We start from the raw sequence: 106883 nt of genomic DNA on the forward strand, positions 1-106883 counted from the left end.
TGATTTGTGTCTGTGCTTGTAATTGATTGTGTCAATTTGAATATTTGTAATCTTCTGCATAAAACTGAAGGTGAGTTAAAAGTGAGAAAACTCTTTATTCACATTAATTACTAAATAAAAACACACAAACATGTGAGTTTCACATTAAATTTTTCCTGTGGATCCAGAGCACGGAGCGTCCAAATAATTACATAAATACATGAATAAATATGTTTTAGAATTCAAATGAAAAAAGCACAAATTTTCAACGAAGACTTTTAATTTTGATGTTCAAATAAAAAAAAAAACACACAAAGGCACAGAACAAACATTTAAATAAATTTCAACCTGAACACTGATGAGAAATGAAATAATGTCTGTGCACTTTGTGTGTTTCAGGTTTACGAGGTGACCGCAGTAATCCATCTGGACCGTCCGCCCACTCAGCCCTGATGAGGAGGAGGGGGTTGCCCTTTCTGCTCTGGCAACCCCTTTAACACACACACAGACACACACACACACACACACACACACACACACACACACACACACACACACACACACACACACTTTTTGTTGTGTCAGTAACAATGTGGCCTCGGCCTCTTTTACAGTTTCTAAATGCTTCCATGTTATTTCCGTGTCTGACATCCCAACATGTAATTTAACATGCAAACATGTAACGGGGTGTTTAGGGTTAGAAACATTTGTTCTGTCCTCTTCTACAACGTGGTCACGATATCTCGACACAGTGGCGGCGTTAATATGGCGTCTTTGTTTGGTTCAGTGTAAATAAGCAAAGTCAGCAGAACGAGCGGCCCTTTGTTTAAAAGAGACTTTCAACTGTCACAGAAACTCACAGAGGCTCAAAGTCCGAACAGGCAGGTCTCATCTTGGCATTAAATCTGCGTCATGTCTGATAAAAAACAAAACTTTGCCCCCAAAATAAGATTCAAAACTTTTATTTTCCAACCGCAGATGCTCAAGGTTTCATTTGTGTCGATGCAACAACTTTTTTGGTCTCCACCACCTTTCAGCTGCCAAACTGTCCACTGTGTTCTCGCTCCTGAAGCAGGAACTTTCCCCAGAGGAACCTTTGCAGGAACTCTTATAATCAGGATCTAATAAACTTCTGACTTGGATATTCATTTTGATTTAGATCCAGTGATTTTCCTTTTTCTTTAACATTGTGCGATTTTTTACATTTTCACTGATTTCTCAGAGAATAATTAATGAATCTTGAATCTTTAGGGGACTGATATTTTTAATGTGTGTAATTTGGTGCAGATCCAAATAAAATCTGGATCTAGTGAATTGAAATGAGGAGTTTTCATGAGGAGACTGTTGGTGGAGGTACGAGCTCTACTGAGTGAGGATCTAGTCTTGAAACATTTTAAAATCCCATCTAACACTGGTCCCGTCTTTCAGAGGATGTAAAGTAAAGATCAAACTAGTGATGCATTCAGAGAAATCGGGACGTTACAGTCACGAAGATGACGTGATGAGAAGAAATCTGGTGGGAAACGTTATAAAAACGGATTGTTTTTAAATTAACAAAAGCAGAAACACTGAGATAAATGACAAAAAACCTTGCTGAGGATCGAGGAGAAACATTGATTTAGATTTTTAATGACGAAACGGCTTTTAAAAATAAAGTTTAAGGTGTTTTTAAAGAGTGGATGTAGCAGCGAGCTGCAGTTAGCAGGAGACACATGGGGGAAAGAAAGTGAAATACAGAAAACTGAGGTGTGAGACATCAAATATCTTTGAGCTGCTCGTTGTTCATTTCTGCTGCTGTAGTTTAATGTTACTGAGGTGATACGAGAGGTCAAAGGTCACAGGAGACGACCTGATGTTTGAGACGCTCATGATGAAAACATCAACTCTTCTCACCTCAAGAGTCAAACATCCCAGGTTCCTGCTGCAGAGGGAATTGTTTCAGAACTTTGGATTCTGGTGCCGGACATAATTATTTCTGATCTGTTTTCATCTTTATCATCATCATCATCATCCCTGCTGTCGTCTTGGTGTGCTGAGCAGCAGCTGCCTTGCTCCAGGACGAGGCAGGGCTCTGCTGCTGACCCGAACACCTCCGGCCTCCCACGTCCCGTCACAGAAACATCTCTCTGCTGTCCGGAGAAAAATCCACTTCATTACCATAACAATTTTAACTGTGAGGGTGGAAGCAAAGTGAGGTGGGAACAATCGTATTGTTTCTCCCCCACTCTCTCTCTCTCTCTCTCTCTCTCTCTCTCTCTCTCTCTCTTTTTGTCATCGACGGCCCACTCAGACCCCGGGTGACGATGACCCTTTCCGGGGCCGAGCCACAAACCCAGAGGAGCGGGTAACTCTGCGGTCGCACAGGGTTTAGTTCTCGTTCACCTCAGGCTGCAGATCCTTCTCCTTCATAATTCTCTCTTTCTTTCTCTTTCTTTCTCTCTCTCTTTTTCGGTCTCTTTCTCCGTCCATCTCTCTGGAGAACGAGGAGGAGGAGGAGGCCCCAGCGGACGTGGTCTTGGTGGGACCCCTGACGGAGGCGCAGGAGGAAATCAGGGTGAGTTGTAAATCCACTTTTCTTATCTGGGATGTCCAGGAGGGAGAATCTATAGTTTCATATTTAGTTTTTACAAAGAAGATAAAGAATTTACAGATCAAATTACATTGTGTGAAAGATACAAGTGAAAAATGTGTATTTCTTTGTTTTAAAAGTGGATTTCTTTCCCTGTGTCGTCTGATAATCATCTTTTACATGAAATAATCCTTGTTTTATTCAGAATTTTTACTTTGATCTGTAGTGTTGTGTATATGAGCAAGAAAAAATTCCAGTTAACTGCTGAAATATCTGTAAACTGAGTGAAATCAGGTCTTTTCATCATAAAATTCTACGACACAAACGTCAAGGAGTTTCTTCAGGACGGAAACGATTTGTGTTTCTGAGAGAAACATTCAAAGTTTGTTCACGTGTGAATGAACTGAATCAGCTCTTTTCATTCTTTAACAGCAAATGTTTCTGGTTTTTTATGGCAAATTGTAGATATTTGATTAAACATTAAGAGTCAATGATTTTTCAATTAATTTATCAGTTGATTCAGTCTTTGCTGCTTTTATTCATCTTGAACAGAAAAATATCTCTTGGTTCTTTGGGCAAAACATTTCAAGCTCTAGAAAACATTCTGCCTCAATATGAACAAAAAGATTCATCGATTAATTGAGAGAATAATCAGCAGATTGATCTACATTGAAAATAAAGGTTCTCTGCAGCCTTCATTGGATCTTTAGCTAATTTATTTTCTTCATGAAATTTCATGTATGTGTATAAATTGTTTTAATTGAATGTTTCTGCAGGAAGTAGAACATCTGAGATTTCCTGCTGTGACTGAGCTCAAACATGAATCCTACATGGAAACAAAAGACAGAAAATCCACAGTATTTTTGTGGTTGCGGTGTCATTGTTGTTTCTGTTGTTATATAACATAAAATAAGATAAGATAAGATAAAACATTATTAGTCTGAGAAAGACTAATTTGCATGATTACAGCAGCAAGAGTCAAAAATAGGCATCAGTAAGTAATAAGTAACATGAAATGTGAAAGGAATATGAATAATAATAATATATTATTCATGTTGTTTCTGATGTTCTATTCTATAGCCTTTATTTTGATTCCCATTTTAGTGAATCATCCTGACATGACACGTATAGTTTTCAGTCATTCACGCGTCAGAACGACAGAAAGTGCAGCTTCACTCTTCTTTTTCTCCACTTCTGTTTTACTTTGTGTTTTCAAATGGTTGAAGGTTTGAAGGCGCAGTGTAAATTTACTGTGTGATCTCCGAACATGTCAGAACTGTGCGGTTCTTTATGAAATTTGTGATTTTGAAGCTAATTATCCGGAGATCAGTGGACGAGCTCAGCCTGGAACCGACGACACTTTCTGCTCCCACAGATAATGATGGAGGGATTCACTGCGGCTCATTGATGTGTCTGTCTATTATCCCACACTCAGCAGTCAATACGTTTCCCATGAATATGCAATCGCTTCCACTGATTGTCGGTGAGGTCATCGTCCCCCCAAACCTCCAAAACCTCTAAACCAGAACTCACCCACAGGCCCGTCGAGAGTTTTATTCCAGAAATGAGAAACAAGAAAAACATCAGAGTGATTTACGATGTTTCATTCATCAACTGTGTGTCTGACCAGGTTAACTTGACATAATTGAATTACACCTCAAGTTAAATCTTAAGGTTTCCTCAGGAATCTTTTATCAAACGTTTATTTCCCCTCTTTCATGATCGAACTCTGAGTTTAAAATCCAGATTTTCATCGCTTTCGCTGCAGGAAAATCCAGGATTGAGTCATCAGCCGTTTTAAAAAGAGACGCCTACAGTGGTGACAGAAAATTCACGTGATTTATGGCGTTTATTTAAAGTCTCAGCGTCCTTTGTTGAACATTCAGAATGAGGCTGGTCGCGTCTTTCAGAGGACGAGGATTCGTTTGTCAGAAAGTGACTCTGTGCTTTTCTCCTGAGAAAATTTAACTCTTTGCTTTAGTCACAGAAAAGTGAAGTAAAGATGAAACTAGTGATGCATTCCGAGAAATCAGGACGTTACAGCAGCGAAGACGACGTGACGAAAGGAAATCTGTTGTGAAACGTTACAAAAAAACTGATGTTTCTAAATGAACAAAAGCAGAAACACTGAGATAAATGTTAGAAGTGGATGTAGCAGCTAGCCGCAGTTAGCAGGAGTCACATGGGGGAAGTGAAATACAGAAAACCGAGGTGTGAGAGGTCAAATATCTTAAAGCTGCTCATTGTTCGTTTCTGCTGCTGTAGTTTAATGTGACTGAGGTGATACGAGAGGTCAAAGGTCACACGATTTGCCGATGACGACTTTAAAAAAAGAGAACTTCAATCTGGAGAAAGAAAGAAACATTTTATTGTTTTTGTTGGATTTCGTCTTCGCTCAGATTCAGAATTGGAAAGGAGGCAGTGAGCAGGCCCGACTCGACCCGAGCGTCGTTTCAGGGCGAAGACAAAGATCCATATTAACAAAAACGGCATGTGACAGATGATTAATCGGCGTGGTGGGGTCTGCCGAGCCGCCGGACCCCCGGCTGACACCCTGAGCCACCAAACACAAAACCATGAACCCCCCAGAGCCTCAGCGGCCCGGAGGAGCGTGGGCGAAGGGTGGAAGCAGGGCACCGTCCCCACGGAGCAGTGTGTGTGTGTGTGTGTGTGTGTGTGTGTGTGTGTGTGAGAGAGTGTGTGTGTGAGTGCGGAAAAAGAAAGATTTATTTGTGGGTTTTTGTTCGACAGATTCTGACAGACAAAGTGTGTGTGTGTGTTAGTGTGTATCTATATGTTAAAAAGATAGAAAGAGAGAGTGTGTGTGTGTATGTGAGAGTGTGTTTGTGTGGGAGTGTTCATGAGTTGAAGCGCCAGAAAGAGTGTGTGTTTCCTCAGTGTGTGCATGTGTTTTCGTGTTTGTGTGTGCTTGTGTGTGTGTGTGTGTGTGTGTGCGACACACCAAACCCCCATCTGCCACAGGGTGGGCGGTTAGCCACACAACGACAATACACACCAACATTTTTGTATCAGTGGGCGTTCAAAAGGCTCGGAGAGCTGCCGTCCTCCTGCTCGTCTCCACAGCTCCGAGATCAGCAGAAGCTTCATCGACGCTCAGATTAAACAGAATTTAAATCCTGAGTTCAGTCTCAAACGTCTGGATTCAGTCTGTAACAGCCAATGAAATCCTGTCAACGCTTTGTACAGATGTCAGATTCATTTTTATCTCAGAAAACTAGAAGAAAAATAAAGTCATAAAAGCTTTAAATCAACGAGGATCCGCAGCAGCATCCACACAGAACCAGTGAGAACCAGTTAACATCAAACACTACAGGAACCTAATTTAATCATTGATTCATTCTATTGGGCCACAAGCAGAACACGGCTCCACAGAATGGTGCGGTGGTTAAAGCACTTCAGGCGGGAAGGTTGTTGGTTTGAATCCCAGTTTGTTTTGGGGTTCTCCAAACACATGCAGATTGAGGTCAGGGTTAATTGCAGACTCTAAATTGACTGTAAGTGTGAATGGTTGCTCGTCTCTATGTCGGTCCTGGGATGTGCTGCTGACCTGTCCAGGGTGTATCCTGACTCAGCTGGGATTTGACCCAGCAACCCTCAAAGGAAAAGCATCATAGACAAAGGATGGATGGATTTATGATACAGAACATTAAACAGGCCCGAGGTCTCATCAGAGCAGGATTACACAAAAGCCACTGGACAGATTATCATGAAAGTTGATGGAAAGATGTTTTATGAGTCAGGAGAGAACTAATTTTACTTTGGAGCTGATCTGAATCCAGGGTTTTTATTACTTTCTTTAAACATTTCCAAATATTTTACAGATTTCTAGGAGAAGACTTAATGAATCATGAAGTTAAAAATCGTATATTTAGAGGACGGATATCTATGAGTGTGTTTTAGTGCAGATTAAATTCAAAGGACTGTTTGGGCTCAGTGGAGACGAGTGATGCTCTATTTTAATTTGAAGGAAAGTTTGTAAGGAAAACAGACAAAATGTGTTTTAAAATATGGTTTTGTCTTTTCAAACACTCATCTTAAATGCATGTGTGTTTAATAGGATGAATTCTGAACGTGAATATTAAATATGGGAAGTGGATTTCATGTGAACCTCATTAACACCTCACAGTCTGTACACGTGATCCTCTCTCCTCCATCAAAGACTAAATAATACACAGGTTGATTTTCTCATTCAGTGATGAAATTCTCTCAGTAATCGATGCATCAGAAGCGAATCTGCTCCTGACAGAGAACAGAGGAGTCAGTGTGTGGGATCATCACCAGTGTATCCGGATATTCTCCTTATAGAGCTGCTCGCACCGGAGGAACCTTTTATGGAGACAGACACACCGGAACTGATGATTTAATTTCCCTTCACAGGAGGAGAGAGCAGCACGTGCTCAAGTAAAATCATAAAATCAGATCCATGCGCTGGGTGAGATTTGATTTATGATTTAAACTCAAACATGTGATTTTCACTGGTCCCACGTTTCGTCACGATCTGCTGCTCCAGACCTATTTCTGGAGTCCCCTCTTCTTTTTTTTTTAACCCAAGTCCATATTTGGTAAATGACGCAACGGGACACAAAGAGATCCCCTTTAAAACCATGGAGCAGCATCAGGAGCGGTTTACCACAGAGGATGATTGTTCATCATGTTGGAGTCAGTGAGGCAGCAGGTTTATAAAAAACTGAACCAGACTGATCCGAGTCTCCAGGACACAATGAGCGCAAAGTTAGCGGACGAGGTTCCTGCGTCTCTCAGGGTCGTGGGCAGTTTAGTGAATAAAGATGTTTACGTGGCGGAGGGAGAGTTGACCTCACACAGCTCCGTGGTTTTTAAAGAGGAGGTCGAGGAGCATGATGGGGAACCTGGTGATGATGAAGGCGGTAAGAATCTGCTCTGAAGATTATTTGGCGAAAAAAAAGATGATTCAGGGAAGATTTGTGCGTAAAACGCGAACCATGTCATCAAAAGCAAAATGTAACACGATCCTTTAACTCCACTCTGTTTCTAACTGTGTTTTCCCACCTGTCTCAGGTGATCTTCTGCTGGACGACAGTAGCGCACCTGAGCTGCATCTCCACGGGGACTTGGCGCAGTACGTGGCAACTTTACGCACGCACCCAGTGGCGTTTTCTGGGAAGTTCTCGGTGGAGTCCAGAGGCGCAGGAGGACCGTGGACACCGGAGGACGTCATCAACGTGGTCTGCGCTGACATCGTCTCCCCTGACCCGACCACCGTGCCCGGGTCGACTCCAGCATCTCCCGATATTTACGCAGGAGGAGGGGGAGAGGCCGCAGACATGGCGCACGGTCAGCCGGACATCAGCCACATGTACGCGCCCCCTCACCCTCACTCTCACCCACATTCACACCCACACCCCCACCCTCACCCTCACCCCCATCCGGCTCCTTCCTACTCGTGCAGCGCAGACATGTACCCAGACCAGCCCTCAGGTGGATACTACCACGCGCCTCCGTCCTACAACTCGGCGCCCAAACCGACAGTTGACGGCGCTGCGCTGCTCTCCATCATGCCGGAGTACGGAGGTTTCTACCAGCAGAGCTGCCAGAGAGACATCCAGGCGGCTTTCCCCGAGAGGAAATCCCTCCCGTATCCGCTGGACTCTCTCAGGATGCCTCCGCCTCTCACGCCTCTCAACACCATCAGGAACTTTACGCTCGGTGCGCCCTCACCGGCCTCCGATGGTCCAATGGCCGCCGCCTTCCCCAGCCACCAGAACCTCCCTCTGAGGCCGATCATGAGACCCAGAAAATACCCGAACCGGCCCAGCAAGACGCCGGTGCACCAGAGGCCGTACCCGTGTCCGGCGGAGAGCTGCGACCGCAGGTTCTCTCGGTCGGACGAGCTGAGCCGGCACCTGCGCATCCACACGGGCCACAAACCCTTCCAGTGCCGCATCTGCATGCGCAACTTCAGCCGCAGCGACCACCTCACCACGCACATCCGCACGCACACCGGAGAGAAACCCTTCTCCTGTGACCAGTGCGGGAGGAAGTTCGCCCGGAGCGACGAGAGGAGACGACACATGAAGATTCACCTGCGGCAGAAAGAGAAGAAAACCTCTGCGTCCTAATCTCTGGTCCTCGGGTCCTCTGGTCCTCTTGTCCTCTGGTCCTCGGGTCCTCTTGTCCTCTGGTCCTGCTTCAGGAAAACTTTCTGTCTGAGCCACATCTGGTCTGAACACAAACTTTAACAGGTGGTTTATTGTTCTCAGGAGAAAGTTGTTTGAAATCATAACCTCGGAAATCAGGGAGAATCAGACAGAAGTCATTATTTATCAGAGTGATGCAGAACCTGGATTTTCCTCCACAGTCCAAACTGAACATTTGTGGCTTAAATTCAGTGAAATCTAGATTTTGAAAGACAGGTGGTGCCAGGACTCTGTGGCAAGGCATCATGCTGACTATGCTTCATGCTCTCAGGGATTCAACCACACTTCGGACCAAGATCCTGCAGATGAGTGTGATTCAGGAGGATTTTCACTTCGACTCCATAAATAAAAAACACCAGGGTTTCACTTAAAAACTGTCAATTCTAATTTAATTGAAACCAACCATCCTCTCTGTTAAGATTGAATGAATATGAACTTTTTAGATAAAGATAAGCAGTATTTTCTACTGTTGTGAGAATAAAGACCTAAAGTCATTAATGTTTTAAACTGTTGTTCTTTGCCCAAATGCCCCTGTTGTGCCATAATGCATCAAACGTGATACCATGAAATGGTGTGCCTTTCAGCATTCAATAAATTTGGTTATCAAAATAAAATATTAAATATTAATATTTTATTATTAATATTAAATAATAACTTTAATTGATTAAAGTTACCTCGGGGCACCACCCTTCAAAGGAAGGGAAAAGATAGCCAATTTATTGAATAAGTCTCATAAAGGTTCTAACTACAAATTTGGAACTCAGATTAACAATTAAATTAATAACTATAACCAAAATTACCATATAGATAGTTAGCTAAATTGAAGGATATGGAGTTCTTGACAGTGTAGAGGTTGGCAAAATTCACTTATGCAACATTAATGAAAAAACATTTGTGAAAGAAAAACATTTATTATGAATATAATAAAGTATAAAAACACAAATTACTAACGGTCTAATTGCTAAACAAAGATAGGTATGTGTGTGTCTGTGTGAGTCAGCGTGCTTTCAAGATGGCGGCTGGCCAAAGAGATAACACCCTTCCCCCCCCCTATTGGAATGTTTACGACCTGTAGAGATAATGAGATAATGCGTGTCTCTGTGTGTGTGCCAAATTAGAGAAAGTTACTAGATTGGATGCAACGAAAGACTGTGAAGAGCATAACAGACTAACATTACTTTCTCAATAACTTGTACCCAAAATATCACAACACCACAAATCAAACTTATAAACCTCACACAGAATCGAATAAACAGTCTTGCTTAGCCTAGTATAATTATTAAGCCCAGTTGTGTTACCCATCTGTGGAAAGGGGAAAAAGGAAGTTGCTGTGCAGTTCGAAGTTTTGTGTCGTCTTGCTGGTTTCTGTTGAGCTGTGTAGCTCAGTTGCTGGCTGAAGTTTGCAAGCAGGACATTGCGTCGCTGCTAGGACGTTGGTAGAGCTTGGAGGGCGAGGAGGTTTCCTTGGTGAGATGAGCTGGAAGCTGCACCTTTGTGCTCCTCTCGAAGAGTTGGATGGGAAGAGAAGATGTGAGCTGGAGAAGAGGCTCCACAGCCTTCCCTCCTGTGGAAGGATTGTGGGAAGAGGCAGGAAGAGGCTCGACAGCCTTCTCTCCCTGGAGGGAGTGTAGAAAAAAGGACAGAAGAGGGGGAGAACCTGACTTTATATTGGACCGGTGACCTCACAGGTCATGGGGTCCAGAGTGACCAATGGGAGTTGAAACCTGTGTCCCTGGGGGGGGTTTTCACACCTCTGATGCTCCCTGGGAGACTGAGTTCCTTGCTCTGTTTTTTATGGCCCCTGGGAGACTGAGTCTTGGAGGAACATGCGGCTTCAGGCTTCGACTGAACATGTAGGCCGAAGTGTGGTTTCACAAAGAACCATGGCCCAACACCCTCCGTTTGATGCTAAAGTGACGTCACAGTGGACCCAGGAGTCACTGTGATGTCACAAATGGAGGATTTATCTGATTAGCAGCAAGTTTTATTATCGATAAAAAGACTAAAACAATGACATCATAAGCTGTCAAAACGGTTCACAACACAGACTGTAAATAAAGATGGACGACATGACGGCTCCCAAAAATGAAGCCAAAACGTCTCGATCTCCCCCTGGTGTCTGGCTGCAGTATAGGTCATAAACCCTCCTCCTCCATGTTATCAGATAGGACATGGACCTAACTAAAAGTAAACGTTAAATAAATGTTTGTCAAAGATGGTTTCTGTTCATTTCAGGTAGTTTTTATCACACTGTTTGTTCAAGTGTTTATGTTTCTGATTTTTTAAAAATTAGTTATTTGATGATATAAAAACAAGCTGAGACGTCATGATTGACAGCTGAGACTGGCTCAGGATTGGTTCAAGATATGTGTGGGCGGGACCTCGATACTCGATCAGTACTGCACAGACTCTGACTGCAAATAACGTCATCACCACAAGATGGCAGCGTTTGTATGTGAGATATTTTGGCTTCATTTTTGCACAACTGAGGAAGTGGAGTTGCCGATTTTAATTTACAATCTATGGTTCCAGATGAGGATCCACTTCCTGGATCAAGAGCTAATTTATTTATTTTTGACTGAAATGCTCATAAGTTGGAGTGCGAACAAGAACAGAACCTGCTCCATGTTGGTGGGAAAGGAGCGTCTGTGAAAATGTCATTGGCTGGATGCAGAAAAATGATTTTATTAAAGAAAATCTTGTTTTGTATGATAATATAATTTCATTTACACCTGATGAAGAGTTGACTCTGGTGTTTATATCATCACTAAACACAGAACGTTACCTGGTTTGGGTTTCATGAGAGTGCTGCCTGATAATCTGTTACGTTCTGGATAGATGCTTTTATTTTGGTATGTTTTTTCAAACCGGTTGATATTTGTAAGAGAGAGAGAGAGAGAGAGAAAGTTCTGGTTTTGTGTTCTGTAACTTTTATGAAAACAAGTCGATCTCTTCTGCTCGACCGATGCTTCATGTCGATGAAATAAATGTTCTGCTCAGTTGCTGCTTTCACTTCGGTTTGACACACACCATCAGACTCTTTATAAATACAGACGTAGACTCTGGGTCTGAAAGTGAAGCCACTGCAGAAGTGTCTCAAACCTGTATTGTGTGTAATGACCAGCAGGGGGCGTCTCCACTGGTTGTTTCTATAGAAGTCTATGAGAAAATGACTACCTCTCACTTTATAACGTCGGTAAACATTTTCATTCATTCATCAAAGATGGTTCCTGTCATTTTAGGTCGTTGTTATCACACTGAAGTGTTCATGTTTCTGATCTGTTTTTTTAACGAGTTAAAAACGGACGTCATGATTGACATCTGAGACTGACTCCTGATTGGCTGAGACACTTTCCTGCTCATGTAGCTTTGAGATGAATTAAGGAGACGACGAGTTTAAGCAAAATAAACAGCACGTTTTATATGAACAGAGAAAATCTTCACGGCAGAAACATCGATACAGAATCAGATTCTCGGGTCTGATTTAATGAGCTGATTAAAGGACCTGTCGTCTGCGATTCAACATTCAGAACCTACGTCTTCAGTGTTCAGAAATTCAATCATGCAGCCACTCTGAATAAGTTTTCACCAATTTTCAAAAATAGAGTAAAATATAAGATGAATCATTTCTCATTTCAAAGTCTCGTTGTCCCACATTTCATGAGCTGAACTCTTCACGTGGCTCAAAGTGCTTTTTCTGTCGCGTTTCACTGCACCTTCATAATATTGAATTTTTAAGTGCTGATTTTTTAGTAGCAGATTATTTATTCAGCAGTTTGTTTCCATTATTATAAATCAAACCCTCAAGCTGTTTTCAGACCTGAAGTTTGGACACGTTCCTGAAATGTTCTGGAGGTCCTGTGTGTGAGAACAAATGTCTGAGTCAGTGTCTCTGGCCATTTTCTGGAACTTTTCCTGCAGCCTCAAATGTCTTTAAAATCCACAGTGAGCGAGTGGACGTGTTGATCAGGTTTCTAACACGTGACGGACGTGAAACTGGAAGAAAACAAATATCTCAGGATGAAGAAGAGGAGCCGTACCCGCAGAAGATGAAGACGTCAACTTGGAAAGACGAGGAGATTCCAGAGCTTTTGGTGATGAGGGCCGACAGACAATATTCTCCAGATATTTCACGATATTCAGATATTCTCCAATGTCTGATTAAATCCAAAACCTCAAACTGTGACATGAACATCTTCATGATTCTTATTCAGACTTTTTCTGACGCTGGAGCTCAAGCGAACAGTGAAAGCGTCTCTTTTCAAACGTGGGAACTTAGTGCACATCTTTACAAACAATCAGTCAGCGAATCACAAACAGTCCTGAGGAGCAAACTCTCGAGTCCTAATCACAAGAAAACCTGCAGCTTTAGATGATTTTCAGTCAAAAGTAAAGAATAAACCTGAAGATTCACACGTTTTTTTCATTTGACAAACAAACAGGACAAAACCTTAAGCAGGAAGACGATTAAAACACATGGACGCCTTCACCTCAGTGGTCCAGGGCAACTTCCACCAGCAGCAGGGACATTTCAGCTCAGGGCAGGTTAATGCTGCGTTCAGGTGCAGTCACACGTCTGGAAATCCCAGAAAAATTTATAATTACCCATATAATTCAGTGTTCTTTCATGCAGGACGTCCCTAGATTTTACAGCAAATCTAAGGTCGTGCAGTGTATCTGAAGGTCAAAGTGCTGCAGTGTGATGTTTTGAATTAGACATCAGGGTTCAGCAGAATCTTTCCCCTGAATTTTGTTGGAATACAAACTTGAAGCAGCGACCTCCGACCTCCGACTCTTCTTGAACGCAGCATCAGGCCCCTGCACATCATCAATCTGTCAGTTCTTGGCATCAATAAACCTCTCAGGGGTCTTTTTAAAAATATTTTGTTTGTACATATTCGTCTGCTCAAAGTCCAATTGTGGGGATTTTTCAGTTTTTGAACCCTTTAACCTGAAGATGAAACACATCTACAGTTTCTCATGGAATCAATCAGCATCCAGGACAGCGGCGTGTGGGGGGGCAGACGTTCAGGTGACCTCAGTAACAACAATGACTGAAAATAAACAATCTGGCTAAAAACTGAGATTTAGCTGCTCCTCAACTCAGGAGGCTGAACTGTTTCCTAACTGAATTAATGATGAACGAGCAAAAACCTAATGAAAATGGTTTGATTCCCTTTCTGATGGAGGAGGTTAGAGGAGCATCGGAAGCTGATGGAGGAAACCTTCTCAAATATTATTATAATTTTAATTCAATTCAATCTTTGCAGCACAGACCCTCAGGTCACCTGCTGTTTCCTCCACCTGCACCGATACATTCATGAGGTGTTGACCCTCAGTCTGGCCTGGCACGGCCCGGCACGGCTCCACATGCTCCACACACATGGGTTACAGATTTAGCCCCAGTTTGTCCGAGGTCACTGAACCAGACCAGGCCGAGAGAAGACGTTATTCGGACGGATCAGAGGGAGACCTCCGGGCCCGGGTACGGTTCTCCTCCGCACCAGAAATCCGGCGGCTGTGAGATCTCCATGAGCCAGAGCCCCTTCTCCTTCTGCTCCGCGGGATCCGCCTCCAGGACCCGGTAATAGTGACAGTCTCTGCCGTCGTCCGGGTCGTACGGCGGGGCCAGGATGTCCATGAACGCCGTGGGGCCGTCCACAGCGTCGATCTGGTGGAGGTTGTCCCGGTCAGGGGACAGGACGCAGGGCCCGCACTCCTCCGTGAACTCCCCGGTGGAGCGGAGCACGGAGCGCCGCAGAGAGCCCACCTGGGCCGGCGGGGGGAGCGGAGGCGCCGCCGTGGAGCCGCCGCTCGGCCGCTCCAGCCGGTCGAAGCAGCGGATCCTGACCTTCCCGTACAGGACCTTGAGGACACCGTGCATCTCCGGGTGGTCGTGCAGCGGGATGGAGGCGCCGCTCTTCAGCAGGAACACCCCCATGCTGAAGCCATCCGTCTCGCAGATGTGCATGTAGGTGACCGGGGGCGCTCCGTGGGGGTAGGGGAGCGCAGGGGCCACACCGGGCGGGCTGTCCTCGGCTCGCCGCGGGTCGAGCTTCAGGTCCGCCGCTCGCACTTCCGTCATCAGGCTCTTGAGCTTCCCGAGGTCCTCCAGAAAACACTTCCCGGCGTCGGCCCCTCCGACCCGGGGCGGGTTGCGGAACGTGACGAGAGCCTGGCGGGCGATTCTCTGAACGATGGAGCTCATGTCGCTGTCACCTGGCATCATACCGGAGGCGGAACGACTCTGCCCGGTCACCACCGACTCCACCGACCGCTGGTTAGCTTAGCACCGCTGCTAGCTGCACAGATCGTCTAGTAGAGCGATGACTCACTCCGCGGGCCAATCGTTCTTGTAGGTGGCGACCCTTTATATACAGTCTATGGTGGAGACACACACATACACATAGGTAAAGAAACATTACTGCCAAATGATCAGTGCTCTTAACGTGTATATAAGCAGCTGCTATGATGTGTTTATATTGAATAATGATTTATGTATCATTTACTACAATATAAATGAAATACATCCTGGTCTATATTAATCCTGCAGACAGAACAGGCCAAACAGGCTCAGGCCCGGGGTCCTGGAGGGTGTTAATACTTATTATTGTTGGAAAGTCAAAATAAAGCGACGTAAAACACACGTAAAACCAAAAAAAAGACCCAGATTGACCACACAGACGCACAAAACTATTTCAAAGAGACTCAACATTGACAAAAACAGACAAGTCACAAGGAAAAATAGACTTAAAATAACAGAAAGAGGTGCAAGAAGAAATAAATGAGTAAAAAATAGATATGAGTGACGCTTCATAGTTTTTTCATGTGCACAATAGATGTAAACTTAACACAGGCTGAAAGTAACAAGTTAACATTGTTACTACACAGTTGTGTGTCAGCAGCTCTGACACACAACTGTCAGAGCTGCTATTCATTTGTATAAGGTCATCATGTGGACGTCTCACAGAAAGTATTTTATAAGTATTTTGATACAAACTATGAATCAATTCTCATCAAACCTATCAATTACAAAATACTATAAAATATATATTTAAATGAATATGAATAGTCAATGATAAAAATGTGTCCAACATTTATGAAACAGTTCAGGGTTAATTTATGTTTTAGTTGATATAGACACATAGCAGATGTAGACGACATTCAGAAATGAGAGCGGAGTGATACCTTAGTGGTTTTTCCTCCTCTTCGATCAGCTTATCGCCACGCTCATTGGTCTACTCGGTTGTTTTGATGAGTTCTTCTAGTTGTGAATAGAGGATGTTTAATATTTTAATAAATCCCCACAGAAATGAACCATTTGGGAGAATCTGCTGATTTGCACTCTTCCATTAGTGGCCTGCTGCCAAACACGTCCGCACCACGCTGCTCTTCACGCGTTACACCTGGTGCATTGTGGGAAATGTAGGCAGCTCGTTAATCCCTGCTGCACTGACTAACACAGCCTCATGTGGAATTTAAAAAAGGATCAGTGACTGTTTATGAAGACGATCAGTGACTGTATATAAAGACGACCAGTGACTGTATATACAGACGATCAGTGACTGTATATAAAGACGACCAGTGACTGTATATAAAGACGACCAGTTACTGTATATAAAGACGATCAGTGACTGTATATAAAGACGACCAGTGACTGTATATAAAGATGATCAGTGACTGTATATAAAGACGATCAGTGACTGTATATACAGACGATCAGTGACTGTATATAAAGACGACCAGTGACTGTATATACAGACGATCAGTGACTGTATATAAAGATGATCAGTGACTGTATATAAAGACGACCAGTTACTGTATATAAAGATGATCAGTGACTGTATATAAAGACGACCAGTAACTGTATATAAGATGATCAGTGACTGTATATAAAGATGATCAGTGACTGTATATAAAGACGACCAGTGACTGTATATACAGACGATCAGTGACTGTATATAAAGATGATCAGTGACTGTATATAAAGACGACCAGTTACTGTATATAAAGATGATCAGTGACTGTATATAAAGACGACCAGTAACTGTATATAAGATGATCAGTGACTGTATATAAAGATGATCAGTGACTGTATATAAAGACGATCAGTGACTGTATATAAAGACGATCAGTGACTGTATATAAGGACGATCAGTGACTGTATATAAAGACGACCAGTGACTGTATATACAGACGATCAGTGACTGTATATAAAGATGATCAGTGACTGTATATAAAGACGATCAGATTGTTTCAGGGGTCAGGAGGTCATGCAACACAAACTGTAAATTCCTCAGAGGAATCATTGAGATTAAAAACTGTCTGATGTTGTTTCATGGTGAGTGAAGAACTCACTTCAGCCTCCATGTTGTCAACAATGACTCATGGATGTGAGTGTGACTCACTTGTTGTGGCGTTTGTGTTTGTCACTTGCTTATAAAGACGTAGGAAGTTAATTTGGACGTTTCTCCTGGGAAACACAAGCCCACACATGCTCATCAGAAGAGAGCAACAACAGATCAGTTCATGTAAATCTCAACCTGATGAAACCAAACCTTGTTTGGTGGAATTTGTCGACCAACACATTTATTTGTGTTTATTGCTGAAATCAAAGCAGAGAAAAACAGGAAGTAGAGGGTTGGAGACAAATGTTCAGACCCATGTGACCACTTGTGGACAGATTGTGAATCCCATCAAAGAACGAGGGCTAAAATATGTTGTATACAAACGCCACCATCTTGCGCTTTTCCGGTCATTTACAGTCAAAGTCTGTGCATTAGTGATCAGCTGTGGTATCAAGGTCCCACCCATACACCCACCCAGCCAATCAGGAGTCAGTCTCAGCTGTCAATCAGGCCCATTTTCATACCATGAAATAGCTAATTAAAACCAAACTGATCAGAAACACTTGAATAAACATCAGTGAGATAAGAACTACCTGAAATGACAGGAACCATCTTTGACAAACATTGATTTAATTTATTAAATCTTTTTCAGAACAGCTCTTTTCTGCTAACATGGAGGAGGAGAGGTTTATGACCTATACTGCAACCATCCACCGGGGGGGCGATCATGGTTTTTTTGGCTTCACTTTACAGAGCTGTCATGTCGGCCATCTTTATTTACAGTTTATGTAATCTGAGCATTCAAATCATTAAAGGACCAGTCTGTAGTATTTAGTGTCATCTAGTGGTGAGGTTGCAGAATGCAACCAGATCCCCTTAAATCCTACATACCAGACCCTTAAATGTCGGGGCTTTAATTACTTATTTGTATCTTTTTACCTCGACCATGTGCAAGTGTTGTCATCATCAAACAGAACCAGAGTGTGAAACTTCCTCCTGTCATCACGACACCCTGACGCCCTGGGGGCGACTTTCCTACACTCACCATAAAAATAGAATTAGCTGAGTCCTTGTGATCACGAGGACACGGACATCTTTCCGTCCTCACCTGCTCCCACGCAGCTCAAACTTCTCACTTCTCCTCGACTCCGCAATCTTCAGCCGGTGCCTTGAACACCCACCTCCTCACGACGTGACACCAGGGCCTCAATCGTACGTCCAGAAAACTCCACAGTGTGTTTGCAGTCATGATGTCGTAGTTCTCCTGAATTTATGTGTTGTTTTTTACAAGGACCGGGAAGCAGGCTGAAAATAGACGGCATGAATCAGAGCTCGGACGGTTTTAGCCCTGATGTCGAGCCAAACTGTGGAAGCCCTGCGTCCAGGAGGTCGTCCTCCAATTAAAATAAACAGGATGAGTTACACACACACACACACACACACACACACACACACACACACACACACACACACACACACACACACACACACACACACACACAAAGGGCCTTGTATATTTATAACACTACAGTAAACAGAAGCAGTTGTTGTGTGTAAACTACAGACTCAGAGGTTTGCTATCTCGGAGGCTAAAATTAATAAAGTTGTAGAGACACTGATGTGAAATTCTGCCTCTCGCATCAACAACTGTGTTATAAAACATCTGGTTCCTTGGTGTAAAAGTCAAAGTTCCACGAACATAAAAAGGCAAACAAAGAAAATGACTGCAGTTTCCTGGGTGCTTTGCAGTGAGAAACGTCCAACCACAGAAAACAACGTCAATATAACGTCAATTATTACAACAAGTGTATTTTAATGTTTGTCCAGGATTTCGTTATTGACCTTTTTTGTCCGACTAAGACGAGACGATATCGATGAAAGTAAAATATTATGATCAACTGACGTGCAACTTTGTTGATAAAAGATGAAACATTTCTCTCCGTATAAACAGATACATAATAAAACGCTGGAGAAAACAACCAATCATGTATCTTCAGCGCAGCTCTCCCCACCTCAGAGGTTCCAGTTTTGTAAATTATTCTTCCAATCAGCAACATTTTGGGGGTTAATCAGATTTACCCAGAACTTAATTCAGACCCTGGTCGATGAGGTGGAAACTCAGGTTTATGCAAAGCTTCCTGGTTTCACGAGTTGTGCAACCCTACTGGAACATTATCAATAATAACATATCAGATAATAAATCCATTATCTTTTGTTCTTGTTCTCCACTTTGTTCTTTCTCCTGAAAACCGTGATGCTGTGCAGAGATCCCGAGTCGGAGGTTTGCGTGCCGTCGTTCTTCAGACGCTTCGACTTGAGTGGATCCAAATGTGTTTTGTGACAGAGGCCTGGGTCCACAGGGCTTAGACAGGAAGCTGGATGTGGAGGCCCGAGAATCCCACAGGGAAACTTCACATGCAGCCGCTGACATCACACACAACTCAGCTGTTCTGTGGAAGCAAAGTTAACCCCACAAAAACAAAGTGTTGAGATGTCAACTGCATCAACATCAAGAACTTTTAGTTCAGCAAGATCATTGGTTTTATCAAAACATGAGTCTAAAAACTGCAAAATAAAAGCTGCTGCTGCTACAGTTTCTCTGGTGGTTTTGGGTTAACGTGTCGTCCTGCAGCCTTTGCTCCTTATCTGTGAAACAACAGCTCGGTGTGACGTTCATCCGTGTGTCTGCGCACAGAAATCTGTTATCTGTCGCCCACATGGCCTCAGACTGTGCCCGGCCTGCAGGGTGACGGCCTGTAGATGCTCACCCTGATACAGGCGTGTGACGGGTTTTTAGAAAGAGACTGTCCAACGTCAAAGCGATGATTTCACGGCCGAGCGTGAGGAGGTGAGCGTTGTGTGAGCCTTCGCCGTGACGTCAAAGCGCTATCTGGTTTACTCGCTCCATCAAAGATCAACACCAGCTCAGTATTTATTGACACGCTGTGGGGCAGCGAGGAACCGTAACATAACAAGCAGTTTAACATTCTGCGGTGGCCTTGGGTTCGTTTTTTCTCCCAATGCACAGATGGTTTAGAAGAATCAGAAAAAGAGAGAAGGGCATAAATAAAAACATATTTTCTAGAGATTTTTAAAAATGAGGAAATCTGACCATCAGGTGAAGGTGAAGCTGCTCATGTGAAAGTTACGATACCAATGATCCTAGTTTACTGTTCATCACACAGTCGTCTCAGCTGATTGTTGAGGAATCTAAAATGTACTAATCATTTCTTAAAGGACACATGAGATGATTCTTCAGTTTTTCTTTCCTCTCGTCTGTCATGAGGGTTTTTGTTGAATGTAAAAGTTCTGTAAAAGTTACACAGAAAACCCTGAAGGTCCTGAAACTCCTCGTCAGTCGTCCAGCACAGAGCTTCCTCATCATCATCGTGATGTCATCGTATCATCATGACATCACGATTGCCCACGTTTGCATATATCTTAACTTCTGTTGACTTAAAACGTCTGAAATGTAACGAGGTGCCGGAGACAGTGACGGTTAAAAAAGTCGAATCTTGATGACAGGAGCACAGAGACTGAGCCTTTTTATTGTGTTATTCACATTTGAACATTTAACAGGATGTTACACCACTTTTTTCTGATGTTGACATTTATCTTAATGAATCTGACATTTTCTTTTATTGACAGTCTTTCTCTGGTTTCTGATTTCTCCGATTCCTCGTCTACCAACAGCAGAATTTTGTTTCCATATCAGACAATTTCCTGTTATGTCATCACTACACAAATACTGGACTCACTTCCATGTCAGAGATTCAGAGACGTGAGGAGGAGGAACACAGGCTGTAGATGGACATTCTCAGATAATTTTGTTTGTTTAGTCACAACTGAGTAAAAAAGTGAGGTTCTGGAGTTTTTATCACTTCAACATATTTGTGTCTTTTCCCTCAGGCTTAAATATAACCACTCTGTTGTCATGGTAATCACTTCCTTATGTTCTCCACTCCGAGGCTCTCGGGCAGAAACGAGCTGTGACCCTCGTCTCCTGCACCGTCCTCAGAACCCAGTGGCTTCACACACTCGTCACACGGAGCGAACACACGGCAGCTTCGTGTTTCAGTGTGAAAACTGAAATAACACCACAGGATATATCATATATATGTATTTTAACACGAAGGAAGAGTTTTTATGATATCACTGATGTTTTCTTCCATTTCAGTCGATGAGGCTGCATCATTTCTTTTCACAGTATTGTTTATTTGTTTGTGCTCAAAATGTCTGATAGTAAATATGAGCAGTGTCGAGATGTGGTCTCATCATCGCGTGGTTTGTGATCTGTGGACGAACACGCTCTGGTTTCATCATGATCCTCCTCAGGTTTACACCAAAACTCTTGACTCAGAAACTTCTTTTTTCTCACAACCAAACAAACTTTGAAGTTTTCCCGAGGGATTTTAACTTAGAATCCTGTTTCCACATCAGCTGCTGTTTGAAATATACAGATTCTTGTGATTTATGACAGTGTTTTTACATTTGAGCTTTAATTGATAACAAATGGAAGGAAATATTTTTGATTTATTTTAGGACAAATTAACAGATTCTTTCTTTCTTTCTCAACTTATCGCCCACCAGATCGTCATGGTTCTAAATTTTCCTTAATAAGATTTAAATGATACTAAATCATGGAATGTTTTGTCCCATTTTGCAAAGAATTGTTCCTCTAAAAATGTTTTATAAAAGATAATTTAACTGCAGTTTTATAATCCGCATATATTGTTGTCTACAGATCAGTGAAAGTGTATAAATCACAAACCCGCTGTTAACCTGTTTCCTGATGGTGGTGACTCCTTGTGGTGAAAACATAAAACCAAGGATTCATAGATTCCTGAAGAGTAAGAGCTAGAGTCTGTGTTAATGTGACTGTGGTGACACCAAGTTGTCGTCTGTGAGTACTGCAACATTAACACAGCCTCGTTCTTATCTTTGTTTTCCTGCGGTCGGTGACAGAAACATCTCTGATGATAGAACAAATGTAAAGAGAACCACACAAACTCTTGTTGGTGTCATGTTTGTTCTTTAATCTTCCATGGTTTCCACACAGAACAGAAAACGTTATCCAGCTCTTCACAGTATTGCATTTTGCACAGTGTTATACAGACGACAGAGGTTTGGAGTGAAGGCACAAAACTAGAGATCACTTCTGCAAACGAAATCCCTACGGACAATCATGACGAACTCAAGGAGGTTTAAACTCGGCCGGGAAACAGTTTCACACAACATAAAAATCCCTTCATCTCCACCGGCGCGAGGGAGGAAAGATACGAAAAGTAACTTGTTTTCGATTAAGTTTTCACCCTCGTCTGTTTCTTTTTCCTTTCAAAGATCCTGCACATTTCCCACAGAAGTAATAAAGTTTATTTTCCAGACTTTTCCACACTTGTGCGTGAACCGTGCTGATTGTCCAGAACACGACTCCACCGTCACGTCAAACCCAACAGCGCCACGCTAAGTGCCCTCGGTTGGTTTAGTGCAACTCTCCTTCAAAACACCATTAAAATAGACCTCGCTCTGCTACAAAAGTACACATAGTACAAGATAACAGTATTTTATAAGTACTCTTTGCTACATATGGAGCATGCTTTCACAGTAACACAATAGCTACATATGTAGTAGTTGTTGAGCTGCGTCATGCATCTTCTACCAACTTCCAATGACTGAGCACCAGAAACTCAACAACAGAAATCAGTTTACCAGACACACACCCGACACACGTCAAGAGTTAAGCTGCTGTTTGCATAAAAACCCTTCAACTCAGTGATCACCTCGGCCAAGGAGGGCTGGTTGGTTTGTTTTTCAGACTAAAAAAGAATAAAAGTTATTATTACGTCCGACAGATGTTGAGTTAACATGAAGTCATCAGTTCATTCAAATCTAAAAACAAAGACTGAGTCTCTGTGCTCTTGGTTCTTTCAGGTTCTTCCAAGAGCAGCAGGGTTTTTAATCCACAGCAGCAGCAACACTTCAGATCATCGCTGCTAAAGTCTAGTTAATCGCACACAGATCTCAAAATCCCTCACATCCTTGTTGATAATTTGTCCAAATCTATCAGATCAGGTTCTCATGTGTTGAGAAGCAGATTGAGGGAAACCTTAACGAATCCCAGTTCACCTCCACGAAGCCGTTTGACTGAAAACTAACGCTTTATATTCTATATATACGGTTTTCCATTTAACAAGTAGCATCAGGTGACAACAAATTATCATAATTCAGTCCGACTTGGTTTGTTAAAGTGACGAAAAACAAAAGTACAGAACATTATCTGGTTTAAGAATATTAGCAACATCCAATAAATACATTAAAATGTTTTAATATATATAATATATATATATATATTAGATTTTAATATATATTAAAATAAGAAAAATATGATTGGCACAACCACTGGTCAGGATGCGTTCACACTAACTTTTTAAACGAGAACTAATCCAGAAATAATCTCCGTCCACACTAACACACCTGAAAACAAATGTCACATGACCATTCACCTACACTGGCCATATGTTGTAAACAGGAAGTAGATTGTTTACTCTGCAGGTGGTTGCTTAGTTTCAGAAAATAACACGAACGAGGGACAGCGACTGTCAGTAACAGTTCCACCTCGTCGTCGTCCAAGAAAAGATATCGCTGCTCTTACTTTTCACCATCGCTGTTCGTCTTACTTCCTATTTTCTGTAACTAAGCAACCAACTGCAGAGGAGACGATCTACTTCCTGTTTGATTATTTCCGACACGAAGCTCAAACGTTCAAGTGGACGGAGATAACTTTCATTTTAAAAATCAAAACGTGTCAGTGTGGACGTCGCCTCGGCCTCTGGAAGGTGTCTGCAAGATCCATTCAACACTTTTTATCACCTTATTGATGCCAATTAAAACTTTTAATTAGATCAACTCACTTGAAGTTAACCATCCTCTGATGATATATGTTTAAGTTAAAAAGGACTTTAAAGAATTTGAAGATGGTCACAGGACCTTGCAGACACCCTGCTGAAAAATAAAACTGCTTTGTGACTCAGGTTAATGTTCTGCCAAGTTAAAGGACGACTACTTCCACTTGACGACACATAATAGCTTTAAATATAAAATATCTATTAACACTGTCAACGGAAACTAAAAGGTACATTTTACACCAAATACCATCTTTTTACATTTACATTCTTATGATTGGATGAGTGCAAAAACATGGCGTGTAAACAGAGGAACGATGGTATTAAAGAAGCCGCCACGACTTGTTTAGTTTACTGCAGATGTACTGAATGTATTCACGGCACTGATAAGTCACTTTGGATGAAAGTGTTTGATACGTCATTCGGTTTGTGATCGGAGAATCTCCACCCGTGTCTGTGCCGACGAGGGCGTGAGTTTAAGCCTGAACGAGCGACGGGACGAGAGTCAGGTCTTAGAACGGAGCGTCTCTTTCGGCATGAGCTAGAACATTAACTCGGTACATTCGTTATACTGCGTGTGTGGTGTCCTGCAGAACTTGGCCGAGCTGCATGAACGTGGCTTCCGTTATCAGAAAATCATGTAATGGAGGATAAAACCAAACACGTTATCTTCCAGTTCTCCAAAGCTTTAGCACAAAGACTGGTTTAAGCTTTGATTATAGAATAAGTCTGATTTATTCTATATTGATCGTCTAGTGGTAATGAAGGAACATGTGGCTCGGAGGAATTTAATCTTTCTGGCTCGACATTCATTTTGTTTGTTTGTCTGTGTTTTTTCTGAGATTTGTTGAGAAGAATAACAATACTGAACATCAGCAGCCTTATTCTTTAATGTGGTGAAATGTGTGAATTAGTTTGTGGCTCTATGAGGAAGCTTTTCAGTTACTTTGTAGTCATCGATGAAGGCTAGCAGATTCCCTCTCCATCCAGTCTTTGTGCTAAGCTAGGCTAACAGGGCCTGAATCTCTCTGTGCACTGGACGAAGAGAGATGAAAGAGATTTCTATCTTCTCATCTGACCCTGATTTAGGGCGGGACGCAAGCTTTCCTTCCCAAAAATGTTGCACTGCTCCTTATAAGAAAGGCGGCTTATACTTGTGCATATCTGATTTTAGCCTCCACCGTATCTCTGGTTTAACATCCTGCTCTGGGAACAGACTGTCGGGTGGGTTAGCTGCGTACAGAAGGACCAACTGTACGGAAGCATAAAAAAAATCACAATAAATAATTTTAAGTCAACATGTATCTAACGTTATGTACAGTTATCAGAAAGTCTCCGTGTTGGTCCTCGTGTAGTGAAGCTCACACACTCGAGCGAAAGCCAGGAATCACGTGAAAATTGAGCTCGACCCAGATCTGATGTCATCAAAGTCATGTCTGTGCCTAACAAAGCAAATCAGAGCAGCGAGGTGACGTCGCTCGATGGTGTGTGAGTTTGTCCAGCGCCATCTTGGTTTTTTAAAACCAGAGGTAACCATAATTGGAGGAGCAGGGGGTGGAGCCTGACTTAGAGCTGGAGGACACTGCAGGCCCACCTACACCTGCACTCATTGGACAGCAGTCATCACACAGAATAAAGGATGCAGGGACTTCATTGGTTCCACTTTCTAGACTTGGAGTCTCTGTCCATTTTTAGAAATGGTCCATGTTCCCATCACTGACTTAATAATGTCCTGCCTCATTTGTCAGATGATGATAAGAGAAGTACCAGAGGAAATCCACGGTCTCCTCTATGATCACAGGGCAACGCTCCAAGTTTAAATGAACCTAATCTTCATTCAAAGTTTCAAGAAATGTCTGTTGGTGGAGGAAGTTCCAGATAGTTCAATCAGCTTATCAGGATAACTGCAGCAGTTTGACCTTAATAAGCACAGACAGGAAGAAGATAACTGGACTGATGGGGAGTTTTAGGGAGAACCAGGCCGAGATGTGAGGGTTCGACCAGAGGAGAGGACGAGTCGCCAGCATCACTGGGAAAACGACTCGCTTCCATGATCAGACCTCATCTGTTACTAAATCTTAAAGTTAGGAAGTTTGTCCAAAGAACAGAGGAAATAACTCAAAACATCAGTTTCAGTAAAGATTGAGATTAAACTGAGCTAAATGGAACATCAACAGTTTATCTACAATCACATTCACCTTAGTGAAAATCTGTACACTGGTTTATTTTCGTTCAATAATCTATGTAAAAATAAAAAATGCAAAATAACGACATAATAATAATTATATATTAAATATAATAATAATAATAATCTGCACATGTTCCTTCAGTAAGGATTGATTGACACTTAACTATTCCAAAGAATCCTGATGTGACTTTGACGTTACTGAACTTTTCCACAGATTATCGCACTGAAATAAAGTCATTGTGCAAAAAGGTTTTACCCGCTGTCCCCCTCTCCCTGGCGTCTCCCTACACATCTAGGCCTCGTACCCGGCGGACCGGCGGCGCTGGTGGTTCCAGATGTCGTCTCTGTGTTCGGGTCGGCAGAAGAGCCTGGACGACTGGGCCAGCCGCTCCATGTGCTCCCGCTCCCGGTCTCGTTCACCACCCGGTGTGGAGAACGGAGGGTGTCCGCTGAACTGGGAGGACAAGGGGGTCCCTCTGTCGTGGAAACAAGACGAGGACAGTTGACCTCCTGCTGACCTGGAAAGGACAAGAAAACATGTCTGTGTAAACCACAGGAACTTAAAAGGGAGCTTCATGTGTGTCTTATAATTCAATAATACCAGAGATCCAAAATTATTCAGTGAGGTGGTTGAAACATACAAAGGATATTAATTTGAGCTAATTTGCAAAAAAAACCCAAAAACTCAATTGACCTGCAACTGATTTAATCACCTGTCGTTGGTCATGACTGAGACACAGAGCGACGGGTTGCTCACCTGCTTTTAGTGATTCTGTGAGGTCCGTTATCAGTTGGCTGCTGGTGGTGCTGAGAAGACAAGAGACATGACTCAAGGACCAGCAGTAAACAGTTCTTCAACTTTTCACAAACTCTGTGATTTGACGTTCTCTCTGTGCGTGCGTGCGTGCGTGCGTGCGTTCACGTCGTTGTACCATGTAGTGGTTGCACTGTGGCGGACTGCCGTTAACCTGGTAGTACTCCACCAGCCTCTCGGCCAGAGCAATGCGTCTCAGCAGGTCCTCGATGAAGCGCTGGATTCGAACTTTACCACTTGTCTCCTGTCGAGCCGCCGCTTCCAAAAACTTCTGGATGGTTATCACCTCCCTGGAAAAACAAAAAACAATGCTGCGTCAGGTGTGCTTCATCTATGTTCATTTATCAGAAACACACAATGAGTCCACTTCAGTCAACCCCGCTGCCTGTTCACCTCTCTCGTCGTTCCAGTTCATTCTCGGAGGCGTTGAGCTGCTCCCTCAGTGCGGCGATCACCATGACGGCGACGTCCACCTGCCGGCTCAACGACCGCTCCCGCTCGGCCACCTCCTGCCTCTCCTGGGCCAGGTGCTGCGAGTGAGCGCGTTCACACAGCAGCTCTGTGTCTGTCTGGGCCAGCTCCGTGCTCACCTTGGCCAGCTGCCGCTGCATGGTGCTGTCGGCCGCCCGCAGGATGCTGGCCAGTCGCCGCCGCACTGCCGCCGAGGCTGCCGCTGTCTCCAGACCAGAGTAGTAGTTCTGCTCTGGTGGTTACAGGACAGGAAATGAGTCACTGCAGGTGTCACCATGATTATTGTTCACTGAAAAGTCTTCTGATCAACATTAAACGACCTGAAAACCCACATCAATAAAAAAAAAAAGTGAAGTAAGAAAATCTGAACGCACCGACCAGGTCCAGGTCTGGATCCAGATCCGTGTCCAGGTTTGCCGGTTGTACGAGATGAGCAAGAGGACGAAACAGGAAGTTATGGTATCCTGGATTGGACTTTTCCATTTTAATATCCTCTTCATTTCTGCCTCCATCTCTCTCTTCATCTTCCTCCTCGTCCTCTTCATCCTCATCCTCTGAGTCTTCGTCCTCTTCATCTTCCTCTGCCTCCTCATCCTCTACCTGCGTCCCCACCCCGACGCTCTGGGTCCGTCTCCTCACAGAGCTGTAGGAGTGGAGGTACCCGCTGTCCCTGCTGTCACTGAGGGAGCGTACGTGAGGTGGCCGCCCCGTGCTCTGCTGCCCCCTGCGTGTCGGGAGGCTCATGTCGTGCCAGGGAATTGCTGCCGTCAGTGGGTCAGGGAGTTTGCCAGTGATGCTGAAGCTGCTGGTGTCCACGTCCGGTGAGCGGTACGAGTGGCGGTACTCCAGGTGGGCGCGGAGCGAGGCCAGGCTGTGGAAGCGCTCCAGCTCGCCACAGCGGGGGCAGCGGAAGGGGAGGTCGCAGCAGGTGATGGGGTCGGTGACAGCGCCGCAGGCCTGGCCATTCCTCTCTAAGAGGAAAGAACTACAACCTCTGGAACACAACTTCTGCTGCATCACGCTACACCTGCAAAAAAATTAAGAGAAAATTGAAGAGTAGTGCTGAAGAAATTAATCAATTAATCCAAGGACAATCGTCAAGGAAAATGTTTATTTAGCTTATTTATCTGTATTAATTTAATCAAAAGTATTTGCTGTCCTGTTTTAAATAATTATAAATTGGATTACTTCAAGACGTTTCCTTGATCCCAGGGAACTGAAATCTTTCTAAAACCTTTAGACTTAATGATTAATTCTGAATACTTACACATTTGTTGATAGAGTTGAAACATAGTTGATGAATTGGTTGATTAACAGAAAAGTACCATCGGTTAGCTGCTCTATTATCTAACGTTAGCCCAGTTAGCTGCTCCGTTGACTGCTCTGTTAGCTAGTGTAAGTTCAGGTAGCTGCTCTGTTGGCTAATGTTAGCGCTGATAGCTTCTCTGTTAACCTAAATTAGCTCAGTTGGCTGCTCTGTTAGCTCACTTAGCTTCTCTGTTAGCTAAGTTAGCTGCTCTGTTAGCTTAAGTTAGCTCAGTTGGCTGCTCTATTGGCTAATGTTAGCTCTGATAGCTTCTCTGTTAGCCTAAGTTAGCTGCTCTGTTAGCTCACTTAGCTGCTCTGTTAGCTTAAGTTAGCTCAAGTGGCTGCTCTATTGGCTGCTCTATTGGCTGCTCTGTTAGCTGCTCTGTTAGCTCAGTTAGCTTCTCTGGTTAGCTGCTCTGTTAGCTCAGTTAGCTCAAACATGCAACTGCCGCTGAATCATCACCGGGACTCGGCTCCGGCTCTTACCGGCGGAGGATGAACGGCAGCGGGGTGAAGGTTTAACTGTGACCGTGCGGAGGAGTCATCATGTCGGACACACACCGAGGAGGCAGCAGCATGACGTCACTCCTCCAGAGGAGAGGGCCACAGATTCATTCAGAGAGGGACACACATCCCGTCAGCCCCTTCAAATTAAAGCAAAGAGTTTCTGTTTCCGGTCCGGACTCAATAAAATTACATAAAACTGGAACTGGAAACAAAAGTTTTGTCTTATACATTAAAATATATAAATAGTCTATATATAAAGTTAAAGGTAATAATGTATATACAAAATGTGAGTTAAGAAAAACGCAAATGCTTTTTAAAACATTTTGTTATTGTGTAAGACCTATATTATATTATAATATATTATTATATATTATATTATATTATATTATACACCAGGAAACATGTTAACCTCGCTGATGAGAAATCACAGAATCAAAATCACAGAATCAAAATCAATCGATCTGGAAAAGACTTTAATTTCTCACCATCATCCTGCTCAGTGAAGTACAGTACCATGTGTAATACAAAGTTCATGCAGTACAATGTAGGGATTGTGTATATTTGTGACAGCCCATAATCCGATCACAGTTTTGTTTCAATGCCACAGTTTAAAGTCATGACCATGCTTCATTCATGAGTTCATATAGATGCTGAAGAAAGACAACTCAAGTGTTTTAATCAGGTGTCAAACATCAGTGAATAAGAAGAACCAGGATGTAAACATTCATCTGCAGGTGAAAAAAACCACGCCTGAGACTGATGCTGCTCAATAATGAACCTTATCAATGAAACATCATCCAACCCAGTTTAATGTTAAAGTAGCTGCCTGGAGTGTCATTGAAGTGTTTGGTTTTTATATTACTTCATTAATCTAATGGCATTGCTGTGTACCACATGGGGGCACTACAGTTACAACTGACCCTTTCGACCCTGATCTTTGAAACTTTGAGCAAGTTTTTCACAAGCGTTAAATGTTCAGGAGAAATATCTGAGAAAAAGAAAACAACATTTTCAGTTTGGTCCATGTCCCATCTGCTAAAAAGGAGGAGATAGGAGCCAGCCACCAGGGGGCAGTTGAGACACTTTGGCTTCACCTTTGGTACCTGTCCTGTCGTCCATGTTTATTCATTTATGACATTTGTCGTATTCACTGATGTTTGACTCACATTGAGACGTCAGGTGAAGTGCAGCTGCACAAGAGAAGAAACAGTTTGAAGAAATGTGAAAATCTTCTGTTTGATGAGGTGAAAAAATCCATCTGAGAGCAACTTCAACGCTTATTTATCAACATGTTTTATCTTGTTTGGTTTCATCTGCACAGAGACAAAACGATAACTTGCTGCCTTCCTGTGCTCGACCGTGTTTAACCTGAGATGCTCTTTCTTCAATGCTGCAGAAAAAAGCTTCATAGACTGGACTTTAAAACAAAGAATAAACCATAATCCACTTTTTCTTCTTTTTCTTCCTCCATCTTGCCTTGAACCTTTCACAGTTTGACATTTGGCCCTGAACTGAAACTGTCAGGCAGTGATAACATCCACTACTGACTGAGGTGAGAACTGTTAAATGTTGATGTGGTGGTTGGTGTTTCAGTCGAAACAAGGTGGCAAGGTACCCGTCTGAGGGGAGGACTGTCAGACCCTCCCTCTTCCCTCTCCCGCTTCCTTGCTTCCTACTGACAGTGTAGTTGGTAGTCAAGTTTCTCTCCCAGCCTGGTTCCTGCCAGGTGTTTGTCGAAGGCCTCGTCCATCTCTCGGCTCTGATCGGGTGTAAAATGGTTCCTCCAGTCCCCAACTTCACCTGCTCAACGACAAAAACACATGGCACAGTTAAACTCCTGTTTTCTGTAAGTTTAAAATAATTAAAACAAAAGGAAACATTTTAATATATCGTGTGTTTATTCTGTCAAACTGAGACAAGAGTGAAACATATTTTAACCTAATGTTTTCATCAGTGTTTGTTTGTCTGACTCTGCAGGATTTAATAAAAACCATAGAACCAGTTTCCAGAAATGTTTCTGGACGGTCATGACCCAAAGAAGAGCCCAATACAAGTTGGAGCTCAGTGTCTCAGTTAGTGATGAAGTCGTGCTGGATCATGGGAGTTTAAATGGATTTGCGATGTTTCGTTTTGGTTAAAAAATAAGATTCATGCACCTTTTCTGAAGATGACCTTTCCCATGGGGCCGTGGGAGTTGGCCGAGCTCTCCTTCATGGCTGTGAAGGAGCTGTCCTCTGTGACCTGCTGGACCTGAGCCTCCGTCAGGGGGAAACCGTAGAAGCTGGAGATCTGACGGACGCCCTCACTCAGGTCCTGCAGGACAGGAAACAGAAACAGAGTCAGGGAGAGAAAGTTGAACCTGATCTTATCGAGTAGGTTTTGCATCAGAAAAACGTTGTTATTTTTAACAAAATATATCTAACTCTGACTTAATAAGATATTTCAGCTCATATTGCGATTTTTTTTACCAGTAACAAGCAACAACAATGATTATAAATGATTCTGGCAGTGGAACAAAATTGTTTAATCACAACTTCTACATTTCAGATTCTTATGTAAAGTTTTTAAATCTAATTTATTATTAATATTATAAACAAAAAGTGTGTGTGTGTGTGTGTGTGTGTGTGTGTGTGTGTGTGTGTGTGTGTGTGTGTGTGTGTGTTACCTGCTTTAATTCCTCGTAGGTGACAATCATGACGTTGGGGTCATTCATTCTCTTCTCCCAGGCTAAAGCGTGATCAAAGTACGATCCCCAAGGCACTACACACAAACACACACACACGCACACACTTGATTTTAAGCTGTAAAGTGAACCTCTTTAATCTGTGGCGATTGACGATGCCACCGGGGTCTCCCAAACACAACCAGAGACAATCCAGCATACTTTTTATTTAATTAATCAGCTGCAAAACATAAAGTCCAAACTAAACATAAATTGTCCGAATTATAGCCTTTTCAGGTTTCTCGGCTCAGCCTCTTCCAGTCTCTCCTCTTGTGTCTCTCTTCATCTGACTTTAAACATGAGGATCAACCAGACTTTGATAGTTTTGTGGCATGTCTCATTAAACTTGAAATGCTCTTCACTAAGTGTCAGCAAATACAACTTCTAAAATCTCCCATTGATCTGTATCAGAGAGCTGAGGCCTGCTTACATTACCCGTATGTGTGTTTTCCTCTCAACCAGAAATGTTCAAGTCTCTGGAAAGAGATGACTCAGAGAACATCGAGCTGGACATGCAACAGGTGAGAAAAAAGAGTGTCTGGTTGTTAGGCACTCCCACTATAGACACTGTTGTTGTTGCATAACTTCTTGTTTTTGTTCTTTGCAGTGGCTGTGCCTGTCTATCAACTAGCTGTGGTAACAACACAAACAGGGATTCCTCTGTGATATTAGCCAGTTAACCCAATGAGAAAAGCATTTAACTTACACTTTATCACACATTTAAATGCTATATTACACATTTCAATTGTATTTTCTGTAGCCTACATATAAATGGAGAAATCCTATATGAGACATGTTTTATCACGCATGTTTCTTTTTTTCTACTTTTATTAAAAATTGTGTTTTGCTCTTGGAAAACCTATGTCAAATGATAGAAAATAAAAAAGTAAGAAACCTCTTGACTGTTCCTATTTATTTTAATCTTGCACAGATCACACAGATTAAATGATTCCAATATTGTCTGCACCTCAGTTTTTCATTGTTTTTCCTGCAATAACGAGAGCTGTGGTGTTTTCTATGATACACTCACATTTTTATAAAATGACATTTTATGAATAAGTGTCACTTCATTTAACCAAATTACTTTCAAGTCGTTTCAATTTAACATGATAGCAAACTCGTACTAAATGTGACCCTTTACATTGAACGTATATGAAAAATTACATGAACATTTTATATGTAATTTTAATAGATAAAGTTATCATTTTAGGCAAAACATTTCTGTGAGTGTACAGAAATGATACAGAAATATATTAGAGATTCAATCCCTCTGCTACAGAGACTGTGGTCCACATCTGGGCCAATCACGAGCCAACAATCCAATCCAGACACAGAGGGAAACTGGGTGAACCAGAAAAGGAGGCTGATCAGGGTGTGGAGACAAGTTGAACTGCAAATGCAACAACGAGACTCTGACTAAACACAGACAGACACACACACCAGGAGACTCACAGGCAGACAGGACGTGTCACAAGCCGCTGAATATGTCGGGCATCGCGAGCAAACTTGCGCACAACCGAGAGCGATCCCACGGGATCGGGACCAACTCCCACGCGGTGAAGTACCTGAACCAGGACTACGAGGCTCTGAGGGACAGCTGCCTGGAGAGAGGGCGCCTGTTCGAGGATGACTGCTTCGAGGCTCTGCCCTCATCCCTGGGCTTCAAGGAGCTGGGGCCAGACTCCTACAAAGTGCGGGGCGTCACCTGGAAGAGACCCACGGTGGGTAGAGGAGCCGCAGCACACACGATGTGCTTTAAAAAGCAAAGTGCAGTTATTTAAAACTCTGCAAACACACTCTCTGGGCACTAGTTTTTTATGGAAGCCATGCAACTACATATAGATTATTTTTATCACCCATATGTTGACTCTAAATATTGGTTGAGGGACTATATGCACTATTTTCCTCATCTTTTCCCACACCCTTGTTTTTACAGTCAGCCGGTGCTGCTATTGTTCAGTGATGAAAGCCAGTTCCTGTTTATCAACACCCAAGCGCTTTGGTCTAAAAGCTTCAACCTGCAGTTTGTTTATAATATTAATATGGGTGTGATCATACACTGTGCAGAATAGAGAGGTGTAATTAAATGTATTTGCACCATTTTCCTGAAGTGCGTCATCATCCAAAACATGTTGTATTTTAGGAATAAAGAAATGCATGATTATAATGAATCATGATGTAAAATGTTAAAATAAGATAGATAGATAGATAGATAGATGAGGGAATAATAATAATAAGTGCTTCACTCATTTCCACCTCTTTTCTTTCAGGAGTTGAGCTCCAATCCAAAATTCATAGTTGAAAATGCCAGCAGGACGGACATTTGCCAAGGAGCGCTTGGTGAGAAATGCTTTTTGATATTTGCGGTATTTATTTTACATATATTTCCATCCTCAACGACTCCAAAGTATTTCCATGACTTTGCATGCACATCAGTTGTCAGATATGATGAGGTCATGTTGATGTCTCCTTCTGTCCGTCACTGTCATCATGCTTATCCTGGATCCTTTTGCTTGTATGTTTTCTAACTTTACATTGAAATCCCATGTAGACGCCAGGACTCTCAGTAAATTCCTGTGCATTGACATCAACATAGTCACTGTGCACAAACTGCCTCTTGCAACAACTCGCTCAGTCTTCAGCGTTTGCTGCTGCTGAGCGATGTGGAGAATGTGAGCGAGCAGTAATTGTGCACAGCTGAGGTGTGTGTGTGTGTGTGTGTGTGTGTGTGTGTGTGTGTGTGTGTGTGTGTGTGTGTGTGTGTGTGTGTGTGTGTGTGTGTGTGTGTGTGTGTGTGTGTGTGTGTGTGTGTGTGTGTGTGTGTGTGTGTGAGACAGATGTGTCATACTGACGTAGGGATTATAAAAGTTTGCAACATAACATTTTTTGGTGGTTTTTTTTCCACACAAGAGTTCCCTTTGTTTTTACGACTTTGTCAACTTGTGTTCAGGTGACTGCTGGCTCCTCGCAGCCATCGCTTCCTTGACCCTCAACAAACAGGTTTTGACTCGGGTTGTACCCCACGACCAGAGCTTTGACGAGAACTACGCAGGCATCTTTCACTTCGAGGTTCAGTACATGGACATGTGCCACAGCTGCATTCTTTTGAAGCGCTGCAGACAGGTTTGATTTTACGTGTGGTGTTCTCTTCTCTTCTCTTGTGGTTCAGTTCTGGCAGTTCGGGGAGTGGGTGGATGTGGTGGTCGATGACCGTTTGCCCACCAAAGATGGGGAGCTGCTGTTTGTTCACTCAGAGGAGGGATCAGAGTTTTGGAGCGCACTGCTGGAGAAGGCCTATGCCAAGTATGGATTAATAGAACATCTAGATCAATCTGTTTCAGTGGCCTGCTCCTCTGGTGTAGTCCCTCATGAAACCTTTTTTCCCCTTCAGGATGAATGGATGCTACGAGGCTCTCTCTGGAGGCAGCACCATTGAGGGTTTTGAGGACTTCACTGGAGGCATTGCTGAGAGTCATGACCTGAAGAAGGCAGATCCCCATCTCTTCAAAATCATTAAGAAGGCCCTGGACAGAGGATCCCTTCTGGGATGCTCCATTGATGTTTGTTTGAGTTTCTTGTTTTACTTTCATGGAGTATTGTTGGTGTTCTCTCGGGATCTGGTAGTTTTGACCTCACCACTTTTTCCTCTCTGTCCCAGATCACTAGCTCGAGTGATTCAGAAGCTGTCACCAGTCGCAAGCTGGTGAAGGGTCATGCCTATTCATTGACGGGAGCAGAGCAGGTGAGTGAATGTGTAAAAACAGATCAAACGACAAAGACCATCCAGGTACAAGTGAAGCTGCGGTGGCTACGTATATGGGACAAAGAATGAGGAGTTAGAAGATAACAACGTCAATGATAAGAAAATCCATAGGGTATCAGGGGTCACTAAATGGTTTAATGAGACACAAGCTGTGTCTCAATTCAGGGGCTGCATCCTTCAGAGGCTGCATTTGAGACAGATTGGATCACAGAAATCCTCTGTAGACCACCGTCTCAATTCGGTTCAGCCCTTGTGTTCTATGAAGCCCAAGGAGGAGGCGGTTTTCGTGGGCCATGAGGATCATGTCCTCCGATGGATGTAGCCCCTGAATTGAGACACAACTACATTCACCAGATCTCAATCGGGAGATTTGACCAACAATATTAAAGTTTAATATTTGTATTTATATTTGATTATACTGTTTCTTTTCTGATTGAGGGTAACTGAAACCTTATTCTGTGTTTTTGTGTCAGGTGGACTACAACGGTGACATGGTGCAGTTGATCAGGATTAGAAACCCATGGGGTCAGGTGGAGTGGAATGGAGACTGGAGTGACAGGTGAGTGTTGTGTACTTGTAGGGGTTTTATGGGCAGGAAATCCCACAACAGGCACACGCATGGTTCCTCAGTAATGACTATTGGGATCCCCTGACTTCTTCTAGTGCCAGATTCTGCACAACTTTAGCTTTTCACTCTGTGTCCTCATCAGGTTAAACGTTTAATTGAGTCCAATACTTTGATTTAGGACCAGATGCCTGCAAAACTATTTACAATCCAACTATGGTTAACCACAGATTGTGAACGCTTCTCCATCTCCTCACATTATCCCCAAATAAAGCCAAAATATCCTTGATACAAAGGCTGCCATCTTGCACCGATGACATTGTTTGGAGACAGCCTGGACAGTAGAGATCTTGAGATGGAGCCACTGTAACGAAACGCCACTGATACACGCGCTTGACCAATCGCGAGTCAGTCTCAGCTCTTAATCACGACATTTCATCCAGTTTTTAATTTATAATATCAAATAACTAATTGAATCCCAGTGGATGTAGACACATGAGCACTATCCACTGTAGAATATGAAGATATATTTATCTGAAAAACCATTTATCAAGTCAAGAATGTGTTTCAGCTCCATTTTAGACTGAGCTGTGGAACTGTGATAAGATTATTAATACAAATTTAATTCATTTTTTAGTGGCCTATTGCAGTTAATTGGCACTGTGCCACAGGCCTTGTTGAATCACACCTGTAAGAGGACCCAGCCTTATTGACTCATCCTTTGTTTTTACGAGTGTGTTAAGTGTGTACTCTTCTGTCATGCGTGTAACCCAGAGAAATGTTTACACACCCAGTGGCTGGAAAATCCTGTTGTTTCACAGACTTGTTTGTGTGTTCGAGGTGTGGGTGGAGGAGTTGCTTATTTGTGCAAAACACTATTCAACTTACTCGCACTCAAATTCTAGTTCTCGCAACTGGAGATACGTGAGTGATGGCGATCGGAAGAGGCTGACCAACCGTTCTGAGGACGGGGAGTTCTGGTAAATCTCACTGAAAACAGCAAATATATATATTGTCCGGACAACAAATAAAAATCTCTAATGACACAAAAGGAGGAAAAAGTAGAGGATGTGATTGTTTTTTTCCATTTTCCTTGTACTGCGTTTTCTACAGGATGTCATTTCGTGACTTCCTGCGCCAATATTCTCGCCTTGAGATCTGCAACCTCACCCCTGATGCCCTCACAGACGAATTCTCGAAATGGGCAGAGTCCGAGTTTGAAGACACATGGAGGAGGGGCGTGTCAGCTGGCGGCTGCAGAAACTTTATAGGTACAACCAGTTTCATAATGTTTGCATAATTGCCACTCACGCCATTTGAACCCATCCCTAATCTATGTGTCTTCCTAGATTCCTTCTGGATGAATCCTCAGTTTGTCATAAAGCTGAATGAGGTGGATGATGACCCTAATGATGGCGAGGAGGGCTGCACCTTCATCGTGGGCTTGATGCAGAAGAACAAGCGTCGCAGGAGAAAAATGGGGGAGGACATGGAGACAGTTGGTTTTGCCATCTACGAGGTGAGGAGCTGCCTCAAAGCCGACAATTTCAGTAACGATATTTGTCGGTAGCCACTTTTCTCATGTTCTTACGTTTGATTTGTGTTTTATCTTTCTAGCTGCCTGAGGAGGTACGTAAGCAAAGATGAAGACACTTAATGAACTTGTTGCTTGGAGCCGTCATTTTTCACGAAGAATGAGCATTCAAAGCAACTGTCTCATAAGTGTTCAATTCAAAATATAAAAACAAGGAGGTCCAATGGATGGTGTGTATGCAGTGCCCTCATGTGACCAAACTGCACGTGTCTTTTTCCAGTACTCTGGCAAAAGGCAGGTTCACCTGAAGAGGAACTTCTTCAAGTACAGCTGCTCAGCCGCACGCTCCGAGACCTTCATCAACCTGCGAGAAGTGTGCGGCCGCTTCTGTCTTCCCCCTGGAGAATACCTCATCATCCCCTCCACCTACGAGCCCAACAAAAATGGAGACTTCTATGTGCGGGTGTTCTCTGAGAAAGAGGCTGATTTCCAGTACGCTCATTTCATTAAGAAAAAAAATCTATTTGGTGATAACGAAGAGTATGTAATTTATAATCACAGCGTTAAAAATGATCATATGATGTGACTTTTGGCTTTCAGGGAGATCGATGATCCTGTGGACTGCCATGCCGAGGAGGTAAATCATATCCCCTGATGTATGCTGTGGAAGAATAATATTGATATTCATATTTTACAGAGGAGAAATCATTTTTATTTTGTCATCAATAGATTAATATTGATGAAGATGACATCAGTGACCGTTTCAGGAATCTGTTCGGACAGCTTGCCGGACACGTAAGACGGCTTAATATTTCAATGTGTCATCGTAAAGGTTTTCACTCAGTGTTCCTGTGATTTACAGTCTTTGTCATGTGATTCCTAGGATGTGGAGATATCTGTGTTCGAGCTGCAGAAAATCCTCAACAGAGTGGTGAGCAAGAGTAAGAGACTTTATTTCTTTCTTATCCTTCAGCTATTTCCGTCAGGAGATAATTCAGTGTGATGTTATATAAATTAGTCTATTTGGCGCTTTGGCAATGTCATCAAGGTTGAAAGGGGTTGTGGCTGAACAGTACAGGATCCTCACAGGGGTCTAGCTGGGCTCGACTGGGGATCTGGATATGAAGACGATGGAGACTCGAGGGGGAGGTTCGCAGCAAATCACTGAAATGATTGTGTTTTATTCATTCTAACCCTCAGGAGACGACATCAAAACCAGTGGATTCAGTCTGACAACTTGCCGCAACATGGTCAACCTGCTGGATGTATCCTGCCTTCGTGTTCTGAGTTACTGTGTGTCGGAAGAAATGCACTGAATCTTTAACCTCTTAGCATCAAGTTTATCCCATTTTTTTAGTGTCTGCCTTTTGGGAAATGCATAAATGTTCTTCCCTTCTGACATTCAGAAGAGAAGGTAGATGTCACTAATGCATAACTGAAAATTAGGGGAAGTGCAGTGTGGGTTGATATGGTGCTAGATTCAAAATATTATTTTGCATAAAATCCTTACTTTATGTATTTTGATTATATTTTAAACTTCCATGTAACTTTATGTTAAGTATTAGGAGTTAAATTTATAATAAGAGATAAGCTGTTGGTCATCCAGGTTTAAAACAGGCTTGAAGTTTAGCTGATTACTTTCCTCTGGTTTCATAGATAATATAACTGGGTGTTTTCCTGCAAATATTTTTCAAAAAATAAACAACAAATTCTGTGTTAGAGGATCAGAGCCTGCCACACATGACTCTGTGGGGGTTGGGTTTCGGGTTGTCACAATTATCCTTAACATTGTGCTCAAAGAAAGATGGAAGCAACAAGCTGGGATTGGTAGAATTTAAGATCCTGTGGTCAAAGATTGAGAAGTTCCTGGTGTGTTCCTTATCTGTTTGCTTGGACATTAACATACAATGTGTAACACACATACATGAGTCGAATGGTGCTGTATAATATTAATGCTGGGTTCTCTATTAGGATCTTTACAAAGGGAAAGACCTAGACCGAAGCGGCTGTATGAGTTCCTCTGAGATGCGGGTGGCCGTCGAGGAGGCTGGTGAGAAATCTGTGACACAGATTACATTTTTTGCATGACATATTCTGGTGGGTGAATTTCTTTACTTTTGTGTTTTTCTCCCACTTGGGCAGGTTTCTCTCTGAACAACACTCTGCACCAGATCATTGTGGCCCGTTACAGTGAACAAGACCTCTCCATCGACTTTGACAATTTCGTGTGCTGCCTGATTCGCTTGGAGTCGCTCTTCAGTGAGTTTTTGTCCTCGTCACCGTTTTGTCAATCCCTCTGTCCCCCCCCCACCCAAACGTCATGTCAATTAAGTTCTGACGTTGAATTTTCTTTGACACCAGAGACCTTCAAGACCCTGGAAAAGGATGGGACAGGTCACATAGAGCTGGGTTTTTCTCAGGTAAGAGCCGTTTGTGATCATGAAACAAGAACCTAAAACAATGGTTGATGAACTGCAGAGTGAAGTGTGTCTGTGTGTGTCGTCCACAGTGGCTGACTCTGACGATGGCGTAGAGGATTCCTGACCGTTTACAGGGGGAAGGATCCAGTTTTGTGTTGAAGCATCATCATACCTGGGTATTGGCTGCAGGTTTTCTGGTGAATGTCTTTTGCGATGAATGGATATTAAATTTGAGTGAAAACTATTCCCCGATTGTCTGATTATCCATTAACAACATAATGCCACTGTCAAATAATAATGTGTTTAATTCGTATTCAATAAAAAAATATATATTTACACAGTTTGCATGTGCTGTTCTCTCAAGAAGTAACCTCAATCCCTTTGTCGGACATTTTGCGAAACACAATAATTGGTTTTCTTGCAGATTGATACTAATCTCAAACCAGTATGGTAAATATGAAGCAACAGCCGGCAGCCGGTTAACTTTGCTTAGCTTAGATTGAACGCATAGGAAACAGCTGCTAATATCCTCCTCCTAGCACCTCTCAAGCTCACCAAGGAACACTCTATATCTCATTTGTCAAATGTCAGTTTTACAGCTGTCTTTTGCATAGATCATATTACTGAGATAACAAAGGGATTCAGCCTCAGAGGTAATGGTGGGAAGATTATCTTCTACATTTACATAAGAGCCCAGTCAGCTGTTTTCCCCTGATCCCTGTCTCTATGTTAATGTCAGGTAGAAGAAGAGCAACTTTGAAAACATATCTGACCACACCCAACAATAGTCATACGACACCACGTGAAACTTGAACCGAGGTGAAAACAACAATGGTTTTTCTCCAAGCAAAAGTTTGAGGAGAGTTACTTTGTGCAGACCCACCCACATCTGTGAGAAGCACGTCTGGATGAAGTCAGGGCTTTCAACTAAACACGGTCTGAAGAACAATCTTATTTTAACTTATGACTCACAACACTTGTCCAAAGCCTTACATAAAAAACTAATGACTCAGCATGTAGCAGGTATTCTTCATACACCCCCTGACACTATTAAAATGACTCATCATTCATTGTACGCACATTGTTCTTCTATATGTTGCACTATATGCAAGAGGACTGCTTGTAGATATTTCACAAAAAAATATGTTGACAATATGAATGTTTGGTGTACAAGCCCATCCTTTAACCTGTGGAGAATTATTCTTAAAAACCTCAGAAATAATTTAAGGACCTAGGAGCCATTTCAAGAAAGAACATTTTTCATCTGTAAAGGTTCTTTATTGAAATTCCGTTTGTGTTGGTTTTGGTTTGATTGATGCAGAAATTAATAATTCTGACTCACACATATCTTCTTCTGCTGCTTATTATTATTATGATGCTGATGATGATGATGATGATGATGATGATTATTATTGTTGTTGCTGTTATTATTATTACTACCGCGGTGTAAAAGGGAATATTTCCCTCTCTAGCATCGCCACCTGCTGGTCGTTTTGGTTTATCATCATTAAACTTGTTTTTTTGTGTTGGTATACTGTGATATTCTGTACTATCTCAGGTTGAAACCGCACCATCTTTTCATTAAATACATTTGAGAAGTTGAACATTTTCCTAGATTTGGCTCGCAGCTTGTCATTAGGGGGTGATGGTGGGTCCCGAAAGCAGACCAGTTGAGAACCACTGGCCTAGGTGGAGGTATGTGCTCTACTGAGAACAATTCTAGTTATTATTATACTTCAGTATAATATATTTAGTAGTTCAGACATGAACCAGGATATGTCAGAGTGCCTATAGAGTAGAGGTGTGCTGCTTTGTCATCACTGGCTGGGTTGTGGCAGGACTTGCTGTGTGCTTGCAGCATTATGCAGTTTTTCCCTCACACAGCGCGATGCAGCAGCCATCTCCTGCCCTGTGTGCCTCAGGATTGTGTTTCTTTTATAACTCTGAAAACTTTGTGCTGGCTGCCATTAGCTCTGGTAGGGCAGGCCTTACCACAGTTATGATAATAAACAACCCTCGAGCTACAAAATGAGAGTTTTCAGTGGATAACTCAATTGTACTTTTGCTGAAGGGACTGTCAACAGTTTGATAAATATGATAATGTCTCTGTTTTTTCTTCACAAATAACTATTTTTGACGCTCGCAGTGCATACACTGTCAGCCAGTGTAAGTTATGACATGCTGACATTTAGACACCCTGCTTTTGGAACAGGATGTGGGACGGCCCTCTGACTCTGGAAACCACTAATCCTCATAGGAAGCCAAGCTACTGTGATGTGGAAGCACAGTAACAGCCCTGAGCTGATTGATCCTCTGGCACAGGTGGAGCTGCTCTCTGAGCCACCTCCATGCCAACAAAATCATACTTTTTTCAGGTCATCAGGTTGAACTTTCTAAAGAATTCCACTGAGTGTGGTTTTCTCACCGTCTCCGCTCATGAAGTGGGAGTAGAACGATTCCCAGGACTGTCCGGATGGGAGGACCGGGTTGTTGTTGGAGAAGTGATAGAAAGAAACCAGAGTGTCTTTAGGATTCCTGAAGATCACCAGCATCTGATCAAAGCACAAGAGAACACATTGTGTATTTAAAAGTACAATTTTCAATTTACTCAACTAAAGCAAGGAAGGGGCCAGTGAGGGTGGAGAGAAAATCATAAAAACAGAGAAGGAAAAAGAGAGAGTTTGCTCTCTGCAGACAATTGGGTTTTTACCTTTGTTTTCTTGGTGTAGAAGGTGGTGGGGATGTTGTCGGGGTGCAGGTGAGTTCCCAAAAACCTCGGAGAAGGTGACTGATCCATGAGCTGAGAGGAAAGTTTTCAACATAACTGCAGAGATTAATTTGATGCACATGAAATAAACAGGTCAGAAACCAAGAGGAGTTTCAGCTGCTGCGTATCCGACTGGTTTATGTGGCCTTAAACACAGGATCCTCAGAAACAGCTGATCGGCACCTTTTCTCCCGTCAACCTTCAACAACTATTTTCAAAGAATTCCTCATCGACCTGTTGTTTAAACCACGTCCCAACCGAGCAGCTACATTTACACCTGTAAATAAACGTAATCCAGATGTTTCAGCCTCTGTTCCCTTCACTTTCTCTAAATGATCCAAGAGAAATCAGATACAAGTCCTAAAACCCCCCTACACACACACACACACACACACACACACACACACACACACACACACACACACACACACACACACACACACACACACACACACACAAACACACACAGTGAATACCTTCATGACGTCCGGTCCGAGAAACTCGATCAGTGGCGGCACCTTGGATTCAGTTTTCATCCCTGTGGCCTCTGCGATGATCTTCCTCAGCACCCCCACCATCCAGTTAAACCCTGCACATATGAACATGTTACTGTTGTTAAACTGAACCAGGAGACGTGAGAAATATGATGCAAAACACGAGCTTCTTTTTTTTCTGTGCAGGACAGGTGCTCCCTTTACCCCAGACTTTTTAACTTTTACATTCACACTAGTTTCCAGTTTAATTCATTATTCATTATATCACAGATCCCTGATCTATATTCTGCCTCTGTTTAATCTCACAGTTTTTACTTTCTTCTTTTTGAAGCACTTTGGCTCAGCTCCTGTCGTTTTTAATGTGTTGTATAAATTAATCTGACTTGACTTTGAAGTTGCCTTGTGGAAACTGAGCGAAATCCCAGAATTCAATGTCCATTGTCCAACACTCCGTGTGATCTCACAGTGTTCCAGCTTTATGAAAGTGTTTTATGTTTCTGCTCAGACTCTCACAAAACTCTGTTAAAGTTCGTGAAACTTTCCTGGTCTGAGATCTGGAAAATGTGAAAACAGTCATTAAACTTCAGAGAAACCTCTCAAATCCTGGACGATCGAGAATCACAGTCATCGGAATCATGTGGTGCAGCAAAGACTTTAATTAAAGTAAAAACACATGACAGGGTCGTAAACGGCAGAAGAAGAAGATGAACGTGATGAGGTGAAGGTCGGGTTGATCCTCTTCTCTTTCGTATATCACAGAGATTTCAGGAAACCATTATCTGAGACAGTCTTCTGTGTAAGTCATTCAACTGGCTGCAACATCAAAAGGCCGCTCAACGGAGACCTCCCATTGGCCAGAACAGAGGCATCGTCTCACACCCGTATATAAATAGGCCGTGTTATCATAATGTGGGCCCCGTCCAAACGGGCCCCTACATATGCGCGGACACGTGGGATGGGTGTGTGAGACCTGACATTCCTCCAGATGTAATTAACTCGTCTGTCTTCGTGTCGTCTCTCCGCCAGTGAGCTTGCGTGCAAAAGCCTTTTCAAAAAGTAACTTATCTGGAAGAGAAAACATGTCACATTCCTGGAACGCACTGCGGCAACGGCAGGAATGTGTTACGCTACTTCCTCCAGTGAAATCACACAAAGAGAGATGAGGGATTGAAGGTGCCGTCAAGCGTCAATAAATCGTTCAGCGCATTCATTCAGGTATCCATGTAGTGAGAGTTCCCACAATTCCTGCTAATTCATGTCAGGAAAGTGGTTATTTCAGCTTCATGTTTCGAAAGGTTAAAGTGCTCACGTTTTTCTCTTCTAATGCACGATTAGAGAAACAGACATTTTGGAAAATACAATCATTTAATGTAATTTCAGTAAATATGAAGCTGCAGCCTGGAGACGGTTTGTTCACATTAATATTAAACATATAATATGTCATTTTATGCCACCTGATCAAAACAGAAACTAAACAGCTGATTCGATCCAGTAAAAACACAGAATAAAGCAGCTTCTTGTTAAAGCTCAGTGTTTCTCTGACACGTCTCTGAGTCGAGTCGGAGTCGAGCTGCTGGAAACGTTTGCTCAGCTTGTTTCTCTGAAAACTTCACATCCAGACGTTTGAATTAAATGCACCGTTACCTTGATTAAAACGACTCCGCTACAGATATAACACAGGTCTGGATTATATATCTTGTTTCTTGTGTGGCAGAAATATGTTGTTAATCATTGTGGGGCCCCTGCCCTCAGTTTGGGAACCACTGCACAGTCCTGGTAATGGATTTTATGACACTGTTGTAAAAATCCACTTAAAAGACTTAAAACCTGCAACGTTTCAGTCAACTCTTTTATTTGCCACATGTTATCTTCATGTTATAAAAGTACGACGAGGTTCACCGAACATTTTTACAGCGTCAGCGTCTGAACATGTCGTTACTCACGAGTCTTTCACACTGAGAAAATAGTAAAATCTCAATTATCTCTTCTTTTCATGTTTTCTTCCAGAAAATAAAAGCCAAACTGTGACAATAATTTTAAAGCAACTAAACTGTAACTGTAAGTCTCTGCAGAGATTCTCTGTAGGTTGGTTGTAATAGACTTTGCCTGAGAGGGTGTTAATCTAAACACTGATGGTTGGTACATTTCACTGTCTCCAGTATTTTCCCCCTGTTTGTGGGAAACTCTGATTGTGCTACAGCTCCTCAAACCAAGTGGAAATTAGGAGCAAACAAATAAAAGTAATTGGAAAATAACACACATTTGTACGGAGCCTCTGAAGTTCCAAAAGATGATGTTTTTTAAATCTTGTACGCACAAAATATTATCCTGTGGGAACAAACTATATATTTTAAGAAGATGTTTGTTTAAATATCTCAAATGCACACAGCAAACAGATTTGTACCATCGATGGAGAAAACTCAGCTTATCAGGTTTTATCTTCACCTGGGAATGTCACACATTGAGATTCTTGTAGCTCTTGCACAGAGACACAGGTTAGTCAGGAATCATTTGCTGAGCAGACTGAAGGAAAACAGGCTCAGCCAAAGAAAGGACTATGTATTAATCATCATACTTTAATTACATAAATTAACAAACTCTTAAAAGCTGTAAACCCATTTAGTGTTGTCTTTGAAGCATAGACCGGTCTTTACTATGCAGTTATGAACTCTGTGTGCACATGATAATAATCAACTTGTCCCCACAAGATAATAATGAACTTGTCCCCACAAGATAATAACTTACATAACGTACATTTCTACAGTTTAAAAAAGAAGATGAAACATTTGCCACAGTTTAAATTAAAATACTCCGTGTGAGGACGAACACGTGTATCTCTCACTTCTGTCACCTCATTTAACCGTGCAGCTCAAACGTGAAGGAAAAATCTACAAGAACAAATGTTGGACAGATTTAAGTCGGCAGACGCTCAAAATTAAAACGAGGATCAGGAGCAAACCTCACTCAGGAAATTACAACTTTAACGGAGCTCTTTTTGATTTTCTAACAACAAATCTTAACCTCCAACAGACGCCCTGGCCCAGGGCCCCTCATCCCTGGGGCCCTAGATTCCTTGGGCCCCTTTGCCTGCATCTGGTGAGAATCTTAAATGAAACCATCCATAGGTCAGAGGTCACAGCATCAGATTCTTATCCGGGTTTAAAAATCTGATGTTTCTTCTCTTCATAAATGAATGTGGTCATTTCTTCACTGTCACTCACCACATTTGGGATAGGCCACCAGCATGACGTCGTCCTCTCGGGCCTCGAGGTTCTCCAGAGCCTTCAGGTGGTCCTCGGGGCACATGATGCTCGGGTACAGGACGCCCTTGTATCTGTAGAGCTTCTCCTCGTCACTAACCTGCTTTGCCATCTGCATCCTGGACTGCAGCTTGGTGAGGAGGGTGTTAGTGTTCATCCTGATTCTGAACAGTCAGGGACAGAAACTCTGCTTCTTCTCACTGAGGGTCAAGAGTAGATTCAACTCTAATTAAACACACACACACACACACACACACACACACACACACACACACACGGCTTAAAAATCAGGAAAATGAGAAGCTGCTTTCTGAGTATCCATCTGCTGTGAGCGAGCGAGGAGCACTGACAAAGAGAGAGAGGGTGTGTGTATGTGAGTTTGTGTGTGTAGTAAAAGGAGGAGGAGGCAACAAGCACCTCCCACTGCAACAAGCACCTCCTACTGCCCACACGCACACACGCACACACGCACACACAGAGGTGTGACTGATGGGAGATGCCAGTTCAGGGCGAGCACATGGGAGGTACATGCTGATAATCATTGCACAATCCAGTCTCTAGTGTTTACTTACGTATTGCACAAAAGGTGGTGCGTATTGTTATCATTAGGTAACAAGAAAAACTCATTAATACATATATATATAATAGGCCAATATAGTTCCTAAGAGAAAGGGATGCCTCTCATCATCAGATTTAGACGTAAGTAAAACTGAACAATGTAAAATAATTCATAAACCGGTTTAAATGCTGATATTTCCCCAAAAAGAGCAACATGACATCAGTTCGTCCAGTTCGATCCAGAGGTTAACATCTGTGTGATGCTGGTTTACTGAACAGAGGCTCTGACATCCTGAAAAAAACACAAACTGTTCCTACAGAGTTAAAGGAACACCAGCGTTCTCTTGGGGCCCACGTCATGAGAACCAGACCCAGGCCGGAGGCGTCCGCCAACATTTGGCCATGCAGCATATTTGTAAAAATAAGCTGCTGCTCATAATCGTGTCCCAAGGAGATGAAACACTGATTTTCTGCTCAACAACACATCGAACGCTAAGGATGAACCAGGAAATGTCAGAACAATGAGTGTTTATCTTCTCTGTTAATGTATAATATCCAGAAAACAAAAGGAATGCGGCATTAAACACACACACACACACACACACACACACACACACACACACACACACACACACACACACACACACACACACACACACACACAATATTGTTTGTATTCACGTTTGGCCTGTTTTTACTGTTGTGTATCTGCACATAAGCATTATTCATCATCTCTGAGTTCACATCTCACATCTGCACAGTGACAGCTCTGGATGGAGCCAGATGTTGTGCATATATTTTAAAACATCTCACATTTCCTCTACGGACACGTTGGATCATTAACTGTATTATTTTAAATGCTGGTCCTGCTGAAGGGTCGTTTATCAGAGGGTCTCAGTCGTGACAGGAAACAGATCCAGGGGCCGTTAGAGGCTGTGAGCCAGATGGAGAAGATTAATTTACTGTCGGACCACAGTCTGAAAAACTTCTGACCTCACTCTCTCTCATTCTTTTTGTTAATGCCTGTTTACTTTCATTCAGTTCACTTGGAAATATGATAAAAGAAAAATAATCAGGAGTGTGTGGGTCTTTTTTCTCTGTTTCTAACTCACTCCATTCTCAGCTATAATAATAACTCTTTTCTCCATTCAACCCCTCTCTCCTTCATATCCTCTCTCTCTCTCTCTCTCTCTCTCTCTCTCTCTCTCTCTCTCTCTCTATTTCTCTATACATTTCAGTATCAGTTGCCCGGGGCCCCACTCAGCTTGGGGGCCTCACAGTGTCACTTGAGAAACTGTTGCAAACAAGAATCTCCATTCACTACCGGACAAATGTGCAACCAAAAATTCCACACTCACACTCACACTCACACACTCACACTCACACTCACACTCACACTCACACTCACACACACACACACACACACACACACACTCACACTCAACTCACACACACACTCACACACACACACACACACACACACACACACACACACACACACACACACACACACACACACACACACACACTTCCTCTTTGTCTTAAACCTTCAACGTTGCTGACTGAACTGTTCAAAGACTTCATCCTCATCACAAAGTTTCAGACTCTTCACATATTAACATCTTTTCCATGAAGTATCTCATCATGATGGCGTCTAATGATCGGTCCCAGATTCATCCTGCACCGTGACGACGAGCCCAAACACATTATATTCATATTTCAAATATAATAATATAGCAGTTAAACAGTAAAAAATTAAAATTAAATCTAAACTATGAAAAACTAATTAGGCTGTGAGTTCCAATTCGTAAGTAATGAATTAAGAAATCAATATTAGGTTATTGTTATTGTTATTAGTATTAGTATTAGTAATCATTATTCTGATTATTTTTATTATCATTATTATAGAGCTAGTAGCAGTAACAATAATAGATAGATAGATACTGTAATACATAGTATATTTAGTATAATTTAATAGTACAATAAGAACAACAACAAAAACTATAATAATAATAATAATAATAATAATACAATGAAAATGATAACAATACTACTACTACTACGACCAATACTAATACTACTACTACTAATAATAATAATAATAATTTCTATTATTGGTAGTATTTTTTTTATAATTACTAATAATTATATATTGTAACAATAATTATTATTATTTACAATTATATCTTTTTTCTTGGTTTTCTCTGGACGTCTGTAAATAGATCTATATACCATGTGAACCGTGTGTAAAAGGATTTGTAGATCTGTGCCGGCGCATGCGCCGTGCGGACAAAGCGCAGAGGCTCACGGGAACAGGAAGTCCAAGATGGCGATGGACGGAGCCATGTCCACGTCCTCGGGTCTGTCTTACCACAACGCTGGAGACTTTTACCCCCGAAAGTTCGGCCCGAAGCCGGACGTGGTGCCGTCCGGGGTGACGGAGCGGAAGGTGGGTCCGCTGGACAAACCGGACATGGTGTCGGTGGATGTCATCAACATCAAGGATCCAGGTCTGTTGTGCTAACCGGCTAACGGCTAACAACACGTATTCTTACAGGGGGCTAAGCTAAGCTAACTCCTCTCCTCTGTGTCTTCGTTCATATGAGTTGTTTGACGTGTGTGTGTGTGTGTGTGTGTGTGTGTGTGTGTGTGTGTGTGTGTGTGTGTGTGTGTGTGTGTGTGTGTGTGTGTGTGTGTGTGTGTGTGTGTGTGTGTGTGTGTGTGTGTGTGTGTTGGGGTCATATGGGCTGTTTAACTCGTTTGCTATGTTTGTGTTTGCAAATGATTTTATCTGAACACATAGACAATTGTATTTTATTCTTATTGGGAAACTGTTCATCCTCTGGTTCAGGAGTGTGTCAAAGAAAAGTTATGAAACAAATGTGTCTGTCAGTCAAAACACTCCAGCCAATAGAATACCAGGTGTAGAGCTGATGAATGAAATTGCCCCGCCCTCATTGTGATTCCTTTAGTTGTTGGTTCTGTTCCAGTAGAATACAAGAGGACAACGACCCACGGCGGCGTCTGGTTTGTTTTCATATATATATATAAAATGATTGACATCCTCTCAATGTTGACCAGAGATCTGCTGGGCTCCTGCTCCATGGAGGTATTGGCGATTTTCCTTCAAACGCTTGACAGGAAGCAGGTTTAATAATAAAGCCGTGGAGGCCGGGAGAGCATGAACCCGGTTAAAGTAACCGCCCGTACGGGACTCTCAAAGACATAAAGCTAGCGCACCCACTTGTCGACGCTACACCTGCCGTTCTGTTGCTTGGGAACTTTTGAGAGACTTGTTGCAAAGAGCAGAAGAAAAAATCCCAGAGCAGAAGTTTCACCTCCTCAGAAGCAGCGTGAGCGCGAGGAGAAAAGCTAAAGCGCAGGAAATCTGAGTGCAAGTGCACAAGCAGAGCAACTCTTAAGCTCAGGCAGGAGCTATTTGAGTACTGCTCTCAATCTCAACCACGTTCTTGAAAGATAATTAAAAACCTGGGCTCCATTTCTCGACCTTGTGTTTCATGTGTTTGTGTGGAAGTTGCAGTAAAGGCTGAACTTCAACTCACTCTATCGTTGACCGATTTTCATTTCAGATTAGTTTCTCTCTGATTTAGGTTTGATGTAAAGTGTCTGTTTTCCTCCACAGATGATCCCGTGCACAGGAAGAAACACGAGCATGACACGTCCGTCCTGGTGAGTCTCACCTCTGCAGCCTTCTCTTTTTTATCAGGTGGTCAGACTGTTGTTGATATATGAACCATTATCTCAAGATACATGATCTCATCACTGCTGTAGCTGTGCGCACACGTTTTATTTCAGAAAACACACTGAGCCCAGACAGTCAGAGACCTACGGCTCATCAGGGAGTTTTCTTAGACTTTTTTTTTTCTTTTGCAAAGTTCATGAGACTGTGATGTTGTTTCCAGCAGATTTGTTGTTGATGCAGAAACCTGAAATTCAGGAATAATGTTATTTATCGTTTTGTTGCTGGATTAACTTCTTAGTTTATGCTTACAGCAGACATTTCCATCCACAGTACAGCTCAACATAAACTTTATGGTGCACCCACTGTCTAGCATGTGAGCCCATTGTCTTTCCATGATCCTGAGGTCACCTGGATTCTATATTGACCTTTGCTTTACTCTGTGGTTGGACTGTGTTTGTCCTTTGTTTGAAGAACTCAGCTGGCTGACACAACACCCTCACCACACATGAGACTATTTCCTCTCCAACACATTTAGGATGCAGCCTATAAGTCACACCTTTACAGATGATATGTTCCAGGCACAGAACAATACATCCCCCCCCCGTTTGTTTTTGGGTCAGGAGGTAACCCACACAGAGACACTTAAATATGAGCACAGACACTTCACTTTTCATCACACTTGCAACCTCCATTGCCTCCTTGCCTGTGTGATCCTTTCTGCAGAAAGCTTTAACAAAGACAAGAACCTCGTTTGTTGCAACACAGTTGACTTCCTAGCATCTCTCCTCCAGCTCGCTCGTCATTACCTTTCAGTTGTGTGTCTCACTTACGACACAGGGAGCGGTTTTCTTTCAGCATGGAGGGAAATCAGCTGCACCAGGGGTTCCTGTGTGCTACTCACACATAATTAAAGAGGCAACAGTTTATGATTTTGTTATTTTAGGAATCAATTAGTTGTTTAACTCAGTTTTCAAATCAAACATTTGATTGTTTCATGTTCTCAAATGTGACAATTTGCTTTTCCCCCCTCTTACATCACAGTAAAGTATAAAGATATTATTATTAAAAGCTCTACTGATGGACCACACCCCTGCCTGACAGCAAATCACTGTCAGATCAGACTTGTTACTTATTTACAGGTGTATTAAGTTGTTGTTCACACACTGAACCAGGAATTCATCTTTCAAATGGAGTTTAGAAACTTATTTCCCTCTTTAGTTGAAGTCGGTGTTATTCACTAACTCACCACTTGGTGGTGGTGAAGCTCAAGTGTTTCCTCTTCTGCTTTACTGTGACTGATGAGATGAATCTGATTCCTCTTTGATTAATATAAATGTTATATAAATATATTAATTTTTCCTGTTGACTGTCATTTCATTCATGGTTGAATGGTCCCGATAGTTATTTTCTATATGTCTTAATTCCCAGGGCACCATCCATCCATTCAGGAAGACACACAGATCAGTTTTTGGGAAACTCCTGCAAGAATTCCGACTGGTTGCCTCAGATAGACGGGTAAGTGTGTGTGTATGAAATGCATCTGTAAAACCTAAATTTCACACTTGGTTTTGCTCTGAAATCAGATCTACTATTCATATTTTTGGTATTTTCTGGCTTTGAGTAGTAAATGGACCAAACCCGTCCGGTCGTATCATCTGAACCTCTTACTGGTTTTCACTCAACCGTTGGTGTTTGTAAAATCCTCACTTTATAATCCCATTATGCTCTAATCTGGTTAGTTTCTGTGTCTCATACACGGAGTCCAACTCAAACACCTCCAGTAATCCTGTTTCCAGAGTAGGTCACTGTGTTCCAGTGAAAGCAGCAGGGATGAAGTCCACCAGCTCACAGATTGAGCTGTCATCATGAGCAGCTTCCCAGATTTCATCTCTGTGTCCTGTCTTAATTTCTATCTGCTGATCGTAGATCGTAGATCCTTCATTTGTCAGTTTGATCCATTTTCACCTGTCGAATTTTGTTCCCATTTTTAGCTGCTTTTTATTGTTGAAAAGCAATCTTCTATAATAGGAGGATCAGAAGAGGAATCTTTATCTTTTGCTTATCCGCTGCTCACAATTAAAGGAGGTAACTGTTTGATTGTTTGGTCACAGACAACAGAAGCTGTGTGTCAGTTACAAAGTTTTCACTGGTGAAGAAGTAAAAGAAAAGTACAGTTTTATCTGGGTAAAACTAATATACTTTAAAGACGTGGTATGAAATCGGTACATTGATCTGGGACCCGCCGATGCCTGGCCCGTTTTTTTCAGCAGCGTCTGAGGCATTTCTGATGCTGGTTTCTGTATCGAATCATCTCTACAGCCCGTTTTCTATCAAATATTTAATTTAAACCAAACTTATCAGAACCATGAACACTTGAAGAAACATCAGTGTGATAAGACCTACCTAAAATGACAGAAACCTTCTTTGACAAGCATTTATTTAACGTAACTCTGGTCAATGTCCCATCTGCTAACATGGAGGAGGAGGCTCCAAACGTCCCAAATCAAAATGACCCAAAACCCTTTCTAGTTCAGTGGTTCTGCTCCGTTTGTAGGTGGTTGGTCTTTATACATATTTAAATGCTAATAAAGGTGCGACGGTCATTGCAGCTGCCTAAACAAACAGTAAATAACCTCAGCTACCAAACTAATCTCTCTGCTTTGAAAACAGGGAACAACAACTGACTTTTCTACTCAGAAAAACATGTTTAGTTCAAATGTCGGGAATTATTCTCTAAATCACTCTTATTCTAAAATTAGATGACATGAAAAAAAAGTATAATGCATCACAACAAAACAGGGACAGATGTAGAGTCATACTGGGATGTAAAAATTACAGAGAAACCACTGGAGACATGATAATGAACGTGAAAGAAGCTCAGACATGATTGTTGTGTGTGTGTGTGCATGTGTGTCTGTGCGTGTGTGTCAGCGTTATTGTGCTATAATCCACTTTGACCACACACTAGCAGGGGGTCTTGATTCCCCGTAGAGCCTTGGATTGGATTACACGGTGTCGTACACAGCTTACGGACCAAACATAGTTCAAACCAGTGAAAGCGGAGATGTGCTTCCTCAGCGCCGCATATTGCCCCCCCTCACGTCTCCTGTTCCCCTTTGTGTTTCGAAATAAAACTGAGACTTGTCTACATCTGATTTCAGGCACAGTTAGACCGATGCAGGAGTAACTACAGGTCGGTACAGGTATTATTTTTACACAGACGGCTGATATTTTGTTCTGAAACCTTTAAAGGTAGTTAGAGGTAGTCCGTGTTTTTTTTTTTTTCTCAGACTGAAAAGTCTCTCATACAACTTTTAAACCATTACAGTTGTTTTCAGACGTGAACTCTGGAATATGCCTCGTCATCTCCTCCGTCTCTACATACATTGTCTACGTTTACAAATTCTCTTGTAGTACCCAGTCTGAGTTTACATATGTTACATAGGTCATTTGCCAATTAATTTGACATGGCCCAAACCTAATATAGATAATATTTTGCGGACATGTGTCCCCCAAGTGAAGGATCCTAGTCAGCGTCAACTCTCTAATTAATTGAGAATGATATAAGGGCAAGATATCACCAAAAGCTCTGGAATCTCCTCGTCTTTCCAAGTTGACGTCTTCGTCTTCTTCATCCTGAGATATTTGTATTCTTCCAGTTTCACTCCCGTCACTTCCTCACCAACAGTTGCAGAAACACTAATATGAAGCTGATCAACTCACAGAAAAACATGTGTAAATGTCAGTGTCACAATGAAAACTGATATTGGACTGATATTGGTATTGGATATCAATAGTGTATTTCTATAGTTCTGGATTTGATACTCTGATACTTGAGCTCATCAGTAACAAAATGTCCTGATAAACCACAGACATCAGCAGAGGAAAGACACGGCCAGAGGACAGGTCAGTGAGACGACCAGGCGTCATCTCGTTCCTGCCACTAAAACTAAAGAGCAATAAAACTCTGTGTTAACACACCAGCACTGTTGCCGCCGCCGTTTCATTATGTAAGTAGGTTTATTTTGAGAGAAGAACACAGCCACCCTGGAGACACATAGCCCTGATGGCTCCAATCTGAGTAGACAAAGAGCGGGAGAGGACGTTTTGTGTGTTTTCATTGCCACTGGGACCGATCCTCCCAGCGGGATGCAGTGGCGGCGTGCTGCAGTTTTAGTCAGGTTTAAAAAATCTCTCAAATTTCCAGCACACTCGCAGCTCAGTGTGCTCAGACTGTCGTCTCTCTCTAGCTATCCTTCTTCTTTGGATGGAAATATGAGTCACCCCTCTGCCCAGCATGATGACACGTTTGCCGGCGCTGCCTGATGATGCCACGGCGCTCGGCAATGATGTAACCAGGTCAGGCATCAGCGGGGCTCCTAATTTAATACCTGGCGATTGAGGCACAGCACAGTCGCTGCAGCTCTGTCACTCCAGTGTCACATGTACCCTCACTGTGCTGGCACGCCGTCATGCCGCCAGACTGCTCGGTGACGCTGCTGACGGACAGACGGGGGCAGCAAAGCGTCAAGATTCAACAAGCGTACGCTCTCCCCCAGGCGCTGGGGGTTGGGAATGTTTTGGGCCGAGTGCTGTCTCTCTGTTTGCACACACGGCCACATGTACACACACACATACATGCACACACCCACACACACACACTGTGGGTCTCCCATGCCTGTCGCTGGCTAGTGCTGTCACCAGACGCCCCAGTGCTGTCATAACACAGCACACCATAGTAATTGTAGATTTCACAGCACTCGGCGTTCCCCACCACGGCATATGACTCCAACACAAAGTGACAGGCCAGGACACACACACACATACACACTCGCATACATTCGTTCCCTTGCTCCATTTCTCTTTTCTTCTTTACTGACACACACACACACACACACACACACACCCCCACACACTATATTTCTCCCCTTAGAGGTTGACGTACGACTCAAGGTTTTATTTTTTCTTTAATTATAATCCTGTTTAATTCATGTCCTGGCTGGTGGCGTTAGATCCGAGCTGAATGAGCTCAGAAACAGATTCTATGAAGTAAAATGAACTTGTCTTTGTTACACATACCAATCGTGTTTACGTTTTCCTGAGAGAATATCTGTTGTTGTTGTGTCATAACGGCGGTCCCTCTCTAGTGCTGCTTTCAGACCTGACATTTTCTGGAAATTTTCCTGCAGCCCCCTGGTAAAATGTCCATGTGAGAATACAACAGGAAAATTCCCAGTGAGCAAGTGATGAAATGTCTCAAAAGAATTTAATAGTTTGTATAAATGTCTTCATATATGATTTGGATGTCACAACAGTCTTTCGGTTTAATGTGTAGGAACAAGCTGTGAAGTCCCTGAATCGTTTCAGTTTCTCAGATTTGTTGTCGTCTTCCTCTACGGTTCATTTCTCTCTCTGTTTTCCGAGTGTGAAGATGTAAAATAAATAATTGGACTTCCTCTGACCTGCTGATGTCACTGGGCCACAGAGCTGCTCTTTTACAGCAATGAGCCACTGCTCTGCTCTCACGTGCTCTGAATGTGACCTTCCCCTGAGCTGGTGTTTCTGTGATGAACTGATTCAGACTGTAGTGAACATGTTAGGCCACACGGCCGAGGCCTCGTCCAGTCAGAGAATTCACCCAAATCTCTGGCAGAGCAGGTCGACCGCAGGGCAGGAAACTCACTAATGCATCATCCGGCTGCCCGCCGTCCGTTTGTAGGTTTGGATTTGGATTAATCAGCGGCTGTCACAGGACGCTGACTGTCAGGGAAACCCTGTTCAGGAGGACGTGTTTAGAAACTGCTGGATAATGTCCCCGTTTCCTTTTTATTCCCACAGCAGAATAATGCAGGGACATACGATGATCAACGTCCATCAGTCTGTGTGTGCGCCTGAAATCATTATCACTCGGTTTCCTGTAGAAATCGGAAACCATTTCGAATTTTTTCCTGAATCTTCACAGTAATGTTCATCAGGTTGTGAAGTGCCTGGACAGCAGTGACAAAGTTTAACGCCAGGGTCGTGTCTGAGATCTTTCTCTTTCTATAAAGACGTCTATTTAATGAGCTCATAGGCAAAATGAACCAAACTAACTTTCAGACACACGACTACGTTATTGTTATTGAACAGTTAAAAAGTATTTTCCCACATGAATCATTAGAAAGTATTTCGTGTTTTCTACAACTTTCTCTTTTCAATCGAGACATTTCTGTTCATCGCTGCTTCAATTGAGTCTCATCTGAGGGTTTATATTCATTTCGGTTTTATTCGGACACATCAAACTATTCTCTCTCTCTCCTCAGCCTATCATCATTAAGTCATTAAAAAAATATTTGCTTGTCCATATGATGGATCCTGTGTTGGACCTCAATCCAAAGGTCGAAACTCTCGGCTCCTTGTGTTTTTGTTGTTTAACAGTGATTTTGTTTGCTGTCGTTTTCAGTCATGGAGGATCCTGCTGTTCGGATCACTCAACCTGCTCTGTACCGGCTGTCTGCTGATGTGGTGCAGCTCCACCAACAGCATGGGTGAGCACACACACACAACCACACAAAACAAACTCACAGACAGAGGGAGATACAGATCGACACATGCAAACTGACACACACACACACAGATATACACAGACTGATGGCAGCAGACACACACAAAGAAAAAAACCCCTCTTTGAGACTCGGACACAGACATTAACCGGCGGAGATACCTGTCTACACACAGTAAACACACACTGACAGGTACACACTCTTCTACACTCGCGTGTGTGTGTGTGTGTGTGTGTGTGTGTGTGTGTGTGTGTGTGTGTGTGTGTGTGTGTGTGTGTGTGTGTGTGTGTGTGTGTGTGTGTGTGTGTGTGTGTGTGTGTGTGTGTGTGCTGTGTGGCGCGCAGCTTTAGACAAGTCTTTAGGAAGTGTGTTAGCAGTGTCGTCTCACCACAGGAGCCCAGACTGATCGTACAACAACTACTGCTGCTGTGTGTTTTTAAATGGGTGGGGGTGGGTATTTCACCTCAGTCAAAATATGGCACTGTAAAGGGCATGTTGAAGAAACAGAGTCCTTCACAGCATGTCTTTAGCCGCTGGCGCTACAACACAGAGAACACATCTGTCATATTGACAAGCACATTCTTTTTATCTCCCTCTGAACACAAACACAGCAGAGCAGAGACGACTGGACACAAAACATTTAGAACATTTTCAACATGGTTTCTGCAGGGGTCTTAAAAAAAGTCTAAAATCAGTCTCAAACTTTAATAATGTGAATCTTCAGGTTTGAGCAGGTGTTAGTAATTCTGACTCCGATATTCCTTCATGTCTGTCGTTCTTCACATAGATCCCATATTTAATTCACTGCGGTCTTAACGAGTCTGTTATATAACTACATCTCATTTCCGTACAGTTTTGTTTCTTGTCCGTAGTTCCGTTTCATACCGTTTCCGCCCCCTAGTGTTCAACGTACGTAATTGCATGTTTTTATGAGTGGATAGAGATGCCACTGCAGCCATGGGTGTGTTAATTTATCCTGATTGTAATTTAAGTCATTTGTAAGTCTGCTTATTTTGTGGTTAAGGTCATTTCCACCTTTAGCACATGAGAAGTTGTGTGTTTTTATCTTGGTGTGCTGTTGTTGTTGGTATTCTGAGTTGTGTTGATAGTGTTGGTGCAGAAAATGATTTTCTCTACTGGAAACACATCACTGACACTTCTAAAGATTTTCAATGTATGTATGAAATATTGGTTGTCACCAGCTTCCATAAATATCAGTGTTGGTCTCTTGTGTGTGTGTGTGTGTTTGTGGATGTGGAGCAGCAGCACTTAAAACCATTTCTCTGCCTCAGCTGAGCTGTCCATCGGCTTCGCTCCGGACGATGTGACAAGCTCATGCAATATTTAGAACACAAAAACACACACACACACACACACACACACACCACCACACACACACACACACACACACACACACACACACACACACACAAGCAGGTATGCAAGGCCACGGCAGATTTTGAGGTTAAAGAGAAAGTTAAGTTCTGTTGGAAAAGTGCAAATTGATGAAGTCAGTTTTTCCGCCGTCAGTTTTTTTTTTTTGAGGCCTTATCAAAAAAAAATGTTGAAGTCAGGAGTTAAATGTTGTGTCACTTTTAATTCAGGTTGTGCTGAGGGACATTAAGTCTTTGACTAAACAGGTAAGTTTGTGTGTGAATATTTGTCGGCATCAATTTGACTGCGAACTTGAATATGTTTCAGCGTCTTTATGCCCGAAAACCAGGTTAGATTCTCATACAGATGTGCAGTGAAACAGCTGCGCAGTGTGTGTTGATGTGAATAAAGATGGACGACATGTCTCCACTTCCTCCCGTTACGCAAAAATAAGTCGGATACGAACGCTGCTTTCTGAACTTTGCGAGTCAGACTGGTCGTGATCATTGAGTGGATCACTGGTATCAAGGTTCAACACATACACACGCTCAATCAGCCTCAGCTCATTTTTATATCATCAAATAACTAATAAAAATTTATATTTGTAATTTATTTTCTTAAGTCTGCTTTTAGTTTGGTTCATGTCTCATTTGCTAACATGAAGGAGGTGGGGTTTAAACTGCAGCCAGACACCCGGGGGGCTGTTCAGATGTTTTGGCTTCACTTTTTGTGGAGCTGTCATGTCGTCCATCTATATACACAGTTGTGTCACCAACTTTAAATCCTCTCAGGGATTCCATCATTTAGGAAAAATGCTGTCAAGAGAAGAACAACATGCAACTTTACTCCTCACTCACTCTGCCTGCAAATACTGCAGCGCACACACACACACACACACACACACACACACACACACAGCGGTGGCGTCGGGTGTCGTGCAGACAGGAAACAGAGGACAGAGGTATCGAGCAAACGTGGGAAGGCGACACCGCCGTCGATACTTGGCCCCCGATGGGAACAACGGGAGCAGACAGACAGCGACCCAGTCTCAGTTCTGTCCGTCAGTTTCTTCCCCGAGTTTTAAGTCTCCTCCGCTTTCTTTAGTGTCTGCTGCTTCACTGCACTTCCCTGAAGCTACTGTGACTTCACAGGTTCAGATCTCATGATGCTGAGATAATAACAAAATATGAATCACTTGACTTTTAACCAGTGGATGTTTTTAACTGTTTCATCCCAAAATCATGAGCAGAGCAAGTTGAGGATGAAGCACAGAGGACAGGGTTAAAGCTGCTCAGACACTTTCAACTTTAGAAATGTTGTTAAATTCCACCTTACACTACACACGTAAATCATCTGAACGACAAACGATGAAGCTGAAATACGAAAATCTGGTCAGAAACGGGCTGAATCGAACAGCGTATGCCCGGCTTGAGGTTCTGTTGAGTTGGTGCCCATTGCCTCGCCTGTGTTGTAACTGTGTTTATCATGTGATTGGCTGAAGGACCTGAGAGTGTTACTCACTCTGCTGACACATGAACAAACCGAACCAAGGTTCACTCTCATTATTCTCATTCAGTCAATCACACACAGACAGTCTGACCACAGTGTGTGTGGGTGTATGTATCTTAGCATGGCAAGGCACTGTGTGGGTGTTTGTGTGCGTGCGTGTGTGCGCAGAGAGATGTCTTTGTGTCCTTAGCTGTTGGCTAAAGATCGTGGTGATGTGGAGCGTTCAGTGTTTGTCTTCCACCTCATTAGACTGAGGACACACACACAGATATTTTGTTCACAGGTTGACACCATAGACTGTAAATAAAGATGGACAAAGCATCTCTACTTCCTCTCACTGATGAGGCCAAAATCTTTAGAATCCGGATGCTGTGAACTGGGTTTTCATCGATCTTGTGTGTTTGTACATTTTATTTACATCCCACATTCTTTAAATATAGTTTAACAGTGGTCCCTTTGTATTTTCATGGTTTTTAGTGTGTTTGTTTCTCTGTTGAAAAATCCTCCCTGGATTTTAGTGCACACTAGGTTGAAGTATATATGTTCTGTGCTCGCTGCGTCGTGCCTTTAAACTGTTTTATTCATTGTGATTGTTCAGCAGCTTCCTCAGAATGAAGGTCAGAAGACGACATGCAAACACTGAAACATTAAACCTGCGCAGCCTAGTGGTTACAGTTTATTATAATTGTGTTAAATTGTTACTCAGTTTATCTTTAGATAAGTCAGCGATTCAGGTCTTTTTGCTTGAAGTTGTATTTGCTGCAGCGTCTGTTGTTTATTCCAGAACGTGTCGGTCATTTGGAACGGTTGGATAATGTGTACATCCAACGCCTCCAGTGAATTTCTGCCTCCGGTTTAAATGAAGCATAACCCATATAGAAGTCTGTCTACACACACACACACACACACACACACACACACACACACACACACACACACACACACACACACACACACATATACATACACCATATACATACACCCCGTTGACCCCCCTTTGCAAGTCTAATACCATGTTCTAGAGCAACTGCCACACTGATGCAGACAAAGCCTCATATGTAAAGTACATACTGTACATGCCATTACTGCATGCATGGACGGACACGGACACACACACACACACACACACACACACACACACACGTGCACGAAGCTCTGGCCCCATTAGCTCATGTCTAACGGCTTAACAGACGTGTAAATGCACACACTATGGCATATATACATACATACATGCACACACAAACACACACACACACACAATCCCATGTTCTTCTCTGGCCTGTCACTATGTTTGCAAACACACACGCACAAACACACACACATATGTTTGTACATCTGTCTTAGTGGGGACACTCATTGGCATAATGCATTCCATAGCACTTAACCTTAACATTAACCATCCAAACTAAATGCTAACCCTAACCCTTATCCTAACCTAATTCTAACCCTTAAAAAAAAAAGGGCTAAGGACCGGCCAAAAGGTCCTCGCTCTGTGGGTTGTAGGCTCAAAATGGTCCTCACAAAGATATCTGTACAAGAGCACACACACAGAGCGGTATAGCATCTATGCATCCCTTGATGAATGCGGTGAGGCGGTTAACCCTCTGTCGACCCGTGAAGCTGACGAAAGAGATTATAATAAACAGACTGCAGATGAACATACGTTTGTGTGACCAGATGGCTGTATGTACATGATATTAATTCTTATATATTATGGTGTAGACTCACAAATTAGATTTGTGAAGTGAGACAAGATGTGTCTGTTGTGATTAAAATCTACAGATCTTTTATTGTGAGTCATCGTTGACCTTCTGGGACGTAACTACGGAACCACTGTGCTCTGAAACTGACTCTAAATGGATCATGATTTCCTAATTGAACATCATGCTGTATTGAAGAAGCCTTCTATAGAAACAACCAGTGGAGTCGCCCCCTGCTGGTCTCCTTCTGAACCCACAGTCTACGTCCACTTAAATATGTACAGTCAATGGTAAAAGCCCATTTACACATCAATGGGAGAGAATCCTTAGCATTGATTAAATAAAACGAGTGATGTCACTTCACCTGAAGAAGTTTAGTCCAGTGTTCTCTCTCTTCTCGCTCTGGTTTCGTCTCCACCATCACCTGAGAAATGGATCCACCTCTTTAGCTGCTAAAGATAATGAATGTCGCCTCCTGCTGGACACGGGGCAGTAAACGTGCTTCTGCAGCTACTAAAACTGTGATAACACGATGGGTTTACTACTGGAAATTACACCTTTCGTAATTAAATCGTTAGTATAGATCGATTTATCAGTAATATATTCAGTAGTTATTAGTTGTGATTTGGTTCTACTGCTTTTGATTCTATGTTTAAATCTACTGCGTTTTATTGGAGTCAGCGATGAGTGTCTGCTGTTACACTTTACTGAACACAACAGGCTCGTGTGTGTGTGTGTGTGTGTGTGTGTGTGTGTGTGTGTGTGTGTGTGTGTGTGTGTGTGTGTGTGTGTGTGTGTGTGTGTGTGTGTGTGTGTGTGTGTGTGTGTGTGTGTGTGTGTGTGTTGAAGTGCTGTTGAAGCAGAGTCGTTGTTGCACTGTTGCTGAAACATAAGCTGATGATGATTCTACAGAACCTGCTGTGTGTGTGTGTCTGTCTGTGTGTGTGTGTTTGCGCTTCCATATCAAATTGTGCAGTGGACAACTGGCTCAGCTTTCAGGCAGCTTTTCAGACATCAGCTTTTTGTCTCAATGGACCCCAAACACACACACACACACACACACACACACACACACACATTACACACACAAGCGCGCACACAAGCGCACACAGCAGCATTTTAGGGATCTTTGTGTCTGTCCATCCGTCTGTCTGTTTTCTTGTTTTCCACTCCAACACACACACAATCCTCCTCTTTGTGACACTTAAACCCTTCTCTGTCCCTCTCTTTTGCGACTCAGACACACACACACACACACACACACACACACACACACACACACACACACACACACACACACACACCTCTGCTCTTTCTCTCCTGTCACTCACCTCAGTCTGACTCGTTCACCTGAACTCCTGTGTCCTCGTCTTCTTCCAGCTGATGGAGGACAAACCGTCTTCCATCTCGACTGCTTTTAACATTCAACCCCTCATTTTTAAGCCCTTAAGTAATAAGAAAACTTTCTAATTATTTAAAAACCCTGCTCCCCAACACATGAACCCTTTCAGACGTTCATGATCATCCTTTACAAAAGTCTCCGTTTCTGTTGGTTTCAGACTGAAACACAACCCTGGAGTTTTCAAACTAAAATTAAACCAGCAGCGTTTACAGAAGTCTCTGATTTAGAGGCTGGAAAACTCTGGAGTAACGTGGACACCAGGTGTAGCCGTAGAAACAGTGATGACTTTTAAAACTAAAACATAGCCTTAGAGACTATAAGGTAAAGATATCCAATATGTCTGACACAAAGTGTGTGTTTGTGTGTGTTTTCACTGTATGTGTGTCTCCAGCTGAGAAACCAGGTCAAGTGTCTGTTCCTCAGATGAATGAACAAACCTCCTTCTCTATCCTTCTTCTCTTGTCTCTGTTCTCCTCATCCACCAGTGTTAGGAAGTGAGTCTGTGTGTGTCTGTGTGTGTGTTTCATATTTTAATTTTTCCTTCTCTGCTCAGTTTTATTTTAGAATAGAAGATATGCACAGAATATTAAATTCCACTAACTACTTTATTGTATCTGTTCATGTGTCATTTCTCTATGACCGTGACATGAGATTCAAGATAAAATTATTCATTTTACGATTGTAATTTTTATCCGATCCGAATATAAAAGGACTGTTGGGTTTACGTAATAAGAACAAGGCGGATAATATGAAGATGGGTTTTCTTCATCTGATTTAATCTTCTCTTGTCTGGGCTGTTGTGTTGTGCTTTGTAGCAGCATTTGTGTGCATATCCATGAGTTTGTTAGCTTCTCATCCAGAGATTATTCTGTGTTTTTGTGTGTTTGTATGGACAGATTCTGGTTTGATGGTTCAGGCTCAGTTTTCAGGTTATATTTAAGTTTAGATTACTGTGAGGGTAAACGGTCAGGGTTAGGCATTTAATTGTGATGCTTAAGGTTGCAATACAGGGCAAGAGAACACATTATGTCAGCGAGGGTCCTCACGAATATATGAAGACTGCCATGTGGTATATGAGGGGTGTGTGTGTGTAAGTGTGTGTGTGTGTTGTCCCCAGGGCCTCGGTGTTCCTGTGTGTCAGAACACAGCTGGTGAAGCAGTTCGTCCCATAGCGCCCTCGGTACAGTCTCTCACACACACACACACACACACACACACACACACACACACACACACACACACACACACACACACACAAACGGTTACTGTGTGTGATCAGCTCACATCTGCTCGATCACACCAATAATGTCTCCGAATTGTGCGACTGTCAAACGCTCAGACCGACAATAAAGATCATCACATTTTTTATCTTAAATTTGTATTTAATCGTCACGTCCAATCTTACATTTGTTGACCGTCTCTTCCTCTGAAACGTATTAAATGCAGGAGCTCCTTCAACATACCCGCGCTTAGTTTGAAGACGGTGGTTTAGGGTTAACAGATGATGTTGTATTGATTATCCTCCGCGTGGTTTGAGGGGGGGGGTCTCTGCAGGGTCCAGGGTCAGGGCACAGGGGGCATTAAGACGGAGCGGACAGGGGTGTGTTTGGTTTAACATGTCACTGCCAGATGCTTCGAAAATCCCACGTGGAGACACGAGAATCTGTTCTAGCTCATAAATGGAGCTTTGGTCTGGTTTCATATCGACAGGAGCCGCTCATCATATCTGTGTGTGTGTGGGTGGGTGGGCCAGGGTCATCAGGGAGCGTGTGTGTGTGTTAATCACTTCTGGACAGGCTGGTTTTTGTGTATGTGTACTCTTAAAGTGTACCTAACACGTTTCGAATAATCTTTTAGAATTAGGGTTTTAAACATGTGTTCCTTCCCAATGAGATTAGTAACTGCTCCAGTTCAAATCACCATTTTCTAATTGTTCTTCATGTCTAATTAAAAGTCGTCTTTTATGTCCGAACCTAAATAAAATATGGATTGAAAATCAAAACATTGGGGCAGAAATATAAGAATATAAAATGTTAGAGAGGATCATTTTATAAATAATACAACCAACTAAACTTAAGAACTGGACACACTTAGTAAACGTCTGTGAGCTTCTTTATTCAATAATCTGTAGCCAACAATAACTTCATTTGTGTGTGTGTGTGTGTGTGTGTGTGTGTGTGTGTGTGTGTGTGTGTGTCTGCATGTTAATATTAATAAACAGTGTTGTGATTACTTGTTCCGTGTTCATGTCCACAGTGAGTACGAGTGTGTGTCTGTCAGGTGTGTAATTTTGTGTGTGTGTGTTTGTAGTCCTCAGTTTCACTCTCATGTTTCGCCATCGATGGTCAGCAGTGTCAGCGCTGGGCAGCGCTCCCTGTCTCCTCTTCATCTGTCTCCTCCTCCTCCTCCTCCTCCTCCTCTTCTTACATCACTCCATCCCCTGCTCCCCCTCCTCACCTCCGTCTCTGTCCCTGTCCTCTCTCTCCTCCTCCTCTTCCTCCTCCTCCGGGGATCGTCCTCACCGCAGCAGTTGAGGCGTTCGATAGAAGCTTTTAGTTTACATCTGCAGCACACAGGAGCTGACCTGACACCACGACCCGCTGCCTCTCAGTTTACTGTTTACCGGAACCAATGACACTAAGCTGCTATTTGCTGTGGTTGGCACATATTGTGTGTGTGTGTGTGTGTGTGTGTGTGTGTTTGTTTGTGTGTAGTGAGTTTGTTTAAGACCTGGCAGACTTTTTGACCCAAAAACTGCCCAAAATCAACCAAGAGATGATTTAAATTAATCGTCGACAGTCTTGGATCAAAACTAAAATAGTTAAATATCAACATGCACTGGTCATGTTTGACTTTTGTCAAAATATTCATACTATGTGTTTTTTAAGTGTGTCACACCCTCTCAGCATCAACTGTGATTTTTCCGTCTTCGGGTTTGTCTTGTTCGACCACATTTTTGTTCAGGTCTCATTTATGCACGTGAGCTTTGGTCAATGAAGGTTTACGAGGGTTTGTTTCAGATTTGGTAGATTTTGGACACATGAAGATTCTAACTGTGTTTTGATGCAGTTGAGTGAACGTTTAAGTTTTAATTAAACGTTATGTAGCTTTATAGTAAATTAAGTTTCTTTAATTTTAACTCTACTGATAAATGTGTGTGTGTGCGTGTGTGTTTGGGCTGCCCCTCTGCAGACAGCATTAAATATTCATCCTCCTGCTCGTATTTCTCCTCTCTCATCTCTCTATCCACCCTTCCTTCCTTCCTTCCTTCCTCCCTCCCTCCCTATTTAAACTCTCACCCTTTCCTTCTCTCCTTCGTGCATCTCTTACTCCTCTTTCTCCATGTTTGTCCCATTGTTGCTGATTTAAAGGACATTTTTAACAGAAGAAATGAAAGGAGAAAAACAGTGAAAGAAAAAAGGAATGATAGTGACAAAATTGTGCAAGACACAAAACTTTTTCTCTTTTCTTCCTCTGCTCACCCTCTCTCTCTCTCTCTCTCTCTCTCTCTCTCTCTCTCTCTCTCTCTCTCTCTCTCTCTCTTCTCCTCCTCTCCATCGATTGTTTCTGAAAAACAAACGCAGGGTTTTTAATCCATCATACTGTTCTGGGTGTTGAGTTCAGGTCCTGTGGGGCAGCTGTGTGTTTGTGTATGTTTTGTGTTTCTTGTACTTCTGTTTAGTGTACATATCATATATACTGCTGTGTGTGTGTGTGTGTGTGTGTGTGTGTGTGTGTGTGTGTGTGTGTGTGTGTGTGTGTGTGTGTGTGTGTGTGTGTGTGTGTGTGTGTGTGTGTGTGTGTGTGTGTGTGTGTGTTACAGATGAATAACGTCTCGTGTGTTTTGTTTGTTGCTCTCGGATCATATCCTCTGGGTGTCAGTGTTTGTAAGCAGGAGATTTATAAAGGAATTGAACCAGGTTATATTTGTGTGTCTGTGTGTGTTGTGGTCTGTATGTAAACCTATCTGAGCTCAGCGGTGGGGTGGGGCGTATTGATCTGGTCGGGCCTGTTTCAGGGTCACTGTGATGTCAGCGTTTGTATTATTATCGCTTTTATCGTCTGCTGCTTTTTAATTCGACACAACAAGACGACGTCAGGCCTCATTGATTCCTGTGGAGAGATCCTGCTCAAAGTTACATGTTCGAGCCGCAGCTTTTAAAGCGTCACCTTACAGCAATGTCGTGAGGGCACACTTATTTTGTTGGCCCATTGCTATAGAGGATAAACGGCCCAATGGACCGATTCAATATCTCACATTGGTTTCAATAACTCTCTCTCTCTCTCTCTCTCAAGTGGTGTGGGTTGTCTCTCACTCTCTCTCTATTCAGTCATCCACTTTCCCTCTATCAGCCCGTCTCTCGAAATGCCCATCATCCCGTCTGTCTGTCTGTCTGCCTTCTCCTCACCTCTCCCTCACTACCCGTCTATCTGCCTCTGTCTCTCAGTCCATCCATCCATCCATCCTCTCTCTCGCTCTCTCACTCTCTCACTCTCTCTCTCTGGCCGCTGTCGATCCGTCACTCAGTCTGGGTCCTCCCGTCTGTCCCTCTCTCTCTTCTCTCTCTCTCTCACTTTTCGTCTGTCTCTCCGGGCCTCCCTGTCAGGATTACATGGCGTCAGGTTGGCCAACATGGATGCCGGTGATGGGGAAACAAAATGTTCCTCTCAGCACAAAGCCGCTCTAATCCGCTCGCCTCATCCCCCACAGCGGAGCCTGATTACAGAAAGCTGGTCGAAGGCATTAAGGCAGAGAGACACGGGCAGACAGTGAGACAGACAGACAGACAGACAGAGACAGACAGGTTGTCATTGAGTAGTTAAACCAGGCCAGTTGGAATCTCTCTTTAGCTGACTGATGATTTAATTGGCTTGTTGGCCTACTGACTAAGTGGCCCACTAACTGACTCTTACCTGGTGTCGGACTGGCTGCTCTCCAAGATTCTGTCCAATTAGAAAAAAAAATGAATGACTGACTCAGTGGCTCGCAGACGAGCTCATTGGCCGACACACTCGTCAGGTCATTTATGACTCTGACTGGATAACGAAGAGTCTGAATGTGCTGAGTCACTGAAAGTACAACAATTCAGAATCTAAGGAAAATAACAAAAAGACAAATGTTTTTTACACAAGTGGGTTTTTGAAGTCTGATAATGTGACGAAACTGAAACTTGTTGATACCTCGGGAGGTTATGTTTTCACCCCTGTTTGTTTGTTCACGTCAAGTCACGTCCTGTAGATAAAGTTTGATGTTTGCACTCATGTTCTCAGGGTTTGAGTTGTGATCGTCTCTGTTTCTCTGTTTTTGTCTTTTCAGCTTTAACCGCCTACACGTACCTCACCATCTTCGACCTCTTTAGGTGAGTGTCTAATATTTTAAATATTGTATATTGTTTTTTTCAAAATGTAAATTCTTGCCTGAGTGTCGCTGCACTTACAAATGTGCATCAGAGCAGAAAGAAACGTATTAATTAGTGACACCTGATAAATAATGTATGTTCCTCTCTGAGCAAAAAGCTGATCGCAGCTTCGCAAATGTGACGATGTCCTGTTTTATTTGTGAGATGTGATAATAAATTCAGTCCCTCTGGGTTTGAAACTGTGGATTAATTTGGACAAGTTTCATTCAAAGACTAGAGTATCTAATATCTTATAATTGTCCATTGATTGAAAGTATAGAGTTATACAGAAGACGTGAACTTTAACTGACCTGTGTGTTGTGTACGTCGCTGCCACTTGTCCCTCACTGACTCTCGTCTTATGTGCCGCTCTCTTGTCCGTCTTCTCTCTGTCTCACATCCCTCTGTCATTCACCTGCTCTTCTCTTTCCCTGCCGTCACCTTCTCCTCCTTCTGTCTCCTCCATCTCCTCCGTGTGTCCTGCAGTTTGATCACCTGTCTCATCAGCTCCTGGGTCAACATGAAGAAACCCAGTCAGGTCTACTCATTTGGGTGAGTTCACTTTTACTATATGTTTTACGGTTTTGTACACTGCGGCTGTGAGCTGGTACGAAAATGCACACCAAACTGTCTGAAAACTGGAAGTGGACGAGTTGTGTGACACGTTTTAATAAGAGTGAAAGCTGAGACAGGTAGTTGCAGATTAATTTTCTGTCTATCAATTAAAAATACGAATATTGCAGTTTTTCTTGCAAAAAAGGAACATTAGTGTGTTAGTGAGCGGAGGGAGAAACAACCCAGTGTCGGTTTGGTGTTCCTAATAAAGTGCTCAGTGAGTGTGGGTCAATATACTACGCTTTTCAGTCATAGCTCCATCTGCGTTTGTTTATTTATTTATGTGATGTCATTCACTGCTTTCTGTTACACACACACACACACACACACACACTAAACTAGCCGTGTGTTTGAGTTGGACGATGATTGTGAGTTTGAGCTGCTCAGCTGATTCAGATGACAGGAACAGAAGCTTTACTGTCGATGCTACATCTGTGTGTGTGTGTGTGTGTGTGTGTGTGTGTGTGTGTGTGTGTGTGTGTGTGTGTGTGTGTGTGTGTGTGTGTGTGTGTGTGTGTGTGTGTGTGTGTGTGTGTGTGTGTGTGTGTCAGCTGACAGGTCACCTCTGACCTTGAGGTGTTGAAGAGTAGTGATCAAATGGAAATCTGCTTTTCAGCTTCACTTGGCTCTCGTATTATGTGTGTGTGTGTGTCCTAATGGACTTTTAGGAACAGATCAGTGCCTCAGCCGCAGTTTTCCAGTTTTACATCTTCTAACGTCTTAAAGGTGCAACATTTATTGGAAATGTTCCCGTGCATCAACTTTAATCTGAAGATGAAGGGTTTAAACATTTACAATAAAAATAATACAATAAATGTCAAATCATTATTTAGTTTCCGGTCTTGAGTCGGTTGATTGAAGCCAAATCAGCTCCATTGCCCCCTTGAGGCTGGCTGCGGTAAAGGTCTCCTCAATGTTAGCAGGTGGGACATGGACTTTGAGAGATGGTTTCTGTCGTTCTTATCACGCTCAGACGTTTTAAGTTTCTGATTAGTGGGGTTATAAGTTATTTTGTATATATTATACCCCTGGTCACTTGGTGTCTATCAGCGGGACCTCGGTACGACTCCATGACTCTGACTGCTAATGATGTCAAAAGCTCCAGATGGCAGCGTCTGCACCTGAGATGTTTTAGCTTCATGAAGAGATGTGAAGAGAAACTTCACATTTAATAAGAAAATAATTTGGCCGAGCACTGTTCACCTTATACAATGTCAGTGTTGTTGATTTCCTCCAGCATCAGTTCGGTGAAACTTAAACTGCAGCTTTTATCTGTGTAGCTTCCTCTGTGTCCTCGCGTCACCTTTCCTTGTTTTCTGCATATGGTCACATCTCGTTCACATTAATCCATAACGCTCTTCACTGGCCTCGGGCACAAGCTTTTAGTTTACTGGTATTACTCTGTGGTGGTGCGGCGGCGTCTGAGGAGGCGGAGGGCAGCCCATCTGATCCCTGACCGCCAACGTCAGGTTTAAGCCCTGTAAGCCCAGTGGACCACTCACTGAGATGAAGCTGATCATCAGACTGGACAGACTGCAACAGGATCGACCCTGTGACCTTATGACGGGTCACAGGTTCAGCAACAGTTAACGGCTCGTCGGCCCCCAACACTGTCGCTTTTGTTAACGTTGTCCCCGTGTTTTTTATGTAACGCAACTCAAAATCTTTTTAGATGAAGAACAATGAGGACACGCCCTCATCTCGTTTTACCTCTTTAGCGTTGATGCAGTTTTAACACTTAATGTAAATTAATTAGAGACATACCGTGAAACAGTCATTTAGCTAGATAATAAAGATGCTTCTGCTCATTTCTGCATCAGCAATCTGTTTTTAAATGTTTAGATGACTTCAGTTTCCATACATACATAGACAGTAAGAGAAAAAACAACTTTCCAGGTCACGCTATGAGGAATTTATGTTGTTAAAGCTGGAATTTAGCTTCAGTTGAATTGTCCTTTAAGTTATATTGAGGCAGAATCTTCTTGAGAGTTGACAAATATCTGTGAAATAAGTGAATGGTTTGTGGAAATGGTAAAAGACGAATGTCGACTGTGCGGCTGCCAAATCAAAATATTTGATCTTTATTGTTTCCTGTAAAAGGAAGGGGATTTAGAGGTTACACGCAGGAAGTGGAAGGGGAGGAATGGCGTCCGACAGCTGCAGTTTCCATGTTGAACGACATCTTTCCTCTAAACGGTGTCAACGGGTTTCAAGGTTCCTTTTCTCTGGTTCGGTGGGCGTGTCACAGGTGTTGTCCAATCAGCCACAACGTGTATATAAACGCCGCTGTATTAACAAGACAGTGACACAATGGATTTTAAAGTTCTCTACAGAGAAAAGACAGAGACTGTAACATCAAGTTAGTTTTATTCAACACATATTTCAACTCATCTACCTCAGAGATTTCTTCAACAAAAAACGACAGGAATCACCTTCTCAGCTGCCGTAGTTGCATCACTTGCGTATCCCAACAGTGTTCAACGCACCATGTTTACGTTTAAATAAACATTTTGCTGCATGTTGTCTGAACGCAGCCCTGGTGAGTCCGACTCTGTGTGAACGACGGCGTCTTTCTGTTTCTCTGCAGGTTTGACCGACTCGAGGTTTTGGCTGTTTTTGCCTCCACTGTTCTTATCCAGCTGGGAGCTCTGTTCATCCTGAAGGAGAGGTGTGTATCACACACACAGACACACACACACACACACAGATTCTCTGGAAACACGAATAGTAAATTAATCTAACTGAGAATTTTTTACAAACATCGCATGTCTTTTGTTTTTTTTCTACATCTTTCTCTGTCTCACGCTCTCTGTCTCTCTCAATTAAAATTTCAATTATTTTCTTCGTGTGACTCAACACAACAAAAGAGTTGATATTTTCAAAGCAACACACAAAATATTTCCATTTGTGTCTTTTTGAGTTTGTCTATGTTTTTAGTTTCACGACATCACTGTGCTCCACACAGGGTGCATGTTGTTCCTGTGCTTCCCGCTCGGCTTTATCTGCAAAACATTCAGAAAATGCAGTAATTAGACCCCATGTGCACGTGTTTTACAAAATGTTTTACAACTCAGTGGCAATAATATTCAGTTTCATTTTGCACAAATAATTATCGATATGTATTTAATCAATATATATTTATATTTTATTATTGATCTACCAAACCCCTCTACATACAACATGGTCTTTATTGTACTTTTGTCAATTATATTGTTTCGATATAGGATTTTCTATGTTTCTGAAATAAAGAATAGCTCTGAAAACTACGAAAATATTTGAATGCTGAAGAGATGTTTACGTTTAATTTAGTCTCCACCTACATATTATTGGAAAAGTGCTTCCTCACAGTTTTGTGTAAACGCACTTTAACATCTAAATGATGACATGTTTTAGCCTTTTTAAGATTCAATAACTTTACATGTAAAGACACATAGATGCCTAAAGGGGATAACACAACACACTATAGCAAAGTGTGTTTTTTTGTGTGTGTGTCTGTGTCTAAAAGCGAGAGAGAGAACTGATTTTTTTTAGGTCTGAGGGAGTGTCGCTGCCTGGCTCTGTCATTGTGACACACGCACACACACACGCACACGCACACACACACACACACACACACACACACACACACACACACACACACACACACACACACACACACACACACACACACACACACACACACACACACACACACACACACACACACACACACACACACAGCTCCAGGCGGCCAGTGTGGGGTTGTCTTGCGGTCAGTTCTCAGGGAAGGGAGGGTGAATTAACCAGAATGAAAGCACACACCCACATTTAAGCAGTTGGCACTATGCCGACTCACACTTTCCCGTGTGTGTGCGACAGCGACAGCTTAGTGACTGTAATTGTGTTTATTTTTCTCCCTTCTACGACAGCAGAAAATGCTGATCTCTGATTGGCTGGCGGGTGTCATTTTAAAATCATCAGAACTTTGTTTGAACTTCTTTTCTAAATCAGACCTCAAGTTGCCTCTACCCATAAAGTCCACGTTAATGCATCTGACAGTGTTTGCTGCTAAGCTGCTTTTTAAACTGACTCGAACGACAGGCTAAAGTGATGCATTTTAAAAACATGGAGGCGGATTAAAACATGGCTAACGATGCTAACACTCGGTCAGTGGACGAGGTCAAAGGGACAGAAGAGTTCGCTTATGTTTACCTTTTGTTTAACTGATTATTTCACCATTCGGCTACTACCTACTCTATATTGAATACATACAGCTTAAATTTTAATATAAATATATAACTAAATGGTTTATAAGCTAAACCAGCTCATCTAAATCAATCACATTTAACAAACTTTTCAAACTTCCATAAAACTCATCACCTCATCCAACCCAGAGGCAGCATTCCCACAGATAGACCAATCACAGAGCTCCACCTGTCTCACCTGAGGAAAAAGAAATCCATCTTGATGGAAAGTGTCATCGATCCACTGATCATTTTCTTAACTAAACGAATTACTTTATTTACTTATGTTATTTTATTACTGAACTTACTTAATTTAACTTAATACATTTTATTTACTTATTTAATTTTATATGATTTACTTGTTTTACTTTATTAAGGTGCAAAGACCATGAAGACAAAGTGAACATTTCTGTCTTTGAGCAGTTGTCTTTGTTTTGACATTTCTCTGCATGAGTGAGATTGTACACACACACACACACACACACACACACACACACACACACACACACACACACACACACACACACACACACACACACACACACACACACTCTGCTGGTGCAGTACAGTGAATGTCATGAATGGCACAGTAGGGCTGCAGCACAGAGGAAGGACTCAAGACTGTGTGTGTGTTGATATATTTCCTGTTTTCTCTCTCTGTTCGCTCCTTGTCTCCTTTCATTCGTTTCATTTGTCCTGATCACTCTCTCCGGCTCAGTCACACACACACACACACACACACTCTCGTGCACACTCTTGTGCACACTCTCGTGCACAGACGGAGTAGTCCCACCTGGCCTGTGTTGTTGACTGTGTTTGTTTCTGTTTTGTTAGTGTGGAGCGCTTCATGGAGCAGCCTGAGGTCCACACGTAAGTACTACCCCTACACACACACACACACACACACACACACACACACACACACACACACACACACACACACACACACACACACACAGTCTCTCTAGTTGTGAGGACACTCATTGACATAATACATTTCCTAGCCCCTTACCCTAACCGTAACATCACAACTAAATGCCTAACTCTAACCTAAACCTACTTCTTACACTAAAACCAAGTCTTAACCCTCAAACAGCTCATTGAATCTGTGAGGAAAAGATAAACAGATACAACATGATTTACTCCTGTGTGTCCCTTTTAAAACACACACATACACACACACAGACAGGGTGCCAGCTGTTGTCGGAACAGAACGTCCTAAACACTTGGGTCAGACAGACGCCAGACGGACAGAATTACACAGGGTGTCAGTGAGTCAAAGAGTCAGACTGACTGACAGAGTCATGGTTATTGTTCAGTTCACACTGTGACAGTGTGTGTGTGTCTGTCCGTCTCTACACCGGGGGGAGTTGATAAACACACCTCAGGTTAACATCAGCTCTGTCAATTAACAAAGACGGAGGTCGAGAGGTTTTGTTTTACTGAATAAACTTCCCTCAAACTATTAAAACACAAACGTTTCCTCACTCTTTGAGTTCAAACATCGTTGCTGCGACGACGGGAAATGGTTCTCGCCCGATGCGGAGACTCCAGACGTCGACTGAGTTAATCGTCACCTGTGATGCTCGAACTCATTCTCTCTCTCCATTATGAAACAGATTAGCGTTGGCTTTTAGAAGCAAAAACACAGAGAAACTTAAACCTGTCTCCCGTGACGAGATTACCCCCCCACCCCCCGCCTCCCCCCATTTGTCCCCCCTCACCTCCTCGTCTCTCTCTCTCTCTCTTCTGTGAACGGATGTGATCGGACAGCATGAGAGACGGCTGCTAACCAGAGGGACAGGACAGGTGTCTGCTGGGTAGACAGACACACACACACACACTTTAATCTGTTCTATGATGGTGGGGGGGTGAGGTCAGGGTGGGGGTTTATCATCCAGTACTTGCGGCTCACCGTCGTGCAGCCGCTCACGTCCCGCTGATTGTTTGGACCAATTTAAAGGCTCTTAAAAGGATTGTCCCGAGTGATTAGTGTATTGAAGAGAGTGAGTGTGTGTGTGCTCTTTTTTTTTTGCGCTAGCGAGCAGAGATTTGTGTGTTGACGTGAATTTTGTAAGATTAGTATGGAAAAGATGCATATATAGCAAAACTTCCTAATCTAAACTTAAATAGAAACATAATTATTGTTACTATGAACATGTCCCACAATGCACTGCACTCACAGTGTCCCCACATGATTATCACATGGTTACATTTACATTGGGTTTGATTCACATGCTTATTAACTAATCATCACACAGTGTAAAACTCTGATGTTTCATCTCTGCAGCGGCCGTCTGTTGGTCGGGACGTTCGTCGCTCTCTTCTTCAATCTGTTGACGTTGCTGTCTGTCCGGAACAAGCCGTTCTCCTACGTCTCAGAAGGTAAAGTCATGCCCCCCCCCCCCCCCCACCCGCCCCTGCCTTAGGACGCCATCGCACCTGAGTTGTTTTTAAAGAAGTGCTGTGGATGTAGCCATTTTTGTGTCTTTCGAGTTCCTCCTCTGGACGGTGGAGGTTTGTTAATCCTCGCACTCACTGGGGAACGGGCACAATTTGGCTTTTGTTTTATTTTGGGGGGGATTACTGAAGTAAAATGAAACGCTTATTCACTGTTGTGCCAGTAGATAAATCACAAATGGCAGCAGAGAGATCAGAGGTTAGTCTCCTCCTAATTGCAGAAAGTTATAAAATCAGACTCGCTTGTGTGGTTTTAAAATACAAACATATTCGTTTTTTCAAATTATTCTCCAAAGATTATCGGTGGCGTGTTTTTGCAGCACAGGATAGAAAATATGACGTGTGAGTTGACATGCAACACTGCTTATGAACGGGTATTAATACTAAACATGATGCAAACATATGAACTGGATGACTGGTCAGTGTTTCCCTCCGAGGGTCAAATAAACATCGTGTTTCTGATTAAACTGCATTCTTTAAAATGTTCAAAATGCTCCAGAGAGGTTCAGATCGGTATCAAAACTGTTTTACAAGGGCAAAAAAATCACAGATACACAATCAGACAGACCCACACTCTGTGCTAACTCTATGCAAACACAAATATGCAGCACACCAAGACAGTGGAGACACACACATGCGCACGCACACACACACCACAGGGAGGTCAGACCAGGCTAATGTCGACCCCGGGACATATTAACCTCACTGAGAGTCAGTCTACTGCTAATACAGACAGACTCCAACATACACACACACACACTCTAATATACACTAATTTGTATTCACAGTATATAGAAACATGTAGAACCAGATGTTCTGTCATTAACACGTATGAAAACACAAACAGAAAAACAGGAAGTAGTTCAGGAGTGGAAGAGGAGAAGTATATTACTGATTTCATCTCCTCACTTCCTCCTCTCACTCCCTTCCTCTCCTCTCCCTCTCGTCCTTTCCTCCTCTCTCCTCTCCACTTTCCCTCCTCTCCTCTTCTTTCCTCTTCCTATCCTCTGATCCCATTTCCTCTCCTCCTCCTCTTCCTTCCTCTTCCTCTCCTCTCCTGTCCTCCTCTTCTCCTCTTTCTCTTCCTCTCCTCTCCTCTCCTTTCCTTTACTCTTCCTCTCTCTCCTCTCCTGTCCTCTACTGCTCCTCTTCCTCCTCTCTTTTCCTCTTTCTCTTTCTCTTCCTCTCCTCTCCTCTCCTGTCCTCTCCTCTTCCTCTTCCTGTTCTCTCCTGTCCTCTACTCCTCCTCTTCCTATTCCTCCTCTCTTTTCCTCTTTCCCTTCCTCTCCTCTCGGGCTGACTCACTATTTGTACGAACAGTCTACTGATGAATGAGGTCAGTGTGTGTGTGTGTGTGTGTGTGTGTGTGTGTGTGTGTGTGTGTGTGTGTGTGTGTGTGTGTGTGTGTGTCAGCTGTCTGCTCTTGCGTTCAGAGCAGTCTCAACATCACTTAACATCTGACATTTTGGGATGGGAGGGGGGGTGAAACCACACACACACACACGCACACACAGGCACTTAACTTTGTAAAACACACACTATATCTCTCACTCATTACACACACACACACACGCGCACACACTCACTCTCTGACGGAGCGAGACTAAAAGTGCATTACGCAACAATGTTCCAGACAGTGGTAATGTAGTGTGCCAGGGGGCCAGGCGGGCAGACAGACATGCCAACACACACTCCACAAACACACACACCACACAAAGTCACACACACACACACACACACACACACACACACACACACACACACACACACACACACACACACGTACAAACATTGTACGTCCTCCTCGCACACATGGATCATAAATAAGTCACTCCATTAAAATGTTTGTTTAGACTGACTCACCCTGCTAGCACAAACAAACAAACAAACACACACACACACACTAACACACACACACTCAGGTCTGAGCAGGATGGGATGTGAAGGGCCTTTGACCCGACACTGAGCCTTCAGGCTTTGCTGTGTCGTCAAACATTAAAGGTGGGACGGCGGTGGAGCGAGAGCGCTTATCTTTTTTTTGAACACAAGTGGGCGATCTGCTGCCTCCCTCTATGGTCCTTGGTATAGATAAATACAGTTTCTATCCTTCATCTCTACAAACACTGAGGCTGGAGTTTGTGTTTAAAACTAAAATCAGGTAATTCTAATACCCTGTAAGCAGTTTGTGTCTGATGTTTAAATATGCAACGTACAGACTTGATGGAGTCAGCTGTGAAATGAAAACAGCTGTGTGACTTAATATTTAACGCAGCGTTGAAGCAGAACAATGTTTTCTCTTCTCGTCTCGTCTGAATCCAGAGTCAGTTCCTCAGAGTCACGTCTGTGTTCTTCATCTGGGACATGAACAAGTTCACTTTCCATCACTTTGATCATTAGAATGTAAACTTTACTTGAGCTCAAACATCTGGTTGATTCGTTAATTAGTCGATCAGAAGAAAAGCTTCATCTGTTAATGAAGAAAAAAATATTCTCTTCCCGGCCCTTTCAATTCATTTTTGTTTTTCTCTTGTTATTTTATTATTAATTTGTATATGTTGTTTTTGCTTTGAAATAGACGGATTGATTGTTGACCGTTGCGACGATACAAATTTCCAATGCTCAAAATTCTAAATGACAGATCTTAAGAATGATTCTGTGACGTGTGAATACAAGATGCATGATTTATGAAACAACTGCAGAACCCAGACAGACGCATGGTTCCTCCCGTGCACAGAGACTGCAGCAGGAAACGCTCACAACATGTTGTCAGGGCACAATAACTGTAAAACATTTCCCAAAATGTAGATTTGACGCTGTTTTAGACTTGATGCAGTCGAAACACAGTAAACAGGAGCAGACTGGTTTACTCAGAACTATCTGTGTTTTTATTTTAATGGTTAGAATGAGTTCTAATCGTTAAGGACGATGGCGCAGTTACTTTTCGTCCTCTGCACACTCGCCCTGTTCTACATGATCCGTCTCTCTCCTTCTCTCCAGACCGTTGGCTGCGTTCAGACCTGAATCTGCCCCATGAGGAGAATAATGTGTGAGATGTGTTCGGTTTTGTCACTGAACTAAAAAGCTTTGCTCTTGACGGTCGACTGGTCGCTGCGTCAGAAGAGTCTGGTTCTGTGTGACTGGGGGAAAGATTCAGACTCAGAGCTCAGCAGAATAAAAGGAAAGAAACCCGGAGCTGTTCATGTTGCCCCCTGAAAACAAGATGCCGTTATTGATTCTACAATGTGGACATTTTCCCACTGGTTAATAAAGTCATGACAACATCTTGTGTTACACAATATATGATACAAGGACACACAGTGTTGGCTCAACGTCTGCAAGGCTCTTACTTTGATATTTAATAGGAAACACTGAAAAATACATCATGTCTCCTTTAACATGAGATTCCTCTGCAGGCAGCTTTCGCTCTTTTGTGTGTAGAAGAAATACGTCGCTTCCATATTTTGATAAGTGTGGGGTCTGCTGGTGATAATAACCAAAAGGGTTTTATGTTTAATAAAAAATGAAAAGGGACTGAGGTAAAGTTATGTAATATTGTGTCTGAACACTGCAGCAAACTGAAAAAATGTGCTGGGTGGAATAATCTGAAACCTCCTGGAGACGCCTTCAATCCAGACACTTCCAAAGGCCGTGGAGGAGATGTGTTAGATTTTTGTGTCTCTTGTTGTTTTGTGTAGAAAAGTGATGGACATTAACAGTCTCTCTCTCTCTCTCTCTCTCTCTCTCTCTCTCTCTCTCTCTCTCTCTCTCTCTCTCTCTCTGTCTCTCTGTCTCTCTAGCGGCAAGCAGCAGTTGGCTTCAGGAACATGTGGCCGATCTGAGTCGAAGGTAAAAGCACAGATTCAGTCATTTTCTCGTTCTCTCTCTCTACATCAGCTGATGTCAGGTCTGAACAGGAAGGATCCACTTACACTGAGTCAACACACACACACACACTCACTCCTGACTTTGCTAAAATTGTCCGTCCTATGTGTTACTGCTTACACTGTCAATCTGCGTCCAGGTGTTTGTGTGCGCAGGCACATATGGCCGTCCTCTGAGGTCAAAGGTTACCATTGGAGAGCGTGGGGGGGTCTCAGGGTTACGGGGTCGGGTGAGGTCTGATTGCGGCTGCAGGGAAACAGATTGATCATTGATTGAGCTTCTCAGAAACATGTGTAAGATCAGTTTTCTTATTGTTTCCCAGAGAACAGTGACACACACAAATACAATACACAAACAGTACACACACACACTCCCCTGCCCACCTCCCCCTGCAGGTCAAAGGTCTCTGTAACTCCAGCCCTGATTTCAGCCTGATCACCTCTCAGGTGCTCACTTTTCAGGTCAGCAGGTCGGGTTAATTCCTGGATGCTGTGAACCAGTGAGGATGAAAGTGGAACAGATGACATCATGAAAACCAGCGTGATTCGTCAATATTTAGATTGAGAGAGTTAAAATAAGGTTTTATGTGGGTTTTGTGATAATAAACTTATTAAACCTGTGGACCAGAGCGACGTGTGAACACATTCAGCTCAGAAATATCAGTTTATAAGTTTTAAAGATATCAAATTAAAGATATCAAGCTACCCAGGGACTTCAGTGGCCATGTTGTTAGACCTGCTCTTCTTGCACTTGGTCCTAAAGCAGCCGGCAGTCGTGTGAAGTCATGTGTCAGATGCATCATTGACGTGTCCACTCGCTCGCGGTGAATTCTCTGGACAATGTCTCGCTGTATTCTCACAAGCTTTTATTCAAAGAGTTGCTCGTTATGCGAGTCCACACGTCAAGACTCCTTCCTTCCTTTGCGTCGTCATGGTAACTTGTAGACCAACTCTTACTGCAGACTGAGGCTCAGTGTCGTGACTTTTGTCATGAATATTACATCCCGCTGTGTATTATCGCAGCTCAAATGGATGATGCATGCAGCATACACACACACACACACACACACAGAGATGTATTTCTGTCTTTTTGAGGACACTGCATTGTCCAGCCCGTGATGCTAACTGCTAAAGCTAAATTTAACAATGACCCTTTAACCCCCTAACAGATGAGTGAAGGTAGACATAGACATATCGTTGTATACACACACTCGTATTCACACGCACACAGACACAAACACACACACTGAGTCAAAGAGTGGAAACTAGGCTGGGACGTCCTGTTCATTTCTGCACTCTCAGCCAATTACAGCTCAGTTCTGCTGCACAACTCTCCAGGCTGTCTACCCGAGTAACCTGCACCAACTGAGCTGCTAACTCAGTGCGTGCGTGTGTGTGTCTGTCTGTGTGTGTGTATGTGTGTATGTGCATTCCCTTGTGTTTCCTTGACTGTGTGTTACTGTCTGTGTTGTAACGGCCTGTCCGCACTTAACCTCAGCTGGGTCTGGGTTATATAAAGCAGGCTGCTCTGTCGACCTCACCAGCCAGAAGCCAGAGCTGAGTGTGTGTGTCTGTCTGTGTGTGCGTGTGTTTGTGTGTGTTTGTGTGTGTCTGTGTGTGTGTGTGAGACTGTGTGAAAAATGCCAGTGGGGAAAAGACATAGATTTAAAAAGAAGAAAATTGAGTAAGACAGAGAAAGACACAGATACATTTTAGCAAATTTGGACGATTATCAAATCCTGGTTCTGTTTCTCGTCACGTGACTTTTATCCAAAAAACGAATTACATTTCTAGAGATAAACGTTAATTTTTCATCTTAATTTTCAGGTGATATTGACTGTTCAAATCTATCAGATGAGATGTGAAACAGTTCGTTCACTTGCCTTCGTGTAGTGCTTTTATTTTATTCTAAAGTTTAAAAAAAAAAAACGATATAAAGACAAAGTTCAGTTCAGTTCTCATCAACAGTTTTTATTTTCCTGTTCTGTTCATCACTGAGTCCAGTGTGGAGCCAACAGACAGAGTATCAAGTGATTGTTTTCCTCTCTGCTCTAATCCTCGCTCTCTGTCTGGATTAACACACACACACACACACACACACACACACACACACACACACACACACACACACACACACACACACACACACACACAAGGTCACATGTCAAATTATATCAATGCATCGATGGAGATTATGAGATCTGTGGGCTTTCTGTCTTTCTTTCTTTTTTTCTTTCTTTCTTTTCGTATTTCAGTTTTATATATTAATACGAAATGATTAATACATTTATTTATTTTTTTGTCTATTTTAATTCGATTAATTTCACAAATCAGTTCTTCTGTTGTGTAACTGTGAAGATGGTAAAATACATAGTGACTCATAAAAAATGTGATTGCACACATCCGCAGCCGTCATTATGAGAAAGGAAAGTGGGATCTTGGTGAATCATGTGAACATGTGAATCTCTGTGTGACGAGTGTGACATTAATTACGTGTTGACATGTCTTGTAATTTTTATACATAATCTAATGACGAACACCCTCCAGCATCGAGGCATCACAGCTCTTCTCCGTGTTTGTAACTGTGCTCAACTCGGTAACTGACCTTTGACGTAATAGAGATTCGGTCTGACGCAGCCGGGCCCATGTGCTCAGAGAAGCCTTCACTGGAAACTCATTGGTTCCTGGAACACAGAGCTGAGTGGGCGCTCACGGAGCCGCCCTCTGTTTGGGGTTTTATAATAAGCCAGATGTTTGAGATCAACCGCAGACTGGTCATTATCCAAATGGTTACTGGTTGAGAAATTTACCTGCAGATGAATCAATAATGAAAACTGCTTCCAACCTGAGATGCTTGTTTTCCTGAGTGAGAAGAAGAAATGATCCAGAGTCTTCTACGGATCATCATTGAGCCGGAATCATCACCTGTTTCTGTCTGATCATGAATTAACAGGCACAAATATCCTCTAGGGCAGTTTTACAATATTTTTTAACGAGAGACGATTTGAGAGGGGGAACCTGAGTTTCCTGTTCGCACTGTAGAAGAATAGGAGACGTAGCAGAGGTTCTTCAGAGCTTGAACCCGCTGTTGACCTTAGAAACAAAACAAGAATGATCCCATCAACTCCACTTGGCATCTCCTAAAGTCCATTATGATGGTGTGATCGGGTTAAAGGCCTAATCCTAAAGACAAACATAAACACGGGGATTCGTTGCTGAGGCAAGCCGCAGCTTAGAGCAGGAGACGCACACGGTCCTGCATTGATGCTCTTGAGTTTGTTTCACTCCAGTTAGAAGGAAAATAATTGAAACTCTTGTCCAGACGTGGACCTTTGGCCTCAGTGATGCAAAGATTAAAAACGGAACCAGACAAACGTGACAGAGACTCCAGAACTATTCACAGAAAAGTTTTAAAAAAGTTTTTACTGCTCAGCTCCTTGGTGGAGCTAAGAATAGTAATATTAATAATAATGATAAAGCCTACCTTCATCATAGTTTTAATGTTCAGTTTGCGTGGAAACAAACCTGTTGAATTAACATTACATTGATCATTTTCCAAATATCTTGTCTTTTCTTGTCTTTTTTGATGAGATCTGTAATGTTATTTAATGAAGTTGTTATTCCCTTTTTTCTGAAGCTTAAACATTTAGAGTTGAATTAAAGAAAAGGTCAGGATATGATCATGTGCACTAATCCTGTTTCTTGTTGTTTGTGTGTGTGTGTGTGTGTCTGTGTCTGTGTGTCTGTGTGTGTACAGTTTGTGTGGAATCGTTCCAGGTCTCAGCAGCGTTCTGCTGCCTCGTATGAACCCGTTCGTCCTCATCAACATGGCCGGAGCTCTGTCCCTCTGCATCACCTACATGCTCATAGAAATCAAGTGAGGATTAATTTTCTCTCTGTCTCTGCTGGTAAATCCCCAAATTTATGTGATGTCACATTTCCCTCACAGCTGGAAACTCTCACTCGCTGCTTTAAACTGTGCTCATCTTTATCTGCAACGAACTCAACATGTATCCTGACGGAAAAATACCAGACGGGTCCTCGAATCCTACAGTGATGAGGAGTCGATCTGTCAGAGATTTATGTTTATTTAATTGCTGGAAAACAAGAAAATGTCTCACGAGACACAGATTTACCGTAACCGTCACAATTCTGGTGCCTAATCTACAACTGGTTCCACACATCTCCTCCAAAAAAGTCTGCTGCTGTCACTCTACATGTCACTCTGCCTTATTGTTTAAGTACCTGATGTCCTACATATTTATTTCCTTTGCTCTGTGTGTGTTTGTGTGTTTTTTCAGTAACTATAACGGCATGGACACGGCGTCGGCGGTCGCCATTGCTCTCATGACCTTTGGCACCATGTATCCCATGAGCGTCTACAGCGGCAAAGTGCTGCTGCAGGTAAAACAAACACGTCTCTCCCTGTTGTTGACGATAAACAAAACTCAGTAGCATTATTAAAGGATTAATCTTGTGTTTTTCACTCGTGCACAGACGACACCTTCGCACGTCATTGGTCAGCTCGACAAACTGCTGAGAGAAGTGAGTCCGTGTTTGTGTGACACTGCTGCACAAACACAACAGTTTAAAATTAACTTGTGTTTGTGGCTTTTTAACTGATTGCTTTGAATTTCAAAAACACATGAAGTAGTGAAAAGGTAATTTTCCTGATGTAACTCGTGAAAAAGGTTTAAGAATGTGAAGTTTATGACTGGTTCTTATTGGCTAATTGTTATTAAATGTGTCCAATCAGGTGTCGACTCTGGACGGAGTGCTGGAGGTTCGCAACGAGCACTTCTGGACCGTCGGCTTCGGGTCTCTGGTATGTTGAACAACCAAAATTAGAAAAGTCAGAAAATTAGAAAATGTAATTTTAGCCTTAAGTGGCAGTTTTTTATATTACATACAAAGTGCTAAAGATAAAGTGCATTAATCTACGGACATATCAAAACACGACAGGCGCCTTTAACCATCGTTTGTACGCTCGACAACGAACTGCACAAACGGACAAAAAGCCTGGACTTGATCGTTGGTCGATTGCTCAAGAAAATCTTTCGAGCTGCAATTAAATCTGCTTTTTTTGTGGGATTAAAATTCTCACACGTTTTTTTCTGGTATTTAATTGAAGTAAAACCCAACGAGTCGGAGCCACTTCCCGGGCCCCTGCTCCTCTCGGGGCCCCGGGGCATGTTTGTTAAAACTGTTAATGTTCACCTGCTGCAGTGGATTTAAAAACAAATCCTCCATCTTCATCTCTCTGTTGTCCTCTCTCTTACTCTCTCGCTCGCTCTCTCTTGCTTTCTTTTTCTTTCTCTCTGTCTCTCCATCTCTCTCCCACTCTCTCTCTCCATCTTAACACCTCTCCAGTGATTATCCTCTGCCCCCCCCTCCCTCCTGTTAGTTTGTTTGTTTTGTTTGTGTCTGTGTTTGTTTGACCCCCTCAGAGCGACAATTTGCAGGGATTTGTTCACTGAGACGAAAAGAAGGAACAAGTCATTCATGCGGAGATATAACCCCCCTTCTCTCTCTCTCTTTTTTTTGGAGGGAACACTGTTGTTGTCGCTGCTGTCGTCTGTGTCGAGTCGTTGTCTGTGTTGCACGTTGTTGTGTCGACGGCGAACAAGCCCAGCTGGCTCAGGACGGCTGAGGTCTTGGGAAGCGCACACACAGACACACACACACACACACACACACACACACACACACACACACACACTAACACACTAACATCTGTCTGTCTCGTTGCAGAAACTCAAACTATCAACCGTCACTATTTTAACATTTATCTGGACTCGACAGGTATTGAGCTTGAAGCTTTATTCCTGATGGTAATATTAGTGTATTAGTTTAGAATTTCAGACTGAATCTTGATGGAGTTAATAAATCAGATGATGATTCTTACATTTATCAAATATCAGTGACCAACTAGAGAGATTTACAGTCCTGTGTTTTACAGAAAGAGCCTTGACAGAGGGATTTAAAGCCTGAGGTCGTTTCACCACATCAAATGGAAACAATGGAACAAACCCATGAAGCTTGATTCAAACTTTTGGGTGTGAAAACGTCCTCAGGCTTTAAAGGGATAGTTCTCTAACACGGACACACCGGAAAACAGCGCACACTCTCACCCAAGTTAGCATCGCTACGTCGCTAGCGTCGCTACTTCTGTTAGTGGACTTTTAGGTTTAAAACACGGTGTAAATTACACCGTTTCAAGGCTAATTTGAATGTCGGGGCTTCCGGACACTTGGATGACACCACACGAGCATCATGGAGGCATGTTGTGTTTTTTCTGTGGTTTAATTACGTCTGAAGAAGGGATCACTTTGGCTGAAACGCTGTTTTCCCCTGAGACTCGTAAAGTGTTTTGTGGACTCAAACACTTCACCCACCCCTTGAAATCCCTTGTTTTGGTTTCACATTGTAATTTAGGGAGCGCACTAAACTAAATAAACTAAACAAGGTGTGAAAGAGCCTTTAAACTTTAAAATAACTGATGATAAACTGAATAAATCAGTCTTATAAATAGTGTTATAAAGCCTTATCCGCTATAGTCAGTCCTTCGTGAAGCTGTGATACCTCTCACTGCCTGTAGGTGGAGCAGCGTGTGGTGCTGCTGCAGTTATCATTGTTTGTATTTATGTTATCGATGCTGCTCCTGTTGTTGTTGTCGTTGATGTTGCTGCAGTTACACAACTGTTGGTTGTTGGCCCACTGCTAACAGAGCAGCTGTCCAAACTGATTTGACCCCCTGACTGCACTTCTACCCCTGGGGGGACTCCCTCTGTCTGTGTGTGTGTGTGTGTCTGAGTTTGTCTGTGTGTGCGCACATTGTGTCCTTTTGCGGACTGAATATTCCCATGAGGGCGGTAAAATTAGGAAACGAGGACAGAGCGATGTTCTGTGTGTAACATTATTTCAGAAGTTAAAGGTCTGACTCTGAGGTCGGACGTGCTCCAGTCACTTTGATGTTTATTTAATTTGATGTCTTCACCGAGACGCTGGTGAAAAACAGAATTAGGACGATGAACGAACGGAAAGGAGATTCACTCTGAGATATTTAGAACATACATTTTCTCATTTTATTTCAGACGCAGCAGAATCTGTTAATGCTACAACTTCAGTGTGAGCCTCAGATCTCTGTTGTCCAAACCATGAAATCTGTGACTTGTGTGACTCAGCCGACGAAGGCTGCGGGTGTAAATCCTGCCAGCGGCCTCTTCAGCTTCCTGTTTGTGAAAATGTTCTTTGCTGCAGTGAAATAACACTAACCTCCGAGCTTCAACTTGCTCACTGCAAACATAACAAAACTGTCTAACAAAGACAATCGACTAATTGTTTTTCCTTTGTGGATTTTAATTTTCCACCAAAGGCGTCCAAGCCCCCGTGTGTGGTACTGTCGCTGCGCCCTGGACCAAACGCCGCCCACGAAGATTAGTGATTAGTTTAAAGAAACACAAACAAGTCCGGGCGCAGAGTGACAATGGGAGCAGCCAGACCACTCACCAACGAGGTTCTGGATACGCAAGACTAATTTTGACTCCCATTCTGCGTCCTGCTGCCCCACATACTCACTAGAGCACCAAATGTGGATTAATCTGCCGCCGAAAGAAGTCCCAACAAAACAAATTCCTTCTGTATGTTAATAACTAAACTTGATTGTAGGAAATGTATGTTAATGAAAACATCTTAAAACACGTTTTATTTTTCAAACATCTTATTATTTTTCAAATCAACATGTAAAAGCCTGTCATGACATTCTGCCCCCTCCTCCTGCCCCTCTGTGTTTCAGGCCGGCTCCGCACATGTTCGTATCCGCCGCGACGCCAACGAGCAGCTGGTTCTGGCTCACGTCACCAACCGGCTGCTGCCGCTCGTCTCCACGCTGACCGTCCAGATCTTTAAAGATGACTGGACCCGACCTCTCCTCACCGGGGCGCTCTCCTCCTCTTCCTCCCCCTCCTCTGTTCCTCCTCTGGGCGCCACTGAAGATTACACCACCATCTCCTCGCTGCCTCTTCTGCAGTTGTCCTCAGGAGGCGAGCTGGACCATTTGACGTCCACGCCCTCCAAGCCCAGCAGCCCTCCTCCGGAGTTCTCCTTCGACACACCGGGGAGGAACGTGCAGCCGGTGGTTCTGCCTGCCCCGGGGCACCACACCCACCGGCCCTACGGAGGCCTGGGACTCACCTACGGTGCCTCTCCCTACACGGGGATGATGAATCAAGGCTTGGCACGGCCCGGTGGCGGGCAGGGACTTGGCGTGCAGGGTCCGGGAGCTGGGTTTGGACTTGGTGTGGGTGCCAGCGGAGTGCCTTCCTCTCAGAGTTACAGAACTGCCTTCGGAGGGTCCACGGCCCCGTTCCAGAGTGGAACCAGCAACCCTCCGGCTTCACAGTACAGACAGTACCGACCCTGAGCTGAACAAGTTGCTTGATTCCTGATCAAGTTTCTCCACAGCCTGTTCCAGGTTCTGATACTTGAGACTCTGATGAGATTGATTTCCTGTTTCCTGACGCTGCAGTGTTTCCTCCCGATGTGACAACAACATGAAAACTTAACAGACGAAAATTATTGTCAAGTTCTGGTGTAAAATCTCTGATGAGAGGAGAAACTGAGAAGACGTTTTTATTGGCAAAGGGACCAAGAGGTCGACTGTGGTTGGATGTTGGGGAAACAAAATCTTTATGGGTCTGAGACTTTTGACGGGAAGAAAGAAACTCTGCTCACACATATTCCAACTTTTTGTTAAAGAAAAAAATGCAGCTTGACTTTTTAAATGTGGCGACCAAAGTGAAGCACAGCTGATTTAACCTCCTCAAATGGTGGCAGGAGGTCAAAGGTCACAGGTGATGACACATTAACATTGATGAGGAGGAAAAAATTGACTTGAACTTAAAACGGTGAATTCTTCTGAATATGTTACAGAATTTAAACCAAAACAAATTGAAAAATTTAAAAGTTTCTGGGTTGATATCGATGATTCACTGTAAGTTTCAAAGACTCTTTCTACTTAAATATTTTGGGGGATTCATTTTGGGATTCAGCTCCATTTTTCCTCTTTGTTCTTAAGTAAAGTTTGAAAATTTGCCATTTTACTGCAGAATTGCTTTAATCAGTGAGTAAAACTTAAACCTAATCAACTGTTTCTCACATTGAACAACACTTTAGATCTGAAACACAAGCAGCTCTTACATATCATTTATGATTTTTACATTGTATCACATTTGCAGGTTCAATATTTATAATTAGCAGATTTATAAAATAATTTGGTCAGAGAATAGTTGAACATTTTTCTCTCTGCTGTTTTGAATAATTGACATGGGTGTCGATAAGTGATGTTTTTGTTTTAATTTATATTAAAATCTGAGCTGGGCTGAGTGTCACTGAACTCTGATTCCATCCTCTTAAGTTTTCTGGTGTCTTTCTCATCAAAAACCACAGATTCACATTAAAGTTACCCGACAAAACCCAAGGAAACTCTTCTCTCAGATCACGTGTTAAAACTGTTGAATCAGTGACGCTCAGCCTTGATGAGTCATATTCCATGTATGTTGGTTTGAAAGGAACAACTGCGACGTGCTTATTAAAAAAACGGTTCCTGAAAGATGTTTTCCGGCTTGTTCTCATCGTCTGTTTCTTAAACGTCTCAAATTTAATTTGAATGGAAATCCATTTTGCCTTTTTCATTTGGAACGTGTGAAGTAGAGATGGCGCGGCGGTATCAAGGTCCCGCCGATGATTTGGCGAGATGTCATGTCGTCTGTAGGAAATCATGGCTGCCTCTGCAACAAAGTTGGATTGTTCCTGTTTATGTTTTCAATGTTTTCAGTCTTGTCGTTTATTTTTGTGAGATATTCTGTTTTCTCGGAGGAACAGAAACATGACCTGACCTGCTGAGGGGTTTTATTTTTCGTGGTCAGATGTTAAAACACTCAGAATCACCTCTGAGCGTTTTAATCCAGCAGGATCATCTGTTCTCAAAGCAAAAACCATCAGCGTTTCACTTCTCTCTCTTCAGTCCACTCACCTCTTCTTCATCACTGTAGATCCTCGTTAGTGTGTGACGAAGCTTCATTCGCTCCCGAGGCATCATGGGTAACCTGGTCTCCTCATCGTGTTCTCAAGTGAACTCGTGACCTTCTGACGTCACTGCATCTGTTGTAAAGACGATTCAACCATCTCCCTTTACAGAGCTGTAAGTACTGTACATCCACACAGGTACTGAGAGAATAAATCGGTTTCCTGTGAACAACTCCTGCAGGAACCTGGGATACGAGTCAAGAACTCATCCTCACAGAAGCTGAATCAAAGACTGAGAAGTTACTCTTTCTACACTGTGGTATTTTTATATATATTTAGAAATATACAGGCTGTAAAAATATAAATTATACAATTATATTTTCTATTAATCATCTCAATCTACAAAGTATCTAAATATTGAACCACTCTGATAAAATACAAGTATCTTCAAATCATACTTTAGTGCAGTACTTGAGGAAATATACTTTACATCGCTAATTATTGACAATTGAACAAGTTTCAAATATAAAATGTTTGGTTCGGAGCTTCCTGGACTCCAAAGCATTTTAAACAATTAAAATATCTTTATTATCATGTCATGGTTTTATTAAAACCATACTTTCAAATTGTCTGACAGGAAAGAAAACCCAGTTTAACGGAAGCTTCAGATCTCGTCTCCGGATGTTCACGGGCAAACAAACCCAACCAACGTCCCTCGTGTTGTGTTCCAGCCACATGCTGCCTCGCTTGCATAATAACGTCTGACACACTTAAGCATCTTTGCGGCGTCTGGTCATTATTTTGTCCCCTGTGATCACGTTGTTCTTCTGGCCACTGTTTGCCGCCCTTGCATCCTCATCAGCCCAGAAAATATTCAAATGAATGAGCGGCGCTGCGGGCCGCTCTGTGAGGCTGAGGTGAGGAGACAGCTTCGAGGCCGGCAGAGTTGCAACGTGTTAGGAGGCCAACGGACTCCTGACCCCGTTACTGAAGAACCCGCCTGGTCTCCGAAAAACACTAATAGGCCCAAGTTCCCCTTTTTCCAGACCAGTACTCATTGATCACCGGATTCTGTTAAAAAATCCATTGAGGGGAAAAATACAAACATTTTACTGTGAGAGAAACTTAGATTTCCAGGATTTAATGAGGAGGATGTTCACAAGATTTGTTCCCAAATGTGATGAAGACGCAGAAACTGTGGACGAGGGAACGTCTCTGGATTCACACGAAGACACAGTTACCAAACACACACACACATATATATAAACAATCAGAAAGCTTCTGGAATTTCTCCCTGTGGGGACCAATGCTGTCCTGTTCATCGGTTAAATCTGATATTATATACAGTGACTGATCGTCTTTATATACAGTCACTGATCGTCTTTATATACAGTCACTGTTTATATACAGTCACTGATCGTCTTTATATACAGTCACTGATGTTCATTATATACAGTGACTGATCGTCTTTATATTCTGTCACTGATCATCTTTATATACAGTTGCTGATGGTCGTTATATACAGTCACTGATGTTCTTTATATACAGTCACTGATGTTCTTTATATACAGTCACTGATGGTCTTTATATACAGTCACTGATGTTCTTTATATACAGTCGCTGATCATTTTTATATAGTCACTGATCATCTTTATATAGTCACTGATCATCTTTATATAGTCACTGATCATCTTTATATACAGTTACTGATCGTCTTTATATACAGTCACTGATCATCTTTATATAGTCACTGATCATCTTTATATAGTCACTGATCATCTTTATATAGTCACTGATCGTCTTTATATACAGTCATTGATCGTCTTTATATACAGTCATTGATCGTCTTTATATACAGTCACTGATCGTCTTTATATACAGTCACTGATCGTCTTTATATACAGTCACTGATGTTCTTTATATACACTCACTGATCATCTTTATATACAGTCACTGATGGTCGTTATATACACTCACTGATGGTCGTTATATACAGTCGCTGATGTCTTTATACAGTCACTGATGGTCTTTATATACAGTCACTGATGTTCTTTATATACAGTCGCTGATCGTCTTTATATACAGTCACTGATCATTTTTATATACAGTCGCTGATCATCTTTATATACAGTCGCTGATCATTTTTATATACAGTCACTGATGGTCGTTATATACACTCACTGATGGTCGTTATATACAGTCACTGATGGTCTTTATATACAGTCGTCTGATGTTCTTTATATACAGTCGCTGATCGTCTTTATATACAGTCACTGATCATTTTTATATACAGTCGCTGATCATCTTTATATACAGTCACTGATCATCTTTATATACAGTCACTGATGTTCTTTATATACAGTCGCTGATCATCTTTATATACAGTCACTGATCATCTTTATATACAGTCACTGATCATCTTTATATACAGTCACCAATCGTCTTTGTATACAGTCAACTTATAGTTTTTTGATTGACTCCTTGAATTATAACAGTTAAAAGTGCTAAATGTTTATTGCTCCTATTAAACACACACACACACACACACACACTCTCTCTCTCTCTCTCTCTCTCTCTCTCTTCTCTCTCTCTCACACTCTCTCACACTCTCTGAAACCTGTTTAAGTGCCTTGTCTGAAGAATTTCATTTCCTCTGTAAAAGAGGATAATCCTCGGTCCGTTTTTGTTCTGTGGCTTTTGGGAGAGATTTTGAACAAACAATCAAAGAAGTACTTTGCCCTCGCAGCTTAACGATGGATGTGCTCAACGGCTCTAAGCCTCTGAAAAGGTCCCCTGGCATTTTGAAGTTCGGAGCAGCGGCGTTTGTATTAGTGTTGACTTCATATTGCTTGTTACAAAACAAATGGTTAGAGCCTTTGTAATCTGTGCTGAAAATCCCCCGGAAAACCAACGAGATGTGTGCAGCAGCGTCTCGGGTTTTTCTGGGTCAGTCTGACGCTGACGCTTCGCTCTGCAGAGGTCGTCCATGTCGTCACCCGACCAGGAGGAAACAGGAAACAGCTGCTGGTGGAAATACACCTGCTCAAAAGTGTTTTAATTCACTTTTCAGTTGAGACGTGATCATATGTTTTATTATTAAACAGTAAATAGGTGGATCATCAATTTGTGAAATATAAACTATAATAATGAATCAGTTTCTCCACTGATACATTTCTCCTCTAAACATTATTAAGTCTCTTTTAAATAATTTAAAGTCAAAAGATGTAAAATTACTGAGGATTTATTCAGAACTTAATCACTAATTATCTGATGACCTCTTAGGTTATTTTTATGTTAAAACTCCCCGAACCACTTACATCCATCTTTGTTCTAGAACGACCTGTAACTCGTCCTCAGACTTCCCCGGCAGCTTCAGTCAGTCCTCCTCCTCCTCCTCCTCCTCCTCCCCCTCGTCTCCCATCTTCCTCTCTCGCTCGCTCTGTTTTGACTCGACCTGTCAGACGTCTCAAAACAACACATGAGGCCCGGTGGCGATTGAAAAGCTGCTGCATCTCAAGGAACGAGGGTTCTCCGAAGGTTCTCTAGTCTGATTCCCACATCAGTTACTGTCCTCTGCCTGGACGAACAATATTTATCTGTAAAGGTGTGAAATGTTAGTTTCCCTCCTAAAAATGAGTCAATTATCCAGTTTGAAGTCACATTTTTACGATGCACCTTTTAGATCTTGGTGGTTTTCATCTCTATATTTGAAGCAGATGAAGAATTTTAATCGTCGGACGTCTGGATCTTAAGTTTTCAGAGATAAAAGCTGAGCAAATGTTAGCGGCAGCTCGACTCACAGCCGCTCAGAGACGTGTCAGAGAAACACTGAGTTTTAACATGAAGGAGAGGAGGAGGCCTCTGAGGAGAATTCAGATAAAAACCTGAACCATCAACACTGAAGGAATCCTAACCAGGAGAAGACTACAACTCCCATCATCCCTCACTGCTTCACCACCTCACCTAACAGTTTTTTGTTATTTCATTACGAGGAAGGAGAAATAACTCAGGGGTCATGAGCTAAGATACGTCTGTGTAGTGACCTAAGAGAAGTTGGGACTGACGAGGGAATCTCACACACTTCCACTCCACCTGGACTCGACCTGATAGAAACATGGGAGGTCAGAAGATCTGTGGTCACATCTGGAGAGAAGAGACTTTAGTTTGGGTTAGAAACTGAATCACAGATGTTCGAGCATCATCTACTGTAGAACATGACATTACAATAGCTGTGTGTGTGTGTCTCTCTGTGTGTGTCTCTGTGTGTGTGTGTGTGTCTCTGTGTGTGTGTGTGTGTGTGTGTGTGTGTGTGTGTGTGTGTGTGTAACGATGGCAGTGAACACTGTGTGCAGACAGGATCACTGCATCTGTTTACAGCGACCTGCAGATTAGATCAGACCTCACACTTCAAATAGAGACTAATCCAACACAACACACACACACACACACACACAAACACACACACTCACACACACACTCTCTGAGCCCTGCGGGAACATTAAAGTCTGCGACTTAATCCTCAGAGTTCAAACAGAAACACTTCGAATCAGAGTTGTAATCACTGTGTGTGTGTTTGCCTGCGTGTTGGTGTGCGTGTGTGTTGGTGTGAGTGCGTCAGTATGCCTGTTGGTGTGTGAGCATGCGTTTTATTGTGTGTGCATGTGTGTTGGTGTGTGAGCATTCGCGCTGGTGTGTGAGCATGCCTGTTGGTGTGTGTGTGTGTCTGTGTGTGTGTGTGTATATGCATTTAGTGTGTGTGCATGCGAGTTGATGTGTGAGCATACCTGTTGTGTGTGTGTGTGTGTGTGTGTGTGTGTATGCGTGTTGGTGTGTGAGCATGCCTGTTGGTGTGTGTGCGTGTAGCGTGTGGTGTGTTGGTGTGTGAGCATGCGTGTTGGTGTGTGTGTGTATGCGTGTTGCTGTGTGAGCATGCCTGTTGGTGTGTGTTAGTGTGTGTGTGTGCATGCGCTTTAGTGTGTGTACATGCCTGTTGGTGTGTGTGTATGCGCGTTGGTGTGTGAGCATGCGTGTTGGTGTATGTTGGTGTGTGTTGACGTCTCCCCTCTAACAATAGGTGATGTATTGAGCGTGGAGGGTTGACGGACAGATGGGTTGGTTGGTTGGTTTAGCAGGAACACTTAAAGGGCAGCAGGTTAGCTGTGTTTCCATACAACAGCAAACTGCCAGAAGGCCGAGAGGGGGATGGTGTGTGTCTGTGTGTGTGTCTGTGTGTGTGAGTAAGTGGGTGGAGAGAAGGGTAAACATTGCCCAGAGGTCAGGAACATGAACATGTGACCTGGATATCTTCGGGTTTCAAGGTCAGACCGCGTGTCTGGGAAAGTAGAGGACGAGACGTGATGATGACGAGGATCGTTTGACTCAGAGAATCCACATCGTCATGGAGGAGGAGTTTGTATGATTCTGAGACTTGTGATGTCAGGGTGATGTCACCTGATGGTCCAGAACAAAGTCGTGTCTGTAGTTAGTGTTTCACTTATGAAGCAGCAGCAGGAGATTGTTCCGGGTCCGACTCGTTCACACCAACAGGAACATGTGGGGAACATTCAGGCGAGGGGCGGAGCCTGTAGAGCAGCAGGAGGCCGGACATGACGTGGAAAGATCAGTGTTGTTGTTTACAGCTCATCTACACCGGCGTCGGCCCTCATCACCAAAAGCTCTGGAACCTCCTCGTCTTTCCAAGTTGACGTCTTCGTCTTCTACGTGTACGGCTCCTCTTCTTCATCCTGAGATATTTGTGTTCTTCCAGTTTCACGTACGTCACGTTTTAGAAACCTCATCAACACGTCCACTCGCTCACTGGGAAGTTTCCAGATCATTTCATTTTAGATCAAGTCAGACTTCTCTTCCTCTGATCGTTAAATCGAACACTGATCAATTGATCCACATCAGTTCCTCAGGTATTGATTGTTATAAATTATGACAGTTGATTTTTCCCTGCTGCTCCTGATATTCCTGTTTCATATCATTTCTCTTTACACACGTTCTTTAATTACTTCACAGTATCTTGATGTTCTATAACAAATCCTCCAGTCGGCTGCAGATTCCCTCACGGACAGATCCACAGCCAGAGGTCAGGTCTCATCCAGACAGTCCGCTGCAGGCTCACGTCTCTGAAGACACAGTCGTCCTTCACGACTCTGTCTGTGATTGGACCAATCAGACGCCTCCTTTGTTTCACTGATGATGGAGAAGAACCAAAACACGTGATAAGTGACAAGAACTTGAAATCAGAGCTGTAACTTTATTTTCTTACTGTGTCAGCAAAGACAATTTGAGCCGTACTGCAATGAACTGTGGGTAAAATTATATTTATTTTAAAGTCATAAAGATCCATCCAAACATGTCAGAGGTGAAAGCTGCCGCTGCTTGTAGAGCTGTGATTGGTCCAAGAGAGGGAGCCACGAGAGAAGTTTACCACAAAGTGCCTCTTTCACCTTTAACACACACACACACACACACACACACACACACACACACACACACACACACACACACACACACACACACACACACACACACACACACACACACACACACACACACACAGTCAGAGCTGCTGCTCATAGACAATCAGCCAGCTACGCAAACACAGACACTTATTGCCACCCTTGACTAACCCCATTGGCTTCTCTCTCTCTCTCTCTCTCTGTGTGTGTGTGTCTGTGTGTGTTGTGTGTGTTGTGTGTGTGTGAGAGATGCTCATGCAGAGCGACAGGCAGGTCAGCAGGTCACTCTCTAGGACGTCTCAGGGCCCCGGTCGGTCCTGGCTAACCGCCAAACTGTCTCCCTCTCCGGCTCGACGGCAGAAACAACGGTGCCCCGTCCCAAAACCTGCACACACACAAACTCATACTGTACCACATGTGTTACTCTCACTCGTTCCCATATTTCAGAAAGTTCTACAAAAGCTCAGAGCTTTTCTTAATATAAATACATACATATTCATACTTTATTTTCATTCTTTTATTCCTGTTATTTTTGGTAAAAGAAAATCCTCACATTTCTGCTCTCCAGAGGATGAACCCTCTTTATTTTAATGTGATCTGTTCTCTATCGCCACCTTCAGCACATACTTTATATTTTACATATCTCCACCACTGGTTTGTCTCAGACATTATTTGTTCTGTTCAACGCTTTAATATCATGACTGTAATAGACACTGTATTCTGTACACACACACACACACACACACACACACACACACACACACACACACACACACACACACACACACACACACACACAGTCATTAAGACATTCCTCTCATCTCTGGGCCTCTTTCTTTCTTTTGTATCAGAGACACACTTACACACACTCTTATTGTCTTCTCTGTGTGTGTGTGTGTGTGTGTGTGTGTGTGTGTGTGTGTGTGTGTGTGTGTGTGTGTGTGTGTGTGTGTGTGTGTGTTGAACCTCCTCTCTGTGTCTTCAGTCGTGTTGCAGCAGCAGCAGCTGGAGGAAGTTCGGACCGAGCAGAACCAGTCGGTCCAGTCAGGAGCTGCTCTCTGATTGGCTGGAGAGGACGGAGATTCTCCTCTGAGGTAAGACAGAAACTCTGTAAAGTTTTTGTGTCGTCAAACTAAAAAACACTTGATTGTAGAGCATGAAGTTGATTAGAACTGCTGACCCACAATGCACTGCAACCAGGAGACGGAGGCAGAACTCAAATTATCAGACATGTGACCTCAAACAAAAAGTTAAAGATAAAACAAGAGATAAAATAATAATTAATTGATGTGAGATGATTTAAATGATCAAAATAGACAATCAAATCTTGAGGAAATATAGACCTGGATGATTTTATCTTTCGGCTTCATATGTATTTTATATACTATAGTATATATATCTATTATACATACTGTATATACTATGATACACTAATCTGCCCCTACGCTAACTCTGTCATTTACAGTCAGTTAATTAAACTCTGTCTTGGGTCATTAGAGTCTCCAGACCACCTGGGGGCAGTGTCAGAGGATCAACAGCAACTCTAACACCTTCAATCCAAGATGGCCGACATGGCAGCGATGCACAGGTGCGTCATGAAGAAGTCAACTCAGGTAGAAATATACATGTATGTTTATTAACATGTTTGTGAAACCTGTTTATCTACCGTTCGTTCAATGATGATTTAAATTAAATTTGACTAAGTCAACTATGATCGTACAGATTTACACATTCATCCGTTCAATTCAAACTTTACACATGAAACACAGACGCTGACGAGACTTTAGCGACGATGAAATGACAATCGGCTAAAATATTTGTAGAAAAAATCATTATTTTTCAAGCTCTGGCAGATTCATTCATATTTTCCACATTGTTCTAGAATTCCTGCAAAATTTAATAGTTTAACTTTAATACAGAACATTAAATGTACAAGATTTGTTTTTCTGTACATCTCATTATAACTTGTTAATAATAATAGTAATAATAACAGATTAAAACTCTTAGGTTTCTGCTCCTCAACATAACAAGGAAACAACACATGATATTCCTCTCAGGAAAATAACTGGATTTTGTAAAATTAATTAATAATGATAATTAAAACAATCTGTAAAAGACCATTTGTCTCATAATACGTCCATGAAAGGGTTAAACTCTGCTGTAATGTTGTGTCTGCTCCGTGTTCATGTGTTTGTTTATGGTTGATTTATTTTGTCTGGGATCCATCAGGGGGCAGTAGAGTCCCTGCAGGACTGTCTGCAGGAGGACGACTGACTGACTGTCTGTCTGTCTGTCTGTTTGTCTTCTTGACTGTCTGTCTGTCTGTCTGACTGTCTGTCTGTCTGTCTGTCTGTCTGTCTGACTGAGGTTGTGAGAATATATTGCATTAACAGCACAATCACTAAATGAACAGATCAGAGCCACAATCAGAACCAAATAATCGTCATAGTCTCAGAACACGACAACACGAGTCTCTGAAAAAGTTCCTGATCGTCCTCAAAGCAAACGACAGTGAAACAGAGGAAAGAGTCGACGTTGCTCTCGGACTAAAAACCTTTTCTCTCGGTCGCAGGTTTATGGTTTTTGTTTTGACTTTGTTCCGATTTTGTTGTAGTGAGATTAAAGAAGCTCGGTCGCATCAAAAATATTTTCATAGTTTATGATTTTGATGAGCTTCAACCAGGAGGTGAAAGATAAACAGGAGGAGCTGCAGAGGTATTGTACATTTCTAACCAAAGATCAATTTACACACACACACACAGACACACACGTATACTAACACACACACACGTCCTGGATTACACCTGTAAAATCAGGATTAATCTGCACATTTAAACACTCGACACAGAGTTAATGTGGAATTTTCAGCCTATACATCGTCACACATGATCCCACAATCCTCTGCTGCTTCCTGCACGTCACTCAATGTTTATAAAACTTCCCAACAGACACAAAAATACTTTATTTTCTTTACAAATTTGATTATCGGTGATGAAGGCTGAATTTCGTGCTGCTGCATGATTCTGTTTCCAAACGGTTTCATGACTTTATTTGTACTTAATAATTTTGTTCCTTTGACACCTGCACACACATGTACATTTTTACATATCAGACGTATGATACAACATATTATTACATGTTAGAGATGTTTATACTGTTACGTTAAAAAACTGTTAACCATTTCCATAAAAGAATAATAATACAAATTGTAAATAACAGGTTGAATCAGAAATCCGAATTTGAAAAATGTACTAAAAGTATAAGCGAGTAAAGTCAGTTATTATGTTAAAATGAAAGTAAAGAGCTGGTTTAGATGAAGGTAGTTTAAACTGTTCTACATACTAATATATATTATAATAATATTTGAATATACTACAATATATATTACAGGTCTAAAGTGTAATAAAAAAACACATAAGGGAGTGTGAAGATACGTAAAATTAAAACCACAATGAACAGAGAAATACAGTAAAATATGAAGTAAATCCACACAAATAAAAAAAAAAAAATTTCACTGTGGACTGAAGTGGAGCACACATTAAGAACTGTCTCTGAGGTTTCTTCTCTCTGTCTGACATCCAGGGGGCGACGTGGGGCAGGGGGGGGCAGATAGTTTCCTCTGATCCAGTGTGTTTCACTGTTTGTTTTTCATATTTCACAGATTCAACCTGAAAACTCAAACTGAGAAAAGAAAATACAAAAAAAACTTTATTTAAAATGTGTTTTTTGACAAATAAAATAACCTTTGACAGACCAGGTATTTGTTTTCATAGCATCAGATGCTGAGTTTAAAGAAAATAAAAATAAACCACACGACAAATGACGTCTTAACTTAACTTTTGGTCCCAAAATAAAAAAAATGTCTCTTCTGTTGTTTCTGTTTCCAAATGATTAAATAAAACTAATTTAAATCACAACATTAGATTCTGTTCCGTGTTTTAATGTCGTCGCTGCTCGGTGTTTAAAAACTGAATAAACTTTTACAACTGATGATAATTAACTCGTAATAAGCTCCAATGTTACTAATGTAACTGTAATAAATTATGATAATATGTCTTTATAGTTACAATATTTAACGTTATTAAACACTTTGAATGTCCTCATGCATTTATCATTATATAACAGTGTGTGATGAACAATATTCCTGCTGTTCAAATCCACTCAAAATATAAAAACTGTTTACATAAGTAGATCGATGATAAATATATATTATAAATATATAAAGATGGCGTCACTGTGTCCGCCCCCACCGTCTGATTGACAGGTGGTCTGTGATGTGCACAGCTTTGACTCAATAAACTGATTCTAACTCCAACGTTTACATCACCTGACAGAGGTTTGTACAACAGCCAGCTCAGCCGAGCGCTCTGATTGGTCGAACTCCGCTGCAGGAACACGGAAAAACATTTTCATCATTTTGTTTTGTCATTTCAACAGATTCACGTCTTTTTCTTTCTGCTTTTTGTTTTCGAAAAACTAAATTTAAACATATTTTGACTCAAACGATGATTGAGAATCATTTTATTATATAAATATATACGTTTTATTTCCTGAAACTTTGATGATTTTGTTACTTTTTTATATATATATTGTTATTTGTCTTTCAGGCTTTCAGCGAGATTTCAGGGTCAATTTCCAACTTTGATCTTCGTTGATTCGTTTTTTCTTTTTAAACTGAATTTATTTATCAAACCTGAGATGTTTGAGTTTATCTATAAGATTTATACGTTCAGATCATTTTGAACAGTTTTGGATGATAGTTATTTCTCACGTTGTGCAGCGCTGCATCTTTTAACAACAACAAACAACAGTGCAATGATTTGATTTTCACTGTGTTTACTGTAAAGAGATGCATCTTTAAATCTACAATATAAAAAAAATCAAATTCAGAACAAAGATTAGTTTCCCAGCACGGAAAGAATTTACAGAAAATAAAATCTTAAAACAAAAAAGAAAATTGAAGATAGATGAACAAATGTAGAAATATTTTCTGCATCATTTATTTAGAGACTTGATGTAAGAAACACTGAGAAAATAAAATAGATTTATTATAAAGGTAAGTAAACCTATAAGAAATTATTCCGTCCAAATTTATTAAATCTATTTGTGAACAGATTTTTAGATTTTTTTATGAAATCTAATAAACACAAATGCAAAGTTAAAGCTACACACGCATCATTAAACTGTGGTTAAAATAATATGAACAAAGGATGTTAAACTGGTGTTAATCAGAGTAAAACATTTCAAAGCTCAATCCAAAATACATTGTGCGAAAATAGGGATGAATTTTAAAAAATAAAGTAAAAAATGAGAGAAGAATTCAGCGATGAAATTGTGGCTTTAACTCATAAATGACACGTGAAATTACCCTATAATTCCTCCAACAAAGGAACAAGCAAATTAAGATCATTAAGAAATGTTTCTCTTTGAATATTATTATTTTCATTCTTCTACAAAAGAGGAAATGACGACGCTGTTAAAATACAACAGAGACAATTACATTCAATAGTGTTTAACTTATTTTAGTTTATTTTTTTAACACATTCCTTTCAAAATCAGCTTTTCACGTTTGTCAAACAAGAAACAACAACATTTAAAAAATTACAAAATTTGATCATATTTAGCTCTTTGTTCCTTTAACATCTGTCTGTTTGACTCGTTTACATATTCATTGTGATTAAAATTCATCATTTGAAATCACTTCAAATTAAAGTTGTGTTCATGTTAATATTTAATGTTGAAATGAAGACAAAACGCAGATCCATTAAAGTGCAGCAGTCGTCTGTCTGATGCTGTGAACACTCACAAATAGAAGTTTAATTAATCTGACGTGGTCGTGACGCATTAGAATAATAATAAATCACGGTACTCCTCCTCTGCACAGTGTCGGTGCTGGTTGATGGTTATTATGACAGAAATTCAGCAGTTTAAACCTGCACAGTCTGGTTTTAACATGGAATATTACATTGTAGCTGTAAACTCTCTGAGACATTTAGACTTTTTCAGCTGCAAAAAATAGATTTTTATCAACATGAGATAATATTCAGTCAGTAGTTGCAGATTTCTGGTCGTGTCGAGTAAGAAATTGAGAGTATTCCTGCGCCACAATTCAGAAAAATTCTTTATAATAAAACTGTTTATTTGTGTGTGAACTGGTGAGAAAATCTCACCGCTGTGGCAGAATATTATGATTTTTTAGTTGATTATTGGTGTTTTACCAAATCAGAGTCACAGCGTCTTAAAATCAACGAAACACACGTGTCGACAGAGACGTTTTTACCTAAACGCACCTCAGAACCTCCACAAGCAGAAAAACTGCTTTTACCAACAGCACCGAACACAACAGAACATCAGGCGGCCGCAGTGTCACCTACCTCGTGCAGCGTTACCATGGCGATAATGCACCTTCAACCCCCTCAGCCGCCATTTTGTGTCCTGGGACCGTTTCCGTTTTCATGTGATGCAGCTCGTGAAATTTTAAAGCTTCACAATCTGGAGGCGGCTTCACGACATCAGCAGCACCTTCGCTTTCGTCTGCAAGAGAGTCGCCCCTAAACACACCCCAAGAGTGTGTGTGTGTGTGTGTGTGTGTATGTGTGTGTGTGTGAGGTTTCACCCCCATCGAAGCCGTCACCTTCCCCCGACAGCTCCTTTTCTTCTTGTTCTTTTCATTTTTTTAACCCAACTGTTTCCAACAGCTTCCACACACCCAATGACCTCTGTGTTTATGCTACAGCAGCGGCCATCTTGTTTCATTAGACCCTGGTGTAACCGTGTGTGCGTGCTTGTGTGTGTGTGTGTGTGTGTGTGTGTGTGTGTGTGTGTGTGTGTGTGTGTGCAGTATTGATCTGCAGTTCCACCACTTCAGTACAAAATAAGAACAGTTCTCAGATGTTGGTTGAGAAGTTCATGGTCTTCAGAGGATGAATCACATTTTGTTATTTGTCTTTGTGATGCTCTGATGTAAAACTCGCTCAGGGTGCGTTCACATGATTTCAGAAGAAAACGATTTGTAGATTGTTTTGTGTTTTTACAGGTGTGTTACATTTGATCACACACTATCCAGGCTCAGCTGTCAATCATGACGTCTCAGTCTGTTTTTATATCATCATATTATTAAAAACCAAAGTGATCAGAAACACGAACAATCAGGGTGATTAAAAAAAAAAAACTAAAATCACAGAAACCATCTTTGACAAACATTTATTTAAAGTGTACTTAGATTTTTTTGTTTGGTCCATGTCCCATCTGATAACATGGAGGAGGAGGGCTTAATGACCTATACTGTAGGCAGCCACCAGGGGGTGATAGATACTCTTCTGATGTTCAAGGCTGATTGGACGTCACAGACGGAGGCAACAAACTCAATTGTCACATTTCCATCGCTGTCAATCAGAGCTGGAGCCGATAAATACCTGAGCTTCCTGTCTTTATGCTAAGCTAAGCTAAGCTAACCACTAGCTCTATTTGCCCCCTGGGGACAAACAAGGTTTCTTTAATTTTAATTTTAATTGAACTCCAACTATGAGATCAGTGTCCAGAGGAAAGTTTCAGGAGGATCAAGGTGTTGGAGACGTTTTGACAGATGTTCAGTGAACGTGGTCGTGTCAGATCTTGTTGTAGGACGCACATATGTCATCAGGATCAAGTTGTATTCGCAGTAGAACCTGTGGTAATTTGTACTTGTGTGTATTTATTCAGTGTTTTCGCCTCAGAGGAATCATCTGTTATGTCTTGGCATATAATTCTTCTTCTGTTTAGATATGACATGATGTGTGTCATCACGCCCTCTGTGTGTGTGTGTGTGTGTGTGTGTGTGTGTGTGTGTGTGTGTGTGTGTGTGTGTGTGTGTGTGTGTGTGTGTGTGAGATGTGAGACTAGTGTAGCTGCTCATACAGCACACAAATGAGCAATCGTGTGTGTGTGTGTGCTTATTTATGTCTCTGTCCCTTGAGGCTGAGGTACAGAACATCTGTGTGTGTGTGTGTGTGTGTGTGTGTGTGTGTGTGTGTGTGTGTGTGTGTGTGTGTGTGTGTGTGTGTGTGTGTGTGTGTGTGTGTGTGTGTGTGTGTGTGTGTGTGTTACTGTCTCTCAGGCTGTTTCATGTTCATACTCGAGCTGAATAATCTCAGTTTTCTGAGGGTTATTTATTATTTTCATTTTTATTTGTGAGCATCCTGGACGATGAAGGCTCCGCCCCCTTCTCCACCGGTTTAAATATGAGATCTTTGTCTTTAGGTAGAAATAAATTGAGTTTTTTCACGATCGGAGCTGAAGTTCGGAGGCAGGTATCTGAGTGAATAATCGTCTGATGACCACGTGACTCAGGTTCACTGCGACAGCTTCAGGTTCCTTCTCTCGAATCTGCTCGTTCACCGTCACGTTTGTGTTTGTGTTTGTGTTTATCGTCGCTGACGGTTAAAGTGGTTTAGTCTGTGAAACGGAATCTGCTGCTGATCAGCGTGAAGCTGTGATTGTGAAACAGGAAATGACCTCAGTGTCTCCGGACTGTAGTTTCATTCTTTTACGTGACTCCAGGTAAACATACTTTGTATATATATTATATATTTGTGTGTGTACATGTACAGTGAGTGCACATGTTGGCGTGTGTGTAATCATCTTTGTGCGTGTGTGTGTCTCATTGATTGAGCTCTTCCTGCTCCGTGATTGTCATAGTTTCCAGATGTCTGATTATCAGTGAACGCTCCTCTTCCTCTGATGACTCGTCAGTTACTGGAAAACGTTCTGTCTTTAATAAACGTTAAACGTTCAGGTGAACGATTAAATTCTACGTTTCATAGTTTTCTCACCTGAGAGTCTGAGCCACAGTTAATATCACGTATTTCCCAGGAGACACTGTTGACACCGTCCCCTCCTTATTATTATAAGAGTTATCACAGCTAAGAAAAGTCGTTTCACTCGCTGAGTAAAATCTCCTAACATCAGTTTCTGCTCCAGATTTGATCTGTTCCAGGTTTGATTGGAGTTTTTCACATAAACCAGCTTCATCCTTCATGGTCACATCAGGCCTTTGTTTTCACGATAAGTCTTTTTCATTTTAATTTAGTTGATTTTAAAAAGCCTGAAGTGTTTATAAAGCAAAGCTGTGACCCTGCTGAGTAAAGCATTTATTGTGTGTGGATTATTTGTCCTGTTTGCACTGATCCACAGCTCTGATGGGTTTGCGAGGCTGTAAATTGGTTTAGATAAAGCAGGTATGTAATGTATGGAATTGAAAATGACGAGATGAGATGAAAGCGTGAAGCAGGTTAGTAGGACGGACGAATCTTATGTTTAACACACTCTGCAAGATTTCAACTTCAGCTCCAGCCACAATTTTCTGTCCGAACCCAAAACGAAATAAGTTACTGAGCCAAAAGTGACCCAGGAGCGACGTCTGAAACACAACCCCGGAGTTTTCAAACCAAAACGAGACCAGCAGCGTTTACAAAGTGTAGTGTGGACAGCAGGCGTAACCATAGCAACGGTGATGACTTTTAAAAACATATTGTAGCCTTGGTTGTAGAAACTTGATTTAAGGGTTTTAACGAACATGAGACCGTCTCACGAAGTCCAGCATTAACGTAACGTAACAAATGCAACATCAGTCATAAATTAAGTAAAATTAAAATGTCTATTGAAGTAATTTACATTAATCGCTGACAGTAACTAAAAGGCTTTTATTTTGAAGCATCTGTGGCCGACAGACGAACACAGAGTTGTTGACTTGCGATAAGTTGTTTTAAAGTTAAATTCATGTTTTTCCCAGTGTCAGAAATGAAACCTGAACTGGTTCTTCTGTGTTTTCATGTTTTTTTTTCCATCCCTCCACCTTCTGTCTTTTTTCCTTCGCTGTGTCTCGTCCCAGTTTCTCTTCGGGATCAATCAGGCTCATCTCCTCTTCGTCGGTTTGAACCCGGCAGAGAACACTGTGTTCTCTCGTCGCTCCGTTCTCCCCTTTATCCGCCATTCTCAGTCGCTCAGTTTCCATGTGATTGAAAACACATCAGAGAAGCTTTAAGCCGTTAACCCTGTGGACCTACTGTTACTGCAGCTGACATACGATCCGTCTCACCACTGCCTCGCTCGGTAATCCATCCGAGGGCAGCTCTTAAGTGCAACTTTGAGTGATTTCTAATGTTGGAAGTAAAGGATTTTATTTCTCCGCAGAAAGACATGTGATGCCTGTTCAGTTTACAAACACTTTCTTTAACTT

The 106883-nt window shown here is 42.3% G+C and overlaps 6 protein-coding genes and 1 long non-coding RNA gene across 10 annotated transcripts; 4 read left to right on the plus strand and 3 right to left on the minus strand.

Annotated features, from left to right (window-relative positions):
* The first annotated feature begins 7289 nt into the window (after nt 1–7289).
* On the plus strand, nt 7290–9280 carry LOC118119293 (early growth response protein 2b). The gene is made up of 2 exons (XM_047342403.1): nt 7290–7455; nt 7568–9280. The coding sequence occupies exons 1-2, from the start codon at nt 7290–7292 to the stop codon at nt 8665–8667; spliced, it is 1266 nt and encodes a 421-aa protein (XP_047198359.1). The 3' UTR covers nt 8668–9280.
* Nucleotides 9281–13148: 3868 nt separating this feature from the next.
* adob (2-aminoethanethiol (cysteamine) dioxygenase b) lies at nt 13149–18419 on the minus strand. 3 transcript variants are annotated; one of them, XM_035173130.2, is made up of 2 exons: nt 18202–18419; nt 13149–15126 (listed from the first exon to the last, which is right to left on the minus strand). In XM_035173130.2, exon 2 carries the CDS (start codon nt 14972–14974, stop codon nt 14207–14209), a length of 768 nt encoding a protein of 255 aa, XP_035029021.1. In that variant the 5' UTR covers nt 14975–15126; nt 18202–18419; the 3' UTR covers nt 13149–14206. The 3 variants fall into 3 exon arrangements, with proteins under 3 accessions (XP_035029021.1, XP_035029019.1, XP_035029020.1); XM_035173128.2 differs by having other exon boundaries at nt 18139–18281; XM_035173129.2 differs by lacking the exon at nt 18202–18419 and adding an exon at nt 15934–16232.
* On the plus strand, nt 18175–19686 carry LOC118119296. Its single transcript, XR_004698067.2, has 3 exons — nt 18175–18305; nt 18385–18511; nt 19359–19686. It is a non-coding gene; the product is annotated as an uncharacterized LOC118119296 (long non-coding RNA).
* A 2419-nt stretch (nt 19687–22105) lies between these two features.
* Nucleotides 22106–29402, minus strand: znf365 (zinc finger protein 365). 2 transcript variants are annotated; one of them, XM_035173124.2, is made up of 6 exons: nt 29263–29402; nt 27843–28495; nt 27391–27700; nt 27116–27287; nt 26941–26990; nt 22106–26701 (listed from the first exon to the last, which is right to left on the minus strand). In XM_035173124.2, the coding sequence occupies exons 2-6, from the start codon at nt 28483–28485 to the stop codon at nt 26476–26478; spliced, it is 1401 nt and encodes a 466-aa protein (XP_035029015.1). In that variant the 5' UTR covers nt 28486–28495; nt 29263–29402; the 3' UTR covers nt 22106–26475. The 2 variants fall into 2 exon arrangements, with proteins under 2 accessions (XP_035029015.1, XP_035029016.1); XM_035173125.2 differs by having other exon boundaries at nt 28736–29386.
* A 339-nt stretch (nt 29403–29741) lies between these two features.
* sult6b1 (sulfotransferase family, cytosolic, 6b, member 1) lies at nt 29742–47149 on the minus strand. Its single transcript, XM_035173188.2, has 7 exons — nt 46770–47149; nt 43531–43643; nt 42998–43087; nt 42713–42839; nt 31949–32043; nt 31440–31596; nt 29742–31083 (listed from the first exon to the last, which is right to left on the minus strand). Exons 1-7 carry the CDS (start codon nt 46963–46965, stop codon nt 30956–30958), a joined length of 906 nt encoding a protein of 301 aa, XP_035029079.1. The 5' UTR covers nt 46966–47149; the 3' UTR covers nt 29742–30955.
* Nucleotides 33301–40625, plus strand: LOC118119322 (calpain-2 catalytic subunit). The gene is made up of 21 exons (XM_035173187.2): nt 33301–33726; nt 34276–34345; nt 34956–35074; nt 35175–35308; nt 35397–35565; nt 35664–35747; nt 36242–36327; nt 37239–37313; nt 37447–37604; nt 37683–37852; nt 37951–37962; nt 38148–38359; nt 38468–38504; nt 38597–38662; nt 38751–38808; nt 39068–39132; nt 39668–39736; nt 39839–39917; nt 40010–40126; nt 40229–40287; nt 40377–40625. The coding sequence occupies exons 1-21, from the start codon at nt 33490–33492 to the stop codon at nt 40398–40400; spliced, it is 2100 nt and encodes a 699-aa protein (XP_035029078.2). The 5' UTR covers nt 33301–33489; the 3' UTR covers nt 40401–40625.
* Nucleotides 47150–49659: 2510 nt separating the features above from the next.
* Nucleotides 49660–89788, plus strand: slc30a6 (solute carrier family 30 member 6). Its single transcript, XM_047342369.1, has 15 exons — nt 49660–49876; nt 51010–51056; nt 52498–52584; nt 57512–57596; nt 68914–68956; nt 69482–69547; nt 72198–72278; nt 74668–74703; nt 76124–76218; nt 80091–80139; nt 83932–84051; nt 84476–84578; nt 84672–84719; nt 84931–84999; nt 87970–89788. Exons 1-15 carry the CDS (start codon nt 49693–49695, stop codon nt 88594–88596), a joined length of 1740 nt encoding a protein of 579 aa, XP_047198325.1. The 5' UTR covers nt 49660–49692; the 3' UTR covers nt 88597–89788.
* Nucleotides 89789–106883: the final 17095 nt, after the last annotated feature.

This window comes from Hippoglossus stenolepis, chromosome 12 (assembly GCF_022539355.2).
Source record: "Hippoglossus stenolepis isolate QCI-W04-F060 chromosome 12, HSTE1.2, whole genome shotgun sequence".
Classification (NCBI taxonomy): Eukaryota; Metazoa; Chordata; class Actinopteri; order Pleuronectiformes; family Pleuronectidae; genus Hippoglossus; species Hippoglossus stenolepis.

What these genes read in the sequence shown, in the direction of transcription:
- LOC118119293 (XM_047342403.1), top strand. Translation starts at nt 7,290, where the DNA reads ATGAGCGCAAAGTTAGCGGACGAGGTTCCTGCGTCTCTCAGGGTCGTG. An exon ending in ACCTGGTGATGATGAAGGCG is followed by an intron (nt 7,456 to 7,567) that starts GTAAGAATCTGC and finishes CGATCCTTTAAC; the next exon opens with TCCACTCTGTTTCTAACTGT.
- adob (XM_035173130.2), bottom strand. Translation starts at nt 14,974, where the DNA reads ATGATGCCAGGTGACAGCGACATGAGCTCCATCGTTCAGAGAATCGCC.
- znf365 (XM_035173124.2), bottom strand. Translation starts at nt 28,485, where the DNA reads ATGCAGCAGAAGTTGTGTTCCAGAGGTTGTAGTTCTTTCCTCTTAGAG. An exon ending in TCCAGACCTGGACCTGGTCG is followed by an intron (nt 27,701 to 27,842) that starts GTGCGTTCAGAT and finishes TGTAACCACCAG; the next exon opens with AGCAGAACTACTACTCTGGT. An exon ending in CACAGAATCACTAAAAGCAG is followed by an intron (nt 26,702 to 26,940) that starts GTGAGCAACCCG and finishes TGTCCTTTCCAG; the next exon opens with GTCAGCAGGAGGTCAACTGT.
- LOC118119322 (XM_035173187.2), top strand. Translation starts at nt 33,490, where the DNA reads ATGTCGGGCATCGCGAGCAAACTTGCGCACAACCGAGAGCGATCCCAC. An exon ending in AATGGAGACTGGAGTGACAG is followed by an intron (nt 36,328 to 37,238) that starts GTGAGTGTTGTG and finishes CTCAAATTCTAG; the next exon opens with TTCTCGCAACTGGAGATACG. An exon ending in TGGACTGCCATGCCGAGGAG is followed by an intron (nt 38,505 to 38,596) that starts GTAAATCATATC and finishes TGTCATCAATAG; the next exon opens with ATTAATATTGATGAAGATGA.
- sult6b1 (XM_035173188.2), bottom strand. Translation starts at nt 46,965, where the DNA reads ATGAACACTAACACCCTCCTCACCAAGCTGCAGTCCAGGATGCAGATG. An exon ending in CCACTTCATGAGCGGAGACG is followed by an intron (nt 32,044 to 42,712) that starts GTGAGAAAACCA and finishes GTTTGTGTGTAG; the next exon opens with TGCCTTGGGGATCGTACTTT. An exon ending in CCTACGAGGAATTAAAGCAG is followed by an intron (nt 31,597 to 31,948) that starts GTAACACACACA and finishes CCTGTCCTGCAG; the next exon opens with GACCTGAGTGAGGGCGTCCG.
- slc30a6 (XM_047342369.1), top strand. Translation starts at nt 49,693, where the DNA reads ATGGCGATGGACGGAGCCATGTCCACGTCCTCGGGTCTGTCTTACCAC. An exon ending in CTGTTCATCCTGAAGGAGAG is followed by an intron (nt 72,279 to 74,667) that starts GTGTGTATCACA and finishes CTGTTTTGTTAG; the next exon opens with TGTGGAGCGCTTCATGGAGC. An exon ending in GAGCAGCCTGAGGTCCACAC is followed by an intron (nt 74,704 to 76,123) that starts GTAAGTACTACC and finishes TCATCTCTGCAG; the next exon opens with CGGCCGTCTGTTGGTCGGGA.